The following is a 144,179-nucleotide window of genomic DNA, read 5'->3' as shown; positions in this document are numbered from 1 at the left end:
TGAGTTTTTGATCTCATCTGGTAAACTAATTTAACATTCAGCTCTGATATTTGAATTTGTTTTAATAACAGTCATTCTCTTGCTGTTGCAATTGGCTATTGTGAAATGTGCTGTTTTTCACTGATTGCCTCACTTGATGATGTTGAAGGTGCATAATCCTGAGCTGACTGTTGTAAAGAGACTGTGGAAAATAAAGGTTGTTCCCAGTCGAAGTCAGGCTTGTGGCTCCACCCTGATTGTTTTCAGTTTTTCCGTCCCTGCTCCACGTGTTAGCACAAGTTGCACACGGGTCTTCAAATGGAAAGGGGGGGGGGGGGGGTGAATCATGTGATCCAATAATTCGTCCATTAATAACCATGGTGACTTAATCATTGGTAAGCAGACGCACAGTATCCTTACAACATAAGGGCAAACAGCAGTAAAAACATTATCGCTTACCGTCGTCCTTAGGACTGTTTTAAATATGTAAATAGATTTTGTGCATCCATGTATAAGATACAGATATCTTTTAGTTACTCTACATACATTCTCCAAGTAGGTATAAGTGTTTCCCAAAAGAAAATAAGTTGCTCATTTCTGAAGTCACCCAACAGCTGAGCAAAGTGTTAGGGATAATTGGAAGTTGCATTTTCCTTTTCACCCCCAGAACTCAGGACAGGTAGAAAGGATGTAGGACACAACTGAAGTATGAAGTACACCTAGGAGAACCACAAGGATAAGTTCACATGAAATGTTGATGGGAAGATCTTTCTGTGCAGTTGCAAGCCTGCCACTGACATCTCACAGAGCTACCCTATGGACAGAGAAATCCCTGACAGCGTATATATATGCTAACTAACATTCTGAGAAGGTTCCATTTACAGGTTTCTGCCAGAGCTTGGGAAAGATTCCTTTAAGGTAAAATATTTTGTGTTTGTGAAATCACTAGATAAAGTTTTTCTATCTCCTAGTTGCAGCTGCCCAAAAGAACCACTCCGATGGTGGAAGTGAAAGCAGAATGCATCCATGCCACAAGGTTCCAAAGAGATCTAAACAATGGAGATGAGGGTACAGTCGGTTAATCAGCCAGAGAGACTTCTCTGGGAAGTCCTACTTCAGCTCTTCAGCATAAGTGGCACTACTTCCCCCATTCCCCTGAGGCAACCACGTAAGACAATCACCAGAGCATAAGAGCTAATATATTCTCAGAACAGACACATTCTAATCTTCCACACACAAACCAACCAGAGTACTAGGACAAAAGCACCACCGTGGGATGAAAGAAACATCCCAACAAGAGACATTATCCCTCATCACATGATAATCAGAAGATGGAAACACATAGGAAACATAGCTCTTATGAGACATCAAATGTAGCTATGCAAATTATGGTAGGTTATGCTAATAGCAGAAATCTGTCTAACTGTTGGATATGTCATCAAATGCCATCTTCCTCCCACTCGCCTATGCTAACTCCAACTCCATTCACTAAAGCAGATTGGGAAGAGTCTAGTTTGTGCGACTTAAGCAATCAGTTTACTGAAAACGTTTTATTATCCCAAGTTAATCAGTATCATCGAACTCCAGATGTAAATATAGCTGAACTACACAAGGTAATGAGTTTCCAAACGCAATACCTAGGTTTGTTCCGACATATGTTAGTATTGATTCTGAGACAAACTAACTGCTCATCCAAAAGGTGGTCTGATTGTGAAGTGTCTAATGTAGCTGTGACACTTAAAGTAAATGCTTGGGTAGAATCTGTTCCATGGGCTGAAATATTATCTCTATCCTTGGTGTTAGTAATGTCACTTAATTACTCTATCCCTCTAAGTACAGTAAGTAAGGACAGAGATTGCTCTGTATCCTTTCCTATGTTAGATGTTCATTAGTTACAGCAAGTTCTGTTTCTATATAGATTTGGACCCAAGACCCGTGCAAGACTTATACAGTCCACTACTGCAAACCTTAGGATATAGTAACTGTTCTAGCATCACAAACCTAAATGTAACCTCTTCACCTACCGTTCCAGAGTGCGTCTATATGATATGACACTAAAGCCTATGGGTGTATTCCAGCTGGTCCAGTGCAGGGACTGCGTTATTTAGCATTCCTGGTTCTCCTAATCAGGCCTGTGTCTGGTACTGAAATTGCGCACCTGTAAGAGCCACTATGTAAGTGTCAACATTGAGATTACAGTACATTCCAACATATTGCAGGTGTCCTAATTCCATCTTTCGGCATCTTTACTAATCAAAAGGAGACCACTGCCTTGACATAAGTACTAGAAAAGCATATGAACCCTTAGAGCTATGGCTGACGAAGCGCATGAGACCAGAAAGGTAGCTTTACAGAACCATATAGCCTTAGATCTAATATTTGCCTCACAAGGAGGAGTCTGCGCCGTGGTAGGGTCAGAGTGTTGCACCTACATCTTGATGCATTGACCCATTGTCCGAATAGTGGCCGACTTAGTGCAGGATACTGAAAAAGATTTTGCAGAGCTGCATAATTTTCATTCTTCCATCATGCGCCTAGGTGTTACGGTAGTGATTGGGATAATAGTGTTGATCATGCATATCAGTCTTGATCAAGGGTCGTGTTAGGCAATTTACAAAAATTATGGTTAAGCAAACCGTAAGCCCCGAGACCTTTGAAATGCTTGACAGGCCGATGCCCATTTGTCCTTTGGCATTCTATTACCAAGACGATTCCTTGGGTGATGACTATCATATTGGTGACCTGTTCAACACTGAAGCCGCAATTAAATAAATGAATAGCAGTTTCAAGCCAAAACATCCCTACTACACTTGTAGTGGAAACTGAGAGACATGGGGTATTCTTAGTATTATTATCAGTTGACCAGTAATCAGAGATTGTAATCATTTTAATGCACGAGTCCACACCTAATTGTTGATTGATGAAACCGATTTTGTTTTTAGATCATTTTGTTCTTCATGGATTGCTAATATTGATTATGTGCCTTAAAATGCCAGTGTTAAGTGCTTTAATCAGCAGGTAGTGTTTCTTCATGCTAATATCTGAGAGCTAACATCACTGTAACCAGGAGATCTGAGCTAAATTGATCTACAGGACTGTGTTTCAAGTGTATGAATGTGAATTATTACCTGCTTAAAATACTATGACATATTGTTGATATTGATTATAGTTACTCAGTTGTTGTTGATAAATATTATTTACTTGTTTTATTGTAATTATTATTATATTTGTATTACCCACATTAATTGATTTTATTTATTTTTATGTATTTTAGGTAGATATCGAATGTCTCAAGAGATTTTTCCTCATCCAGCTTTTGAGGTTTTTCTCTTGTTTCACTAATAGAGTTGCTAGACACTGTGGTCTTTTACCCTTCTCTTGCCAATCATGAGGGGATGTTTGGCTGTTGTGTACCTATGACCGGTGTCCTCTGCCAGGAGTCTTAACCTCTTAGTGGGGATCCTTTGACTGTTGTTGGGTCGGACAAAGCTCGTAGGGCATAGGATAGATAGTTGATGTTGATCTCATGATCAAAAAAGAACTGTGTTGGAAATTTACTGACTGTGATGGAAATTTACTGAGATGCTGAAGTTGTATACGAAGAAGCTTAGTCTCTGTTAGGCCAAGGTCATTCATGACTCAGCTGAAAGATAAGATGTGTCCTTGCAAGGAATCTTCTTGTATCGGTAGGGGTTGCCAGAGTTGTCTCCAAGTGCAAGGCAGCCCTGAGACAGCAAGATTAGGGGGTTGGAAGTATGTATAAAGTGGGAAGATTCACTGTGAACTCTAAACATTCTGTATGTTCAATGCGAGTGTACACTCCTAGGTCCAGAATAAAGCCCCTCTTGTAAGACAATGGAGACCTCACCAGAGTGTTTCATTTTTCATACATTTCTAACTGACACATTATATCTCATTAGTTTAATGCTAACAAAAGAGTAAAAAGGATATGTTGCGGTTTTATGGGGTGTTATGTGCCGGACTATTTCTTGGCCGAATACAGTAACTTCCTAGAGTTCCCTGCTCACTGTAACGACAAGACTCTAGGAATCCAGCAGAGACTCCAAGAAGTTACTGTGCCCAGACAGGAGTCCAGCACATAACCCTTCCTAGAACCACAACATGTCATTTTGACACTTTTGCAAAGATTAAACAAACAAGATATAATGTATAAATTAGTGAGCTTTAGCATTTGTTAGTTTTGGACAGAGCCAGGGTAGCTCTTTCCCCTTAAGCTGAGCTAACCGGCTGCTGGCAGTAGCTTCGTTATTACCTTACATACAAGAGAGAGGTATCAATCCTCTCATCTAACTCTCGACAAGAAAGCCAATAAGTGCATTTCCAAAAATGTTGAACTATTCTTTTATCAGTGTATAGATTTTTTCCATCAACATGATTATAATATGCTATGATGTCTCGTTACTGTAACCACACTAATGCAGATTGATTTTAAAATGCTCTTTACGTGTCAAACGGCTGAATACTTACCTCCCTCCCCTGGGCAGGGGATGTGTTTGTGAGTCTTGCTCCGGATGGTAGCACAGGATGGTGTAAGGAAGGTGGTGCTCTCGTCCTTGGAGCGTCTCTTGGACTTCAGCATGTGAACTGTGACTTTGTACTTGCAGGAGAACAGCAGGCCCGGGAGGTTGATGTAGTTCTCCTGAGCCAAGAAACACATTATTCAGCCCTGATGACTTTGACATGTCACCCAGGTCAGGTCCCATGGAGCTTCAGAGATAATTAAATACACAGCGCCAGGGCAGATCACATTCCCACTCAGGCCTCAGGAATATGCCACACATCACAGGACCACTTTGAACACTCACATGGTAGGGTTTAGACCACTATTTTCCTATTCTAACTGCAATATCATTGGTTTTTATAGCTTCCAAATGTTTCATAAACACAAGAAGAACTGAAATTAAGATTAAGCAACCAAAGCAGATTCATGTGTAATTTGAAATGAGAATGGCCTGTAAATCATGCTAATGAATTCTGTGCAGCAGTCTTACACTTAAAACTCATGGCAAACTTTAATCATCTATTGATCTCAACAAAAAAAAAAAAATCACCTTTCTCATCAGGAAACAAAGACCAAAAAGAAGAAAAAGGAAAAATCCCGCTGACTGGTGAATTTAGATCTTACATTTGTAATAAAGAGGTTCTACATTAATAGGCAGTCCCTTGAGAACGGGTGTGTGTATATTCCCTCTGATATGAAACAGCTTTGATTAAAAGTGAATGAGGCGCTGTGCTCACATAAAAGCAAAAGCCTGGAATCCTTCCCAGTGATCTATAGAAAATGGATGTATATTTCCTAGCAACCAGAGTTCTGGTCCCCAAAGAATGTGTTGATTGCCAGGCCTCTGCCATCCTGTATCAGCCTGAGCCCGAACAGTTAACACCACCCCCTCCCCAGACTCTCCCAAACCCTACACAAACCCTGCTGCACCCTAAAAGAAGCCCCATGCAGAAGCATGGCTGGGGCCGTTGGAGGTGAATGATTCCCCATTCCGGGAAACATTGTTTAAGTAAATGCGTTTTATTGGCCAACACACCACATGCCTGACCACACGACTGACTCATAATATTCGAAACAACAGCCAGCGATTTGCCCAGTGCAAAATCCAACACAACAGGGCCTTGGGTTCACTCACTGGAGTTGTTTTCTTTAGAGGAGCTGTCCTCTCTAAGCATCAGACAAAAGGCTAGGCACGTGCTTTGCATAGCACAGAGCTGCTGATCAAACCACAGCTCTGTGCTATGCCCTCTTTGACCGGACCCTCAGTTGGAGGTTGTGAAACGGTTGCTGGACACTAACCTGTGTGACAGATTTCTCTGGTCCTCGTGTCTCATTGTGGCTGCAGTACTCCGGCATCCACTGGACATGGTAGCGACTCACTGCAGGATCTGAAACATGGGACAGATAAGAAGTCAGTGGCTAAAGTATTCAGATTTTTTACTTAGAAAAAGTAGCAAGTACAAGTCCTATATTCAGAATTTTAGTAAAAGTATGAGAGTATTATCTTCAAAATGTACGTTAAAGAAAGACCTTGTCAGTGTTACAATATGGGTTTATTAATTTTAATGCCAAAGTGATTAGTTGATGAATCAATCAGTGGATAACAGAAGAGAACAGAAAAGTTAGCAAAAACAATATTTGATTAATCTTTCAAGTCATTCATGAAACAAAAATTAAAGACATGTACTGGTCAAATGTGAGGATTTTCTGCTTTTCTCATTATATCATAGAAAATTGTGTATTTGGTCTATTGGACCGACAAAACAAGCTATTTGGCTCTAGGAAACTCTCGTAAGCATTTATCACTATTTTTTTTTTCCTTTTTTTACAGACTAAACACTTAAAAAAATCAACAGATCAATAAATAATAATAATTGTTCTTAGAACCAATCCTAATAATTATTACTGATGCATTGTGAAGAACCAATTTAAACGTAGTAGCAGATCTACATGCTGTTAGATGAACGTAGAACAACACAGTTTATTCACTGAGGTATCATCATAGGTTTTGGATGTGAAATATTAATCTGCAAAGTTAATATAATAAAAAATATCATACTTCTGCCCTTCTATCTCTGAAATGTAGTGGCGTAGGAGTATAAAGTAGCCGCAACTCCCCCGTTCCACCCAAAAAAGGAACATACTGTACTAAAGTACAGTGCTTGAATAAATCTACTTTGTTACATGCCACCACTGTGCCCACTGAACATGAATCATATATCAAAAGACAATCTGACAGGCTGAAATGATTAAACAATTGATATCTCACAAATTACAACACTTCCCATCTGAGATCTCATATCACTATTTCCATCATTGATGACCACGATAACTTATCTGTCTCTGAAAATTAAAAACAACTTGAAAGCACTTCCTTCCTTATCTTTGCATGATGCCTATTAAATATAATTTTCCTGTTTCCTAAACCTTTCCTTTTGTAAGCTGAGGGCTAGATTCCCAACCAAAACTTGGAAAACTTTTCTACTTCAACTTAAAAGATTTGCATTCTCATGAGTAGCCATGCTCATGCTGGGGCACACTAGCTCTCTCAGCTGCAGCACCCATCACTTCATTTCTGTATAGTAGCTTCTCATGAGCTCATCAGCAGTGTTTATCTGCCCATCACCCTCATCTTATGTTACTAAATTCATTATTCATTCGACTATGTCGCTTGAATATGTGAAATACTTCTCCGATTAATAATTAAGTTATGCCATGTTCGCCCCTCGGCAGCGGCCTGGGTTATAGAGGGGAGATAAAAGGGGTCCTTTGAAGGCTTAGACACAGATCTGGCACTTGGAGCCCTTGAGCTCTTTGGAAGCAGAAGAGAGGAATTACAGTGAACCAGGAAATCAGGGAAAAAATAAACAAGATATGCTTAGCCAGGGTCTAACGGAGAGGGGAAGTGGTATGTAAAACAAGAAATGGGACATGGAAATCAGGTAGAGAACAGAGCCTCAGTGGTGTTCGATAAATCATGACTGGAAGCGAACCTCAGAAGTGCCGCCACCGCCGGACTGCTGACTATTGTCTGGGTGCTGGGCAGACAGCGATATATTATCTGAGCTGGTGTACAGTAAGGTTCTCTTTCGTCTGCTGGAGACAACCCAGAGGCTGGGCTGGTTTGGATCACAGAGACAATGAGTGAGAGTTTAATCATGGTTCAGTTAACCTGTCCCCTTCTCTCTGTCACACAAACCAGATGTCCAGAGACTCCAACTCTCCAGGCCATCTGTATGTCTGTATGTTTACAATAGTGGAACACAGGTTGTCAGAGTCAAAGACAGGGTCATCCCTCAGACTAATGAGTGGCAGTGGCACATATACTGCAGACCAGGACCGCAAACAAGAGACAGAAAAAGAAGCTGGACCGGGATTAACTCTGCTCTGCAACACTGTGATTCCCCAGCCATGCTTGATCCCCGTCAGCATCACTCAGCTCTCTGAGTCCAGGCCAACCTTGCTAACAGCTCTGGGCCAACTCCATCCCCCCCCCCCCCCCCTCTCTCTCTCTGATTCAGCAGTTGGTGTCTCACCAGGCCTCTCCTTCAGCCAGGGTTTGCATTCTTGACTCTAAGATGTGGAGTTTGGCTTGGGCGATGACATATATTAGTAACATAACATAGACCAGTGAATGGGACTTGACAGGTTACCCTGAGAGCATTGCTTTCAAGGTTTCCATATTTCCACTCTGGTATTAACAGAAGGGTTGGGGAATGGATGCCGCTGGGACAGGCATTCCTATAGGCTTTAACCCCTTGCAGTGCTGCAACCCACGACCATTTCTCTTCCCTATGACATCAGGTCTTGTAAAACAAAATGGACCGCATCAACACTAATGCGAGGGCGAGGATCTATTAAATACAGCTGTCAATAAACCCCATCGCACGGCTCCGGCTCTGTGTGTTTATTGTTCTTTACTAAACAGTGGCTCCGGTCTACCAGTCCATGCGCAAGTTTACACCAATTTCCCCAGCACTCACATTACCAAGCACTCACAAAGACACATTGTTTCATTTATTTCATTTGCACCATCTCATACCACATTTCTTAGAAGAATCTTCCATTGTTTGGGTAACTGAGAACCGGGCATACCACATACACATATCATAGTTTACATGAGTCATAGTGATTGATGGACATAATGGGGTGCTAATTGGATTCTAACAAAGCTATAAATCAATACAGTATTGTGCATACCTCCTCGGTTCTTCCAGTAGACACGGACCTGCAGCTGGCCATCCTGGTAGAAGGGCGTGCCTACCTCTAGAGGGCCAGAAGGGCGTTTGGCCAAGGTTGAACCAAGAGGGGATATCTCCTCCTTCTTTGACTTGAGCACTAATTTCACAGGGAAGAGAAAGGAGAAATGTTTGCTGCTGTAGCTAAGACACAACGCTGGCTGTGTTGTGGCAAACTCTCCAGCATGGTAACAGAAACACACAATTATTTCTTTGTAAGATCACAGCAGTTACAACATGTCCTTTATGCATAAATGTGGTGTAACTCGATGGGTACACACTAACACTGCCAAGGTTAGAGGTTCAATTCCCTCTAGAGCCACACATGCTTAAAATATACACAATCATAGCACTGAGGCTTCGTCTGTGCTTCCTAAACATACTGGGGATCCGAATGAATGCAGATGTGCTGTCAGCGTACCTTGGCCATTCCTGCTTTTTGCATTTCTCATGATGATTGTTTGCCTGAAGACTCTCAGCAATTTAGGAAAACAAAGACAAAGAAAATTGGATTTCGCTGTTTCAGCTAATCCCATATGGATCCGCAATCACAAAACTGCAGCTCCGTCCAGTTTTTTTTTTTTTCATTTTTATTTCAGGTAGCGCATGATTTACTTTTAATAGCAGCTACCAAGCTTGTTGATTTTTGGATGCCTTGTGACCACATGACTTTCACATCAATTTTTGAGGGGAGCCTTTACCAACACTAAAGGATTTAGCTAAAAGTATTAACCAAATAGCACATATGTTGTGTAACAAGACAAAGTGCCATGCTTGCGGTCCTGTGATGCTGTACTTAGGCACAGCAGTACTTTGAAGTAAATGCTAATGCCAGCATGCTACCATGCTCACATTGTGCTGATGTTCAGCAGATATAGTGTTTACCATGTTCATCACCTTTAGCTTGTTTTGATAACATTTGCTAATTTGTACTAAACATAAAGTGCAACAGAGGCTACATGAATGACATTAGTTTTGCAAGCATTTGGTCTGAAGCAACATACTGGATAACTTAAAATTTGACCTGATGATGGCACTAGATGGAAACTTAGGGAATCACAAAGTGATTACAATTCACCCTCAGGGAGGCATGTTTGTCTATACCAAATTTCACAACAATCCATCCCATAGCTGTTGAGAAATTTCCCTTAAAATGTCATAGTGACGCTAGAAGAAAAGTCAGTGGATTACCAAAGTTATTAGGAATCATCATCTGGGTACCATTAATGTCAGTACAAAATGCCAACCCTGACAATATTTGTTATATTATTTCAGTCTGTACCAAAGTGGTAGACCAATTGACAGACAGACTGACATTGCCATTCCTAGTGCCATACCGCTAGCATGGCTTAAAAAACATAACATGTTTGACAGCTGAATGAACAAGTGAATATTAGCAAAAGCGCTCATGTTTACCAGATTCGTTATTCTGGGTGGTGCTGAAGTGGAGTGAGGCCTTGGAACTCTTCAGTCGCACCTGTCCCCAGTACGTGACAGCCTGCAGCTCCACAGTGTAACTGCTGTTTGCCTGCAGTCCTTCCAGATCCACCCAGCTCTGAGCCTGCGACAACAGAAAAATCTTGGATGTTGGCATTTGCTTATTAACCACACTGTCACTTGAGCCTTAATTCGTAGCCCTGTCACTATGCCAGTCACAGTTCCAACTCAGCTCAGCCCCAGCCAAACCAGGCCTATGGGAAAGCCCTGCTTATTAAGAACACATGTGGAGCTGAGGAAGGTATCGTGGCGAGGAGATAGCCTTCAGGGCCTTATGAGGGAGCCATGTTATCAGAGCCTCCCAGGGCTTCCTCACTGTGTTTGACTTCCAGCATTCCACCGTCAGCGTGAGCTTGATGAGTTCTTGTTATTGACTGTGTGTGTTTTGACATTCTTCTACCAGCAGGGTGCTTTCAAAGCCCTGAGGTGCCAAAGTGGAAACCAGTAGTACATGTGTCAATAGGTGTCTGATGTCTCCCACCTCTATCTTCTCTGTGCCACATCTGCTATGCGTTTCAAAAACTAATTCAGGAGAAGACTCTATAGAGGTGTGTGCGGACTGTCTAGACAAGCTGTCTTTCTGCCCGGGTCTCTAATGAAATATGCCTCATGGATACTGATCCACAGGGATGTAGCTATGAAGTCATGTGTTACTGGATATATAATGCAAATGGATCTGATTGGACTAAATACCAAGTCATGCATATAAGAAGATCTGTGATTTATGAGGAAAGATGATTTATCTATAAGGTCAATTACATAAAAATATGTTTATGGACCCACGGCCGCAATCACATTTTACTCTTAAGGTCTGTGACATTCCAATCAATATTTGCAAACATGAATATGTATTGTTACTGTAGAGGAGAGAAAATCATTCTTAACATTATCGACTACATACTATTGTAAAAAATATATATTTGTTCTTTCTATATGATCATACGTGGTCATTAATAATACATGGTTCTCAGATGTATTTAAGCTGTTTTGTCCAGTTTTACTGACACGAGTCTCACCTTAGTTTGAATATGTATGTATGTATGAATGTAAAAGACAGGATAGGAATTTGTGAGTATAGTTATGTAACCGCTTGACTTTGAAGCTACTGAGACCTATGTTAAAAATAAAACAAATAAATATATAAATACACTTAACCAATTCAGAAATAGCTGCATTACACAATCAAAAACTGCGAGTGTGAGTAGGATATAAAACAAAAGCTCCAAAATATCAACTGCCAAAAAATTGAACAATACAAATTGAGACATTTAAGAAACATATGCCCTTGAAATCATGATTTATCGCTAAAACAAGGCTATTTATCATAATCAATGTGTTTTCTTTCAAAGCTTCACTGTACGTTCTTAGCGGTTCTTCCATCAGTATAAGGAATTAAAACAATGAAGAACACATTGCATCAATAGCCTTGCAAGTATGTATAAATAAATGCAACCCCCATTCCATGTTTATCCTTTCTTCTACTGCAGGCTTGCATGCACATTTACGCCAATGTGTTGAAGCCAGAGAAGAAGATGCTGAGATAATCTTGGATGAGACCCCGTACAGAGAAAGAGAAAGAGAGAGGGAGATGAAAACACAGAAAAGGAACACATCTCTAAGACAGGGTGAGAAGATTACCCCGTTGGTGGTCTTTCTCCTTTTCTTCTTAGATGGCACCATCGACTTGGTGGGCACAGTCCAGCTCCAGAACACTTTGTAGTGATGTACGGGAATATCTGGCTCCTCTGGCAGGGTCCAGTTGAGACGTGCTGTCAGCAGGCCTTCGTCTCCCAGCGTCACGTTGGTGACACGCAGATTGGTTGGGCTGGGGGGAGCGGATGGATCTGAAGACAAAGCAACAACAAGAAACAATACTGTCAGTGGTAACAGATCTTGTGCATCTGTAGACGTTTAGGGAGGGAGACGAAGAGGGCCTCTGGTTCTTGTATGTGACAAATTTCGGGCCAAGGCAGCTTTTTTTTTTTGCAAGTATAATTCCAGGTTGAATGTCTTACAGGCCAGGACGCCTTTCACCACTTGAAGGTTTGCATTGCAGTTGAGGAGGGGGACTAGTATGACACTGTGTAAAGTAATTAGTCCTCCATTGACAATCTGGCGTGAGATGTTATGACAGGTGTCATGTCACGTCTATGACAGCGTTCGACAGGACCGAAAGAGCAGGTCAGGGGTTAACAAACACATGCTGCTCACTTTGGCTCAACATTCCGGTACTCTAACTAATGTGCGTGTGGTTCTGAACCTATCTGTGTGCGCTGTGACCCAGCCTACTGCAGGCCTCTGATGTCAGCCCGGTGCAGGAGGAGGGGCAGGGCCACATGCCAAACGCTAGACCGGAGGGAATAGCCCTGTAATGAGAAAATGATTCATGCCACAGCCCAGTTGGCTCCTCTCCCCTGCCCTCTCCCACCTGAAACACATTTAAAACCAGTCCAAAAACACAATTGGACACATCGGTTCTCCATACCAGCTGATGTTGGCTGTGCAAGATAAATAAGCAGTCAGTTCTTACAAATTGCCCTAACAAAGTATAGTAGAGCAAAATTGCAATCAGATGATATAGCCGTACTACATAAATAACAATGGCATGACAGAATGTCCAGGAACTCATCAAATCTGTGACAGCTCTCATCAATCTATCAGCGTACTGGCACTGATTGGCCTGATTGGGGATCGTTTTCCATCCCTGCAGCAGAATCCTTTTCCCACCTGGTGTCTGGATCTGTCAGACAGCCATCCAAAATTCTCTAGGGAGCAAATGTATGATGAAGGATTGACAGGACAGGTCAACATATACACACCACCAAACACACTAATACTTTTCGTCTTTGGCACTGACTTTCAGGATTTGGCAGAACATGGTGTGTGCGTACGATCCCTGCCAGTGCTCAACCGGTAAACACTTTTTTCTATCTATGTGAATAACAAATTTAATGTGCACTGTGTATTAAATGGAGGTGGTCCACACAATGCAGACGCTATTCTACATGACACACATTTACACACACTGAAATCAAGGCCACTTCCTGAGCCTCATCAGAACATATCTGAACCAGTGGACACATGGCTCTGCCTCTACATGTCAAACAAACACACTGTATCTGATCTGGATCAGATGCAATCAAGACACAATATTATATTCACAACCTGTACTCCCTGGGAACCACACAGCAAGTGGCCTAAACTTTAACAAATGCCATCTGTAGAACAATGAGGCTATATTTAGTGTCACTCAGCACTGAAAGCGCAAGGAAGGGGAGTCGAGCTGTAACGCAGGATGCCATCAGAGCTTGTTCACTTATCTGTGGCAAAGATCTGAAGCGTGCCTACGTTACGTCACTCCCTCTGGAGGCAAGACAACACTTGCATTCATTTGAAACCTGCATATCCTGACTAATTCAGACATATTACATTTTATGTGGCTGTAAAGAGGGGGAAACCCCTGCTTTGAAGACATAAATGAATATCTGGTTGCAACACAGAAAAGAAATGTTCTGTGCACCCAGTCCTTTCTCATTACTCGCATTCAACTCGGCATCTCGATGAATTATACTTTAATCTTAGCTTGCTGTTTATATGTGCGGAAACTGTGGGGGGAAATATTTATTTACAATTCAGGTTATCAAAAATGATAAATGTCTGTTTGGGTTTATTGAATGTGATTATATTCAGTATTTAAACCGAAAAAAGAGGCAGTTTACTGATGGTGTGTGGAGCCAAGGGGTTGAAGAGTTCACAAAAGAGAGTCAAACAAAAATATTATTAAGACGTCAGTTCTTACTAAAAATACGTCTTGTAGTCCACTGAGTGAAAGGTGCAGTGCAGTGAATAAAGACACTATTATATCAAAATGTAAAATCTCTTTGAGTCAGTGATAAAGTAAACTTGTCTCACATGCAAATAAGATATGCACCACACACTGATTGTTTGCATGGCCAGATGAAAAGTCAAATCAGGTTTCAAAACTCTTTCCCAAAGACTCCACCTGTTCCAAGGTCTTAACCATAACAAATGGAGGGCAGTGGGTGTCAAACAGGAACTTCCACACAAAGCAAGGCCACACACACACACGCATATGTACATACACACACAGACCTCTGGAGGAGCGGAAGTGTTTGCTGGGTGCAGTGAAGCCGCGGGTCCCGTGGACGTTGACTGCAGCAACTCTGAACTGGTACCATCTGCTGGCTCTGATGTCAGCCAGTTGGACGTGCTCCTCTGCAGTCTGAGGGACAGATGGGGAGAGAGCAAACCGCAGGGGTCAGGGTTCACGCAGGGTCACAGCCCCATGTGAGTCTGCTTGCCACATCAGTCATCCGTGTGTTTCTCTTTACCAAACTTTAAAAGACACTGTGACTGTGAGGAATGTGCAACCGTGTGCAACAGTCTGTCAGCGCAATGCAGCACTTTCACAGCTGCAGCATGTGGCACGCTGAGACATGTGAGGCTGAAGTTACATTTTGATACATATCCCAAATATCTGATCAAAAGAATCACTCACACAATAAAAACTGGCAGGATCTGAAAGTGAAAGCATTTTATCTTCCTCATACGCCTCAGTATTTTGCACGTATGGTATGTCGATTCCTACCTGTGCCACAGTCTGCCACTCTGTGGCATCGTCCTCGCTGGGATGGATGCCATAGTTCCAGCGGCGCTGCACCACATAGAGGACGGGTTCCACGGAGATGTTGAACTTGGAGGACCAGCGGATCTCAAGCTGACCTGACGGCTGCTCCAAAAACACAAGCTCTTTCCTTGGCTTCAGAGGGACTCCTAAAAGTGCAAGATGATATTGTGACAAGAGCTAATATCACCGATCTGTGGAACATTGTTGGTGAACTTCAACATGAAAATTGTTGTTTTCCTCTCTTGGGTGAAAGTCACTTGGAAAGATAAATGACACCATCAGAGTTGGACAGATACAGATTTAAGAATTAGACATGACCTCACCGCGATAGATTTAACGCACGCTGTGGGTCAACAGCATCATCTCTCTACTGTGACAGATTGTGATATTTCCTGGACAGGGAGATGTGTTTTAGTAGCTGCGCTTCTTAGTAATGATTCACATAGTTAGCACCTAGGTATGTGAGATGGCACACATACAGTAACATCTCTCTCCCTCTCTTGTCCGGACACAAAATACACCATTACTAACATACACACATATACGTTGAGTTCATTTGCATCATTGCACTTCACATTCAGCCTTCCTGACAAAGTCAGTGTGGCCATGTGCAATAAATTAGAGATTTATTAAGTGCAGGACTGGGCCAAATGCTCAGCCAAGTCAGACTGATTCTCTCAACTGAATTTATTGCAGTTGAGACGTAGTGAGTTGTTGATTGAGCATCGGGCACAGTGATAATGAGATGGAGATTGGAAAAGCAAGTTTGGAAGTACAGGAGAAGGCCGAATACATCCTCCACTTCTCAATAAATCACAGAGCACTTTCGGACCATTATGTTAGGTCTCTGTCGCTGCTGAGCTGTCCAACACTACTGCATTTATAAACAGCATCAATACACGCTCAAGGCTACCACAAGGCTTGTCGGTAAACAACATAATCAAGACTGTGTTTTGAGTGCAAAGCATTTGATCTACTTATATGTCTATTCAGTCTTCATACAGGGCATATAAAAGTGATTGATTGACGCATTATAAAATCCTGAGAGATGGAGGAGGGTCCTTGAGCCACATGCATATGGAGTCAGTACTTTGTTTTGTCGCACTGATAACAGCTTTCTTCATACTAACAGCTGGGGGTCATTGTGCTGTGGTTTCACAGCTCCACAGAGTGTGTGTCTGCGTGCGCGCGAACAAACGTGTCACATTTCCTGCGCAATAATGAATGCCAAAGTAACCACAGCATTCCTCTGCTCCCTCTGCCTTAGCTCATCTTCCCACAAAGTCACACAAGTACTCCTGCGAAGCACAAACCACACGTGCACAAAAACACAAACACACACACACACACACACACACACACAACCTCTCTCTCTCTCTTCCGCAATATGTGGGAGGGCAGCGAATACACTTTCTCAGTTTGCTCTTTCCAAAGATAACTTTCGAGTCAGGTTTGGTCCAAGAATCATACAGTGTTCATTTTTCAACGGCCGCACGCTTACTCCATGCACTCCAAATCATGATGTAACTGCTGCTGAGGCACGATCAGGAGTATAACGTCCGTTCATGTCTTAATCATGCCAACAATTACACTCCAAGAATATAATTTTCAATACTCACGCACATACTGTCATAATGACTGCTCATAATCACAGGGGTTGCTGCTTGTTGCACAAGGACTTCCCGTAAACGGAGAATGGCTGACGGGCTGACTCTGCTCTGACACCGTGAATATAACTCGCTGAATTTAATTTCACTCTGCCACCTACATATTTTCACATACATAACTTTTTTTTCAAACCCCCCCCACCACCACCACCACCACCACCACAGCTGCTTTCCTGTCTCTCACAGTATAGTGAAGAACTGTGTGCTTCTTTTGATCAGAAAACAAGCGTAACAAGTTGGGTTGCATCATATGTGTTGCTATTTATTCCAAGGAACTGAGGACTAGAGAGAAGAATATAAAAATGAAAGAAATAGAAAAACCTAATAAAGCACCTATTTCCATACATGCATGCCATATTTTATCTGAGACACATCTCCGCTAACACATTTTGAGACTACATTAGAGAGAAGTGGATGATGTGCAACGACATTGGGGTCTTTTGATGTAAAAAAAGAAAAAAAAGAGGCTTTGTTATTCATCAAAAGCCCAGTGGGGGTCCAGTGTCTCTGTTCTTTAGACAGAGATCTTGAACACTGAAGTTTTTTTTGTCAGGCGCATACACATCGGCTGGGGACCTGGACACACACACAAACACACATCTGAGAGTGATCTCAGTGGGGGAAACGCTCCATTTCGCTCCGCTTGTGTTTGCTAATGGCTTCCAGCATCATGGATCATCATGGCAAAGGCTACACACACACTTGCACACACATAGAAACAATTACACTCTTCAAACCATGAGCAACTAATTAGACCTTTAACGCTGAGGACCAGGACAGGAATTCCATCCGAACTTTCACCAAAACGCTCAGTGTAATTCTGTGTAAATGCAGTGCTGACGGCGACCCGTCATGAGCTCCATGTCAAGACCAAATCAGCAGGGTAGGCGGCTTGATTTGAAGGTCTCACAGCGCGGTGAATGGTTTTCATTGACTGGGTCGCTGTATTGAAATTTTCAAGGTTACGCCTCTTTTCATCTTTCCAGATTAACGTGCTGTTCACCTTTTGAGCATGGCATCCACCGTGAAGTCCCTCAGGATTTTTCCAAATCAAATATAAACACTAGCATGTTCTTCTGTGTACACAAGCTCAAACTCAAAATCACATGCACTTGCCTTTCAGTAAAAGTACACAAACATGCACTTAACTACAGTGTGATTCAAAGCATACACACAGTTTATCCACAGCTGCGGTTCAAAGCTTGATTTAGACTCATCCTCCACTGCTCTCACTTCAACAATCTGCTCAACTTTGTTATGGCCTCGGGCCGCCGACAATTGTGTGCTGATGGTGTATATAATGTAGTTCCAGCGCCATCTCCAAGTTCAGAGGCTCTTGGTTCTCTCACATAACGAGTCAGCAACCTCTGAACGTCAGGCCGCCTTGGGCAGCGCTGTTAAACGGTTTTACTGGAGCAAAGATTCTTGGGTACAGACCCTCCAGCTTATCCAGCATAATTCAAAACCGGCGATATATTGCAATTTACAAGAGAAACAGCATGAGGGATGAATGGGTGAAGAACAACAAAGTGAGATGAAATAAAGATTTATGATCCAAAAGCAAGTTGTAAAAGATGATCTGCAGTTGGCGTCACTGAGATTTAAAATTAATGCTTGACAGAGAAGGATTAATTGGTTCAACACTATATATGAAAATTATGCAAACTGCATCGCTTAATCACATTAAAAATATGACGTTTACATTGGACCTTTTTCAGATATGAAACGTCATTTCTTAAATAGGATGAATAGAGAGGCCGTATCCATGATTCAGCCGACGAACCGTGCTAATCTGGCCCCTCCTGGAAACAGCGCCGAGCAATAACTAAATAAAGAGATGAGTTGTGGAGTACACGGACAATTAAGCAGCTCTATCAGTGCAGGCGGTCTAATGTTTGGACGCTGTGCATTTATCTGTCAATGCGATTTGCGCTAGAACTCCTTTCTTCATCTAATCAAGAAGTTATGAGGTTTCTGATGTGTTTCATCTCATAATTTATCAATGTGTTTTCATTTAAGGTAGTCTCTCTCTCTCTCGTTGCTTGATCAGTGCCAGAAATTCACACTGACCTGCCAGTGGATCAGTCATTACATACTTTATTTGAAATTATCGTTAAGATCCCAAGGTTTTCAAAGATACCAAATATGCTCAGCAGAATTGTGGGAATTTGTGTAAAAACGATGCACAAGACATCTAGAATATTATGATTTGATCAAATGGCACAACAGAAACATTTATTTAGGTATTAGGTTTACACAACATTTTGTTGCATTAATGTATTAAGAAATCACAAGCTTCTCTATTACTGTGTTTATGCAATACAGTAATATGGGAAAATAACAATTTGTTGTGGCAGAATCTTTTTTTTTTGCAATATAATGTAATGCAAGACTATCAGCTTGTTGTATTACCTTTGTAGAGGTTCTTAGGCAGCTGACAGGTGTGGCCGCAGCCATTGGAGCAGCATTTTTTGACAGCTGAACACTCCCCATCCTCCTCGCAGCTCTCCACGCAGGCTGCTGCAAATCCACTGGCCTTCTCCGGGGCAGGACAGTCTCCCTGCTTCACCCCCTCTACCGACTTCAGGAACTCACAGCTCGTAAGACATTCATAGTGCTTCTTGGGAAAGAGGGGCTGTGGAGTAAGGGGGAGAATGAGAAGAAGGAGAAGGAGGAGGAGGAGGAGGACAAGGAGAGGAAAAATATATGTCACATTTCTTTTCAAGTCCAACCTGCCTGGCTGCAAACATGCAGCCCTGTGAGCTAACAGGGATTGTCCTGTTTACATTTCAGCTTATGACTCACAGCAGTGGTGAGTACATTAAACAGCTTTGATTCAACCTCACAGAGAGTGGCGGTACTGTCCAGAAAGAGTTACTTCACACTCCTCTCAAACTTTCCTTTTATTGAATTTTCCCACTAAGTATGTGAAGCTCAAACACTCGAGTCTGAGGCAACCACGGTATTTGTGGCGGTGACATACCTCGCATAAATCCTGGCACTGGTTTTCCTTCAGGTCCCAGGATTCCTTACAGGGCTCCAGGCACTGTGAAAAGGAGAAGGGTGTCAGTTCTTCAAAGAGTAAGCCACATCAAAGGGCTGCTGCTGTGGGGAAGGTGCTTTTCTGTGCTTGTGCGCTGGCTTCCTGACAGGTACCTCACTCAGCCACTTCCCCTACACGTTCACAGTAAGCAGTCACACCTCTTTTTGTTATGAGATGCCCAACATACCTTCAAAGGACATATATAATCTTCTACAAAAAGCAAACAAGGGCAAAAAGGGTTCATCCGTTACGAGCAGACAGGCACGCCCTGTCTCTAGAAATCTACTGATGTTTGGATTTTGCCTAATGTAGCCCCTGACAGATTCCCTCTTCACGCCTTAACACTACTAGCCTCCCATGCTGTCTATCTCTCCTTCTCTTCTTGCCATTTTTCCCGCTCCTTGTGTTCATGTCTGGGCCTGATGCTGTCTGGCACTGGCACCAAACTCCCTTCTCTTTACCACACTGAACAGAGAGTGCTTAATAAATGATACACTTGGTTTAATGTTCTTGGGATTCCCTTTTTTAACACGTGGAACAAATTTACTGAATGTTTGGCATAGGCGCGGGATGAAAGCAAAACCTCAGCTTGAGCGCAGCTCAAAGTCATTTTGCCAAACATAATGGGATGATAAAATTTTAAATGAAAGTTTACCAATCTAGTCAAACGGCTTTAAATACAACAGCTCACCCTGAACGAATCAAATTCAATAATAGCAAATGTAATAGAACACAAAAGCCCATGCACGTCTAACAGAATCAGGCAGATGCTGCCGCAGGATAGGGCGTGCGTTCAGACGGGACTCAGAGAAGCAGTGGCGGGTGGGGTGGGGTGGGTGGGTGGAGGGGGGGTCTCATGTGCTCCTGCTGCTGGCCACAGAGAGCTGGTGTGAAAGAGAAGAGCAAGCTCAGTCAAACACACAAACCTCTGCCAGGCTGCTTCTGTGTAGCACTGGGAGCAGCCCAAACCACACCAACCGGAGACCTGCCAAAGTCACTCATTCAACTCCATTTAATTTAGACTCCTGCACCAACTACAGCACTAAGACAAGGCATAGCAGTAAATTTTCAACACATTCTCCTACATTCTTCATCTGGGGCAGTTCAATATGTTGGGAGATATGATAGGGAGAGCGGCAGTAATGACTCTGAGGTGAACCTTTTAGCCACAAAAAGACAATCAATCTCCTTCAAACAAACTATCAGAGGAATGAGTGGTGTTACGTAAGGTACAGTGCAGAAGACTGGTTAAATGAGGGCACCTACTGTAGCGAGTACATTAAACACAACGTTGATGTAACAAATTTCACGTCTCAGTCAGGGGGCCAGGGCTGTATTTATGAGTCTTTAATTTGCTCATTAGCTAGCTCTGTCGTTATTATGCCATTGCCAGTGAAAAGTTTATTTGCTTTTTATTGAGTGCGGTGGACGGGCACATGATGAAACATAAACCTTGCTTCTGGAGGAACACGCTGCAATCAGGGCCACGCACACGCCTGCCAGCACTCAATTACACTCAGCTTCTCTGTCAGCTCTCCGCCTTGCACAGCCTCGTCTCGGGCGCCCGGCAAAAACTGTGTGGACAGTGTGTTGAATGTTTAACAGCCTGTTCTTCGACACAGAGAGGGTGGAGGAGGTATTTTCTTAATTACTTCAGAGGAATATAGATGTCAATCCAGTGATGATATAAAATAAGTGTCAGAGGCAGAATTGGACACCCTGGAGGGAGAGCGCATAGTTATGACCGCTGAGAGCTCCAAAAGAAACTGCTGTGGTTTCTGCAGAGCTGATCAGGTGAAACCGCTGGAACACCGCAGAGTTTTAAGATGACATATAAGCGCAGTTGCCGCATCCAAAATTTTTCCTCACGGTCCAAAGAGTCTTTACAGTTTTCTCATCATCTGCTATTAATAATAAGGTGACCTTCTATCATTAATTCTGTTCTCAGTTCTGTCCTATAAGAGCGGTGCCTGCGGCACAGACAGGCAGTAGCAGCAACCTCAGCATCCCAGCTTCACACAAGCGCCGCGCCGGAACAATGAGGTGTTGAAGCAATAACTTGCGCTGCACCAGCGTCTGAAGGAAATTCTGCCAGTAGACGCACATGTTAAAGCTCCCAAATCCCTTCTACAAATCACTGAACATACACTCATAAGCCAGGGGATCAAGCTCATTTTACTCATTGAAAGATCCTGTGTGCACGGACTGAATGCATTCCATTGGCTTTTCTTGAGGACGAATCTTTTTTTCTGGTTCACCACAATCACAATTGTACAAGAAAATAGACTCTTCGTTACCTCGAGATGCTTGGGCTTGCGTGCCAAGCAGCGTGAATTAACACACCACATTGCGTACTAAGGATATTGCAACACAGATCAGAATGCTGGCTGTGTTTTCAGTGATGTCTCACCCTCCCAATACTAGCAGTACTAGTTTTTTGTTTTTTTAAAACTTCGAGCCAAAAGTCATCAAACCATCAAACAAAAATTTCTGGATTCTAAAAGGAAGTTGTATTTAAAAAGAAATTATCAGGAGAGTTGTCTTTGCTGAATAAGCGAATATATCGTAAGCAGCGCTCTCAAAAAAAAAAGATAAACATTTCTGTCGAGGCAGTGAGAGCTCCTTGCAGGTGTGCTGAAAACTGACAGTCTGTCAGCGTTTCTCCGCAGCCACACCCACAACCTGACATTTAAGTAGGGAAGAAGAGGACCGACGACAGATGTCTTGCCAAAGCAAATAGGATGGCTGTATATAATTACAAAGGTGCTCTCATCAATCAAGTGCCTGATTCCTATTTACACAGTTTGGTGCTCAATCTGAACCATACCGACCCCACCAAAAACATGTTCGGGAAAGTGCCACGACATATTTTCTATGAGCGCTGGTCCCCATCGCATGCAGATATACACCCTCATCCTCAGGAAGCATGTGCTCCTGCTTTTTTTTTTTGAGTTTTTAAAATTCAGTTGCATTTGGCCTCTAGCAAGTGATAATTACAGCAAACCAAAAAGTGCTAAACCACTTCCAAACCGTAAGTAAAACATGTAGGCTATAAACAGTTTTACTAATGGGACTACGTTAGGATTTCACATTTTGCACTCCCGATGGCGATGATAGTGTTTGACTTCTGAGATCTAATCTGGGCAAACACACCACAGAAATGGAGTGGAGAGCATAATTGAGCTGGACATAGTGTATCTGTTGGGTGTGGGTGCCAACGTCTGGGTCTCCCTCAAGCAAATCTCTCAGGCTGGCAACACAGCTACCATCTGTTTGGACTGCCTTAGGAATGCATGTAATGATCCTGCACGATGTTAACATATTTCTGGACAAATTTCACCTAAAAAGACACAAATGGGTTTGGTCTTGGAGTTGTAAACAAGAGCATGGGGTTGTTTCTATGGACTTGAGCTGTAACAAAAGCGTTTCCCCCTTTGTCCTCTTATCTTCCTACCCACTAGTGACACATTCTGCATGGTTAAGTAGGAACATCCATAGCGCTCTTTCACTCCTCATTTCACGCTGTAATAAAACGCAGCAGTTGTTACTCTGGGGGACCCTGAAAGGCATTCTGTGGGGCCGATGAGAGAGTCAGGCTGAATGGCAGCCAATGGCACAGCCCATCTCCACTTTGTCATGGCTGGGACGAGGCAGGCGGGGTGGGGGGAGGGTGGGTGTGCAGAGGAAAGGGAGAGAGATGGGGGGGGGGGGGAGTTGGTTTCCGCGCTTAGAACTCTCTGATGTAGGAGCATGGTTATCTCCACCCATCGTAAAAATGCTTACTGCCCCGAGTGCGTGACTGGAACACAAACTATATTAAAAAAAAAGTGCATATATAAAATGTCATGCAAGTGGTTTGTTTTAGCTAATGAAGCATGAACTTCTACCAGTCAAGATTGCTCCAGGCTTAACAATACACACTGTGCACAAAATAGAAAGATGGGCCATACTTCATACTGATGCAGATGACATTTTCCCATATTGGCTGAGCATATTTGTACAGTCATGGGGAGATGTGTCAGACAGCTATGACTGATCCTGTTATCAGTCATAGTTGCCACCTCCCCCACATGTACCGATACATGTGGATACCTGTATTCCCCCAACCAACCCCCCACCTCCACCTACAGAATCTGCGAAAACATGCACATCCCCAGTATGTTTTCTCTCTGTTATCCCAAAAGCTAAGAGATGACATGAAGCTGAGCATATCGATTCTAGAGCTGACGGTCAAGCTCAAGTGGTGCTGACAGATATTTACAAGGTGCCTTTGCCGGCCCCTCGGGATGGAACCTCTGTCCTCAGCTCCTCTGGGAGACTCAGATATGGAGGAATCTCTCTGTTGTTGATCTCACACACACACGCACACACACACTGTAAATCTCACCTCCAATCTCATTGAGTTACGGCTATTTTCTGCTGCCCTGGCGCTTTTCACACTCCCGACCACCGGACACAATCATTCCAGCAGCTCTCAGCTCCTTGCTCATATCTATCGACCCGTCCAGGAGCAAGTGGCCGGGCTCTGCTCCCTCCTCTATTGAAACAGGCACTTACTCCACGTACTCACTCACCCCTCACTCTATTTCACTTTTATTTGGCTGTCATCTCCCCTCGACTTCTTCTCAGTTCTTATCTCTTCTCTGCTCTCATTTTTCCCCATCCATGCCTCTCGTTTCTCGCTCACTCTCAGACCATGTCCGCTCTAATCCAGATCAATTTTAAAACTTATCTTTCTTTCACTCTCAGCCCTTCCATCTGCTCTAAGCCAGTGTGCTCATATTCAAGAAAATTGATGTTTTCCAAAACTCTCTCCAAAGTGGATAAATTTGACAACGCAAGGCTCACGTTGCAGTGCAGACACAAAATGAGCTTTTTATCATGTGATATATCTTTCCCAAACATAGCCAAGGGACTTTCACTTGCCAGCGATGTTATGAGGCCATGTTTCTGTAGCCCACTAACTTTTTTTTGTGTATGTTTCCAAACACTATAGCTACGCACACAATACAGGCGAAGGCACTAAGACATTTTTCTACTGTTGTAAGACAACGGCACAAGTGCAAAACAGTCATTTAATTAAATATATCAATCACAGACTGTAGGGGACTGAAGACACAAGATACCTGAGATATTTTTTCAAAGAAAAGTTTTTTCAATGCAGTCCTTGTACTGATGATTCAACTAGGAGAGTTTAATGCCCATGCAAGCATGGAAGTGTTCCCATAGGTGCTCACCTAACATTGTCTCTGCAGGAATTTAATAGGGCTTTTAATTCTTTAACCTTGCATGCACAAGATAATTTTTTCCCACTGTGCTACTGTTACCATTAGCCTTAGATAGTACAACACATTCAACTTGAATCCATTTTCGACTGGCTGCATTCATTTGACAACAGAATGCAAAACATGTCAATAACAACACCATTAAACATATAAGAGATAAAGATTTAGAGAGATTTGGTTGTGTTTTAAGTCTTTGGGCATTTCTGCGTGGATGGCTAACATTTAGAGATTGAATAGAAAACACTAGGGTGGATGTAAACTTCTATGTAAACAGCCTTTTCAAAATTATCAGAGCGGACATGGCATGTCATTCGTTCCCTTTCTCACTCTCAGTTCTGAGAGAAAAGCCATGTTTCCCTTGATGTTTTTGTTTGCTCCCTCATTTTCATTCATGGCACACGCTCCACTTCAAGGTTCCTTACAGAATTCAAAGTCATCCTGATTCCCATCCAAAAAGTCTTTTTTTTTTTTTTTTTGTAGACAAAAAACCAGTAGCATGCTGAAAATCTTTATAGCTGCCTCTCAGTAGATGCCCTCAGAGACTCTCATTAAAGGTTAACCAGGCTGAAACATATTTCATCAAGTGCTGGAGCAATGATGTGAATGAGTGTAAAATCATATGCTAGCAAGGTTTTCCAATATGCCTCTGACGTGCCATTAGGTTTCAAAGGACTGTAAAAATACAGCGAGTAAATCAGGAAGAAGATATCCCTGTCCTGAGCTGTTATGAAGTCTAGACACACTATTTCCTCAACCTTATGTGACCTTGTGGTATGTTAAGTCTATGAGATATCAGGTGTTTAATTTCTGCACTGTTGTAAATCAGCACAGGTGTGTTTGGGGCAGACATTGAGGTGGATTGGGTAGATCAAAAAGATTACCAGAGTGCTGACTTGAGATGTGAGGCTGCAACTCTATACCCAGCGAGCTCACATGGCTCCTCATAAATATGAAATGAGGTTTTCCAATAATCAGCAGCTCGCTTTTATATAAATGCCACACTTATCAGAAAGGAAAGATAAGTGAAAATTTAATTCAGTTATTTCTTAAGAGCTGTAGAATTTATCGCCAGCCAAGGTTGATGTTTCTATGTGGATGAATGGGAGTGTAGCTTTAATATTCATAAAAAAAGTTTTGATCTGATATTTGAGGGGGGTACACATTGCTTGCTGTGGGGTTTTCTATTCCATAAATACATAAGTCTCTGCAAACTCCACATTGCTCATAGTGTCAGTGGAGGATTGCTGTATTCAGAGCTTGAAAAGACTTGCAAAGAATTGCAGCATGTTGATGCTTCTGCATTTCAATTAGAGTTGAATGAGGCCTGTGTGGCAGCCAGGTAACCTATGTATGTGGCAAACTGGTGGTTGTGTGCTCTCCTCTGTCTCCCTGAAGGCGCAGGTATCCAAACTGTATGGACATATGGCACTAGGTGCAATAGATCCCTGTCTGCTACTGTAGCGATATCTTGCATCACCTGAGAAATAAAAAGGAATCTCTTACAAAAATTATTGCCGAAGATGACATGATATACAGGGCTGCAAGCAACTTGCTTTATTGGTGTTATCACTGGAACATATCGACAGCATTTCTTAATTGTAAGTAATACGAGATGTAGTTATGATAACTTTGAGTACAACTAATTAATTCAGACACGAAGTGCTTGAATTTCCCTTACACAAGTAATGACATATTTTCCAAATCTCCATGTGTTTTATGGCCCAGTGAGGAACGGCATGCTGTAAATGTTGCCAGTGTCATAATTCCTCGATATTTACAACTAACTCAAACACTGTACTATTCCAGCTCTGGTGGGGTGAACTGAAATGTATACGGTTCAAGACTTTCTGTTGTTTCTCAACCCGGGCTAGGAGACGGTGAGTAACCTAGCAGGTGGTGTCACAGACATTCTTTGAAAATCACTTTAATTATTAATTTAAATGCAGTTGAGGGCGCAGACAACAAAGAGCTGAAAAGGAATCGCTTGGCAGAAAGTGAGAAGAAAAAGGAGGAGGAGCAGGAGGGGGGCAGTGCATGAATTATACATTTACCCCACAATCAGAGGTGCCTGCCTTATTTATGAGCAAAAAGCCCACACAGCTTAGCCAGAATTGTGCTTTGTCTGCTGTGGAATGCAATAGCAGTTCACTTAATACTTAATGACTCTGAAGTTTCACCCAGACACCAACACACACACACACACACACTGATGTTGCCCCTCCTCCTCCTCCTCCTCCTCCTCCTCCTTGGTGAGGACTCCTTCTCCTACAGGTCCTCTGCCATCTCAAGCTGTTATCTTCTGCAGTGACAAGAGTCAAAATTACAGTGGCTGTAACTAGAGCCTCAGTTATCACCTACCTCTGGGCTCAGTTTACATTTCATGACAATTAGACTCAACAGGATGTATCCATCATGTGGGGTCAGATCGGTGATAAAGAGGCCGATGGGGCTTTCGCTGTGACGTGGCATGGGAAAGCCAAACCCTCTCTGCTGTTTTCTGAAAAACTGTGTCAGATCTGCTCCAGCACATGATTTACTGTATTTACTCTCACACCATCCACCCAGAATAATGTTACGATGACAGATGCGTAGGAACAGACTTGAAATCACACTCAACTCAACGCCAAAGCCATTTATTCAAACTGTCTGTATAACTGAGCAATGACGACGATAATGAACCCACATTTTGAGAGGAAAAATACATCTCTGTCATGGCAACGTCAGTCACTGCAGATTGAACAGATAGTAAACAAGATATAGGATTTCCACCCTGCTTGTTTGATCCTACAGTGATCACTCAAGCTGTCTCAACCCCCCCCCATCCTCATCTCATATGAAATAAGACCTGGAGAGGAGATTCAGTCTCAATGTAGGCCAACAACATGTAAAACATGGCAAGCCGTCGAGGGGAGGAGAGCCGCCCTAATCCCACGCTTGCAGTCACATTCCAACACTATCTACATTTGTTTATTTGAGTCTCTGAAACACTTCAAATTCAGTAATCCTCCTTGTCCACTCCAGTTTACTCCAACAGTTACTTACAGCAGTGATCACTTCAGCGTCTTCGAATTGTAAAACCTCCAGCTTGAGAATTAATGTCCAACCCAATAGCAGTAATATAATGCATTTTATATGTATTTCAAAAACTGAGAATAAAGACAAAGCAAGTTAGCAAGTTTAGTGGTTAAGAGTTTTGATAAACAAACAAAACCAAAGGAAACAACAGTTTTCTTCATCACTGACACACATTCAGTCAGAAGTATCATCTACTCTGCTGAAACAGTCCGATCTAACCCAAAGGTTAAGAGAGCTGTCGATCACCGAGTCTTTGACACACATTCTGGTTTTCCATCATCCTGAAACTGTCACACACAATCTGTGAGATTTAACCGCAGGACGCAGCAGCTTTGACTGGAGCTGGAATAAATTGATAAGCCCACATCAACTAAGCACATCAGCTTAAAAGATTCTTACATCCTAATCTTCCCTTCGTCAATGTGGCTGTTGGCAGGATCGGTTCAATAACAAAATATTAACACGGATGACTAATAAAGTGGCAGAATCATATCTTGTTTTAGCTCCTGGAGAGAAATTAGTCTCTCAACCCATGAGGTTGGAAAGGAAAAGGCAGCAGAGTCAACGTGAGAGGTGCGCCGCAGTCTATGATATTTAGCTAATCCATCCTCAGAATGAGAATAAACACTTGGATGACAGCAGATTGTCTCAGTGTGACTGGTCATTATTGCTAAAAGAGGATTTTGCAGCAGCTTTGATTACATTAATCCTTCAAGAGAATGAAATCCCAGGGGAAACATGTGGAATCAGGCTTTCTGTGAGAGGTTGATTATCTCAGAAAAGAAATGGCAACTATTTAAAAGGCCCTTTGCTCCATAGGATCAATAAAAACACAGGTTGTTGGAAGGTAGCGAATGAATATCTTCGTGGAGGATTTCTCGGAGCGCTCATTACTCCGATATTGAACTGACAGCGTCATGGAGAGCAACTTTAGATGTGGGATTTAAGTGCTGAAGAAGTCTTAACTGCAGTTCCACAGCCTTTTCGCCTCCTCTGCTGTGGCCACGTCTTTGGGTTTTTTTTGCTGTGGGGGTTTTCATTCTCTGCCACCCACCATGTGAATAATGAGCTCTACAGATAGCAGCCAATGAAGCGACCCCCCCTTTAGCCAATGAAACTTAACAACCATGTCCAGATCAGGTCCTTCCTGCTGGGACTGACCAGCCCTGCTTCACACTCCTCTGCCACCCACCCACACACACACACACACACACACACACACACATTAACATACTCTCATACTGCCTCAAACTAAAACAAAAAAAAATAAGAGAAACTATAGCGAATACCATCTTAATCACATTTAATAAAGTCATCAAGTGAAAATGACTCAGACTGTTTCCTACACTCTGCTTAGCAGTTGACTGCCCACTGCTTTCTAGTCCAGCTTGCTTTTGAGGTGTCGGTGCTGGTAATGTGGCCGACACAGGGAGGTGAGACCAACGTCTGGCCTCAATATGACCAAAAGGTGCTTTGAAGTCTGTTTAAGCACCTAACAGTCTCAGCCATGCCCAGCTGTAACCTACCAACCAGCACCCACTTTATCACATCTTTTCAGTGCACCGCAAGATATACTACCTACCGCCAAAGAAAGGATGACCACACAAAAGACTTGTAAACCGCACTGACAAGCTCTTCAAGCTTGAAGAGAAAGTGACACATTCCCCCACAACATAGTTTGTTTTCTAATTAAGATTAATGTTAATTGAAAAGCGAGTTGATTTTGTAGGTTTCAACTGACACTGAAGAAAAAGTTTGACCATTTTATTTTGCCGTGAGAAAATGTGGGGGTTGGTGGGGGGGGGGGGGGGGGGGGGGTTGACAGTGGGCTTTGAAAGACACTTTTGAATGAGACATAGTAGCATTCCAGGGATTGTTATTCCCGCAAACCGCTCCAAAGCCTCCAACATGTGAAGACGAAGGCGCATGTAATCCAAAGGGTAAACACTTCTTATTCTTAAGCTGGTATGTGAAGCTCAGGGTGTGATTGGGAGGAAAAGAGCGTTCAAAAGAGCCACCTGGGATATGTGAGAGATCTATGAAAGACGTGTACGACTCATTGCTGCCAAATGGACACCAGAGAGCTTTTTTAAGGTGCAAACTCTTTGGGTTTCGGCTGATATACAGACAAAAAGTAAGGTCAAGTGAAAATCCCACTGCTGGATGTTATATTACAGACCGGTGCTTTAATATTTCTTCAGCCTAGTGATCACCACTCAACCTAATTCATTGAGAGATCAGTCTCAATGGAGAAACAGTCCCGGATATTGAGTCTTTTTACAAGAAAAATATTATACTTTCCTCCTCAGGAACTATAAATGATGGGCACTTTCCAAAGACTCACCACAGGCCAACTGATCCAGGCATAATGCACATGTCCTTTCCTCTCTTCCTTCCCTGACAGCAGTTTGAGTAATGAAACGCACCGCTTTGTTGCAGACCGGAGCTGCCTTAAGTCAGTCCTAGCATTTGATTTGGTGGCTGGATCACACCCATGGGGGGAAAGCAGCCCTACTAACATCAGCCATGGTCTGAATGTGGAAAGCTTCTTGGCTTCTTCTGCAGATGCACAAAATCTATTTTCTGTGCACCAGCAGAAAAAAAAGAAGAACACCCTGGAGTGTTTAAAACTTTCAGGGAACACATCCAAACTTCTCAAGTGGGGAGCTCTAACAGTAGGGAGACAAAATGACAATAGCTCATAGAAAACGCCTGCTGTCTTTTCTCCTGGTGTCTCCCTGCTGAATGGAGTTTGTCTGCTGGTCCAGTGTTATGGCATGATAATGACTCCCCGGCTCTCCAAATGCCACCTCGCTCTGCTCTGGAGAGAGAGAGAGAGAGGGCAAGCAGGTTAATTACCATGACAATGGGGACGCTGAGAGCGGGGCCGACGCCGGACACTGCATACAAAATGACCGGGATGACTTTCTCATCACAAATGGGAGGCTTTGATTTCCTAAAACGCAGCCAGATGGACGAGGTCACAGTATCTTTGTCTAAATTATTAGGCAGCCCTTCCTCACATTTTCCTCACAGGCGGGGAGCTCTCCGTGGCTGTTAAACAGAGCTCTGGGTGGACAGGCCTTCTGCCCTAACGCACTCCTCGGGAGCCACTGCCTTTGTCTCTCTGTTTGACTGTGTGCTGTTCATGAAGTGAAGAGGCTAATCAGCGGTTGTAGAGCCATTCACAGGGAACCACTGTACAGCATGGGCCCGTACAATTGTTAAGAGTGGCTACAATAGCTCTGTGTTTTGACACACTACACACAGGCCCTGAGTGTGCACTCAAGTCATTAATGTGGATGTGAAGTGTGGTGATGTTTGCTACCAAAATATTGACTTTCGGCCCCAAATTAAACTTCAGCACCGTGCCCTGGCTCGCATCCTGAATGGCTGAACGAAAAGCTAGGATACAATTAAATTAATTAAATTCAAAGAGCCCTTGAAACTGTTTAGAATGGCAGAGCAGTGGAGCTTTACATTTGTACAGCACTTATGCAGGCATACCATTATTTTTAAGGGTTTACATCGAACTGGGTCGCAGTTATTTACTGCCTACATGCGGGATAAAGAAGTGCTAACTGACATTCTCGTTATAGAGAGGGAAAACAAAAAATCCATTAAAAGACTTTGGACCTTTGCAAAGTTTCAGCAATGTTAGCTGGTTGATTATGAAAACAGTATGCTGTGTTTGGACTCGCAGCCAGCAAAAGCCCTTTCAAACATAAAACTCTGCAATGACTGGGGAACGATGAGTGCCAAGAGCCGATGTTGGCCATCACAGTGGAAAGGAGAGAAACAAGTTTCACAGCATTATAGTGAAAACAAAGGAGGTCTGCCTCCTTTAGAGCCTATTCATTAACTTTAAAGATACAAACTGGATACAGATGGTTTAAAATAATAAAAGGACATTTTTTATCTCACATTTTGCTCGAGACAATCTTGAACTGTTAAACTTTACAATCTACACACATATTCTATGAATTCAAAATTCAGCGATGTGACAGAACACCGTGTTGTAAATATTTGCTGAGCAGAGTAAGAGAAATAACCCATACATTCACAGATGTTAGTAGAAGGCACAAAGCACAATAGCTCTGCTGTATCACAGGCAATGCAAACTGCCAAGGAAACAATTTGAAATTCAAAAAAAGGAATTTAGAAATCAAACAGAAAGGGTCATTTTGTGAGGCTGCTGATACTAGACACTGATTGTGATTAATATGTACACCAACTGTGAGGCCATGTTAAGTAAGCATTAAAAAAAAAATGCAGCCACTTCGCTTTTTCCTGAATTTCCAATTAATCACCATCACTGTAATACTGAGATTTACCATCAGTTTCTCAGCCAGCATTCCTCGTTAAGTACCCCAGAGTTTTTTGAGAAAAGCTAATAAATACACACAAGGATTACAGATAACCTGTCATCACCCGGACGATAACATACTTCCTGTATATTATTTAGACACGTTTTTATAGTGTGAAGGGAAAACCCAGAAGAAGAAAAACAAACAGACGCCCAGCTTCATCAAAGGGAAACTGTCCTACCATGAATATGTGTTGTATATGTCCTATTTTGAGTTCTCATGGGTTACCAGCATTGAATTCTGCTTTCACAGCCTGTGTGTGTAGAGACAAGAGCCTCTGGCAGCTATAGAGAGCATTGTTCAGATTTCAAACTTGGACTAGGCTGTGCTAGCGTATCATCCTTCTTATTTCAGCCCCACAGTCTATACGGCACATCTCTGAGGGCCTTGTCAACAGATCCAGGAGAGTCTGATAGAACATGTCAGCGCCATCTTTTCAGAGGAGCTGTCAACACCAGCTTTGTATCAACCTTCTTTGGGACGGGGCACGAAACACAAACAAGCCCTGCGGGATGTGTACCATAATGCGTCCTACTGAAATTCCAAATGACAAGAATACAAAAAAAAAGCAATCATGCTTTGCTTTCATGAATCAACAGGCATATAACTTGATAATCGAATCCCATTTACAAGAACAAATGAGTGTCAATGAAAGCAGGAGCGATCTAGTAAAGACTAGCTGAAAAGAAAAAGAGGTTTTCTAATGATAATCTGTGTCAACAGGTCTCAGAGTAATTCCTGCAGGCATGACAAAAGTAGTCTTGTTGTGACTTGTGTACTTTATGTTGTATTATCCACTGATAATGAGGCATGTATGTGGCATGCGTCTCATTCATGAAAGAAATGAAACCACACTACCTTGGAGCACTGCTTGTGATTCTGGCACCAAACCAAGGATCCATTATTCTGTGAAAAAGGGAGAAGGAAAAAATATCATCAGTCATCACACTTTAAAAATATACAATAATCCATTTATCACATTAACGTGTTGTAGCTTTGACCCCCTCCTTTTACTATTACAATGCATGTTATTTCCTTTAAGTCATGGTCTTTTTGATTAATGATAATGCCAACAGTACACAAATTTCAAAAACAGACTTTGAGTCTGCTTTGCGTGCTGAGGGCATGTAACCTAAGCAGGAAAGTGGGGTCACTCCACCAGGGACAGGGAGAACCTCTGGTCATTTTCACCAGAGCATGGTGACCTCGGCTTTTCTGAGGACCTGTTTGATCTCTCAACAGACGTCCCTGAGGTCACTGAGGTGGGAACTGATGTCAGCACTCCTGTGTGGACTGCAGATACCGCTAATTTCCTCTAATTGCTGTAGAAGTGCCACCTTCTGCGCTGCAATGAGACAAACATTTGGTCCTAATAACGCTGTGTATTTATAAATCCTCTATGTGTAAATATGGAGAGTTGTCAAGCGAAGGACCAGTGGGGGTAAGTGGCTTGTGCAAGTGGCCGTTTCCTGAATTCTGTTAGAGCAAAGAATTATGTTGCCAGTCTCTGCAAACATAATTGTGCTTGGATGACAACTACAAGGCTAGTGCTTCAGAATAAATGGACAGCAGATAAACAGGAAAGAGACAAAATGTTTAAATGTGCTGTGTTTCAGAAAACGGGACATTTAGGTTGATGTTTTAAGCCTGCAATAACTGTCTTGTCAGCGGACCCAAGCCGTAAACACACCTTATAAGTTGATATGGCGATACATGTTATATCTATTTTACACTTCCAGCAGATATGGAGCAACATTAGCGTTAATTTGGAGTTTACATCTGATGAATGTAAGTCCAAAATTCACTCTTCTTTTCTCTCTGTTTTGGTCCCTACTAACTCCTGGGGGAATTATCCCATTGTTTAGCTGCTCAAAGCTCAACTATGTGCACCACTTAATTGCTAACTTTGCAGGCCGTAAAACCGAAACAAAGAGCTGAAATAAGCTAAAACACTCCAGAGTTAGAAGACAACTCTCTGTGGGACACCTGTGACATTACATATAGTCATTTGATCCATTGTTAATATGGAAATATTGATTATAATTGCATTAAATCCTACTGTCTCTTCTTGCTCAGAGTAAGTAATAAAAAAATCAAATGGAAAATTCTCAATGGAGGCTCTAAGTTTTAACATTAATGGAATTCATTCTAGTCAATGACCTGGATCTGAGCTTCACTTTTGGATGTTCTCTGTGCGTCTCAAAGCAGTGGGATACAGCCAAACTTTAGGGGTCTGCAGGCAAAAAGTCTGCTTAAGTTCAATGTCAAGTTCAAAGCCTTTTCCCACAATGTAATCCAGAAGAAATTTCCCATGAGACCTTAGGAGAGAACTTATCATTAAAGGGTTTAATTTGACATCCAGTACCAGTAAGTGCTGTGCTTTTAGTGTCAATGATAATGGTCAAATGGCTTCAAAGGAATTCATGATTGTATGGTCATGTCTTCTGAGAATCTCCTTCCACAAAAACTAGATAAGAATGAAAAATATATGAGTCTGAGCACCAAGGAGACTAGGAATAGTTGTTTCATTTTGTCATTGAATGATGTGAAAATGCACGCTAACTTGGCTGAAGTGTTCAGTGTGCATCCGCAGCGTTTGTGTGGAATAGAGCACATTCACTCTGCTTGGCCTCATGTTGATTAAAATATGAATTATTCCTCACTAGTACATCATTTTGTGCTGTATCACATGATTAAACTCCCTCTGGAGTTCACTATCTTATGAGAAATGATCAATCCAACCGGGCCTTATCCCCTGTTGATGACAACTAGTAAATAAAACCTTGACATTTAAATTGGCAGCCAATGGCGCAGGATAATTTATACAGCTTGTCACAACTCAAGACCATGTCCTAAATCATCAATCGTGGTTTTTGACACCTTTCTTTGCCCATCAATCAACAGCGACAGGACCAGATCCACAGAGGAGCTAATTCTGTTGTGTGACAGCATCCCTGTAGCAGGGAAGCTCAGCAGGATGTTGCCCCAGCTGTCCAGTCCTGACCCCACCATGTCAGGGACCAACGGGGGAATAATTATAGGTCAGGACTTCATCCTTCTGACTCACCATGACATTCCTCTGCAGTCTGAACATTATGCAGTGCTGAGGACTGTCAAGGACTCCGGTGAATGAATGCTTTCCAGATATCCTCCTGTGTGATTGGGGTCGAGGAGGGAAGGCCAGACAGTGGTCCACGAGTGTGTGGCTAAGGTGAACTCATCGTTTTGTTACTGACGCTGGTGGAGTCGTGTAAACAGGGCATTCATCACAGAGATACATTCTGGCTGTTGTCAGCTGAGAAGTTGGAGCAGGTGGCCAGGGGCATGTTGTATTGTCTAGACAACTGAGTGAACATGGACAAAAAAACCCTTTTATCTTTGAGGACAGCATTCCACCTTTTGAAAATGGAAATCTTTTGTTTCCTACGGGCCTCTGGTTCGGATTAAATGGATCTCAGTTGACATTGGAGAGGAGTTTTTGAATTGCATTTTACCTTGTCTATATGTTCACCAGCATTAAACCAGTCAGAGTATCTCTGTGTAGAAAATACTGTAGGTCTATGAGACCTTGTACATTTCTGGCAAAGTTGACAGGAGACAGGACTTCAAAGGACAGACTGGTGTCTCTGTATGTCCTTTGACAGCCGTGGGGTCCTCAGGCAACACCAAAATAACTGATCTTTAAGGGCACATATGCAGCACTAAAATAACGGGCCTCAAGATTTAGACTTTGACTTGAGTGGGTGTGAGGGCTGTGGTCATTCTGCTTATCAATTATTCACTTTATATGAATTATTTGACCAGGGCTCTGAAAGTGAGCTAATGTGTTTAACGCACATCCAATCTTAACATAAAAGGGCGTTTCAGAAACAACACTGGAGTAAAGTTGTCTCCAGTTAGGAATGAAGGCTCTTTGTCAAATGAAGTAGCTGAGGGTGTAGCAGCGCTGGCAGCTGAGATTTATAGACGAGACTGTCATGGTTTAAAAGCATTTACAGAGAGGTGAGGCCAAGCTACATAGACCCCTATTCATCTGCTGTCTTTACTAATGAAAAACTCCACACATGAGACGAGCACTGGCTGAGGTTTGATTCCACCGCGGGTTATTTCATATCAAAGGCGAAAAACAAGGGGAAACGGAAAAACTACTTTCCAATGTTTTTTCTTCCCTTCACTTGAAACACAAATCTCTCAAGCAAGATGTTTAGGCTTTACTGCGCCGCACATTACAAAATGAATGACTGAATTTTAAAATGTTAGATTTTTATTGCTCCGAACGTAATAACAAGACCTCACGGACACACCTTGTTTTTGGCTTCACAGGTCCACACATAAATAATCCACTACAAGGCTGATGCTTTCAGAATACATTATTGCACAGGGCTCCCAGCTCGCTCTTAATATTTTAAAGTGTCCGAGACTAATATTTATGGTTGGGTGTTCCCCGCAAGTCTACTGTACCAGGGGTGACAAGTTCCCCAAATGTGGAGTAAAATGTCAATAAATCTGTATTTGGAAATACTATTACATCAATAAATCTACAGTTGCTATAAATCTGACAACCAATGGACTACCCATGGGCTTTTGAACTCCATGCTTGTTGCCATTTCACACTAAGTCATAATTGCAACAATTAAAACAAAGATTGTCCTCTGTCTTTCAGCCACATAAAAAGGAAAGACGTGTGGGTGTTCATGACATCTGCAAGTGCTAAACTCTCCCAGTTTCATTTCAAGAGTGATCAAATTAGAGCTGATATGAAAAACAGATTTCTAAATTACAGCTGCAAAACCTGTTAAGAGCACAAACTGTACAGATTACTAGATATTGAGATATTGAAATATTGAGAAACGGTAGGCAAAAGTCACCACTTTGACATACAGCCCAGGCCTTTCATTTCCATAAAAATGGAAAGTGTTGCATGTCTTGGTTTTCCTATTGAGTATTAAATGACCCCTGAAGGATGTCCAAGTTGAATTAAGAGGTCTGTCGTCTCAATTATTGGAGTGGAGCTCTGAGCTGCCTGTCGGCCCGTTACAGTAATAAGATCTGGCAGAGGAAGCAGATCCACCTGTAGGTTGTGCTGACTGAGCATGCTCCAGTGTTGTGGCAACAGTACATTAGAGCTTATCACATTTAGCACAATTGGGCGCCAGCATTTAGCAGGAAGGTGACCTCAGCGGAGAAGCATTGGTAGCTCAGTGTATATCTCCTACATGCCTATGAGGTGTGATGCTGGCATTTATTGGCAGGACCAGAGGGTAGAGGGCAGTGGGGGGGGGGGGGGGGGGGGGGGATGTTTTTGCAGCTGACCAGACCCCCCATTTTCACATGAAAGGACTGTTGAGTACACAGTGCATAAGACAGTCCTTGTAGATTATCAACAATTGCCTTCTATTCTTAGACCCACACGCTTGCTCAAGCAACCTTGCTTATCACTAACCACAAAAATGCTCCTCTCTTTAGACAAATACCTTTGTCTCATTTTCTCCTTACTGAAAAAGTCTGGCTGCACTGACTCTGAGGCTCTGCAGTCAATTATATAGACTGTTAGATGTTCATTAGAGGTGAGACTTAATCAGTTATTTGACTTCTCATTCAGCTGGTGGCTGATTTAATGCAGCAACTTTGCAACTCATGGCAGCAAATACTCTTGGAATTTTCTTAAAACAAATCCCTGACATTCCTTGCCAAGCTGCGCTTTAATAAGAAACACTGTTTTCAATCTGTGTCCTTTGGATGCACAGCAGTGCTGGTTTCTGTACGACTAGGATTTTAATTGCAGTTAACTGCATTCATCCTTCACTCCAGGTGTGTATTATTCTTCAATAAAACTGCTCAAATTAACTGCAGTAGGTCGTTGTGTCCCGCAGACCTGCATTGAGAACCAATGCACATGATCAATTAGGGTTTTTAAAGTAAACTGATGAGAAAGAAACAAGTAATGCGCACTGTTGATTAATTACTCCTAATTACAAATTTACCTCGCTCCACTATGTTTCCTGACAATTGGGGATTAATTAATGCACCTTGAGAAAGACAAGCCTTGCAAATGCAAATGGGGTGAGCATAACGGCAGTCACCAGATAGATAGCTGATGAAAAGGAGCAAAGGGGAGAAGGATCAGTGACCGGTCCTTTTCTCTAGAGTCCTGAGAGAGAACAGTGTGTCCAGTGAAGGGTGAAAAACAACTTCTGACACCACATACCAAATCAAACCCAGAATACAGCTAATTTATAGTGGCTTCAGGCAAGGACTACATCACAACATGCTCTGCTGGGATACTAGTGAAAAATTCTAATTATCAATATAAAAATAAGTGGTTCCTCTCATTTGGGAGGAGTGCATATACATTCAAAATACATGGGCAACTTACAGTTCACAAAAAATGTGGAGTTATAACTGGAATCCATTACATTTGTAATAATTTTACAGTAATTAGCAACTTATGAATGGAAACTGGCTCCACTGAGAGGCATCCATCATCTGTCAGGCTCAAAAATACTGCAATGTATTAATTAGATATTTTGAAGGCGGCCCAGTCTACCAGTGAAATACTGCATGTGGCAACTTTGCAAGTAACTCAAACCATTTTTATAGATGCTTATATCTGCAACTGGTGTCTGCTGACACTTTCTTCTATGAAATTCACTGTCAATGATAATACTGAATGAAAAGAAACACAAGTGAGAAAGTATTTCAGCACCATTAGTGATCTGCTCCTGTCTGCTTACAATGGGCTCCAGAGAAACAGGTTTGACTTATGTGGGGAACGATCGACTATAGCAAATATTCATTCATAAATGAACACAACACCGCATTTGTCTCGTATTTTCTACACATAGCCAGGAGTTGGAGGGATTGTGGCCACATGTTCGTACCTGAGAGTGCTTGAAAAAAGCAGAGATGCGAGTGATGTGCAGACTGAGGCATCTCGAAGCGCATCTTGCTCGGTAAATACTGGCAGTGAAGAAAGAGTCGTCCTGCTTCCTCGCGGACACACTTCCCGGGCTCGTTAACGCCGTAATCCATAAACACAGGGTCACACACACGTTCAGGCTCCTAGAAAACATGGTCCGGCGGCTGTGTATTTTAATCCCTCCACGGATCGGACAATACTGCGTGCAGGCTCCGCCGGAGAAACTAAAGAAACTTCAATTATACACTGGGGAGGAGTCACGGGCTCACGTGCCCTGCGATTGGAGGATCCCGCGGTGACTGACAGACACGAGGAGGGTTAAGCAGGTAGACTGCTGCATAGTCTGAACACAATTCAAAGCATGGGCAGGTTGTCCCGTGTGCAGGCCAAGCAGGAGGAAAAGCGTGATCTCCATTCAAATGTGTAGGAATCGTATGAATGAAGATGATGGTCTAGTTAACTTGTAATGATATGAGCAAATGGAAACAGATGAGCACATGTTATGTTGTTGCTACTTTGATTCACACAAGCTCAATTAGTGTTTTATTACTGAACACATTATCTATCTATCTATCTATCTATCTATCTATCTATCTATCTATCTATCTATCTATCTTTTTGTCTAGAATGATCAAAATTAAAGCAGCAGAGGCAGAGATATCCTGACTTTTAGTCACAATAGTTTGCCACAAACACTGGATCCTGCATTTCCCATAATGCACCTAGATATCTTCTTTAATTAGACCGTCCCTGCCCTCTAAATGCACCAATTTAAACTCCACACTAACTTCCAGTTTATAACGCAGGGTTAAAAGTTTTAAAAATGTTTTTTTTTTTAATTTAAAGTCTCAAGTCCAAGATGGGATAACCCTGATGACACCATCAGTTATTTTTTCAAAATTTTGAAAGCTTTCTCCAGAGCCACATAAGACATTAAACAAGTGTTTTGACAAGTTTTGTGTATAGAATTTGTGGAGTGCCCCTTTAATGTTGACTTTTCCCCAAAAAAACATGGAAAAAAATCATTGCAGATCTTGTACTTTTTTGTTTGTTTACTTACTTTAATTTATTCATTCACTTTTTGTCAATGTGTCAGCGTTTGCCTTCGTCATAAAATAGCACAACATACCCAAACATCAAGTACACCAGGTACACACCTGTTTACTCCAATGTAAGCAGAAGGGTTAGACCTACTGCCATCTACTGATGACACCACTCATCAGAAATGTGGAGTCGACAGGTTTTCTGTACCAAGCCTTCACATATGGCCTTGGTAAAGCTTGCCAACATCCCAGGGAAGCCCTTTCCTTTAGCTCTCGCCTCCCAGTTTAACAGTAGCTTGGAAAAACAATTCAACATGGAAAACCATTAAAACCATCCTGACTGAATTCCTTAAGATGGACTCCCAACTTCTGGCATTATTTCATTGCCTAAGGTACGGAGAAAATATGACATGTAGGAAAAGCTTGAAATCCTTGCTATTTATTGGTGTAAAGGAGTGAGTATTTAATTAGAAAGTTCCCTTGAGGGTTTACAAGACACTCCTGCTTTTGTCAGCTCATGAAGAACTTCCCTGAACCCCATTACAGCAGCAGCATAATGAACTTTTATAGGTGTTGCTCTTAAACTGAATGCAAGAGTGGGAGTGAAACACACTTACACACCATCATTAGATTTGGCTTAAGTCGTCGTCTTGCCTCGGGACATTCATGCGTTACGCTAAATAGCTCAACCCCTGACTCTCCAGTGAAATGATAATATGCCCTTATGAGCACATCCTGAACAGCAGACACTGTCTCCAGCAATGATGTGAATCACACAAACAAAAACAAATTCCCATGTCATTCAGAAAAACTCAACAGTCTGCTTGGTGAAAGTATGCAGAGCCCTGTAATGAGAACACTGGCCTGCTATAATTTTGTACAACTTTGGTGATGTATCATACAAATCATCTCTTAGCTCTCTAATGATATGATGACTGTGTGTTCATTTCCCTGGTGGTCTCAGACATACAATGTAACTTGCAGTGAGAGATCCCTTGCCACTCTTAAAACATTTAAACACGGATGTCTGTGTACCTTAAAAACAGTATAATGGCTTAATTTGTTGGCTTATTACAGCCATGTGTGGTTGGGAGGGGGGGGGGTTTTATAGTGTGGAGTGAAGGAAACACACTGTCTGTGTGCGGTCCTGATGTCTCCTGCAGTCTGTGGGTCACGTATCCCTCCGACGCCATGCTTTCATTGACTGGGAAAAGCCTCTGCCCATGTGAACTCAGACTGTGAGCAATCTAAAGCGGACATGTTTGTCTGACCTGAGGTGGGAGAACGAACGTCACTGCGTTAATTCACACCTACATTTACAACAAGTATCCATTAGCAACACGTGTTTACTTATACAAATAGACCTGGATGTAGATAAACTTGCTCACGATACTGATATATTTCCTCTGGTGCACCAAGAGTTCATTACTTCATGCCTTTAGCTCCAGTGGCCCTAAACAGCTTTTTAAAGTCCCAGTCTCCAATCTTTTCTGTTTACTCCTGTCTATGTGCACCCATTGCACTATTTCTCTATAAATAATCTTATTATCTCTATTGAAACCTTTCTCTGATCTTCATACTCCATCCTGAGAGCTCATTCTGATCCTACACACAAATAAATATCAATATTATCTGCCAATCAATATCCCTGTGTTCAGTGGTAACCAGGAACTGATATAATATACAGAATTTTAATTCACATACAATCATCATATGCTCTTTGGGATTCTGTTCATACTACAGCCTCTTTGCTCTCGCTTTAGATGGTACTCCGAAAGATGACTCGATATGCTGGTGTGGCAAGGGACCAGCTGCAGTCCCATAGCTACAAAAAATGTGGGCTCTTTCTGCCACATGATCTGACAAAAGGCATCTTAGAAGACAACACTCCAGTATCAGTGTCATTCAGCCTGCATACTCCTGAGAAAGAAGGAGCATAGCGATCAAACACATGAGTATCTTTGATCCTTAAAGGTGCAGGTGGATTCATAGTTCACACCTTTGATGAGGAGCCGCCCGGATCAGAGCAGACAACCGGCTTTTGTTGTGAGCACTAGCAAACAAAAGAGAAGGGGATTAGTTCAGATGGAGGCAGTGTCCCAACATAGATAGCTTCAGTAGTAAGTGCAATAATAATATAGATGCATTTGTGGAAAATGTGACTAGAAAATACCAAACCATGTATTCCTGAATTAAATAGTAAATCTCCATCATTTATAGGTATTGTTCCAGTGTTTTAATTATGGAAACAAGCATTGTGTTGACAGTAATATCTAGTTCTGTTTCTCACCACCTGCTACAGAACAGATTGACACCCACTAATACAGGAGACAGAAAGTTTAAAGACATCCCATGTGATGACAACACAAACTCTGAGACCATAATTCCACCACACCTGAGATTATCACTGCTAAATCTGCACAGGGTGTGGATTTAATATAAATCAAAGTGATACTAAGTAAAAAAAAAAACTGCTTGAGGCAAATGAGCAGCCAACACTAAACAGAAAATATGAGATCTATCACTGAAAGAAAGGTACAACAATGACATCATTGCAACAGATAACATCTACATTGTCAGTCATCAAGTAGAGGCAGAAAACATTAATATTCACATGGCTGTTGATTAAACACCTTTCATCACATACCAAGCTAAGAAATAACTGTTCTTGAAGTAGTAAATAAATTAAATAAATTAAATCATTTCACTAAGTGTCTGTCAAAATCTTGTCATTTCACTTGAGATAACTGGAGCAAGTTGATCTGCATTGCAAGCGAATTCATTTTTGCTTCAGTGGATTTTATTTTTAACTCCGTATTAATATGTGTGGCACAGGGAGAATCATATAATTTCACTAATGTTGTGTGCATCTCTTGCAGATAAGAGAGTTGCTAATATCGATCTGTAGGCTATTCGTCATAATGTAGATGTACAAACAATACATCATGTCTGATTTGGTCTATTACTTACCATTCATGCCTTTATTTCTATGATACTTTACACTGTTATTCTTTTCAGGTGAACCATGAGTGAAAGGTTATGTCTTGAAAGTAATAAAACATAGTAGGTGGAAAATGTTTTTCTCTCTAAATAGGCTGTCTCACTGATAAAAAAAAAAAAAAAAAAAACCCTTTCGCTGTACAGTCACTCTTTTGTCTATTCATAATTTCAAGGTTATTCATTCCTTTCACTGTAAAAATATTTGTCTTCTACATGAGGTTGGAAAAAACCGACTTGGCATGGAGTAGTTCTAAATAGATGCCTGCGTGGAATATTTTCCTTTTTTTACTGTGTCCCAAAACAATGCAGCGTTGTGAAATGGTGGGGGATGATATCCAGCACAAACTGCTTTCACATATAAAACACCCACTCAGTGCTAAAGTTACATTTAGTTTTCAGTTTAGACAGTGATGGTTGACTGACAGCTGAGTATCCCTCAGTGGTTGTTATTAAGACAGATGATTATAACCGCACCTTTTTCACAAAGTGAGCTGGTGTTTTGTTTTCTGCTTGGATACGATAGATAGACAAAGAGGAGAAGGGGAGGATAGAGTCATAAAACAGTACTGATTTAAAGTGATGCAGAAAATATATTATCTATATAAGGAAGATGTCAATGCTCATTAACAGGTAGTGTACCACTTTGTACCACTAGATGGCACTGTGTCCACAGGCAAATTTTAGGTCTAGACAAGTGCCTTGACACCTCTCTCTCTCTCCCTTTCTCTCTCTCTCTCTCTCTCTCTCTCTCTCTCTCTCTCTTTCTCTCTCACACACACACACACACAATATTTTCCAGGAGATGATCCAGCATTAATACCCAACAATGGAGAATCTAACAGGGGGGATTTTGTTCTCTCGTCTGAGGCAAACAATTATCAGATATGATGGAAAATAGAACACATTTTGAAATTCAATGTAATCTCTTTTTCTGTGTCAGACACACACACACACATTCAAATGTTTTTTACACACACATACAAAAACACACAACTCTAACATAATGTCAATGGATTTATCCATGTTTTATAACCTAATTTAGTAGGGAAATGTTAACAGATGGTACTCGACTGTGAATCTTTTTATTTTACAGACCTGTATCAGATCAGGAGGTGCTTGATATGTCTGCATGAATGACTTTCATCAGAAGGTGAGAAAACACAGTTACTATTGTTCTCTCATGTCTGTTATACAACCCCACCATTCTCAGCCACATGTAAATCTCTGCGCTTCTCTTTGTTGTCATCGCTTATTGCCAGAAGGAACAACAAAAACCACAACAGCCATGTTCACATATCATCTCCTGAACCTGGAGGTCAGGAAAGTGATTATGTAGAGTGACATGTCACAATTCTGTGTTGGGTGTCTAGCTGAGTGGAAGCCCATTACACAGCATTATGTTGCTATGACAAAGCAGGAGGTTGAAACCAGTGATCCACTGCACAGCAGACATGCCCATCCCCCAACCTCTACACTAGCAATACAGTATCACTGGGAGATCATAGCTCCAGTGAGATTCTCCCAGCTATAAATCATACAGTAGAAATGCTTTTATATGCCCTGCGGTTGTAAGATGAAAGCTAACCTAACCTAGCCCTATATTTTCAGCACCAGCCTGGTTACGATAGATATATTTTGAGCTCACTCAAGACAACATTAAAAGATATAAATAAGTTAAACTGTAATGTGAGATAAACACAGATAATTTGCATTTTTTAATAGGCCCTTGCATGGTTCCTTTGGCCTCACTTTCCAAAGCTACACATATTAATATGACATACCAGTGAACAGTGTCTTTATCATCGAAATAAGGAGATGAGAAATGTTATATTAAAGATTTGGGTTTGAAGGATTTATCACCATCATGCCATCTAATTAAATTACTCAATGAATACATTGTGCTACCTAAGAGGAATATTTTCTATAATGTATAACATCTCACGCTTGTGACACATACAATGGTCTCCATGGAGACTTATCTGTAACATCTCTGCTGTACAGAACCATTTAACTTCAACATTAACATTGACTGTTTTTAACTCACTGTTTGGAAATGTTAAAAATTGGTTTGCGCATACATATGCTATCTTTATAGGTTAAAGGAACAGTTAGATATTTTGGGAAATACATTCATTTACTTTCTTGCACACAGTTAGATGAGAGGAGATACCACTGTTGTATCTGTACACTAAATATGTAGCTGGAGCCAGCAGCTGGTTAGCTTAGCTTAGCTTAACAAGCAGAAACAAGGAGAAACAGCCAGTCTGGTTCTGTCCAAAGGTAACAAAATCAGCCACCAGCACCTCTAAAGCTAACTAATTAAACACATTACATTTCATATGTTTTTATCTGTACAAAAACCAAACTGTAAAAATGACAATTCACAGTTTTACAGCGGATGATGTACTGGTCTATTTTTTGGCTAGGAGCAGTTACCAGCCAACTAACAGAGACTCCAGTAAGTTACTGGTCCCGACCAGGAAATAGTCCGGAAATTGTTGTTTTTACTCTTTTTGTATGTATTAAACAAACACAATATAGGGTGTTAGTTAGTTAGTGAACTTAAGAGGAGATGGTAGGTGGATTTTGTCACATGTGGACAAAACCAGGCTAGCTGTTTCCCCCTATTTCCAGTCTTTGTGCTAAGCTAAGCTAAATAGCTGCTGGCTCCATATATACCGTTCATGCATAAAAGTGGCATCAGTCTTCTCATCTAACTCTCAGCAAGAAAGAAAATAAGCGGATTTCCCAGATGTCGTACTATTCCTTTGATGTTCTATAGAAATGTTTGTGAAATGTTTTCATTTGAAACGTTTAGTTTAATTTTAACATCTAATAAGGGGGGAGGAAAGGGAAGGGGAGTCTTTTGGATGGCCAGGTCACCAACCCTTGACCTCTGTCCTCGACCTTTGAATCTCTGACATCTGTCTGCTTTTCCCGCCTTCTTTCCCTCCCCTTGCTCTGTCTAAGGAATCTGATTATGGCAGGGGGAGGAATGTGGCTTCCTAAAGTAACACACTTTTCTAAACACTCAGATATTCTTAAAAAATAGCAGGACCATTGAAAAAAATGTGATTTCTAAACAGCATGTTTGCAGCAGATCACACACTGTATAATTTATTTGGAGCTCAACTTCAGGCTTCAGGCAACTGCTTCATCTAGTTTTCCTTGCTAATATGAAGCCAGAGCACATGCACGTGAAAATAGAGATGTTTTCTTTCTTGTTTTCTGCTTTGCTTTGTCTGGAAAATGGGTCTGTAGGCTATGACATAACAGTGTATCACAGAAACCTTCTGCATCTCTAGCCAGTGTGGATGGCTGCAGAGGGGGATGGGAGGTGTTGTACAGTGAGTACACAAAGCTCGCTCTTCCTCTCTAATGCCATGAGCTCAAATGTGCGTGCATACACACACACACACACACACACACACACACACAATTACTGAAGCCTTGTCTTCCAGACTGGCTCTGACGCTTTGGTCCCCATGCTCTTATTCTCTTTACAGTGTAAATAAAGCAGCAGGGCTTAAGCAACTAAATCCAATATGTCAATGGACACCAGAGCACAATGAGGGATAGATACCCAACTGTATATTCCCCTGCCACAGACTGAGCTTTCCCTGCGCTTTACTGGCCTAATATCGACACAACAGTCGTGTGACTTGAAGCACCCTTCCCCCACCCTTACATATTACCATTGCTCCTCAGTGCTGTCTAGAGAGGTCATGTGACCCTCATCAGCTTCCCGGGTTGGGGGAGGGGAGGCAGATTGAACCTGTTCTTTGTTAGGAGGTCAGCCCCAGCTCTATGGCAGGAAGCGCTCATACCATACACCATGTAATAGAAGTGCAAAAGGGGCAGAAGGCAGTTGGTTGGATCAGAGGCAACTGAATGAGCTTTTGAGCATTCATGCAGTAGACTGGGAGCAAGCATGCAAATAAGGCTGTTATAGCAAAGCACTGAGGCTCGCTTGACAAATGCGGCACAAGAAGCTTTGAAACTACACAAGGCTGATGTAACAGAAGGAAATACAAATGTATAAACATGACATTAGTACTACTGTTTGTGTGGATAGAAGCAGTGACAGTTCCAGTGAGTTTACAGCTGAGGGCCATTTAAATGAATAAAAATAAATATGGAGGGGAACCATTTTTTCAAGGGTCCTAGTCTGTCAGTAATTTAGGGCATCTCCACTATTGGCAAGTGATGTTATCCTTCTGTCTATATCAGACTGTACCCAGAGCCAGTTTGCTGGGATATCAGCATATCAGCACCTGTAAATCCTGAGGGATGTTTTCTTCCTAGAAAGAGAAGGATTGCTCCTTTCAGTCAAGGGAGAGTAGCCGTATTGAATGAAGGAATTTGGGTATCTTTCTTATTCATGAGTAATGGCAAAATCAGTTAGTGGAATCAGCTGCAGTAATACAGGCTGTGTATCACATCATGGTTATGAAGATGGAGCTGAGCTATAAAACAAAGCTCTCACTTTACTGCTTAATCTTCATCTCTCTAACTCCCTATAGACACAAGCTTTGAACAGTGACTGAAACAATGCAAGACTAAGAGCACTGAATTTTTTTTTTTTTAATGAATGTACAGAATATTGTTTGATTTCTAATCAAAGTGCAATTAAACAACAAATCCCATTTACAGGAAATTAACTGAAACAAATTAACAAAAACAACATACTGTAAAATAAAATAGCCTTGCAATAAATGCCATTTTACCAAAGCTTAAAATGTTTTTCTTTTTTTCAAAAGGTATTAATTCATCTAAATATTCATTTTTCAACAAGAACCGATTAAGGAATGCACAGTGTATTTTAAAATGCTGATGGTTTCATTTAAATACAGGGCCATAATGTGCATGAAGCCCATTTATAATTTGTCATTTCACAGAAATGAGAAATCTCCTTTCATCACTACGTTCTACCAAACAATTTACTGTCAAGAAAGAAGGACTCTGTGGCTGAAAATAGTCCCCAACAAATACACAAAATACTCCTATTTGAGTAATGTTTGCTAAAAACGACAGTGCCAAGCTGTGTTAGGAAAAGAATTTGCCATAAAAAAAAACATGTTAAAGATTTAGATCTTAGAATAGAATAGAAAATACTTAATTGTCTACTTTTTGTGTTCGAGAGGCAGAAATTTGTCTTCTGTTTGCATGTGTAGCAATCTGCTATTAAAAAGCATACATTAAAACACATCATATCACATTCAGACAGGACGCATTAAAATACATTTACATAAAAACACAATAGAAGCTGAATTAAAAGGCACACCAGGTACTCAATGGTGAGGACTGAATCAGCATTAACTAAATAGATATAAAGTGCTGTGTGCTGAGGTAGCAGGCTGGCTTTAAAAAGTGTCTGTCCTTACTGATTGAGATATTTTATGGCAACAGGAACAAACAATCTTCTATAGATGTTTTTTTTTTTTGCACCTTTTCCCTGAGGGCAGTGGCTGAAAGTGGTGATTTAAAGGATGGCTGCAGTAGCGTTGGACTGCTTTGCCATGGTGATAGGACAGTTGGGTTTGTTTGCAGCCTGTAATTGTACTGCCCAGTTTAACTACTTTGGAAAGCTTCAGTAGGAATGAAAGGGCTTGGGGCTGGGTGCCACAGACAGGGTAGGGAAGTTGGGAAGTACTGAGAGACAGACAAATACATTGTTGGTTTTGGTCTTTTTTTATTGAATAAATAAATAAATAACAGTGGCCTTATCCTTATCCTATTTGTGGAACACAAATAACTCTACTGTGAATACTAAGCAGTACCAATCTTGGGCTTGATCACAAGCATAGCTGAGTTGTCTCCATGGGTGCCATCTCATATTTTGTGGATTGATGTTGTTGCCAGAACTGCCTCAGGCTCAATACAAACAATACAGAAAAGTAAAATGTCCCTTTCCAAATCAAGTCAACATCAGTTTTCCAAAATGACAACATACTGTGGATTCGCTGTACAAGAATGGCAACAGTAATCTCATCCCACTGAGAAGATTAAGGCACCAAAGACATAGGACTATGGCATCAGCCATCTCCTATGCAGTGGTCTGTATCATCAGTGGCATTTCGTGTGTTGCCAGAAAACAACTTGACAAACAGATCGGGAAGACTGGCTCTCTTTCTGAGGGCTCCTGGCTGAGTGGACTCCCTATAGATGGATAAATATATGATGACAGCCATTACTGACAACACTTTTTGGCCAATACACAGAACTCAGAGTGTTTTCCTATTCTCTGTCTACGTCTCCCAGAGTGTTTTGACAATTCCTTCAGCCCCTGCCCCACCATATTGCATGAAGGACTATCAATGCAGGTATGTCCTACTTAATATCACCAGTGATGCATAGATAGTCATTTACCTGTGACCTGTAGAGACAAAATAGCCAAAGAGAAGTAAGACAATGACTAGCTGATATCGATGGTACATGTGAGAGGCAGATCCTTTGTCCCCAGTGAGAATTTGTCAAATATTAACTCTACACTCTCTCAAATTAAAGAAAAAAATTACTTACAGGGACTTGCCTTGCTGTCATACTCGTTATGGACCTCAAAGATCTCATCACATCTTCAAATATTTATTATCTCTGTTGGTCTTACCGTGATAGGTAGTGCTTTTTATAGATTTGTTGCAATATAACAAGAATCATACGTTTTATTTTTTTACAATCTGACATCAAACGGTACAGTTTTTCATTTTCAAATTACACATGGTAACTAAACATAACAATTATGGCTGTTGCCAGGATTTTAGAATACTGTGGTCATGGTCATTGGTTAACTCTTAAATTATATATTCTATAAATCTGATTTTCCAACTTGAGGGTGCAAATGCTGATTGAGAGCCACTGTATTGCCTGGAATTATAATGGATAGGCTCCTGAATGATTTATATCTTTGTTTCTGTTGTCCTAAAAGTAGTTTGATTTAGAGCCTAAACATACTGGAATCAGCCTATAAAATACCCACTAGATCTGTACATTTAATTTTTAAGGCAGGGAAAGTTTCTTTGTATAGCACCTTTCTAGAGCTGCATCTAATGATTATTTTCATTATACATTAATATGCTTATTATTTTCTTGATTAATCGATTAACCGCTTGGTGTTTAAAATGTCAGAAAACAGTAAAAAAAAAAATGCTGTTACAGTTTCTTCGAGCCGAAGGTGATGTCTTCAAATGTCTTGTTTTGTCTGATTGAGTGCAAAACCCAAAGACATTTAGTTTACTATCATGTATGACATCAAAAAGCTTCATATGCTCACATTTGAGAAGCTGTAACCATAAAATATTTGGCATTTTGCTTAAAAGATGATTGAAACGATTATTTGATGATCAAAATAGATCTATTGATTGACTAATTGTTGCAGCTCTACACCTTTCAAAGGTAGTTCAGTGGTGCTTTACGAAATGCATTAGAACACATAAAAACACAATTAAAAAAGTATAAAATTCTACCTTTTAAAACAGAATAAAATTGCACCAAATTCAATAAACCGTTTATTTTAAACTCCTGCATGGTTAAAAAACAAGAAGAAAAAATAACTAAATTTTTCTAAGAAATTCCAAGAAGAATTACAGAGTGTATGACCCCAATGTCCTTAGAGGCAATGGCCCTATTTAAGTAATTATTGATTACAACATAATGTGCTTACACTCTTATACTTATAGGCTATATATGCAACTAAAAATATACAGTACAATACATTTCAGGCTGCCTGGAGCAGTTGTAGCAGGCTATGTCATGCGCACATACTGCCGTGTGTACGGTAACCAAAGGAATGTGTCACACCAGTGTAGAGCCGTAATGATGTCAACTTGTTATTTACTTTCCAAATCTGAATGACTGAGCAAGGCGAAAGGAGAATTAATCAACCGCTGTGTGACCGGGCAGGCGAAAAATAGTGGAGTGTGGGGGAGGGGAAGTGGCTCAGAGGCCGGATAGGCAACATGCTCGACTGTATCTCAGCTCAGTGCTTACACTAAAACAAAAACATCAAAGTCATATTACACTTTAGCACGGTTTTACGAGAGCGTGCTAATTGTACAAACCAAATGCGTATTTCTGCTAAAGTTTAAGCCACGTTAGCTTCGTTTTAAGTACCCGTTTAAGTTAGCTGTATCAAACATACAGTAGCTGGTGTGTGGAAACGACTCACAGCCGTTGTAACCAGACGTAGGACGACAACACACTTTAATCTCTTTATGTAAGCGCTCGTAGTGGAGATAGCTAGTAGTACGTCACCCGGCCAATTAGGTCGATGAGATATACCGGATATGAAACGACTGGTAGTAACGGTTAGCCGTGTTTTCAATATTCAGGTTTAAGGTCAGTTAGTCCCCCCCCCCCTTACTCTCGCTCTCTCTCTCTCCTCTATTCTCTGTCTACATCTCTCTCCCGCTGCCGATCAGCGCCTGCTGCTGTCTCTTTACGTTGCTGTTCTCAGTGAACGGTGAAACTCCAGAGTAGCCTGCAGCCCCAGCCACAGAAACTCGGGTTTATTCCAACTTTACCGCCACTTGTGTGTGTGTTTATATATATGTGTGTGTGTGTTTGTGTGTCTGGGCGACTACGCTTTGTTAGCGCCCCAAATTAGCCGACAGTGAGTCATACACCAGCGGTCGGAAGTTGAAGTATGACGATAAGCGAAATGGGAGGAAAGTCGTTGCTAGCTTGAACTGAAGTTGGAGGGTTCTCCTTGTGGAAGAGGAAGAGGTGGCGGCGGACACCACGAGTTCACTCTCACAATAAAAGGTAAGCCGGTAAAAGAAAGTCGAGTGGCGTGGTTTTAAGCTGCACTGCATTCAATGCTGCGTCTTGTTTATGTGTGGGTTTTATGCGAAGAGGATAATGACTTTCTGAAATTGGTGATTATGGCGTTGATTAGGAGATTTGCCGGCACACATACTAGTCACCCATTGACTCCACACGTGTGTGTTGAAATTCCTACTTCTGTCTTTTAATTTCCCCCCTTTTTTCTGTGTTAGTTATGCAAACATCTCACTTTTCTGGCACTGGTTAGTTGTGGTGAGTTGTTTCCACTCATGTTAAAATCTTGGTAGCTCTGTTTTAATACTTCGCAAAATCAAATAAGTTTCAGAGGTTGAAGGTTGTCCCATTTTGGTGAATTACTAGGATATCTACTTTGTCCTAAATAGCGCAATGCTGAACCTTCACCACGTTAAGTTGCACCAGTGCAGTTTCAGTCATTTTATTCAAGCTGAAATATGAGTGATACATATTTATCTTGCACATGAGTGGGGGAGGGGAAGGACAGTCAACTGTACTATACACTGCAACCAGTTTTCAAGGCACAGTTTATGTTACTGTATAACTACAATGTTAAGTTGTTTCCTGACTCTGTGTCAGATGTTACTGTATTAAAAGCACAGCAGATTTACCAAATTATCAAAAGAAACCCTGTTAAATATGAAGCCATGGTGATTCCACATGTTCACAGGACACTTTATAAAGCAGTCTACTTCTTTAAATAGACTGAGGAATATTGTGTGACCCATAAAATTCTCCTTATTTTCTAGTGAGTAGCCCTGGCTGTTATGTGTAGTTCAGGGAGTAATGGGATACAGCATGTACAGACACGGTTAAGATATCTCACATGGCTTCTGAACATCAAAGTGTTCATTATCTCTGTTCACGAGAGGGATTCCAGTGTATAACAGCAGAAACATACCGCTGTTTGAATGCTGTGTTAACCTGATTCTAATTCAATGGCCTGAATATTTAATGCCAAAGAGATGCCCCCATTTTCTTCTTGACCTAGTGGGATTGTTCACAATATCAGTCAGTGTTTTTAAGCTACTGAAATCAGATGGAGGCAGGGGTGAAGTTACACTGGGAGGAACCTTCTTTGTGGGAAGGTGTTGACTGGATTTAATGTGACATTTTGGATGCTGCTATTGCCTTTTTTTGTTTGTTTTTTTAATTGTAAGATATTAGTTATAAGGTAGATAACTCCGAATAGTCCTAACCATTCACAACCAATGGTTGTGTTCATTATATATGAAGAAAGAATATGGGATGGGCAATATTTCAATATTATTATTCAGTCAGTGTCTTTCCTCGATTTATAGTATATCGTAGCCAGATATGATTACGTAATAAGGCTATCACTTTTTTTTGTTTTTTTACCAATAATTCAATAATGATGTAATGGGTGATTAAAAACATTTTTTTACACAACCTAATCCCTTAAATTTGTGTTTTTAACAATTACAACTCAGAAACACATGGAGGTAGGACGTTTTATACTAAATAAACTACAAATAAAACTAAAGTTCTTGCTTTATTGGCTGATATGTACGCCAATACGATACACATGCAATGAGCTAATATTGGCCAATATGTAAGCCTGGTCGAGTTATCTTATTATCGCTAACATTTAAATTGTTTATTGTACAAATTACATTGCTCCGTTCAATAATATGCCTCAGTTGAGTGATAAACTAATGGGTGACTGACAGATTTGTTGTCTTGATAATGTTACTGTAAGACAGTTGCGTTTTACAAAGTCTGCAAACAGCTTCACCACACTGCATTTTGCACTAAGCAACAGAACAGTAATAGGGTAGAGTTCATTTTACGCACTTCCACTGCTAGGGTGCAAAGAATGGCTTGTTGGGCTTATACACTGTAAATTTTGGGTGTGAAAGTTCATTCATGATCATGAAATATGTGGGCGGACTGGGAATTAGTAATTTTTTTCCATGTTCGAATGGAACTTCTAATTTTGAATAAAAAGTGACAGCACTATTACATAATGTTAGGGTTTTAAAAAATTTCCTTTGTATGAATGAATGACTCCAAGCAAACTGTAGTCAACAAAGGTCAACTTGTTTTGCATGTTTGAATGTAAATGTACTGTGAAACAGTGCGTTTCACTGTGTGTGTGTTGATAAGTGAACACCACTTTGACCGTGTGGTTTTTGCATGTTTTCCATATTACAATATATAGACTATTTGAATCACAAAAAATATTCTTGTTAATATTGTGATGCTGATTTCAACCATATCGCCCTGCTCTACCAGTTTGTTGACCAGTTTTGTCACCAGAGTTGAGGATTTGCCTTGAACCCTAAAGGCAGTCATTGCAAGAACAGGTTTAGTGCCACCTATTAAAAGAACAATAGGGGTTTTATTATGTCCTAATTGCATGCTTCGGATTACTTTACCTTTTCCAGTAATTGATCTCTAAATATGTTAGCGTCATTGTCAAAAGTTATCAATACCTCTCTTTGGTGGTCTCATTTTTACAAAGTGAGTAGCTTTAAGTTTCCTCAATGCTTCATGAAATTTGAGTAAGTTAACATTTTGTACTTGGTGGCTTTTATTGTCTTTTTTTTAATTTGGTGTTTCATTAGATGGACACAGAACCTTTGTACTGAGTCATTGGCGGGCATTAATGAATAATGTTGTTGGCCCACAGGTTATTGTCTGTCTACATCTTGTTCAGTGACATTTGAGATTAAACCTATTGTCTTTGGTTTCAATGCTGTTTGCGGTTTTAGGTCTGGAATAAGCTGATTTCCTACAATACGTGAAGGATCGTAATTCATTCATCTGATGGCCTGTAGTCAGTTCTCATTTGGCTCTAAATTGATTTTAGATAAGTCACTATTAACAAAACTACTGTTCATTCAGAGAGGCACAGAAGAGACAACAGCAAATCCATGGTACACAGTGTTTGACTGTGTGTTCAAAACAGAAATGTATCCCATGCTCATAAGTAGGGCAAGGGAGTCCCTGAGAAAGCCCATGGCAGCCTTCTGCTGCTGTAAAGCTCTGTATCGGGCTGTCCAAATATTTCTGTAGCAGTATTTATTTATGATAGGCCATGGGGGGAGGTGAGCCATTCTATCCCTCCAAAAGGGACATGCAGTGTGCATGGGCTACCAGCCAACTGGCAGACCGGAGGTTACACTGAAATAACATCCATACAAGTACTGGCTAGTTCAAGGCTATAGTTATTTATTTGCTCTTACTTTGGATTTAGGGCGGCTCTGTTTATCGTTGTGTGAACTTGTGTCTGTTGTGCCAGGACTCTGTCCTTTTGTAAATGAAAACTAGGGGGAGGAAGCCATTTGCCTTTAAGGGTGTGTTCAACCTCCAACTGTATCAGTGTCTACCATCCAATCACTTTCTATTTCTATTGTGTCTGAACCCAACATAACCAATGATTCAGTTTCCTTGTTTTAAGACTACATTTATTTTTAATAGAGCATGTTCACTTTTTAGTGCACACCTGTCTGTGTGAGGTTATGCTCGGTCAATAGTCACAAGCATTTTTTCCAGGGTCTGTCATTTTTAACTAGTTTTTCAGAAGGAAAGTGTTTGGAGCTACTGTTACTGGTGGATGGCTGTTCAGGAAGTTGTGCAAGCACATGCATGCCAGAGTCTGAAACCTGTCTACTAAAGGGAATATGGCTTTTCTATTAGTTCATCTTTCACCCCCTCCTGATTCAGCCACGTAAACTTATCTTGTCACTTAGCTTCATGAGTTGTGTAGCAGTGAAGATAGTAGCGAAAATGTAAATGTGAAAAAAGTATGTACTCACAAAGAGAACGCCATTTAAAAATATTAATATTGCAAGAAAAACGCGTTTCAGATTCAGTACAACTAAACTCATGAGTTCAGGGATCAACATCTTTTGTCTACTATGGCTTGTACATTGTTGTTTTTACGAACATGTCTTTGCCTAATCACGTTGGGACAAAATTCTCATGCCAATATAAGATCAATTCTTAACAAAATTGTAAGATATTAAATATCTCAGAGCATACATCTGTTGAAAACACAAAAACAAAAGTCTGACTGAATATGACAAACATTAATGGCTATATTGTAATATATTTACTGAGATAATAATTATTGCAACATTTCTTATATACACTTAATGTTTGGGTCGTTTGATATGATGATCTTTTCAGACATTAAATCTGTAATATTGTGGCTGATACAGTGCCCTTAGACCTTTGAACTGTCAGGTGTTATTGCTCGTTTTTAATTTCCTTCATTTATAGGCTTATGGCACAGTCACTATTATAGTCACCCAGACACACACATAGTTATGGTATTCAGAAATACCACAATTTTTGCATGTGAGTTGTACTAGCCATTTTCCAGGGGACTTTTTATGGAGAAAAAATCTGCTCTGTGAAAGTACATGCTGTGTTTGCTTCTCAACACTTCCGGTTTACACACAGGCATGGATGTAGCAGTAAAAAGATCAACTTGGTTAGTTTTACTGGGGAAAAGGTCATAAATTTGATGATAATGACCCAAGATCTCCAGTTCTGTTATTTCAAAGTTGATGAGAAACGGCCATCTATGTAAAGGGTAGGTTCTGCTGATTTTTAGTGTGTGTATGACATCTGTGCGTTCTGGTTTGACAGTTACATTTTTAAGATTAAGAGGTATGAATTCTACATCTGACAATTTCTGCAACTTTCTGAAGCTGACATTCACACCTAGTCCCTCAGCAATTGGTTAGCTGGGTGGAGGTGATAAAGTTGGCAGGGTTTGAACGTCTCCCCTCAGCTCTTTATTTCATTGTTTACTAGTGATGTTGCTAGGTATGCTTCCTGTGTCTCTGACGCATTAAAGTCTGAAAAACTCACAATCGACATGTCCAGGGGACACTATTTTTTCCCCTGATAATGCTACATCGTGAACAATAAATCCATGTTGAAATCATAGAAATAAATAAAAGAAACCCAGCTGAGAAAAAGAAAAAAAATCTACCTGTCACCATTTTCTTACTGCCTATGCATCTATCTTGTTGATGATCTTGAAGATGATTGAGACTATTTACACTACTCACTACACTGAAAACCTTTCAACATCACTGCTTTACCCAATTAAACGCGATGAATGCCTTGTAGGAGAGACTGTCTGAAAATGTGCTCCATTATCCCCATATTTTAAAGTATATAAAAATACTCTTCTTTGAATAATAATTTGTCTTATATTGTTCAATCAACTGGTTAGAAAGTTTTAAAATGACATCTACACCTTCTCCCTCATTGAAAAATCCAGAATCTCTGAATATATAAATATTGTTCATTTCTTACTCAAGATATTTCTTACTTCACTGAAGAGTCCGTTCTCAGTGTACGTTCCTTATGGCTTCATTCAGACATGACAGGACATTTATGGAAAGAACCACTAATGCTTGTGTGATATTTGGCACCTTATGTGTGAGAGGGAGCAGAGAGAACAACAGTGGTGAGTTAAAAATGTTATGATCATGAGGAGGAAGACTGTTTTATTCTCTCACAGGCTACATCACTGATGGATTTTAAAACCTATTATGCTAGTGCGCTCCGGTAGCCTTGTGGTTAAGATGCATGCTATATAACTGCAACGTACATGGTTTGATTCCAGCAGTGGACCTTTGTTGCGTGTCGTTTCCCATCTCTCTCTCTCGTTTCGTTTCCTGTCATCTCTCTACTGTTACTATATTGAAAGGCATGAAATTCCCCCAAAATATCTTAAAAACACTCAACTTATTTAGCTTTTGAAGCCTTAATCAATTCAATCAAGTAAAACTTGACCTTTTATTAGAGAGTGAATTCTGCTGCCTGTTTTATAAAGTTTGTCATGCGCAAACATTGAGTCACAGGATGTCAAGTTGGGACTCTCCTTTAATTCCTGTTAGCTCACATGCTCTATATAAAGTTTTGTTGTTTTTTTGTATTTTTTGTTGGATATTCATTTATTCAGTCATGTGGTTAGAGTATAAGGAATGAGTGATCATCATCTGATTATAGTGTGTGTGGTCTTTACATTAATCTGATCGCATTCAATTCACTTGAGGCAATTTATCAAATTTCGTGCAGCTCCATCTGGAGCCACAAAAGCCTTTTATACAACTTTTTTGCCCATATGCAGTAGTGCTCCCCAAGATCCCCAAGATCTGTGAACAGGCTCTTCACCGGTGTTCACCTTTACCGCATTGAGCGTCATGGTGGAAGTCTTCATTGGTTAAATCCAATCCAACCTGTTTCTATGTGACCCCAAGCACAGTCTAGACCTGGTCCAAAATGTGATCGACTCTATCAGTCAACAAGCTTCTGCTATAACAGTGCATAATAATGCTCTAAAAACAAATGTGAAGTCATAGACAGTTGTTTCAAAAATAATTTGTTTATATGCGTCAAAGAATCATTTATAGAAACATTTGAAAGTCCTATTTTCATCTCCTGCACCAATAATAACTCATTGTGTAGCCAAGCTGGGTGATTGAGAGATAAAAGATATAAGCTGTTTCAAACCAATTAAATATATGTGAAATTAATTACAAAAGATAATTGTCATATAATACCATTTATCTTTTACACAGGCTACTGATTTCTGAAAATAATTTCTCCCAAGGCAGATATGACGTACCACGTGGTCAGAGCTGATAGAGAAAATGCACTGATCCATTTGTGTGTCAGACGTATTGACACACAGAACCAAGACCCGTGGCAGTAAAACGAGACCCTACCTGACCTGATTAGACTCAATGTAATTTGGACTCCGTATGACTCAGGTCCCGGGTCATGTCTCGGGTTCCTCGGAACTGAGTGGAGTCATGAGGACCTCTACATCATTGCATGTTACTGAACTGACCTCTCTCCAGCACTCGTACACGCAAGTTAGTAAAGTTCTTTTGATGGATTTGCAGTTATTAGTTTTACGACTGACATACAGAGTTCAGTCTAACTTCTGAACCGTGAATTGTGGCTTTGAGCACACTGCTCCGAAAACAGAACGGCCATCTGTGAAATGCCAATGAAAGTTTCATGTTTGCGTCTGCATAGTTTGTAATTTCCTACTCTTTGTAGTTTTGAAACTTGTCAACTTCATACCACAGTCTCACGCCAGCAGTGGTGAACATGGACGTGTACCAAGTGTACATGCATCTTATCCAATATCAAGGTACTATAACAGCAGGTCTATCAGTCTGCACCTGCACTGTTTAGTTATGTATAATTACACCAAGAGTTAGGTAGTCATTTCTTAAAATAATGTACTGCATGTGTAGTTCTTACCAGTGCGGTGTGACATATAACAAGGTCAGCTTTTTAATTACAAAGAATCAATTCTGAAATTGCAGATTAATATAAAATACGTTCACTCTCCTGTCTCCTTATTTACAAGAAGACTTCCCAAACTTTTATTCCATGTGTACAGTCACAGACACTATGAAGGGAAATCTTTTTGTCTGCAGTATGGTATTGTAAATGCTATGTAAAGAAAGTCGAGAGACGGCTCAGAATGAAGATCAGTATTTCACTTTTCTGCCTCGTTTGTTTGACCCTGAAGTCAGATGGAAGGAAAGCTCAAGGAGCAAGGGGGTTGTTTAGGGTGGCATGAGCAGCTGTTGACAGAGAGGCAAGATCCTCCGGTCACCATAGCAACACTTGTATTGCCCACACTGGTGTGTCGCTGTGTTTAGAGCTTATTTGTGCAATCCTCATCTTGCTGAAAAAAGAACTGCCTGGCTGAGGCTTTTATGTTGACAATTACAATCTCAAGGGCACTTACATCTTTCTTGCTATTGAATGAATGTAGACGTACACTACGCACATTTCCTCTACCAAATAAAAATGACTAAAATCATTAAATGCTTAGTTGTCTTTTCTCTCACAGTGAAACTGCACTTACGATAAACTAAGACATACACTATATTCCCATAAAGATGTAATAGTTTCACTTCCTTTCAGTGGTGGAGAAATTGGTAACATCTAAAATATGTCAACACAGCCAGTACACTCCGTCTTCTTCATTACTCAGTCTGTTATTTTTGATGAAATGTACAGATTAGTCACTTTCTATTTCCAATGCAATACACAGGAACTTGTGGCTCTCTATCATATCATGCAGCATAAAGGTACAAAGTATGTAAGGCCTGTCACATTGTCCCGCACTGGCCTAGATTTGAAGCACCAGTTTCTGTTTTACTATTCATGAAGGAATGTGTTCAGTTCTTCATTTGGTGTCCTTGATGGGTTAATATGGAGCAATAAACTATCATGCACAATTTGTTTTTATCTATACATGCAGTGATATGGTGAGATTGCTGAATGAAAGGTTGTAATTTATTGTCCTTGACCAAAGTAACAAAGGACATGCAGCATGTCTCAGGCTGGTTTTCCCGCTTTGCTCTCTAAAGAGACGACGGGAGATCTTATGCTGTATGTGTACTGTGCTGAGCTTTAGAAGAGCTTTCTGTGTCCCACAATCTCTTCCACACAAAGTATATTCTTGCCACCCACCCCCACACAGTCATATACACATGCAGGCCCTGCGGCGACTGGTTCCTTGTGTGCTTACATTTGCACAGAAACCAGGTTATTCGAAGAAACCAGATTAAGGCAGGAAATCAGGCAAAGTGTTGACATGCCCCGCAATAACCTGTTGACTGTCAAATCTGTCTTTATACGTAGCTGGTCAGTAATCGCATTTATTCCTTACCCCATGATGTATTTTTAACCATGGCTGGCATATTAAAGAATTAATGGTACATACAAGAAGACCTCATGCTAAAATGACATATGTAACCATTCCAAAATCAACTCATAAATTTACCACATAGATAATTAATGTGTGTTTAAGTTTAGGCAACTAAAATGACCTGGCTACCTGATGTCTGGACCAAAAAGACTTTTTAAAAAAGAAATTCAAAAAAATCTGCGTTTGTTTGGGCATGTTGCTCATTTTAGCTTTAAAGCTTATAAGTCGTCACAACACTGCGTAGTTATTAATAATGCTGTAGTGAGGTAGGGGTTATGTAAAATGTCTCATATGAACATATTTAGTTTCAGTTGTAGTCTTGACTTTTGATGGAGGGATACACGTTACATAAGTTGTTTTGTCCCTGTAATGACAATATCTATATCATTTTACTCCTCATTTTCCTTACTTGTTATTCATACACTCTACTCAGAAATTGCTGTAGGTGTCCTTTTATGTATGTAACTTGTCCACGTCAATAGGAAAAACAGCAGAGTTCTCTCCTTTGAACCATGTTAGGCTGCTGATATCCTTGGGTTTCTACAGAGAATATCAAATAACACCAATAGGCAAGTGGGAGTTTTCATTTTTATTTGACACTAATGGGTTCAGCGTGTGGGTGAATCTTAGGTCCTGATGCTCCTGATTAGAAGCCATCATGATGAATCCTTTCAGTGATCCTCACTGTTTGTCACTGTCCATACAGTTATTTATTGAAAGAGAATAATACACTCCAAACACTGCTGCATGCTTGCAGCATCGGTGCCTGTAGTAGCACTAAATACCTTCACTAATGTGTTACCTTAATGACCTTTCTCATTGTTGCTGCTGAAAGAACCAGTGGGTTTGGGCCACTGGTTCCAATGGTGGCCATCAGTCTGTAGGTTTCCAGCTGATCAGCTCAGCAGGTAATTCCAGTCTTCCCCACTATTGAAAGGAGTGTTAATCAGTGGGTAAAGCTAAAACCTGCAGACTCTCATGGCACACGGTTGGCCACCCCTAATAAACATTATCCCCTTTTACACAAGACGTGAATGTTGCGCTGTTCTGTATAAAAGGTACAAACATGGAATGGGTGTGCAGAGTTGTTCCACCAAGAAGTCGGCAGCAACTTTGAAAATCTTTTAGGTAACACTAAGCTACACTTTCTGTACTCCCAACACAACAAACTCCTCCTGGCATTCCTCTCTCCAACTCTGTCATGGCTGAATATTAAGCTGATTTCAAAAACAACTCAACTCTTACAAGACTTCAGAATGAGACTTGAGCGAGATTGGTTGGACACAATTTAAAAAAAAAAAAAAAGAAAAAAAAAAAAGACCGGATCAAGCGAAAGGTAAAGAAAAAAAATGTTATTGCTTTGTAGGGATCCTTTCCATAATGTTGTCAGACACTTGCAATAACAATTGGAGCCTGTCAGTGGCAAAAACAAGCACTTTTAAGTGGACGCACATTTTACGTTGCGCAATCGCCCCGTCAGATTACATTGCAGACGGCTTTGCGGCTGCCAGCTGCAGCGCTCTCACTCAATACTGGACCAATTTCAAAAATTGTTGTCACTTAGACACAAAAGATGGGAAAATGGTGTCCAGGTTGAAAAATACTGATGTTTCTGGTAAGTGTTGCCACTTGCTACCATAACAAGCGTGGGACAAGTGTTTCCCCCTAGAGAGACTGAAGGCTACCATCCCCCCTCCCCCAGTTTGCCGACCTACATTGGCTGTCGCTAAGTGATTCAGAGGCAAAGAATAGACCTTTTTCTTAGCCGGAAGTTTGACACGTCAGTGTAAGAAAAACACAGGTGCATTCAATAACATTAATGACGGCTGAATCCCATTTCCTTTTTCCAAATTCATGACCCTGATGGTTCATCAGTATGGCTTCCTTGAACACTTGGAACTGAGACATTGTTAATGTTATCAGTTCCACCTGTGCTTTTCATGCTATGATAAGTCAACATGTCTGCTGTGAAGAAAAAAAAAGGTCTATACTGTATAATGGTTGTGATTACCTGTGTGGGGATCATTATTTATCACCCTGCTCCCATTCCACCATCCCTCTCTCTCTCTCTCTCTCTCTCTCTCTCTCTCTCTCTCTCTCTCTCTCTCTCTCTCTCTCTGTCTCTCTCGCTCGCTCGCTCCCCCTCCCCCTCAAGACTGCAGCCCTACCAGAAGCTTCAAAGGCGGGTTTTACTCAGCAGAGCAGTTCAAGAGAAAATGGCTGCTGTTTCCAGGTCTTGTTTGCACATCTGTCAGGAGGTGACTGTTCAGGAGAAAATGGGGTCCCTGGTATGCTGGTTTTCAACATCATTCTTTTCAAAAACCTGCATGTGCAGGAGATGGCTAGTTATGTAGTTCTCACTGCTCCATTATTTTTGCATTCAAATGTTTTTTTGTCGGAAAAGCGTTGTATTTGATTTCATTGATGGATGGATGATTTAACATGACAAGCCCTATTTAGAGTGCTGTTCAAACAGTTAGTTGTAGTGGCAAATTTGTTTTAATCAGGGCATCTGAAAGCTGACAAATACAGTTTTAAAAGTCAAGCTCACTTTAAAATGATTGCATTTTGCTGATCCAATCAATTAATGTTATTTCTAATCTATTTAAAGATCTGACGAGCATACTCTCTGTTCCCTCTTAAAATCATGTTTACATATTGCTATGGACATATTATCTTATTTTCTTGCCTCATACATCATTCCCTTTCATTTAAACTCCAAACAATATCAAAACTGAATTTGCATACTGACAAAGTGTTGTATGAACGAATCATTTCAGTCCTTATCACTTAATACATTTGAATAGTTTTAATTAATGTGCATGTTCAAAATGCCCTCATTAGCACTGAAGTTCGTCTGTGATGACAGTTAACATGCAAACTCCGGAAGATGAGAGTAGCCTGTCAGGTTCTACCGAGAACTCACACCGTGACCTTTGTTTTACACACTGAACTCTTAGTAACTGATAGCTGTTCTCCATGGTTATAACCCTGCTCAAACTACTTGTAGTGAGCCAGTTCTGTTCTTTACCGTATAAGTTCAAATATGTATCTTTCATACTTATAATTTTCAGTGTCTCACTGGCAACAATTATAATAGTTTTCTAATTAGAATGGAGTTCGCTTAGTAACTTTTAACGCGTGTCACAACCTGTAGGACGGCATCTTGTATTCTTCACATCTCCAACAGCAAGTCCTGAGCTGCAAGCAGCAGCATGCCCAGCCTAAAGCAGCACAGATGATCCACGCATCCATCAACCCACGGGTTCTGGTTCGGAAATGACCAAACTGTCACCCTGGGCTGATAACGTTGGCTGGTGCTGCTATGAAGCTCGTCAGTACTTCTGCCGACTCATTGATGTTGTCGGAGCTGCATTGGAACATATCCAAGTCGATGTCACTCAGCACGCCCTGCAGCGTAGCCTCTGATAGGGGACTATACAAGGTCAGCATTTGAGCACAGGAGGCGTTTCAGTTTTTCAGTTATCTGACTCACTTGCATCTGATGGAACAATTGCGGTTCAACTTTGATACAGCTATCTAGACAGGCAGAGCAACGGCTTTTGTTTCACTCATGTTTTACGTGAGTAACCGCGACCAAGGTGTCTTTTTATACACACGTAACCACAGTGTTTGCTTTGGGCTTAGGACATACATTTGTAAAAGTGAGTGAGGAGCAGTAACATGACCAACGTAGACAGAATTTAACCTATTAAATACATGAGGCACATGAGACGGAAGACTAAAAACTGCAACAGAAACGTGTCTGATGTAGACAGAGTGTAACCGTATGAAGGTTTTTATTAGTCTTCAGCTTTGACCACTGCTTTAGTCCACAATGCACTTAGTTGCAAGTATGGGAACTGGTGGGGTACTTTTACACTGTCAAGTAATTGCAGCAAGAGTGCAGTAAACATCTTAAAGTTAACCCTAATTAGCCTGATGAGCAAAGCAGGGGGTTCTCATCATTGCCCCATTAGGGTTTCCATTTGTCTGTTCCATCTATTGTCTTTGTCATCTGTTTGCATTTGAAAATGTGAACGCCATTATAGCTGTATATTGGTTGTACTCTTAAAAAGGTTTTTATGTGAAGAGACAGCGCGTGTATTGATAAATTGCGTGTGACATGCCTTTTAAATAATTGTTACTCAGTTGTAATACAATGTAATTCAGGCAGGAAATTAGAACATCAAGCTACAGGAAACTAAGTCAAGAATTAATTGTGAAATACATGCTAGTTGTGTCAGAGGTCTTGCCATCAGCTCTTAGAAATGCTCCAAGAACTGTTAATTGCTCTTATGTAGTTTTTGTACTTGCGTTTTTTAATTTTCATTTTTTTGGTCTCTGTGTTTCGTCACCACAAGGATAAAAAGGTCCATATATGAAGGACTACTTGTTCCTGGGCTTTCTTGGCCATTAACAGGTCATTAGTCTAATCCGCTATCTGAGAGAACGACAACTTAAAGTGCAAGGACTATTAAAGAAGAAACCTGTTCATTTGGAAAGATTTTCAACCTTAAAATGCAGTGTGAATTTCACTCAGAACTGGATAGAAAACACACTGGACTGGTAAATGTTACTGTTACAGTTGTAACATCATTCTCTGCCTCATATACATGCACAATGACCATAAAGACCATGTTTTACCACTGATGGGTTTGAATCGATTTGGTGCATGTAACCCATAGACTGGTTTCATTCCTCAGATGTATTGATGCTCCTTCCGCATAAAACACTTTTAATTCGGTTTCTTGCTGCTCTCTGGTATCTCCAGGTTGTGTTGTTGACGGCTCATCTGGCTGAAACATACAGTTAATGGCTGTGGGATTTCTCTCCTTTTTTACAATGTGTGAAATGATTCATATTGCCATAGCAACCAAATCCACAGAGGAAACTGCATCCAAATTATATGTATACCTACACCTAGTTGCCAGTTAATTGGGAAAACCAAGTTACACCAGGCTAAAACTAATAGTCTGTTTGTATAAATTGTATTGCATTATACTGATCAATGAGGGTAGATTTAATATTGGCAACATCTTTCAGCATAACATGATTCTAAGTTAAGTTTCCTGTACCTTTTTTTTTTTCCCAGCTACATCACAACATTACCACAACAACACTCAGGGGAATGTGTTTTTATGTCATAGGATGAATATTATCTACAGTATACATCTCTTACCTCTTCATGGTACATCTGTGTTGTATAAACAGTTTTTGTAGCAGCTGCCTTTACAAGCAAGTGTTGTTTTTTTTCCCCCTCTTTGTGTGTTTCTTTTTTCAGAGGGATCATATCTTCAGCCTTTGACTCCACTTATCACTTCAGAATGGATAAACCTTAGAGCTATTGCAGAGGTTAGCGTTTTGTCTTGTTTTCCTGGAAGGCACGTTGTTTTGTCAAAGGAGGTCTGGATGCCCAGGGAGTAGTGTAATGGATGGTGGCATCATGGGCCCATCTGATAGAAGGATTATTGCTGCTGCCCTTTCCCAGTGGGACCTGAGCCCCTCCAGGCTGCCTGTTAATTATGTTTCCAGTTGTTTGGTATGTAGTTGTAGCGGCCTTGGGAACAGTGCCCCCCCTTGCTTTGATGTGGCTAGCCCCTCTAAGTCCCATATATAAGCTAATTAGCTAAAGTGAACTGTGGCAGTGGTTAAATCAGGGCACAATAGCTAAGGTAGACAAGCTCAGTGTTTTGTTGTCTGTTTTATTGATGTAAACAATAATGAAAACATACAGATGAATCCAGTATGTGTAGTAATATTGCTGTGAGATTTTGCTCTGCTTTTTGCAGTTGTTGCAGGTTTTTTTTTCACCCCAGTGGTAACTTAATAGCACCTAATAGCACCTATTCTAAAAATGACAATAATCTTCACATTGTGGCAGCACCAGTTGCAGAAGTTGTTCTAATTTCAGTCCTTAGCATGTGTGCTGTGGTACAATAAAGGTCGACTCCATCTGAAAGAATATACCAAGGTGAAAGAGTGAATAATTCATGTTGAGTAACATGTTCAACCCCTCTGGCTGTATGCCCACTGGTAATTGGGACAACACTATTCTCTGTCTATTTTGCTCAATCTCTTGTTGCTATGCTACCAAGGGCAACTTGAGTGGGCCTGGGCAGTGTTTGGAGTGAAAGTTGGACAACCATACAGTCTTCATACCTGACACCATCCCCAGTTTTTTATTTCTCCTTGTGCTCTCAGCAAAATGTTTGTCCCTTTATTTCCCCATTGGAAAGTAGGAAGTAGTTACATATGTCATGATGACTCATTCTCAGGCTGCAGTTTGTTTCTCTTATTAAGCATTTTTCCTTTCCATTTTTCTCACTTGAACCTTTTTATAGACCATTCTATTTCTTATTGTATGTGTCGTACATTTGTGTATGTTTACATTGTGTTTGTGTTTTGGGGGGTTTATAAGCAATGTTCTTCCACCTCTATTTACCCAACTGTGCTAAAGCATATGATTGAGTCATTGGGAAATTATGAGCTCTACAGTATTCTTGCAGTGTTCATCAGCCTGAGGACAAAAACTAAACTACCTTTTTTTTTTTTTCTTCTTCAGCTCCCTTCAGTTTTGAGACTATCTTAATTGAAATGTTAACATAAAGTCTTTTAAACACCTCTATTTGTTGAAAATAACTCAGAAGGGAAGGTGAGGTTTGCTGCTATGAATAATCGGCCTCTTGCTTTCTTCTGTAAATTACCAGATGGGGAGTGGATAGGCATTTAATATCCTTACTGCTTTATCAGGGCTTCTTCCATCTATATGGTCAGCTGGGTCACTAATGGGAAGCACCATTCAGTTCTCTGTTAAAGCCAAATGGATGTAGACATTCCCATTAGAGAGGAAGAAAGTCTGGAAATACCTGCCTTCAGTACTAGACATGGACTCACATGTAAAGTGACCCTGCCACTCACATAGTTAAAGGAAAGATTAATGCAGCAGTGGGTAAGACAAGAGGGAGCATGTACTGACAGGCTACAAGTCAGGGCTGTCCTGTGTTTGTGTTTGATTAAAGTATGTCAGCACGTGACTGCATCACTAGGCAAAGATAGAGACAGATTTGTGCTGTCTGCAGACGTTGTGCCTATTTATTAATCTTACTTCCCATTTTTTGGATATATCTTTAGGAGTGAGCCCAGCCTTCCAACAGACCTCCTCTGTTTCTTTGGGCTAAAATGAGTATTACCAGTGACGAAGTGAACTTCTTGGTCTACAGATACCTCCAAGAATCAGGTTTGTCTCACAAAGATCTGCTTTACACACTGATGCTGTTTTATACTTAAAATAAATGATTTTTACTTGGGATTGATAAATGAATTGCAGATATTTTGAGTTTGTTTTAGTATTACAGGGTTTGGTTTTGCTAACCATCCACATCTAATTTGACCATGTCTAGAAAATGCAGTTATCATGCATAGACCATTTCAAAAGACACAGCACATAATATGCTTACATTTTTGTGTTATGTATGGTCAAACATTGCATGCTCATGCTGTGTTTTTTTGTTTATTACTCTTTATTGAGCCTGCCTGTGAAGCAATCTGGCAGAATACAATCTATTAGTAACCCTAAAAGGTCAACATTGACATTGGCATGCTGTATTGTACTCTTTAAGATGTAATAACCGTGTTTTTGTATACAGTTACCGTTAGCGTTGTTTGGATCAGACAAGACATGTCTTTGAATATGTTTGCTGTGTTTGTGCACATCTTTTGCTTGGCAATGTCCCATTAATGAATATGAATGGTGTTTTGTTTTCAGGTTTCTCTCACTCAGCATTCACCTTTGGCATCGAGAGCCACATCAGCCAGTCTAACATCAATGGAACATTAGTGCCCCCTGCAGCCCTCATCTCCATCCTGCAGAAAGGGCTTCAGTATGTGGAGGCAGAAATCAGCATCAATGAGGTGAGGGCAGGGACCTGCTGTTACTGACTCCCACAGATGTTTTCTACTGCTTAATGAGACAAAGACAGACTTTGATCTCTATGACAACACACTAAGTTCTTTGGAAATGCTTTTTAATATTTACAGTCATCTTTATAGTAGAAGAAACATTGAAGAATGTTTGTAGAAGGATGCTATTTAGGAAACACTCTTCGTCTCTATGATTGATGAATGGGAAACATGACTCTAGACAAGTTGTTAATTAAAAATAACATCTCCTCATTATGTGTTGGTAATTGCGGTTGCCCTGACAGGACGGTACAGTCTTCGACGGTCGGCCAATTGAGTCGCTGTCACTCATCGACGCAGTGATGCCAGATGTGGTGCAGACGCGGCAGCAGGCCTTCCGCGACAGATTAGCCCAGCAGCAGGCCACTTGTGCCACGGTAGCTTCGACCTCTGGAAATCAGTCCAATGCACCAAAGAATGGAGAAGCCACTGTCAACGGGGAGGAGAATGGCACTCACAACATGAGTAAGTTGAATCTCCAAAATGTGGATATCCCCATTATCTCACAGTAGGACCTGACATATTTTTTTGTAAAATAATTATGTGATCAGATAGTAATCAAGACGGGTAACAAGATAATACGAACTCCTGTTGTTAAGATTATATTCCAGCTGAGTACAAAAAAAAAGTCTCTTCCAAGTTTCAGCATACTCATCAAAATAGTGTAATATCTGTGCTGTAAAACAGGGGAATAAATTGAAAGACATGGAAGACAGGAGTTGCTCTCCTTGTGCTGTGTTTTGTCTTTGTCTTAAGGAAGCAGGCTGTATTACATCTACCAAACCATCACAGTTTTTCTACTTCAGATGAGATGTTAAAATTATAAACGCGGTGAAACAAAAACATCCAAATGATCGTCACAGAATGTGCAATCATGAGCAGCTTTTTAGCTTCCTCTCTGTTGTCGATCAGGTGGATCACTAGAAAAGGGGAATTGGAGTGGCTGATTGTGTGCCAGCACATCACTTAGGAATTGAATTTAAAGGTGTGGATGGCAGCCGGAAGGGTTAGGTGTGAGTAAGGTTTCACAGTCTGAGGATACTGGAAGGCTTTGAAATTGTAGAAACACATTAAGCTTTTCCATATTTTCAAGGCTAAATCCTTTATTGTGACTGGTTTCTCATTATAATGTGATAAGTATATGCGCTCCAAGTGGGTCAATATTTTCAGATAGAGATGGATAAAAATAGCACTGGCATTTACCAACAAACACACATTATTGATTTTCTTTGATGATATCTTCCTGTTTTTAAAGCTTCACTTCATTTGTGAAACAATACACACTCATTAGTGGTACATTTATCATCAGTATGTTTGTACTACTCCAAAGCTCGCTTGGCAAGTGTAGGTATAGGTGTGTTGCATGTGTGTTTAGTGCATATATATATGTATGTGTGTCTGCGTGTATCTGACCATCTGTGTGTGAACACCCACTCTCAGATAACCACTGTGAGCCCATGGAGATGGATGTGGATGTGGAGATACCAGCCAGTAAAGCCACAGTGCTCCGAGGCCACGAGTCTGAAGTGTTCATCTGTGCCTGGAACTCTGTCAGCGATCTGCTGGCCTCAGGGTGAGTCTCTGTCGGTGCTGAAACAGATCTTAATTCATGCTGGGTGAGTCATGCTGTAATGTATGCACGCTTTGGCTTTAACTTTGTAAGACAGATTTCATAAGAACCATCGCTGACAGCTTATATTCCAACAATCTTTTGACCCCCCTCCCCCGCCCCCCCCCCCCCCCCCCAATCTCCTCTCTTGCTACATTGGTATTCTGATCAGCTCGGGGGACTCCACCGCCAGGATCTGGAACCTCAACGAGAAAAATAACTCCAACTCCACCCAGCTGGTGCTGCGCCATTGTATCCGAGAAGGTGGCCAGGATGTCCCCAGCAACAAAGATGTCACCTCATTAGACTGGAATGTAAGTGCCAAATCAACCATCCACATCTATGCTCTTCTACTTTTAACCATGTGATAAACAGACTGTGCAGCTGAGGACAGTTAAGTAACAATTTTATCTTTTCATCCAACAGAGCGAGGGGACGCTCCTGGCAACAGGCTCATATGATGGATATGCCAGGATATGGACAAAAGATGGTACGTCCTCCATTGTTGTAGCACAGCGTTGTGTCCTCTGTCATTAGTTTTATGCCTTTGTTATTGTGAATGATGCAACCTTTTGATAATTTTTTGAAGGATCTTTTCTAAAAGAAATGGATATGGCTCTTATCCATTAGGAAATCTGGCAAGCACCTTGGGGCAGCACAAAGGACCCATATTTGCACTCAAGTGGAACAAGAAGGGGAACTCTATTCTCAGTGCTGGCGTAGATAAGGTACTTCATGAGAGCTCAAGCATGGATTTGTGACTTTCAATAATAACATCTTTACCTTTTTTCCTTTGACAGTAATAGGGCTCGAAATTAACTTTGATCACCAGCCAACATATCAATCTGTAACACATCATTTTTCTGGTTTCCATCCATAAACTACAATGCAAACTGCACCGCTATTAGTAAGTTTATTTACAGTATAAACTCAAGGGGGAGACACACACACACAGAACTCTGATTATTCATCTTTTACCTTACATTTTATATTTTCATATGTCATTTTCACCTAAGACATCATAGCATTATTGTAACATGTTACCAAACTTCATGAATTATCTAAGTGAAACAAAATGGAATCAGCATAATGCATTTCTTAACTTTTTGTGCAATAGAGACAGTAGTTGCAGTAGTTATTTTGTGTATTTTTGTTGTCTTTTGATAATACAACAATGTATTCTCAATATGTCCACAAAAATCCAAATCGAACCCACACACACCAGATTGGCAAGAGACTCCAATCTATAATATGAGATGTTCCGTATAATGATTTGCGCAGAAATGTTGCACACTCGTTTTGAGATGCTCCATTTTATTTTCCAGACTACAATCATTTGGGATGCACACACAGGAGAGGCCAAGCAGCAGTTCCCTTTTCACTCAGGTAAATTGAGTTCACTATGTATACAGAACAATGACAGCATGTCATTGTGGATAACAAATCCAAATGCAAAATGTTTCCTGCTCAGTTGTGGCTGTATTGTGCACTGTGCACCCAACCCGTAATGAAATTTGGACCTGTGCATTCAAAAACCCCACAGCTCCAGCACTGGATGTCGACTGGCAGAACAACACCACCTTTGCCTCCTGCAGCACAGACATGTGCATCCATGTATGTCGCCTCGGCAGCGACCGGCCCCTCAAGACCTTTCAGGGCCACACGGTGAGCAGCTTTTTCCATTTTTGCTCTTCTGACCACATCTCATACCATACTGTCTTACTCCTTGGATACCAACAGGTGTTATGTTTTGCAGAATGAAGTTAATGCCATTAAGTGGGATCCATCAGGTATGCTGCTTGCCTCCTGCTCAGATGACATGACCTTAAAGGTAAGACTTGTCTCCAGCCTCAGATGTTATAAAGACAGCCAACCTGAGTGGTGATTTGTATTTAGTTCTGTCGCTGCCACTTTCTTACACAGATTTGGAGTATGAAGCAGGAGTCCTGTGTCCACGACCTCCAGGCTCATAGTAAAGAGATCTACACTATCAAATGGAGTCCCACAGGCCCCGGCACGAACAACCCCAACTCCAACATCATGCTGGCCAGGTGAGAAATCACTCACGCATAGCTTGAAGCATTCACTATCATAGAGACCAACCACCAACGTTGCTCAGTTTTGAGAGTAAAGTTGAGGTTTGTGTTCTTAGCATAAACCCTGTATGTACATGTGTTACTGTGGTGAATGAGTCTATATATGTGTGTATGGGAAGAGGTCACTTGTCGTAGTCTGACAATCAGTAGATACAAAGTTCCCATTGCTAGTAATTGTCAGTGGCCCACAGCCTTACACCCTGACCCAGATGTGCAAGCATGTGTAAATGTTCTAGTTCAAATACCACAGGAATTTACAGCCCACACTGTCAACCCAGCATACGTGCCCATTATTCACATTGGAAATAAAACTGCGATTATCAGCACAGCTGGGAGGGAACATCATAATCTTAAGTAAATGCCACCGTTGAGCAGTAAGTGAGCAATACATATTGGATTTAGTTCACTTTTGCTCTTTCCATAATATCCCCTTGAGTTCGCTTTCATTTATTGCCAAGGACACCCGTAGGAGCTTAGCCCTGCCAATTTATACTTTGGCGATGAAGATGTATGAAGTGAAATCAGCCTCTCTTTTTTACCATCATCTGTTTTCAGCAGTGTCTCAGTTTTACGGTCATAGATGCCCACAGTTTGTCACTTTTTTTGAAAAAGATCACAGATTTTTTTTTTTTTTTTTGCACATCAATTGTGACCTTTTTGTGTTTTGTTTTTTTCCCCTTAAAGAAGCACTGATTAAAGATGATGTTTTTCATTAGAGTTTGACACCTTGACATTATGAAATTGCCATTCTGATACAAACAAAAAACACAAACGATGATAACAACCTGTAGCTTCCAAATAGGTGTTGTTGTTTCCTTTGTTTCTGATTGTGAGCTTTTGGGCTTCAGTCACCACATCTAAAAAAGCTGCCAGCATTCCCCACCATAACTGGAAATTATGAAATCACTATTTTATGCTATTTTGAAAGCATCTTGCTAGTGCTTTTGGTCATTTTTATGACTCTGACAAAGACTTTCCTAAAATTATTGTTTTTTTTATGTTACAAAATCTATTGGAACCGAAGATTAGAAATCTGTAGTGCTGCTCTCATGTCTGCTTTGTATATTCTTTGTCTTCTCCTCACCCACAGCGCATCTTTTGACTCGACTGTGCGACTGTGGGATGTTGAACGGGGGGTTTGTATTCACACGCTGACAAAGCACCAGGAACCTGTCTACAGTGTGGCCTTCAGCCCCGACGGCAAGCACCTGGCTAGTGGCTCGTTCGATAAGTGTGTCCACATTTGGAACACCACGGTGAGTATCTCTGCAAAACAGCAGACGGGGAAAAAGCTTTTGTGGTTCCTTAAACCTAATGGAAATCTTGACATTCATTTGTTTGTGCTGTTTCAGACTGGAGCCTTGGTGCACAGCTACAGGGGTACCGGTGGTATTTTCGAGGTGTGCTGGAACAGCACCGGGGATAAAGTCGGTGCCAGTGCGTCAGACGGCTCGGTAAGCCTTTTACCATTGTGATGACTGACTGGTTATTCCTGATTAAGTATTTACACGTGCAGCAAGTAAAACTGGCTGAGAGATCTCATGACTGGTACTTTGAGAACAGCAAGGAAAATACAGACATGTTGCTTGAAATGTATTATTAATACTACTTAATCCTTTACCTTCTAGGTATGTGTTCTTGATCTCCGAAAATAGCCACCATGACTTTGATGAATCCTGGAATGTGCAGTAGATTGCCTTCTTCTGACATCAGCTAACACACTCTTTGCTCAAGAGGGGCTGTAAGGTGGAGCGAAACAAAACCCTCAAAGGATTAAAACCAGATGACTAGAAGAAGAAGAAGAAGAAGTACTTTATTGATCCCCGTGGGGAAATTGATCCTCTGCATTTGACCCATCCTATACACACACACTAGGAGCAGTGGGCAGCCGCAGTGCAGCGCCCGGGGACCAACTCCAGTCTTTTGCCAGTGCCTTTGTCAGGGGCACTGACAGGAGTAGCTTCTGAGGAGCCAACACCAACTGAAATCAGTGCACCTTACAGTTTGTTGATGTGTGTTTTTTATGATGCGCCTGTTTGAGACATAATGGAAGCCGGTAAGAGATCCCCAAGACTGGACTAAATCCAACTCCCTCGGTGCATCCGTGTTTTACAAGGTTTCTAATGAGGAAGTGCTGCGATCCCTCCGGGCCACTGGTCCAGCTGTTATCGGGTTGTAAGGATGGAAACACAAAGATGAGTTTTATAAAGAGAAAAGTGTTACTGAGACACGCATGTTTGGCTGTGAAAGGCAACAAATTCTGAAAGAAAGGGTTGTGGTTTTACAATCCCTCTGAGCAAATGTTACTTAATGTCCAAATGAACTAACTGGACACATGATTGAAAGTAACATCAATACTGAAGCACTGGTATTGTCTGTTGACAGAGTGCTGAACCTCTCCTCAGCGGAGAATAGTTTGTTTCAAGAGTACTTCTTACTTTTTTGTGTCTATTTTCCACAGATGGACTCTTGAAAGTCAAAATTGAATGTGCCGCTACAAGGCAGTCCTTAGCTCACATTTAACATCAGGTCAACAAAAGGAAATCCTGCCAAGAAATAGTCCTAACCTCCTAAAATGACCTGCTCAATTCACTCAAGATTAGAAAATGTCATTTTGTGGACAAGATGTGAAAAGTGTGGTTTACAAAGAGAATTTTCTCCCTTTTTGGATGTAAATTTAAAGAATGTAAAGATATGTAAATTAGATTAATACACAGACTTATATACTGTGTATATATGTTTATATACAGTACACTTTATTGCCGTCATGTAGGGGCTCATTAATGGCTAGAGCTGTCACATCTTTGCTGATAATCCATGACGAGACCTCTTTTTAAATGAAGTGCATGTCTCATCAGCGTCTTTTTTAATACAGTCTTTCTCAACTCGGCCAATCATATCTAATACATCAAGTTGTTTGTTTTTTTTCCAGCAAGTCACAAATGACATTGAGACGGATGTGTTAAGCAGGTTTACTGTCCTCCATTGATCACTGAAAGCCATGGAAGAAATGTGCGCCTCATTACCTGCATTCAGGGAATTATCTGGTCAACAACCCGGGAGGGAGCAGTCGTCAGTCTCCTGCTCGGTTTGCTGCTTTAAGTTCATGTTGTATGTGGAACGGGACATCACAGACTCAACAAAACCATGCCTGTGAGAGAGTATCATGCAGACCCGAGTGGGGGGGGAAACAACTAGTTTATTTAGCATTACCATGGTTTCTCTGTGGCACTTTCCCTCTGATCAATCTACTGAAAATTCAGAGCCCATCTAATGCTACCAGCTGATCGGATTTGAAAAGCCTGTGTTGTGGGCCGAGCTTCAACAGTGTGCAGTATGTCTGTCTGTTTCTGCTTACTGGGATCTAATGTAAAAGAAAGTTATCTTCAGACTAACATGTCACCACTTTGATTTGCCTTTTTTGGTTGGACCACAGCGGGCCAGCCCTATAAACGTGAAAGTCTGTGACTGACTGATTGACTGAGTGATGAAGTTACACCATTGGTCGACTGAGTGATGAAGTTAACTTCATCAGTCGCCTCGGCCGAGTGTCGCCACTTCCTGTATCCGTCGTCTCAAATGAAAAGCCCTCTAGTGTTTCTGACATGGTCCAGCCATACACTAGGCTTTGACCTAGTCTTGTTTTTCTGGACTTTCCCTTTCAGTCAATTTCTTCTAGAGCAATGCAAAGTGCACTTTTTTGTCATGATGGGTTTGGCAAATGTTAAGATTTTGCTGAAAGTGAAGGGCCAATGTTTTATTTTTGTCTTTTTTTTTTTTTTTTTTTTTTTAATGTCACAATTGGATGTTAATGGGTGGTTCATCATTTTCTGACTTTTTCAGAGCCATTATTGTCTGTGTCAGACTGAGAATTGGGCTGTGGGTTGGTGGCCATTCTTGGCGTGCTAAGGAGCTCAGTAGGGAATAAGTGCTGTGACAGCTACTATCTCTCGCACCCTGGTCCAGGGTGTGGTCACCTGTTTCCAATACAAAATGTTCAAGTCATTCAGTGTCTCAAATAAATCACTCTATTTTGATATCAGAAAACATGGAGCCCGTGTTTTGAATTGTTTTTGCACTACTTTGAAGTGACTAAAAAGGTAACAGTGATTAATTTGTCTGTGGTAATATTAAAAGAAGTGTTGCTATGCTGTACTATGCAACCACTCATATAAAGAAAGTATCACCAACAAAACCTTAAGAAATATTTTTGATATTTAATATAGTATAAAAGAAGTGTGCAAAAATACAAGATGAACAGCTGGATATACAGTAACTACCTCAAAAAATACACAATTTAGCTTATTATATATTCTGTTGTGCCTTAAGAGCTTAACAACAAGAGTGCATATCACAAAACCAGAGTGCATCTAACTCACCAGGAGAAATGTTTCCTCAAGCTCTTAGGGCACTTCTAAAGTTCAACCTGTCAGTTATTTAATAAGAAAATGTTATGATTGTTCTGTCGATGATTGCCAGAAGAGACATTGCAGTTACTTTGGGTTACTGTAATGTAACACTACACTATACTGCAGACAGATTAAAGGGTTTAGGGAGACATAAAAGGCTTTGAATCAGACATATTTTGTCACACCAACTAATGAAATCTTATAACCAGTTAAAATCTGGGAAAATCTCAACAGGACAATAGAGGAGACAAACTAAAACAAAATGAACTACAAGAACAATGTCACACAGCAAAGTAGAACGAGGCGGGTTGTCGATGACCCCAGCTAGTGCCTCACAGAGTTCTCCAAGGATTCTCCATCAGCGTCTACATCCTCAAAGTCTCGTAGCTCGCTGGAAATGCGGATTTCAACTGTACTAGAATCTGAACCTAGCAAGACAAAATAGGGGTATATTACTGGGTGAAGTCACTTTCTGTTGCTGCACATGAGTGTCTATTCATGTGCATTCATTCACAAATGTATTTTGGGAAACTTGAATTTAGGCATTGCAATTTACAATCGGGCTGTATGGTATTGATCTGTGCTTGCGTTTGACTGTGGAAGCAGACTGAGGGCTATATAAATGAAAGAAAACATAAAATCCTTTAATATATTAACTTTATTTCTAAGGATTTATCATTTCAAAGACACTGAATGTTGACAGAACATTAAATAAAGTGTGTACATGAGCTAGGTGATGCACAAACACAACTACAAAATGGTAGAAAAAGGATATAAAATGCTTTACAAAATCATCCCAAAATACATTTGATAGTGTCTTAATGGGCCTTTTTTCACAGCAGGTGTTTTGATTTGTCAAAGAAGGAAAAGCACAGGTTTTACTAAAAAGATTGACGATGGATCTGTTCTACTTCAGAGTCCCAGTAAATAATGACAGCGTGACAGTGGAATTCAGCCATCGTTCATTTTATTAGTTACACCTGTGCTTTTCCTACTGTGATGCATCAAAATGTCTTCTGTGGAGAACGCCCTATGTCATTACTCAGTGTTACTAGAATGAGAGTGTAAACATTGACATTTCTATCCAGTGAATACATATCTGTGTTCAATACACACTCGGTTGCCAGTTTATGAGGAACTGATGCAGTCTAAAACAGGTATGCAAAAAATCTGATCTTCATGAAGGTTATACTGACAGGTGTGTATGACTGCTTCAATAGGTTTAGCTTGATCTGATAAACTAGCAACTTGGTGTATTTTACCTGCTTCATGTGTATATTTAACAGCTTTGCCATTATTCGCCGCATGTCACCTTAAGCATATAATGACACTTAAAGCTCTGTGTGATAACTTGCCACAATAGGTGCACCCTGAGCAACTTTTGCATCTGTCATGTTTTTACATAGTAATCATGCATGTCCTTCACATGCACATGCAGAATGATAGAAACACTGCTTTTATCATTTCTGTTCAATATCAAGAAAAGAACTTTTTGTGCAGCCAAATTTCACGCTACTGTACTATTTGGTACACCATAGATCAAAACAGACAATTCTGCATGGTGTTACATAATGTGAAGTGCTTTATTATTACATCCAGCAGGAGTCAGCTTCAACACTGGTAAAAAAAATATTTTATTATTAAATATTCATCACAGAGAGCTTTAACTTTGTCCTGGTTAATTGCTCCAAATCTTGACTTTAACTTAAAAAGAAAACAAAAAACTTCTCTACTAGAGAATAACTTGTCTTCAGACAGTTGGATCAGATTTCTCAGTGAATAGTATCTCGCCATAAATGATCTCATCCAAAAGAAAATATACAGTATAATTTAAGAGAAGAGGCGATCCAGCCCTAGTATCAGGAGACACCATGAACCAGGGAAGTGTGTCAGCCTCACCAGCCCTGATAAACCGGCGAGCTGTTACCGCCACTGAGAGCCCAATTACCTTCTGAGAGAACACTGATGGCATCAGAGTGCTGCTGGCCATTACCCATCACGCTCTTTTTGGCTTCCTGGACGTGACTTTGGTAGAGCAGAGTGGCTCCCACTATGGGATTATGGCCTCCTGTGTTCGGCGCTGATGTAGAGACCGAGTCCCAGGCCAGCTCCCTCCTCCGCTGCAGGCTGAGATCAATATCAAATCCTGTCCAGCCATGAAAGGCCAGAGTGTTGAGGAAAGCCTGCATGGGGTTCAGGATACCCTGAAATAGCCAAGAAAATACAGAACAATCAAGGTGTTAGACATTTAAAAGTGTTTTGAATACAGTGTGTCGATGTTATGCAACCCACCATAATAAACCATGTGATGAGGGCTGCATTCCTGATATTCCTGAAACTGTTGTCATTGATGTCCATCTGCATCTCCAGGTAGAAGAGGAGGCTCTCATTGATGATGTTGGGCACCCAGCTAAAACATCAGAGGTAAGTGACTTTAACCATGTCTCACTAAACGAGGCTGCAAATTTAAAAATGTACTTTTTTTAAACTACAAAATGCAAACATCTTTTCCACACGAGTATGCAGCTGATATCCATCTCTACTTATCCCCAAACAGCCGTGGAAAAAAAACAATTTTTGGTTGACCTCTGAGTTTTCATGAGTTTGCCTTTTGAGAGTCACGTTACTGCAAGACCACAGCAAGATGACCCACTACCATTACCCGTGTATTGTACAGTTGAGAAAGTAAAATGCACAATAACTACAAACAGTATATGCACATTTAACACAAAATGGAAAATACTACTTTTAAATGAACATAACAGTAGATTTGCACATTTAGAAGTCAAATATACTTTACATCACTTCTAACCTTTTTGCAAACCATGTGGCTGTGTTTTACAATTTTTAATGTACTTTTTCTTGCAAGCTTCAATAGGTTTTCATTCATTTCTGTACAATATTAATGTGTATCAGCAGGCCTGTGATCATCATGAGGTAATGTAGTACAGACTAAGTTGAAAGCAACAAATTTGCAAAAATGACATAAATCTATGCAGACTTCATGTTTATGCCATGGATTGGACAACTGCAAGTGTCTGCTATCTGATTTTTACACCATATGGAAATGAATGGAAGCAAATGGCTGCATACAAACATAAAAAAAAAATCCAATCTATGTAGCCTGTATCCAGCTGGTTGACATAAATGTAAAGAAAACATGATGATTTGTAGATAAGAGGAACACACAGGCATGCTTAAAGTTGATCCGTTTGTTAAAGAGCGGTAACATACCAAATAAAGAACACCAGCATTATTTTAAAGAAACGTATTTTTATCTCGTTGGCCAGCCGTCTCTCATTTTCTGTGTAGATTCCTTGTCGCCCTTTCAGTAGAGATGTCACTAGATGAGAGAGACGAGACAGGTCATTCGTATTTGCGCCCCTCTGCATCTGTGAGAAAATATTTGAGGGGGAGGAACTGACCTGCAGATATTGTCCGATTAAAGAAGACAGGGTTGGCCACGAGGACCAACAGCATCGGAGCGTACGTGGTGACATAGTGAGGTATAGCATGCTGGAGGCCTTGCTCACAACTGCACAAAAAATACAATAACATCAGGATTGGAAATCACAAATGCACAGCACTAAAACAGAGATAATGTAATTTACTCTTCTCTATCTGAAAAATGCGAATCAGTGTCAAACAAAAGAAGAACAAAAATCAACAGCCTAATAGTTTAGGCATGGTTAACGTAGCATATATTTGGACAATTGATCTATGGTCTTTTGTGATAACCTCAGGCTCTCTCAGGAGAAAAGACAGCGACACAAAAAGGTAATGTTCTCTGTTTATCTCCTGACAAGACTGGGCGTGGGTGTATCTAAAGGACAACAAAGAGTCTTACTCTGAGATGGATGGGTAGTAGAGCATGGCCACTCCTTCAACACACAGCAGCACAGCCAGACCCCATGTAATCATGTGGTAGAGGATAATGGTGCTGTTGGGGAGAGAAACAAGTCATGAGACTGAGCTCACAATGCTGCTGAAGCTCTGCATCTCAGGGATTTTTTGTTCTTTTTTTTCTGCTGTGCAGCCAAACAAATGTACAGGACAGACTGGGGAGAGAAACATATTGTTATACCTTTGAAATGCAAGGAACTTATACAAAAAAAAAAAAAAAAACACCTCCAGGTATTGCCAACTACATGGTAAACGTTTTGTGTAGGAGAAGATTCAAACCACTTTCAGTAAATGGAGGTGGAGAATCTATATTAGACAGTGAAGCAAAGTGAGAGAACGATGTTTCACACGTCCTGCTTCCCGTTGCCTCAGTGCGTATAGGAGGTGATAATGACTTGTGGTAGCTGGAAGGTGAGGATGACAGCACCTGATTCCTGCAGATGTTTTCACCACAAGGAAGACGTCAACAGCATAACAAAAGGTCCACCAAAAAGAGGCGCTGAAAAACAACTGGATCCACATCTGTAATACACATATGATGGATAAATGCACCTCTACAATATAGTATGCAGTTATAATTAAGCATTATGAATTGTTTATGAAGTTAATCTGTGCCTTTACAGCTTTAAAAAGATATAACCGATGCTGTGCACATGCTCACTGAACGTGAATTAACACAAATAGGCATGCGTTTGCCATGGAATTAGCATTTCATGGGATCACGCATGAGTTATAATAAACAAAATTATGTGTTTGTTCTTCCTCTATAGTCCCTTTTCTGTCATCTGTCAGGCATGAAGCTGCAAGTAAACAAGATAAATGGTGTGTTTGCTCAGCAGGCTTAAATAAGGTGAAGCTTTGCCAAAGAGCATCATACATACTGCACTTCCAACACAGAAGATCTCTGGCCACACATCAGTACTGTTGGCCACAGAGATGCGGTCAATGGTGTTGGGCAGGCCCAGCCAGACAGATGACCTTACAATGATACCTGGAGGAAGGAAAAGAACCACATGGTCTCTAATTGTATCTGCAAATTCCTGCTTTGCCAGGAAGAGGAGAGGAACACAAACACAAAAAGAGGACTGGTCTTAATTAACATTTAAAACACATCAAGTTCTTTTGGTATGATTAACTATAATTAAAATGAGTCCTTTTAATTGCAGTTTTACATCATGGAAATATGAACTGCCTCCAGGTGTGTTTTATAAGGGTGTTTCCATTTCCAACATGAGACTCCCATGGAATGGAAAAACCGGGAGCTCTCCCAGAATCTTTATGTGATGCAGACTACATGCTGTTATGTTATTCCATTTTAAATTGTGTCACGGTGTACTTCAAGCTGTTAGTTTGCAGTGCTGGATAAATCTCACAGGGTACTTTTAAGTACACTGAAATACATGACTTCATTTGCCTTCCCTCTCACCAAGTGCAGAAGCAAAGTGATGAATGAACAGTTCGGATGTAGTGCAGCAGTCTTAAAATGATTTACAGCCTTTTGTGTCATTAACTGAGTAAATGTTAGTTTGTTTAGGGAGACGCTGCCGCGTTCAAATCAACATATAAGCCAACAGAAAAGCTGTTGTTTGAGTCACTACATTACTCACATGAGGGGTCCATGAGTCATTCTTTTGTTGTGCAAAAAGCCACAAGCTGCATCAGAACTAGTAGATATAAAATACATCTAGTTTCTTGCTCAGATTTGCAAGTGTACACTTTCTCACCAAGTTTCCAGCTGAAACAGAGTGACATGTGCATTTTACACAACCTGTAGAATTTTTAAAAGCTCATGTAGGATCAATTTGTATAAAAATATACTTCTTTCTTTCTTTTTTTGACATATAAATCTTATTTTTCATAGCTGTCTACGAACATGTGTCAAATGTTATCTCTCTGTTTGAATGAGGCAAGTCACAGACAAATGTGGAGCAACAAAAGGGTTAAAAACAAAATATTTGCGTGCGTAATTAGATCCAGCAATTCAATGATGTGAAAAGCAACTCTTCCTTTTCTTCTTTTTCTCTGTAATGATTACACAAAAAAACAGGCCCACACCAGCAGTTTGGTCATTACCTGTGCATCCCAGTATGTCACAGATGCTGATGATGAACAATATTCGTGAGGAGGACGCGGGCCTTGGCACCGGATATTGTCCAAGTCTTCTGTATCCCTTGCGTTTTGGCAGCAATTGCAAAATAGAGAGCAAGAGGCTCAGGGACGCGCTGCCGACAGTTAAAGCCCCGAACAAGAGCGGCTGGAAAGTGACCACAAACTCTGTAGCTGCGTCTCGGTTCGGGCAGCAGAAAGTCTCCAGCCGAGGGGAAGCCATCACGCACCGGGGAGAGAGAGAGGGAGAGAGAGAGAGAAGTGGGCTACGGTGTCAGGAGAAAGAAGAAAAAGAAAAGAAAAAGGAAATGACTGAATCCATGACCCAACTCTGAGAAATCACGGGGTTGAATCATCATGTGCTTCCATTTAATCCCCGCAGTTGTAGCTTTGCCACAATACAAGAAACCGACAATGGGCTGTTGTGTGATGGAGTGTGATGTAGATCTTAAGTTTTGGGAGTTTAGAAAGCTATTGAATATTTTAATTGGCGGATTAATGAACAGTAATTTACTGAACTTGGTCTGTGCAGTTTCTATGATGAAGATGCGCTCAAACAAAAGTATAATAGGATGATTTGACACACTTTATTCTACCCCTGAGGGAAAAGTCAATAGAACAACCTCAGATGAAAGAGAGTAACCTGCACATTCACAAATCATGCTATTATTAAGATATATAATCAATATATAATATACTGAGAGTCTATAACTCTGTAGGTGTAGTAAACACTGTATTTTGTATTTTATCATGGCGATACCGTATTAGATCAGGTATTCCAGACACCCAAAGCTGGATTACCAGCTGGGCATTAGTGAGCAATTGCCCCAGTGACCCAGACTTTCAGGCCTCAAAGGCACCAAAGATTCACTCTCTGGCAAATCTGATTTATTGATTCATATAAACTGCAATGGAAAGGCCTTTAAAGCAACTCCTGAATTTGTACCTAAACTTTAGGCCATGTCTTGTAGCAGGGTCCTTTGTCAAAATCTACTTTCTATACCTTTTTATGTTTTGCTATATTATGCTTACAGGTTACATATTAGCAAATAAATTTGCATTTAATGAACTAACCAACTAAACTAATGATCAAACTAAGTTGGGGAATGCAGGGGGCTTAATTGGAGTCCACAGCTCACTTTTTACAAGGGGTCCACTAATGAGTTAATCGGGCCCGGGACACACCATGATGCATATTTGATCTTTATAACCTGATAGTTCCGGGACAGAAGAGTCAGTGCATCATTATTAATACCACTAAGTTTCTGAACTCATGATCCCATTGGCCTCAGTGTGTCTGGTGGTGATCTGGGTTGAGCCTTCTACAGGTGAAAGTGGGTCAAACTCTGTGGTCACTTGATAATGTAATGATGTATTTGAAACACATTCAACATGTGCAACATTTAGATTAGGTGGCTGGTGAATGGTGCTGCCTGATGACCTATTGTGACCTATTGTGTGCTGTTTGTGGAAGTGTTTCTAATGTGTTACAGCATAAAAGAATGTTTCTTCACATCCTGTAAAATTCACTTGTATTACTTGTACAAACAGATATAAAAGTCTGACTGTTGAACTGACATAAAAGCACTTAACAGTCTTGGTAAAGAATTAATTTGCACATGAACACAAGGACGGCTGTGGATTTTGTCCCTCATCAATTACATTGAAAATGCATTATGAAGAGATCTGTTAATAGTCATTTGAACAAGAGGAATGATTACAGCAAGAAAAATGTGTGTCAGTGTTCATTTGGGCACCAAGCTATCCTTTAAGGCAGTCATGAAAATGTCAAATTTGTGCTACAGAGTAAAAAGTAAAATGTCGGGAAATTGGATGGGAAGCCTGGGAATAAATTAGGCCCAGCCCCATCCTTAGATTCCTGATGAACAGATGACATTTAGTGCACTTTGCTTGCACTGGTTTGCACCACGATTAACAGCCTATTCTTGAAATAAATTCCCCTCCAATACATCCAGATACAGCAGAGGTCATGACAGCTGCTGGATCTGCCTGCTTGGACTAAGATCTGAGGAAATCAGTGGACATTGAAGCAGTTTTATTTGGGAAAACAAAGCATCAAGGACTTTCATTATTCAGTACTACAGAGAGGGCATTCATTGAGTTTCTACAATGGCATTCTAATCCATATGCACCTTCCCTGACAAGGCACAAAGTCAATTGTATGGCAAACTTGTAGCCTGCTGCCAGGGATTAACAACTCCCCTGGGGAACACAGTTGTTAAAGTATTGACTTGCTGTTCTCTGCTGTCGGTGTACGTCTGCTCTCTGTTGCTGCCCTCTGCTGGTCCTGACAAAAATGTAACGGCTTCTCTCAAGATCCGGTAGATACCGCCTGTGTTGACATTAATGAAGGGCTGCATGCTACTACACAAGATTGTATTGTAATTATAGTACACATTAAGCTCTACCACTAACCTGATTCTGTAATAACATGATACACAGCTGTTGTCTCCAACTCAAACTAAATGTATTTCATCAGAATGATACAGATGTTATGTATGTACACTTAAGTGACCCCTGTAGGCAAATTTTATTTTAGGTTGTTTCCTTCAAAGAGGTTGGAGGTCAGGTTAGCATGTTGCTGGAGCTGGTAGGGATTCAGTGTTTTACTCAAAGACACCAAAGCAGAGCAATTATAAACATTTATTAACTTATTAACATGGGTGCATGAACCCAAGCTTTTAGAGTTTAAGGAAGGTCTTTCTGATCATTAGACCACCCATCTACTTTCTGGTTATTCTGAAGAATAGGTGGATGTCAAACATAGCAAACCATAAAAGAGAGTTTAATTAATGGCACTTAAGGCTTCATGGACTTCAGAAAAAATAAATACCAGGGGAATGTTAATATTTTAATGCTTCTTCAGTGTTAAATGTCGATATGATCACTACATGAAAAATCAGTGTTAATTTGAAATTAAATGACAAATAAGGAAACAAAGTAACAAGGCAGATTTGGTCATTAAGGGACTTAAGGCTCTAATTACTGGATGGAGATGACTGTGTGTTCTCGTAATGAAAAGATGTTTTACCGATTAGTTTTCTTTGAATGTGTTTGTCAATTCAAAAACTAGTCATTTCAAGTCAATTTTTTATTTATATACTGTACCTCAATATCACAAACCACTAATATGCCTCAGGGGGCTTTATAATCTTTTACAATCTGTACAGCAATACAACCTCCTGTATCCTTAGACCCTCAATGCTAATAAGGAACAGAAAAGGCTGAGAATGCAAAATTATAATATGGAAATACAGGGGGAAAAAATTATACTGATAATAACTTATTGTGCATTTTCAGACATTAATAGCCATGTCATTATCATTATTGGGAGCAATAAAATAGTTTTTATTGCGATTGTTCAACACTGGATCTGCAGAATTTCTGTTTTAAAATGAAGGCAGGCAACATAAAAATGAAGAATCACCCAAATAGGGTTTCACAAGGTACAAAGTATTGCTGTCTTGAATCAGGAACAATGTAAAAAAAACATGAACAGAAGTAATTAAATGTACTGCTAAGTTTTTACACCAATATGTCTTGACTATAGGCATAGGTTGATTGAGTTCTCCCTCTACACCACACATCCTCTCTAGCAGCAGAGGATGGGTGTGGATGTGCAGTGTCAGATTACACATACATCATAGACCTGCTCAACAGGCCCTTCTCCCTCCCTCTCTCACTCATTCTCTGCACCTTCATTGGTTGAGACCCAACAACTACATTCAACCAGCCTGCTTCCTGCATGGCAAACACTTTGCCTGAGAGGAAGTGACATCACAGCACTGAGACTTGGGTTGCCACAAAATACACTGAAAACAGATGAGGACTTCAAGTTGCGCACAATACAGCCTCCAATGCAAAACGTGAAGAGGCATAAAAAAGCTTTTGGAACATCACTGTGAAGTATGTCTGCTGGACAGAAAGAGACGCTGCGGGACAGGACATGTCAAACTGGAGCTGTTGTTTTTTTCTCAAACCCTTTGATGAGTGGTGAGTAGCAGCTGGCAGCGTGAGCTCAAACTGCAGCTGGAGTGTATTTACTGCTTCACACAGAAAGTTTCACCACGTCTTTTTGATGCAAATTTATGTTGTTTAAATGTATGATACTGAATAAGTCATGAATGACTACTGTCTATAATGTCTACACATAGATATTGAATCAGACTGGTCTCCGATTCATGATGCTGCATTTAATGGACACGTCCTTGCTCTGCAGAGACTCATTGCTCAGGTAAAGCTTTGTGGGGTTTTGAAGGTTAGGTTAAAGGATTATTTTATACTGCATGCATGGTTTGATTATAGTTTTTATGCATTTTGGAAACATTTTTCCATCTGAAAATCACCAAATGACTGAGAAATGCATATCTGCTGCACCCAAACATGAAATACTTTATAAGCAAACATCTCTCGTATTTCATTTTCTTGTGGATTTTTCATTTTGTAACAAAACTCCTAATGTGCATCTATAATATTTCAATGAATCTATATGTGCTATGTATTATTCACAGGGTACATGTGTCAATCTGAGCACTCTGGACCAGGTTTCTCCCCTCCATGGAGCATGTATACAGGGCCATGTAGCTTGCGCCAAGCTTCTGGTAGAAAATGGGGCAAATGTCAGTAAGCCATCATTGTCTGGTTTGGCTTTTCACAAACATGACAGAAATCCAAAATCAAGGCAGTGCGTTTTGCGTCTTTTCTTGACAGAAACTCCCAAATAATGCTCTAATCTAGTTAGACAGAAACCATATCAATAATTGCTAGATTTAACTTTGTGCTGGTGCATATTAGTAAGAGATTAACCAGACATTGATACAAACAGGCATGCAGACTCATCCATGAATGCACAATAACACATTAACAAACATATATCTGCATGTGACTTTGAATTGAATAGTTTATATGGAGAATTTCTGGTGGATTGTTTCAAAAATATTCTTATCCATGTCAGGTAAACAATTCAACGGTGGATGGACAATCACCCCTGTCAGAAGCTTGTGCCCGGGGCCATGTGACCTGTATATCGTTGCTCCTTCAACATGGAGCGACTGCCCTGGGGACCAACCAGTCAAATTCCCCAATCCACTTGGCTGCAGCTAAAGGTTAGAGTTCACATTCCTTTGCATATACACAGATAATCTATGCTGAACCAGTTTAGTCAGTCACTACAAAATGCTCAAAGAGTGCCAAAATGTCAGAAAAGCTCTGTGAAATGAATAATGTATAAAAAAAAATAGTGTGTGTTTCTTACAGCTACAAAGTAAAACGATTGCATATTCTTCCCTGAGATGCCAAGCACAAGCATATTTCAAAACACATCCTTTCAAGTACCCCACCTCTCATTGTGATGATTCTTGTAACTCTGTCTAGGTCACCCAGAGTGCATTGAGCCTCTTGTTCAGTATGGTGCAGATGTGGATCAATACGTTGACCAATCAGGCTCCCCTCTCCACGCTGCCTGCTCCAATCAGCAACTGAGTAGTGTAAGGAAATTGCTTCAACTTGGTAAGAATGCTTCTCACTTTACCTCTAACCTGTCAAATAGATTGATTGTTATTTCAGGTTGAAGATGGGATAGGTTCACGATTCTTCAAGTCTGTCTTAAAACAATAGCCAGATATGAACACTGAAACTGTTTTTGCATGCGGTAATCATTACTCCTGTTCATACTGGCCATTTAGAGATCTGTTCTGAGAATGCCTCCAATGGAAGAAATGTGCAACAACATCCACAGGTATTGTTGTTTGCAAAAATATATTCCAAAATTAATCTGAAGCTTTGGACATGGGTATTTTCCAAAGGTGCAGTCTTTTAGTATGACAGTCCCTCTTTGTGTTTTGCAGGGATAGTAATGTAAAGAGGGAAGAGGCAGAGTCTCTTTGTAAGATACTCTTTGATTAACTCTGACTGACTGCTGAAGGCTCATGTTAGTCTCAGATACACTTTTGCACTGAACAAAGACTGTGGATTTTGTCCCACCCATCCATCAATTTTCCACCACAATTTTCCGGGATAGGGTCGCGGTGGTATCAGACTGAGTAAGGAAACCCAGACATCCTTCACCCCAGCAAAGCCCTCCAGCTCCTCCTGGGGGATCTCAAGTTCTTCCCAGGCTAGAAGAGATATGTAGTCCCTCCAGTGTGTTCTGGGTCTGCCCTAGGGTCTCCTACCAGTTGGACATGCCTGGACGACCTCCAGAGGGAGGAGTCCTAACCAGGTACCCAAACAACCTCAGTTGGCTCCTTTCAATGCAAAGGAGCTGCGGCTCTACTCTGAGCTCCCCTTGCATGTCTGAGCTCGTCACCCTATCTTTGAGGCTGAATCCAGACACTCTCCAGAGGAAACTCATTTTGGCCGCTTGTATCCTCGTTCTCATTCTTTTAGTCACTACCCAAAGCTTGTGACCATAGGCTAGGGTGGGGACATAGACCAACTGGTAAATTGAGAGCTTTTCCTTCTGGCTCAGCTCTTTCTTTACCACAATGGTCTGATACAACGCCCAGCTGATGCTGGACTGATCCACCTGTCAACCTCACGCTCCAGCTTACCCGCACTTGTGAACAAGACGCCAAGATACTTGAATTCCTTCACTTGGGGCAGCAACTCACTCCCAACCCAGAGGGAGCAGTCCACCTTTTTCTGGCAGTGCACCATGGCCTCGGATTTGGAGGTGCTGACTCTTATCCCAGCTGCTTCACATTCGGCTGCAAACTGTCCCCATGTCCGCTGGAGGTCATGGTGTGTTGTAGCCAACAGACCCAAGTCATCAGCAAAAAGCAAAAAAGCAATCCTGAAGTCCCCAGACTTGGGAGATCCTACCAGGAGCTATTGCTCCCAACAACACAACTCTTAAGGTCACAGGGACACTCAACCCCTGCCAATTAAAAGCATACTAAGAAGAAATCTTGGTTATGCTTTATTTTACAGGTCTCTTAATTTATACAAATTTCTTGAAAATTTTCTGAGAAATTCGCAGTTATTTAATGGTTAATTTTTAGGACATTTTACAGACAGGGTTGTGCAATTTGGTACAAATTATTTTAAAACATCGAAAGTTTTGAGTTGGTAAATACCCACTCAATATATTTAGATTCATATGTAGCTCTCAATTTTCAAACATGCTTAATAAAGTAGATTCTTAACAATTCTTTCACAGACAAAAAAAAAACGATAGTCTGCGTAGTTCTGTGTGTCAAATGATGTAATAGCATGTCAGAAAATTTCCAGGAAATTTGTATAAAATTAAAGGACCTGTAAAATAAAGTGTTACCGAAATCTTCAGTGGCCAGTATGAACAGGAGGAATGATTACAGCAAGCAAAACCAGTTTCGGTGTCAGAGGAGCAGCTTCCTAAGACCTTTCCTTTAAAGTAGAAGTAAAAGTACTCATTATGCACAGTGATTACTATTGTTGATGCAGTATGTATCTTGAAAGCTAAACATATGTCTTGTATGTGAATGTATCTGCCAGGTAAATGTAAAAAATGTGAGTTAAAAAGTGAAATGTAGTGGAGTAGAAGTATAAAGAAGCATCAAATGGAATTACTCAAGTAAAGTACCTTAAAATTTTACTCAAGTAAATGTACTTTCAACCCTTGTTTCCCATGGGGTTCTGCCAGTATACAATTCATGGTGTGTTTTATTTAAACTAAAATAAATCCTTTTTCAGGATTTGAATATTCATAACTCCAGTAAATGTAGTCTAACCAGGAAATACACCAAAATATTTTATGTAAATAGTAAATAGAATAAATGGTGCTCAGTGCTGTAGTAGCAAAGCTCCAACTGAACTCTGAGAGATGTTATTTACTTGTTATGTAATGTGAGGACATCATACCTCATTAGTCTCTCCTCTCCTTTAGGTGCTAGTGTCAACAGCAGTATGTCTGGTGACTCGCCCCTGCACATCGCTGCCCGTCTGTCCAGCCCAGAGATGGTGTCTGTCCTGCTTGACCACGGGGCGGATCACTTCCTCAGGAACCTGGAAGGCAAACGGCCGCTGGACCTCGCACCTCCCAACAGCCTGGCAGAGAGGCTGCTGAGACAAGCTGGAGGTATTGCCCTCAAAATAACCAAATAGGCTGCCTGTGAAGATTTTCAAGGCCTTTACATTAAGCTGGTGCAGTAAGCAGTAATAATCAAAACATCTCTCTGTCATGGCTCACGCTTCTCCCCCCTGCCTGCCCAGGAATGTTTCCTCTGATGCACTTGTGCCGGCTGTACGTCAGGAAAACTGTCGGCAAGCAGAGACTAGGTGGGATTCATGACCTTCACCTCCCCACAGAATTGAAACAGTATCTCCTCTACCAATCAAACCCGAGGGGAGATCTAATGCGTTGAAATTACTCTCAACCTCAGACTTAGTGCATTTCACCCCCAGGCCAATAGGGGGTGGACTTGGATAATCTTGCAGAGAGAAGACTACTTCATGGCTCAGGGGTGTGATGGTAATATAATGAATAATTCTTCTTTGTGACAGACCTCTGTGCATACACTGATTCTCAAGATTAATGGACTGTTATATGGAGACTTAAAAGTCTTAAAGCAAGGTTTTTATGGCAAGATTTTTATATTTTTATTTTTGACATTAAACACATGAAAAACAGCACAAAATGAGACTTTAATAGGCTCATGAGATCCAATAAATATTCAATATATACACTGGAACTATATTTTTTATATTTAAACAAGTATCCACATTTCGTGAATATTGTAGTTTTTGATATTTATGACAAAAGTCTGACTATTTAGCTCCGGAGCTGAATTTTTGATTTTTTTTTTTTTTTTGGTGCTGCTGTATTTAAAAGATTTCTCTTTGGACCCACAGTAGATATTCCTCTCTTATGAAATCTTTTTACGTGCCAGGTCCATGTTATCCCTACCTGGAAATGGCTATTGATCCTTAGAGAAAACCTGTTTCTTTTTATATCTTTTAAAAGCCCTCCTCCACTCAGAAATGTGTTTTGCTTGTTGTTACTTCATGTGGATGTTTGACCTTCGCTGTGCAGAATGATGTTTGACACTTGAGTTCATCTGCTGAAGGGGGAAGTTTCTCTGTGCTCCCTTTAAATCTGAGTTTAAGACGTGTGCCTATGAGCGTGATTTTGTGACAACAAAACTAGTTTGGATGTCACCCAATCGTAGACCAATATGCAACTTACACAAATGTGTTGTAGAAGCTTGAAGCCTTGTAGAAACTTAGAATGTAATAACTGTGCATAATGTAATAAAAAATCAATAAAAACCGATAAAGTAATAATCTGCCGATAATGGTGAGCGCAAAATGTAATAATTTTTCATATAAAGCACCTTTTCCATCCCAACATCACATCATGGCCTGCATGATCCGCATTTCAATTGTGCCCCATGTTGTTTTCAAGTATAAGGATGCCACTCAAATGCAAACCACACATGATAGTTCCTTTATGTGCATTTTAGGTGTTTTATGTACTGAAATAATACACACTGTATCTGAATCCACCTCAGAAAAGCCAAAAACATAAAACATAAACAAGATATTAGCAAACCTAGTTCAGCTTATAGTTATAGTTTGTCAGAAATTTTTTGCATTACTAGCACAAATACTTTGATAAATACTTTGTATAATTTCCAAACATATGGACACATACACAAATAGATGCTCTCAACAACAGATAGATGGTTGATTCTGAAAATATTAGATGTTTGAACAATAATAAACTGCACTAACTCAGTTCTATATTACATAAAGAAGTCTGGTATTTTTCACTAAAAATCCTAACAAGATATAGTCAGAAAACATTTTTGATAGTTTCATAAACAGAATCAGAAATTTTTTTTGTATAATTTTTTGTTGAAGTATCAGCTATTTCTGGATATGTGAATCTATTCAAATGATTATCTTATATTTAAGACATGCACTATTTATTTTGTCAGTGTGTTTTGCATCCAGAGTGTGTTTGAAAAGAGACATTGTGTATTTATAGATTCATATGTCTGCATCTGGTTGTATACAGGATGTGTTGAGATAAAGAACTGTTTCCCCTGAGTCTAAAACGTGTATTGCTATACACGCACAGCACATGGAGAAAGCATAAAACAAACATTATGTGAACCTTGAACATACACAGATAAGAGATGAAACACATTATATAAAAAAGTTACAGTATTAATTCTATGAATGAATATGTTTTAACCTAGGTACTCGCTGCCTATTTTTCCTTAAACCCAAATTCACTTGAGAAAAGCCGCGAGGATACAGTCTTATATCAAGGTAATAAATGCGCTTCCTTGTGCCTGTCTGAGAAATGGAGGTTTGTAGCCCAAGGAGGAGAGAGGGCAATCCTGCCGAGACACAGCACTGATCTACGCAATTTTTGATTCCCATTAATTCAGATGATAGAAACCTGTGAGTCAAACCACAGAATACGATGTCTGATTTAGGTTACCACCACTTCTCTCCATCGTCCCAATCTAGATCTAGTATTTACAATGTGCTGGCTGATTTCATGCTAATCATTTGTTTATCCGCTGCCTCCAGCAACAACATGCAATGCAAAACATATTCATCTCTTCTTCTTGATTCTCTCAATATTTTTGTCCACACAAGCCTGATAAATATTCAGTGTGAGCGAGGCATCATTCGTAATGTTCCCAAAGCTTCTACAGCAGCCTGTCAGCTGTCACCATCCTTCCCCATGTTCGGAAAAAAAACTCTTCAAGGGCTTACTGGCCTCTGACCTCTCTGGGTTTGTCTGTGCATACAGCCAATCAGTGTGGCTAACAGATCCCATAGGGAGAGGAAGCAGAAAACAGGTTTAGGATAGATGGAAGGGGAAGGAGGATGGAGAGGCTTGAGTGAGGAGAATAAACCATTTTTGTATGAACTTGCTGGCTATGGACATACCATGTTTCTGTTACTGCACAATTATAAGCATTGAAAAAGTTTTACCACCACTGTATTACCAGTGGTGAAAAGTAGTAATCATTTTGAAGTACTTGTGCTTTGTTCAATTATTTATGTTTTATATTGCTTTAACAGTCAGGTGCCCAAATGAACATTGACACATGTTTTTCTTGCTGTAATCATTCCTCCTGTTCATAATGGCCATTAGAAGATCCCTTCATAATGCACTTTCAATGTAAGTGAAGGGGGACAAAATCCACAGTCCTCCTTCTGTGCAAACATGTATTTGGTCGATATCTTTCAATGTTACAGTCTTTTTGGTGCCAAATTCCCTTTTTTTGTTACAATCCTTTCACTGCAGCTGAACAGGAAAACACTGTCTGCCGAGACACATAAAGGGAATTGTATACTAAAAAAAATGTAACTGTGGAAGATTTCCACTTTATTTGACTGACTCAGGCAGCTGAAACCTCATATTATATTCAGATAAACTTATATATTTTTCTCAAAACAAGGACTGCAGATTTTGTCTCCCATCACTTACATTGTGAGTGCTTTTGAAGAGGATCTTCTAAAGGTCAGTATAAACAGGAGGAATGATTACAATTCAGTGTTCATCTGCACACCTGACTGTTGTTTTAAGACAGACTTGAAAAACCATGACCCTGTCCTTTAATATTTTACATAAAAAAAACAAATGATAAGCTTATGATGCTTTATATAAAAAAAAGCAGTGCGTAGTTTGGGCCTTTTGTCCTCTTTTCAAATGTCTCTAAATTATTTGCAGTTCTGCCAAAGAACATTTCTTCTGAACACTTCAAATGGTTTCCTTTGAATAACTGAAGGTCAGATTATCCAACATTTCATAAAACAGCAAATATTAAAGAAAAATGAATGTATTCCACTTTTTTAATGATTTTCTACTACAATGACGCTTACATAATGTTGCATCTGTAGGCTGTTAACTAATGACTAATACTGTCATTCATGTGGTAAAACATCAGCACAGGGACCAGGAGTACTTTTACTTTTAATACTGTCAGTATATTCAGCTGATAATACTTTTAGGATTTTGTCAGATTTTGAATGCAGTACTACTTGTAATGAAGTATTTTCACATTGCCGTATACTTTCACTTCCCACAACTGTGTATTACTGTACAAACCTTGATTCCAACAGATCATTTAAAGAGATGATGAAAAGGGGCAGCGTGTGGCAGTGTGAGAACATCATCATCCTCCCCACCACGGTGATAAAAGCAACAGTTGCCCAACTCACTTGCACCTGTCTAGTTAAAAGCAGCACTCATTAACTTTCCATCGATTCCCATTGTGTCCCAATTTGCCACTTAAACTAAATCATCGTCCCCTCAAATCTCGCATGAACGCCCGGGGTCAGCCACACGTTGAACCGGGTTTCGATTTAACTGGCGTTTAATGTTAAATCAATACTGTGGAGGAGCTTGTGACTTCTAAAGCTGCCAGGAAAGACATACAGTATCCACTGCCTGTAATTACTGACATCTAGACAATCAGGTGAGATGAGTCTGTCTGGGAATCGCTGTCACATGACCATTCAAACTTGAGTCATTGTGGCATTACTGGTAGTGGTGGTCTATTTTGCTGTTGTGCAGTACAGTGTATCTCCTGAACGACTTTCCTTATTCAGTCAGGTACTGTGTGGCACTCAGATGCACTTAAAAACCAACCCACCTATATGTGATACCAAAGCTTTTACTTTTATTCTCTAGTGGCAAACACTCCATTAACCTCCATCCTTTTTTCAGCGCATAGGCACTTACTATACTTCCCAAATAGCTAATGCATATCTCACTGAGGGTTAAAGTGAAAAACATAATGCAAGTTTTACATCCGGCGCACACGCTCACTTAAAACTATTCAATTCCTTTTACAAACAGCTACTAACAGAAGTTTTTCGATTGCGTGGCAAGAAGAGGAGAAGGAGCCGTATGAAGTGGAGAGTCGCCACTAAAAACAGAACATGCGATATGATGCGATCTTCAGAGAATAAACATGTTGTGGTGCCCAAAACAACCTATTGTTTATAATCAAGGCGGGATTAATTTACTCGTTATTGCTTGAATCATTCCAATCATCCCTTGAATGCGAGCAGCCACCAACGACTGCAAACAAACTGGAAGTGTTGATGCCAGACAACCCTTATATACGCACACATCGAATAACCAAATTGTAATCATTCCTTGTGCGGCGACTCACGTCTTGATTGCTCTGAGCTGGATCTTGTTATAGATATCAGTGCTTCACACTAAGCTGCAAGTGCCATGTCCTTGTTCTCAGCAGTAATTGCTTTGGTATTTTTAGTTTGCAGTGTTCGGGGTAATTAAAACAAATAGAAGAGATAGTGGAGACAGAGATCTCTTGTGGCTCCTTGGTTTTAGAGTGGAAAGGTTTAGTGAGGTCATACACTGCAATGTTTTCAATTAGACACCTGTGTACTAATGAGGGCTTATTAAAGAGTGTGAATAGTGAGTGGCTGTAACATTTACATGTAGGGTATGGATGCTGATGTTTAGTCTCTTCTCAAAGTTTGAGTAAAAACCCGAACATACAGTAAGAAAAGTATAATATGCAACAAAATGCAATCTGTTGACAAAGTGTTTATTTTTTATATGCTGTAGAATTATACAATATAAAAAATTGCACATTATAATCACAAAAATAGCTAATCTTTCCTACATATTGTGACTTCTGCAATAAATACATGTTTACTTTTTCATGATCAGTTTAAAAAAATACATTAATGATTGACTGCCATATTGTTAAAAGTGTCTTTGTTATGTTAACTCTCAAGGGCCTGAAAAGAGACAAGTACAATCTCTGTATATTAACTCCACAACATCTCATAAGTCAGCGCTCTTCCTCTCCATGACGACAGTCTGTGGGGAGGGTGGGGGAGGGGAGGGGAGGGGAGAGGAGAGGAGAGGCGAAGGTCTGCTCTGGTTTCATCTGCGAGCTGAGGACGACCGTCCGTCAGGCGGTCAACTGTGGCCCCGCTGGAACCGTCTGTGTGTCTGTGGTGGACAGATGCAGGCGGAGGGTGCGGCGGTCAAGATGGCCGCTGGGCCGTACCCAGCAGGTACAGACAAAGCAGGTTCAGCACCACCAGCACCAGCACCAACACAATGAGAACCTTCTGCACCCACAGACACGTATTCAGCTTCTGCTCCAGGCGCGAGTTGCAGGCCATCACCCGCATGAGCTGGTGGGATAAAAACTGGTTCACTGACTGATTCTTTTCTTATCAATCCAAAGCCCTAAACAAGTCAGGCTATTACAGGCTATTACAGGCTATTACAGGCTATTACAGGCTATTACAGGTCACAAGAGTGAATTTGGAACAGTTTTGCATTTTGGGACACACACTCATCTGGCCACCTGCATAAAGAGGTTCAGAAAGTTTGCAGCCTCCTTTTTTCCAATGTCGGACAGGTGTGGGTGGAGGGGGTTTCAGAAGCTGTTTGACCATCCGTCAAGCACTTCAGTTGGAGCACACTGATGCCTTCAAATGAGAAAATTAATACCACTCTAATGTCTGAGCTTTAAGCATGAAGCTGGATCAGAGAGACCATTGGCTTAGCTTAGCATAAAGACTAAAAGCTCCAAATTTACTCCAAAATGTGCTCACCAACAGCTCATATTGTAAATTTCCTTGTAAATAACAGTTGAGTGCAGTGACTTCCCAGAGTCTTATTCTCACTGTGAGGTTACCAGGCAACCAGTAGAGATGCTAAACAAAAGTGTTGAGCGGGCGGATAAACCATTGTTAGTCAAGAAATTGTTACAGCACCTCTAAAAGCATAAATTGTTCCTACATTTCTTTATGTGTAAGTATAAAGCAAATGAGTTATGGGATAGATGGATGTAGATTTGAACTCTGGACAGAGAACGGAGAGCTGTTTCACTTTGCTTTCAGTCTTTATGAAAGCTAGGCTAAACGCCTACTGGCTCCAGCTGCACACCTAACACACAGGCATGAGTGGTATCAATCTTCTCTTTTAACTCTGCAAGAAGGCAAGTAAGTATTTCCCAAAATGTCAAACTATTCCTTTAAAAATGTAACGGCCTAGGTGGTTGATTGACTAAGTGCTATACAAGACTTAGAAGTTAGAAATACTATCTAGTAAACCTACATTCAACATACACTTTATACTTACTAATTTGAAAATTAAGTTATCATCTGCTGCCTGGGTGCATATCTTTGGAATATGCAAAGAAGAATACAAAACAGGGCCAATTGTTTTGGTGCATTTCAAATTTTACAGATCACACAAGCAACTAACAACACCTGTCACATTCATATAGTAAATGTTGAGCGTAATGCGTTTTAATACAACTGATGAACTGATGAAGAACTATAATGTAGTCAAAAGTATCTCAGGCTTCTCTCCCACCAGACCTTACCGCTGTGTTTAATTCTTGCTGCCCGCTGCTTCCTGTCTCCACAGGGCTGTCCCTGAGAGAATTCACTGTTGACTTAACGCTCTCCAACACATGACAGCGCAATCTGTGGGGAAGACACAATCTAATGAGCGGAGGCCAGCAGGATAATATGCAGCCTACAAAGTCACTGTCTCAACTGTAATGAGAACTGTGTGGCAACAGGCGATCAACAGGATCAAGAGACTGTTGTATTAAGTCTGTCGTGTGTTTTACTGACATGGATAAATGAGGAGCACAGATGCGTACCTGTGTTCCATGATCTTGGTTTTCGGTACTTCTTTCCAGAACTGTGCAAGTTCTTGTGATCCAACATTGTCCATCTCAGCAGCCATGACCAAAAATCTGTCCTGTGGAGAGGCCTGAGAACCTGCACAAAACCATCAAGAGCAACACTAAACCAAAAATCTCACCTCAAGTAATGCTACGAGGACAAAAATGCTGTTTATACATCTTAAATCCTCAAAAGATATCCACACTTTTGTAAGAAAGTATCGCTTTGAATTTCTTTGAACCCCATTACATTAAAAAAACATGAAAAAGAGGGGTTTGACTTTTTCAGAAAATACGAAAAAATTGCTATTTCAAAAACAAAACCAAAGCAGCCTTGAAGGTAGACTTTGGTCAGAAACAGAACCAGTGGGGCTATGTTTAAAAGAAACTCGCTAGGCAAACACAGTATTAGAAAAAAACACAACATAAAAGCTAGAAAAAAGCAACCCTGAAATAGGTAGCGCTGATTCTTCTGAGCTATGCGCACATCATAACCTACAGCTGACATTTCAGTGCTTGAAGGCCACAAAATGTTTTCACTCAAGCAGCACTGCCAGATGTCTTGACGGTCTGTTTTGGGAAGATGATTCTTTTATCACTCTTGAAATATGCATGTCCAGCAAAGAAAAGTGGCTGTCGGGCACTTTGGGAAGGTAATAGACTGGACCGTTTGATTATTCTGAAGTTCAGCATTTGAAAACATCTGCTGTGAGCGGAGTGCAGAGCTTAAGTGCCGTACCTCCATGTAAGGACACCACTATATCCACAGAGGCTCCCGCTTCACAGCAGCTGCTACTGGGCTTCACTCTGTACTTCTCAGGTGCTGTGGTTCGTACCTGTGGAGAAACAAGAACACCTTTTTTGCCTCAAACCAAAACATACGCACTTCGAAACGATTTAAAGAGAAAAGCAGCAAATCCTCACATTTTTGGAACTCGACTTCATCGACTAATTGTCAAAATTGTTAGTTTTCTGTTGATCAACCAGCAGATGAATCAATTGGATCTAAACATTTTAGCATTAATTCACTGTAGCAACGTAAAAACAGCACATACACACACGCACACGCACGCACACGAGAGCCTTCACACTCACCTTAAAGGCCACTTGATTTTTGGTCACATTGCTGAGGATAATGAGACTTTTCTTCTCCATCTCTCCAGAACCAAAACTGAGCTCCTCTGCAGGGCTAGTGGGAGAAAGGAGAAAAAAAAACAAAAAAAAAACCCATCACAAATTGGTCACTCCACTACAGATACCACTGACTAGATACAGACAGGACTTCCCATTTGCTTCACAGCATGCCTTTTTTTGTTTCTCTCTTATGTCTCTTATCGATACAGATTGGGCTGCTACGCTTCATGTGCCTTCATGTTTATCTTTTATGATTATTCAAGAACTACTGCTTACCTCAAGAATAATATTGATATTAGCAATATTTTGCAGACAAAACCCCCCCCCCCCACAGAATTACTTTCAAGCACTAGATTTCTGTCAAGTGTGTTTATATTAATATAAAATCAAAATCATCAATAAAAGTGCTAGCCATTGCTGGATTAACCCTCTAGGGGGCCCCAACCTCTACAGACCACCTGTTTGTGGTCATTTGTTTTAAGACAAATTTATTTAGGAGAATGAAAAGTGGCAGTTTAGACATAGGGACCCTCTAAAAGACAGATAGTAAAGACAGATAATAGTGCAGGGACCATCCATCCCTTATCATTCCAGCTGTTTCAGTATATTACCACACATACAGTATTTGAAATTAATCATAGTATCACAAGCCAGATGACCCACAATGAAAATGGGCCTCTGAAGGTTTAGGGGCGGGTGATAATCCGACCTTGGCACAAGCAGGATTAACGTCCCGTTTGCATAATCTTTAAAGAGATTCCTTCAAGATTTCAAAATTCTTCCACAGCTTTTGACAACATTTCTTTTCTCATAGCCTTTGATATGTTGCTTATTCTTGACTCACATGGCTCACTCTCAAGCCTTCTGTTGGCATGGGCAGCTACATCTCTGAGCAGCCTTTTACAGGAAACATGAGGAGCAACATTGTATTGTTATCGGGGGTTTATACAGGAAAGAGCTCTGATCGCACATCAAAGCTGTGGAATCTGTGTCCTAAGATTCGGAATGAGTCATTTTGCTTCATTCGTTGATGCCTCTTGTTGGTGTGCTCCCAGTTTTCAGTGTAACTTAGACACATAAAACAGCTTGTGATTTGATGAATTCAGCCTCAGTGAAAAGTAAGCACTTATTGCACCGGGGACTTTAACTTTGCCGAGACGAATGTAGCAAATGGATTATAATATCTGCCTAGTATGTATAAAGCTTCTCACTGATGCAGCTTGGCTGTGTTTCATGGACTAGAACTGCTAAGAACAAATAAAGTATATATTTTTTTCTTTTTCATGTCCTTGTGTGTTCTCTTCCCCAGTAAAAACAGCTGTGGAGTCTGGCGCTCACTTGAGTTCAGAGCGAGTCTCCGGGCTCTAGAAACCTTTGGCAAACACAAGATCAAAGCCCCCTACTCTCTTCTAAAGCCCCCAGTCTCGAATTAAGGCTACCACAGCTCAGAAACATAATTGCATTTAAGGCTCATTTAAATCTGTTTATCACTACAATTCATAGCCCTGAGCTGTCAAAATCCTCACATCAAAGCTGGAAAAAACAGACCTCAACGGACATTATTCATGAAAATGAGGAGTAATATCATACAGTATGGGCATGCACTGCTAGAAATTTATTCCAAACCTAACCAAATAATTGTGAGGTTGCAGTAGTCCTTTGCGCTGCACCTGTTTTGAAGTCGACACCTTTTGAAATTCAGCAAATGCTTCTTTGAAACATTTGATGCGCTTGACAACATGTGCAATGAGTGCTTCTTTCTTAAAGATGAATCGATCTATGGCCACGGTGTCTCTCGTGATTACTGTAAAACTGTTAATAATTAACAACACCAACTCATTTCTATTCCATGAACAATTGATTGGCAGCATCCTTAATCCCTGCTCACGTGTGACCAGAGTTATAAAAGGTACAAACACATCAATAATGTCTTTGAGCCCATATGTAGAGAGAACATTTTTGTCAATATGTACAAGGCAATTAAAACGCGTGTTATTGCCAATAGCTCGTCAATACGCATACATTTATTCAGAAGAGGAAGAGTGTAAAGTCAGCCACAGTGCAGCACCAGAAACACACTCTGAGGTGCCTTGCTCGAAGGGACAAGGCAGAAATTTTGGGAGCAGAAGACAGATGAGGGCATTAAACCAGCCATCCTTTGATTAGCAGGTGACGTCCCAGGCTTTAAGCCCTCCTGTCTCCCAAACAGCAATATGTTCTAACTGCAGTGCAAAAAAGGTGTGTAGTGTGTGCACATCCAACCCCACCTGGGCGCAGGTGCAGCAATGTTAGCGGCTCAGTGAGGCTGTACTGAGGCACAGTGCTTTGAGCTAAATGCTAACGTCAACATGCTAATATGCTGATGTTAAACAGGTATAATGTTTAGCATTTTCACCATGTTAGTTTAGTGTGTTAGCATGTTTAAATATGTTAATTAGCACTAAATACAAAGTAAGGCTGATAAATGCGTTTTGCTCATTGTTGCTTCACTGTGATGTTTGACCTTCACTGAGCAGAATGTATGTGCAGAGGTTAACACTTGAAGACTGTTTCCACATTCATCTGCTGAAGGGGAAAGTTTCTCTGAATTAGGAAACATCTTGTGTCTAGCAGTAAAACTTTTGAAATGAACAATATTGCACATTGATAGATTCTGGATTTCTCAATGAGAGAGGAGGAGTGTGTCATTAGTAGAACTACTAACCAGCAAATTGAACTTTTTTATGGAAAAAATATATCTTAAAAATCTGTTTGTAGGGGGTCTTTAAGCAATCACTAAAGTGATTACAATTCATCCTGAGGGGGACATAAATGTCTTTAAATGGACAATTAAATGACAAAAAAAAAGTTTGAAAAAGAAAAGTTTGTGCCAATCCATTTTGTAGATGTTGAGACACTGGATAAGTGACAATTTTGACCTGCTCATGGTGCTAAAATATATCAGAGAATCACAATAGTCTGTGGGATTTATCTTCCAGCCACCATGAACATATGTACCATATTTCATGGCAATCCTGCCAACAGTTATTGAGATATTTCACTAAAAGCCAAAAATGTCAACCTGCTGGCAGTGCTAGAGGTAAAGTCTGAGGATCACAAAAGCTATTACAATTCATCCTCTGGGTATCATAAATGTGTGTACAAAATTTCATTGCAAACCATCTAATAGTGATGGATTGATCAATATTGGAATCCTTTGAGCTGCGCCGCCTGCATGGCTACAAACGGCTTATAAAGGAAAAGGAAAGGTTGTGTGTACACTGAAATATGAAAGCTCCCAGAACATTTACTGATGCAACGCTTTGAGCTACAAGGTCTTCATCAGGCAATGACAAAAAAGGACAGCTCCGCCTACAATTAGGAGATTGCATTATACAAAACAACACCCCTTATCCCCAAACAACTTACCATGTTGCTAAGCATTACTGTGTTTGTTACTTAACTGCTACTTTTCCGTACTGTGTGGATTCTGTTGTTGTACTACTTACTGCTGATGGTCACTGTTCATCACTTTATTGCCACTTTATTGCTATTTTATCTTATTTGTTGTTCTATTTTTACCTTATTTATTGTTATTTACAGCATCAATACGGAAGTTGCCAATTTAATCTCGTACTTGTGCAATGCACTTAAAAATACACATACTGTCCTAAAGAAAGGTCTGTAGTCAATATATTCTGTATGAAATGTGGCATCAATACACTTTTTGGGAACTTATGAGTTTCAGTGTCATTTTTTCCTTTCTCACTGGAGTAAAGGCATGTAGCCCGATGACAAGATGGAGAAGGGTGAGTGGATATGTACCTAACATCCAGCAGAGGGCCTTTGAAGGTGGTCAGTGGCTTCCTGGCTCCTTTGGTTCTGGTGCATGTGTCTCCTTTATCATTGTCCTCTGCCCTCAAACTGTCTTCCAGGAAATTCACCTGAAACAACAAAGCCCACTTAATTAGAAAAGAGACTCAGAATAGTGATAACGTAATCATGTGACCCTTATCTGCTTCCTTCTTTAAAAATGCAATGTTTGACCTTTGCCCTTCATACGAGGCAGGCTATCATTTAATGAAGGTCCTGACAGTCATCTGTAATGATTAATAAATGGTTCTTGTGAAATAATGGTGAAGCGTTGTTATCCAAATAGAATCTTTCTTGGAAAATGTAATTTTTCTTTTACTGAGAACACCCCCCATGATGACTCGTGACCCTTGTCCCTATTGGTCTCCAGAGGAACAACAAGCAGCGTGTCCATTTCATAATGCAGAACCAAAACAACCCACAACCTTGTGACTTTAAAAAAAACAAAGAACCTTGAACGTAAGTAGTTCATCCAGGCCAGAAGTCATTGTATCACTCACAAATGGAAACTTTCACTTCAGCAAAAACACCCACAAACTTTGACCCAAAACGTCCTCAGACAAACCACTAGATCATGCTGACAGACATTGTGAAATATTTGCATGAGTGCTGGACATTACAGATGTAGGTGAGTTGGGGAAACTGATGCACTGGGCTTTTCAACATGTTGCTGGCAAAACATTTTTATGTAAGACACATGGGAGAGTGAACACATTGTGGGAGGAGTGGAGGGAGGACAGGGGCAAAGGTAAGCAGACTCTGCATGTGATGGGAACACTTGTGAATCAGGGGGGTGGAGGGGGAGGGTTGGGGAGTGTTTCATTTGCTGTGATAAGCAATGAAATGTCATCTTTAACTTAATGGCTGACTCATGCAAGTGCCACAATGAAGACGTCAAGAGATGATCAGCTGCTGATGAAATATCTCCATTTATTCATCATTTTAAAGAGCAATCTTAACACAATTAGGTAATGATGTGAGTAGAAAAAATTAAACTTTGAAATTATGGGTTGTTTTATACAGATGTTATAATTAAAAGTACAATGTTTTAGTGAGAATATCATCAGCATCTTGCCATATCTGTAAAAGTAATACAAAATTTCAGTCGATTTACAAAGAACAAAATAAATGTTGATTTCTTTTGAGAAATGAATTCATGTAAACAGAAACAAATTAAAACAATAATTTACACAGCAATAAAACAGACCATGATAAAAGACATTTAAAATTAGAGAACATCATCCTAAACTGAAAGATTAGTGAAATGTTCATGACGTGGAGTGTCTATTGATTATAAAGCACATATTAAGAAAGGTACAAAGCAAGATTCTCTACTAGATTAAACACTCGCCAGAGTCACAGGCCTGGTGCTAGATAGTGTTAGACGGATAAGGCACAGAGGGCTTTTGTTAACAATTTGCCTCAAAGACAGGCAGAGTTAAAGATTTAGTGCTGAGGGTTAGCAACTTTGTCTACTGTAACATAACAGTAATTAACTTGTTAGTCTTTAATCTGGGGTTAGAAGATACAAATGATGTGAAATGTTCTTTCTGTTGAGCAGATTATACTTTGAAATGAGTGTCTCACTTGGTTGAGTGTTTACATGATGTTGTGCAAAAGGAAGGCTACCAATCGTTTAGCCTTCATCCCTTGATGACAAAGTCAGAAATGTTGTAGTTCTTAACAGTGCAATACAATTTAGAGGGTCAAATTGAAATGTGAGGGTCCAGGACAGGACTAAGGATGAGCATGTCGAGGGCCAGTGACGACATCGGTCGGCTGTGAGGGAGGTGTGCTCACAATAATTCGAGTCACGTGAGTACACCTGCCTTTCCAGCCTGAAGAAATCTTCCGGACTCTGAGCTCCTTGTGTGGGTGTGATCCTACACTGCCTTACCACCTCCAGCCCTTGTTTCAAAACAGAGAGAAAGGCAATTAGCTTCTGAAGCCATCAAGTCATCAGCGCAGTGCTGCCTGGGACCCAGAACAATTCAGGTGGAGACGGGTGGTGATGGTGGTGGTGGGGGAGCCCCTTATTTATTCAGACAAGATGGTTCTGAAGAGAGCTCAGCATAAGCACTGTGAATGCATTCAGACGAGCTTGAAGTGCCAGCAGGCTGGTGTTAACGCAGTGCCACAGGTTTAATCACAGCACAGGCTACGACACCCAGAGATAAGGTCTATCTCATCACTGTATGCAAGCAGGGCTGCTGGAGATTTGAAAATGTATCAAGAGACAGTAGACACAGATAATTAACCTGTTATAACAATTACAACTTCTTCTTAAACTCTCTCCTCTAATCACTGCTCTCCTCTCATCGAACTAAGAGACTGCAAGTACTCAACCTTGCCTTTCATTATATTGTGTTTGTTTCAGATACTGTACTGTATTAACAGTAATTTCCTCTTAAGACCATGGGTTGGATATGCAGGTGGTCTTATCTTTTAATTGTTTTAGATTTATACTAGATAACACTGAAGCTGCAAATGAATAACAGGCTCTTGGCCAAAGGGTGGGATTTGTAAAATTTCCAGACTTGTAAATTTTCTCATATACGTTTATAATATGATAATATAAGTGGTATCTAACCTTTAACAAATTGCAGTATTAAAAGTCAGAAGCACAATCATAATTGCACATTTTAAATAGAGTTTCCTGACTCACAAACTGGAGTTGGAATAAACTTTTAAACTACTGTTCTGAAGTCCTTGAGATCATTGTTTGGTGTCAAACATATTTCATAAACTTCTATTATGACATTCTAACTGTGTGTGCGGTGTTACTGCAAAGTGGTTGTGTAACTGTAGTTTTCTGAGGCTAACTTGAAAAAGTATCTTCTTCTTTTCCCACAGAGTTGACTGAAACGCTTTGATATCCAGTCTGACACCTCGGAGGGCTTTAGTGCTCGTTATAGTACAGCTATAGGGTTAAGCGTCTGGTGATGAAATGGGAGTCAAAGATGCATTAATGGTGATCTCCACACCTTTTCTCTAGGGTTATGCAAGGCAAGTACAACCCACTCTGACCCAAAAAAATATGCCAGAAAGAGTGCAAGCTGATTCCATGCTCATTTGTTACAGTTAAGAAAAAGCAACATACTTCACACTTGCTGCTGTAGATTATTGAGGCTAACAACTGACTGATTTGCATATCTCTGCTTTGTAAATCTAAATCTGTTGTGCATGACCAATATGGTATTCATTAACAATGGGGGTACTGTTTGTTTGTTTAGGCTTAGCAGGCTCATGGGATAAACTTTGGGTGACGCAGCACCGCTGGGCTAGACATTTAAAGGCGGTGTGCGATATAGGCAGCGGGCTACAAAAACCCTTAACAGCTACTGTAAAATTAGAGCTGCACCTTATTTTAAGTATCAGTTAATCTGGCGATTATTTTCTCAATTAATCGTTTGGTTTCTAAAATGTCAGAAAATGGTGAAAATTGTTGATCATGGTTTCCCAAAACCCAAGATGCAACCTAAAATGTCTTGATTTGTCCTGGCCAACAGTTCATAACCCAAAAATATTCAGTTTACCATCATAGAGGACTGAGGAAACCAGGAAATTTGATAATCAAAATAGTTGGTGATTCATTTTCTGTTGCTCAACTAAGTGTTGCGGCTCTATGTAAAATACAGGATAGTTATGTCCTAGTCCTCACATCAAATGTACATTAACCCCAAGTGTGCTGCCTCCTGACAGCAAAACATCAAAACATCTGTTAATAACAGCTGAAGCACTAAATAAAACCAAAGCAAACACAATAAATAGCCAAGGCTGAAAACAACAGGTATCAACATGATGTAAATATACAACTTTCTCTAAGTCTTAAACAGGCATTTCCTGGAACCAGACAACCCCTGAGATGACCCTCTTAATACCCTCCATCTCCTTCCATGCAGGCTTTCTTTGCATGCTGCTTGCTAGAAAAGAAGCTAAATAGATTATGAGGCGAAGGCTGGACAGTCCTGTGGGGAGTGGGTGGAATCTGTGACATAAGCTGCAGTCCAAACTGCAACCAGGGTGCGATTTGGTGACACCAGAGTGAGAGGGAGGTTGACAGCAGCTGTGGAAGTATTCAAACTAAAGCCTGTGGGGCATCTCACTGATGGTGCTTCACTGGGGCTGCGTGCTGCTGTTTGGCGGGAATAGGAATCCAGCTACAGCAGGGAAGAGCTTAAGTAACAGACTTGACTGCCTCTGTGGACTGTATGATGAGCTGAGAGGATGAGAGAAGCAGTGCGCTGGCTGTGATGTACGGGCTTTGTTGGCAGGATTTAATTGCAGCCAAAGACATTAGAAGTCACCTTCACAGAGACAATGAGCGAGAGCTTAACGTCTACCAAATCAGGGCATTACTTGCCACTTAATTCACAGTTGTCTCCACAGAGCGGTCTGATTACATGCTGTAATCTCAGGCTCAACTTTGAGTAAGCGACTGAAAGAAGAAACATGAGGAATCTCTGACCATAAGGCATCTATTTGGACTAGGAGCAGAGTGTCACATCTGTAAGAGATGGACACCGCTACCTGAAATGTCACATCAGAATTAATCGTGACTGGATCACTTTTGGCTCGCGTTACACACGGAATGCTAATAACATCAGAACAACACTGGTCCGACTAACTATTAGTTTCAACATCAGCAGTATTTCAATCACATTAATTTACCAATTTTATTCTTTATCATTTTCACTTATTCATCCATATTCAGAGAGACAATGAGATTAACAAACTTGTGGTCTGTACCTGTGAGGTAGAGACTTACACAGCACACATGTAGCCAAATGAAGTGGTATACAAAGGTATAGTAATTACGCATTTTTTGGCACATGTACATTCTGAAAAGCTTTACAACAATTAGATATAAACTCGAGAGAAAATGTACCTTTTTGGGCTTTACTGCTACCTCAGAGTTGAAGCTGGACTCAAGGGTATCTTTGCTCTCCAATTCACCCTCTTTGCTCTCCGTCTCATCCTCGCTAACGATAGGTCCGTTGTCACAGATGGGTGTTTGGAAGTCGTCATCGGGAAGAGGAGGGTAGCTATACTTGAACGGGTCCTGGAATTCAGCCAGATAAGTCATATCAATTCAAGTATGGTTTTAAAGTGTGTAAACGGTCAATTTAAAGGAAGGCAGTTTGTCTTTAAGAAGTACACAAAGTCTCATGACTCGCAGATGAATAAATATAGTGATATGGCTTCTATAAGGGGGATTCTGTTAAATCAACTAATGTTTTAGTTTTGTTTATTTCACTGAAGTGATGAAGTTACATTTCACTGCGATCAGACAAACCTGATCAACATTTCTTGTATGAGAATGGAGAGCATCTCTCACATTCATTATTTTCACCAAACTCAAACCTGAAAGCTGAAGTTTCCTTAATTAATACAAATAACATTTTAGTGTGGTATAAACAAATCAAGTTATTCGTTACTTTCTTTAAATAAAACTTCCTTTCTTTAAGTAATTTTAATATGATTAAAGCTCACACAAAATAATTTTGCATCACAACATCATTACAATATATGATGAAAAGATGATAAATATTAGTGGATTGCTGACCATTTCTAGTAACTACTGTGTCTTTTCTGTCTGACAGAAATAAGTTAATGTGAGGCAACGTTGCAAATTTGTAATTTTACATAATAACATACCGTTCCACCCATGTGAGGTGGCAGGTACTCGGGGCCTATGAATGTCTGGACCTCGTTTCTGGTTGTAAACCTGAGCTTGCTGATTGCCTCTGGACCCAGCCATGACTTCACAATCTTCCATGCCGCTGAAAGGAAGAGACATGTTGTATTCTTAAGATGTCAGGATCAGATCATGATCAAGATGTTACTAATGGAAATAAAAATATACAAGATTGCATGAGCTGCTAAGAGAAGACAGCATCAGTCTCACCATTCATGATCCAAGGCATATCCACGATGATCATTTTGGCTGAAATGAAACAAAAGGGAAAAGTTTGTCTGTCAACATTATGTTAGAAATTCCCAAATTTGACTTGTAAGTGGATGTAAATCACTATTAATGTCTTAAATATTTATTATGCTTATAAAAACGTGTTACTTACATAAAAACTTTGGATAATATATTTTGAAGCAATTAATAATGTACTTCACAAAGTCCATGTCCTGAAACACAAAGTGGAAACAAACAAAGACGCTTTATGGATTTTTAATAAGGAGAATGTTTGTTCACTCTTTACAGCCTCTAGATCTGAAGTGACCCACTTAACAGAGACAGAAAATTCATTACAAGCTCCTCCGAATGATCCCTCACTCAATCCTACTCAAACACCAGGACTCAGAGAGGTTTGACTTGTTATTTTTATATATGTCTTAAAACTAGACTACATAATCAATCTGCAAAATAGACAGTTATATAACTTGTTGTTCACTTTTTTACTGCACTGCCTAGATCTAATAACCTTTATCACCCCCCTGCATTAACAGTAATGCATTTTCTACACATATGTAAGGGATTTCTAAATTAAACAGATTAATTTTATCAACACTTTAGATGCCACTAGAAAACCTAATCATGGCTAACAGAAAAAAAAAATACCATGAATCTCTGTAGAAACTGCAAATGCATGTGAATGTTTCTTGTCACACTTTAAATTCATTTTCAAAAAGGTGAATAGGATAGATGTTCATCTTGCTGTATTATGTTAATTACAATCATCAGAAAAACAGCAGATACATCAATAGATAGAGCCCCTATACCCTGGCTAGGCTCCATAATTGGCTAGAAGCCTCATTGCTATGCAGGAGACTCACTCCAAAGCCTTAATGAGATCATACTGACTAGCCCTGCTCCAGCTCATACTGTGGTTCAACAAGCTTCAATAAGGCTGTTTTCCAAATTGATCTTCTAATCTACTCATTTCATATTTGTCCTATTTATCCTTTTTGTCTTTCTTGTGTTGGTTTATTTGTATTTAATTGAGTCATTTCTCTAGGTGAGAGCGTAGCCGGTGAAAAACAGTCACTGACAGAGAGCTCCATCAGGGAGCTAACGTCTGCGACACAGTGAGTCGGCGGATTATACAGTCCACTCGAATTGACCAACGGGATTTAAAGGTTACATTAATCTCCAAAGAGTAAAACCATTGAAGAGCATCAGTCCCTGCAAGACCCCAGCTCAAACAGCAAGAAATATGAGGAGACTCAACAGTATTTCAGTGCCGCAGCACAGCAAAGAAATTATCTTTTTCTAGATGTAATAAGATGCATGTTTAACAGGAAGGGAATATAAATGCAAAATAGGTTTTGTTTTAAAGACCAGGATATTAACTACAAGAAAATAAGTTAGTGATATAATTACAAAAATCTTATTTTCTGACACACCATCATAATGGACTTACTATATTGCTGAGACCGGAGTCCGCCAGGTCAAACACAACAGTAAGCGGCATCCCAGGTTCCTTCTTCGCATAGCGCTCCAGCCAGAAGGCAACATACTTCTTCTTGTCCAGGATCGTTTTTGCATCTTTCACGTGTAGCTTCACTTTGAACCAGACTAAACACAGTAAACAGAGGTTTGAAATTTAGGTCGCTGTAGTTTTGTTTTTGTGTAGATTCTTGATTACGTTTACACTCTTTTAATGGGACAGATATGTTATCTGGCTATTTTAAAAAAAAGACTAGGATGAAAGTGTATAACAGTATAGTTTAAGTAATGAAATCATGTACATACAGAGCTTGTTTCCCTCTTTGTCATAGCCGTGGAGGTAGACAGCACCAGTCTCAAACATCCATTTGGGAATGGTGCTCTCAGTGATATCTGAAAAAACAAGATAGACACACAGTAACACTATTAACTGGTGTTTGTTATTATTGGACACAAATGGCTGCTTGTAAGGATCCTACATATTTTTTTAGACTATTTGCATTCTTACGTTCAGTTTTTATCTGATAACAAACATGGTCTTGACTTAGAAAGTGTTCATTGTTTTTCATCATTTGCAAAGCCATCCTGTTCAATTGCTTAAAATAAGTAATCACAAGTACAAAATATAACCAAAACTAATCTACAGCAACTGAAATTGTATGAAACAAACAGTAAGTGAAACAGGACTGGACAACTGTAATTTTAGAGGAAGTCCAGAGGAAGTCTCTCATTTACTGTAATTTAACAGTTTATCTGATGAGCTTCCCTAAAACCCGAAACTGTTTGAGTTTACAGCAAACAAACCACTTGACCCAAATTCAATTGACAAATAAAAAAAAACCATATGGTCTAGGTGAACAACCCGTGATGCCCGTGGTTACTAATGTCTTGAGTAAATCAAATTTCCTAAAAACAACTGTTTGACAAATTGAATTTGCTGCATTAAAGAGACTTGAACAGCAATTTGGAGAAATTCCTTAAGAAAACAGAAACAGTAGGGATTGTTCTCTGGGGTAGCCTATGCATGGTGGTGTTTAACACACAATGACATTCTGTCTGGATTAATCCCAGAGCAGCACAAAGAGAACCATTGATCTGCAAACATCTAAATCAGGCAATGTCAACATTTCTACTAATAGGTAGGGCTGTATATTGAACTTCAGCACTTTTCTGGTACCAAGTGATTTGTGCACGTTGCTCCAGATATGAAAAACTTTCAAGTATTGTAAACTGGCTTTTCAGGTCTGGTTAAACTCCTAATCTTATTTACTTACTCTCGAATAGGATAGTTTGGCTTCTTTTGTTAAACTAAAAAGGGTTTGTAGAAAGACATGTTCATACTTGTCAAAGTAAGGAATTCAAAAAATAATTGTTTTTGTATAGGTCTTGAAATTCAAGTAGCACGAGAATCAAAAAGGATACACAGATCTACTTTTAGGTGATGTGAAACCCTGCATATTATATCACAAACTATACAGCATGACTTCTTACCATTCACACCAAATTCTTTTCTCCACTGGAGACTTTCATCAATCATCTTCAAGGCATCATCAACAACATTAAGCCTCCATGTCAGGTAGCTCTCCACCAGGCCATCATTCTCTTCAATTCTTTCCACATCTCTGGAGTCATACTTATCTGTTGAATCTGTAAACATAAAACAAACAAACAAATGCTTTATCACATGACGTCCATATTGAGGTCAAGCACAAAGTTTCACTTCCCACCAGGGACCCCCTTGTTAGTTATCTGACAAATAATTAAATAAATATTGGCTATAATATGTGCTTAACTGAAACAAAGCCCACCTGGAGGCCACACACCAATAGGATGCATTAGTCTGGAGCGGCTGTTGCATGTGGCAGTACAGCTAAACCTTAGCTAGTTATCTAAGCATTTAGGTCATAATGTTCAACATGACAACCAACAGTAAGTGGACACTAAACCTATAATATTTAAAAATGTATGTAGATGACAATAACCAAAACTTTATGCCCGAGTAACTGACTGGCCGAGGAGAAAGTATAACGTCAGCTTATCCCAGAATAACTGTATTACCTTGGAGGAACTCATTCTTGAATCTCTGTCTCGTCTCCTTAATTTTCTCAATGTCCTGTCACAACAGAGTTCCCTTAGGTTAGACACAGACTTTGATTTCATCAAATGGCGTACATTTGCTAAACAGCTGTGTGAAAAAAAGTGCTCTAACGATACCTGTTCTCCTTCGTGTTGATCAAGTTCAGCCATAATTCAACCGTCCCCGGATTTCCTTCCCTCCGATAGTTTCCTTGTTGAGCTAGCTAGCTTAGCTGAATCAGTGCGAAGTGAGAAACTGACGCCCCGTCGTTGCCATTTTGGCTCCGGCCGTGGCCACACCTCTCCGCTTTGTTGTTTGATTTGATTTGAACGATAGACTGTATGGAGCGAGTGCTGAATTGTATTCAAAATAACAGGAAATGCGTTTATTTAATCATCGATACAGCTGTCTCATTTTAATACTTTAGCTTAATGTCGTCAACTCACTTAACGGTTAACCAACTCTCACCCATAATGCATAGCGTTCAGTTTTAGTTGGCGCGCGAGTAATACAAACAGACGCTAAGAAACCTTGGAAAATGGCTAAATTTCACTCTCGCCAGTAGATTTAGCAAGTGTTCATCAATTTGTACACCTTGGTGACACTTTTTCCTCATGAAAGTGACCCAATTTAGCAATAACGCTAACTGCAGCTGTCAAGAAAGAAGACCCGAAGCTTTCCCACATGATGGAGAGTTTGCTGTTGGAAGATTTGCATCAAAATCCCCATAGACTATCCGTCTGTGGAAAGATAGTCTTATTTAACTGCAAACGTGCTTCCGCCTCAAATGACAACGAGTTAAGTGAGTTATTATTCAGCAGCTTTTCATTTAAACGGGAACACAACGCCTTCCTGAAGGCAGCTGACGGAGCAGCTGTCATCAGCAGGAAGAGATCAGCGCATGTTGATGTTTTGAGATGTAAATCTGCCGTAGATGTCGAGAAGAGATTCACCACACCCTGTGTTTTAGTGGTAAAGAAGAACGAGGAAGCGGATAGCTTCCAGTATAATCTTCTCTCACTTAGCAGCTCAAACCGACTGGAGCCCTGCATTGACTTTAAACTCCCTTATAAAATAAGGGAAAACGTGTCTATCCTCCAGGGCCCCACAGTGTTGTGGAGCCATGCTGGCAGTGTCTTCTATACATCCTTGCAGGTTGGAGAGGTGAGACAGATCCCCTTTCAGTTGTCCCACAGTGTTTATGGAGAACTCCCTCTCTCCAAAGGGCAAGTATTTGTTATTGGACTGCAAAACTTGTCAGAACAGTGCTCAGATAATCAGTCCACAAGTCAAACCCTGGGCTATTTTATTGAGAGTGGACACATGTTTGACGGCTCTATGATTGTACCTCATCCATACATTTCCATCATAAGGTGCATCTTGGTGCTGTCAGCAGACAAAGTGGAAGGTGTGCTAAAATCTGCTGTGGTTGCAGCCACCTGTACTGGACAACTTGTTTATTTTGAGAATGGCACGGTAAAAGACACATGTCAGGTCCCATTTGAGCAACCTGAAGATATTCAGGTGGTCAACACAGGAAGAAACGGAGTCCTCTTTGTCATATCTTTTCACCAGGGGCATGTTTGTGCCATATGGAAGGAAACATTTGAGGTATTTAAAACAGGTTTCAGTATCTATGAACAATCTGTATTTTTTTTCATAACTTTATTGTCATTCAGTTTACATGTTTTTATAATCCTGCTTTCTTAAACTCTCTTATCCAGATAGCCTCCCACTGGTCAGGTGTCAGCTCCGTCCACGTGGACGACTTCTTGGGATGTGGAACAGACCAGATGCTGCTGGTTTTTAAAGATGAAGGTGAACCAGGACAAATACTGGAACATTTCCTCATCACTGACCTCTGTGGCATTTCATATTCTGTGAGTCATGCTTTTTACTTCCCATGTGCAATGCTACTTCACATTTACATGCATTTCCCTTGTTAAAGTGAAAATGTGAAGGTGGTCAGCATCACTAAGTGAAAATACATGTTTTTAGTGTGGTCAGGACAGCGGAGCAGTGAAGTCATCTCCTCCGCCAGCAGAGAACTATCTCCTTACTCTTCAAGCTTTAGAGTCCAGACTTCAGGTGAGCATTCATAAACGTTATGGTGGAACGCTGGGAAAATTGATCAGTATTATTGTCTGTTAGTGGAATCATATTGAGACAATATGATCACATTGTCTTTTTACAAAATTTTGTCAATAATAAATTAAGGAAAAACTAACTGAATGAGTACTTCATGTTTTTGTTTTACACGTGGAGCTGTGTCTCATGTGTGTAACAATCAGTTTGACTATTTTACATATAGTTCTAAATACATCTGTGTGTGTAGAATGTAGTCTATTGGTATTGATTAAAAAAAAAGGGTACTCAGACTGTGATGATGATTGTATTTCATCCATGATGCTCAGCCATATTATGCAGCACTATCAATGATCTGATGATGCTATTTCTCTGAGATGACATCTTGAAATGAACGTATTTTCACTCAGTGTCACCCAGTGTGTTCAACATATAATTTACAGTGTCATTCGAATATGATCTGTCATTTAGAGCGGATTGACGGTGCTTCAGGAGCTTCAAGGAGAAGTTAGAGTGAAGGAAAGAGTTCTGCAGCAGTCGGTGCGAGCCCTCACTGATGTTGTATCAGAGAGAGAGATGATTCTCACCGAGCATGAACAGGTACTTTACGTGTAAGGAAATATACAGTACCAGTCAAAAGTTTAGACGCACACAAACTTTTGACTGGTACTATACAGTCATGACTTTTTGCAAAACAAACAGCTTGTTATAGTATTAAGCAATTTTTTAGAGGACTGGGTGCTATTAGTAATGGTTACTGAATGAGCAACAAGAGTGTTATTATATTAGAAATGTTTTCCTTTCCTCTAGTACTGGGACAGGACATCTTATGGCATCGTAATGACAACATTTTGATAGTATCTGTTGTTATTTTCAGTTGAATGTCCATAATAATAATATATCTATGACTCTGACATGCATTTAAGCTCAATTCATAACTTCAAAATGGGAAATTTAAAGCAATGAGGTATGTAATTATGAGTATGAGTCAGTTGGTTAGCTTTGTTCCAGCACTCATGTTGATAAGTTGTCATATTTGAAATGGCATCTCACATCAGGCTGAGACAGTCAGCGTTCGTAATGCTGCCACAGGCATTGAGGAAGCAAGGCCAAACACTGGCAATACAAACAAACGCCACAAACGTTTTCTTGTTTTTCTACTTTATAGCATTTGATGTTTGTGAAATGCCTTTTCTTGCTGTTGCTATAATTTCTTTGTGCAATGGTGACTGGCCTTACTTTGACAGCCACAATCCAACTAACTTGTGACTGTACTGTTACAAAAACACCCACAGCAAATGTTGTATATGGCCCCAAAACAGTTTTTTTTTTTTTTAAAAAAAGTAGAATTAAATGCTGAAAGATGAAGAGATAATTATGATCTCTGTTGAAACCGAAATGTTCGACATAAACTGCTATTGCTTGTCAACGCTGTCACACACTTGTCATTGCTGATTATAGTCTTTCCACTTTCTGTCCAGGAAGGTCTTATTGCTCTGTGGGACAGTGATGATGAGTCAAAGGATGAGGCCTTGGATGACAAGATGCGAGACATGCCAGCAGTGTCTTCAAAACCTCAAGTTGACAAGCTGTGGCATCGCATCGCTGAGGACCGAATGGTCGTGGGAGTGATACTATCTACTGACGGCTCTGTGTAAACATGATTTGTTTTTTAATTGAAGTGGATTGTGTATATCTGCTGTGTACAGATACGTGAGCCTGGTGGACTGAGGCATCAGCCTTCATAAATATGCCCCACTGAACACGACATTATCGTTCTCTAAAAAGCTCGCCCACTTGATGGCTTGTCAGGCATAATGAGTTGTGTTTTTGTTTTTTTTAATCTAGTTGAGTAGATCCATGTGTTTATGGTAAATATACCAGCAATATTAACATGGCACTACATGTAGTCAAGTCAGAAGTACTACTGTCCAGCTGTCAGACGCTATCATTGATGCTTGATTAGATTTTCCTGAACTGTTACATTATGGTGCCATTTGCTGAGGTGTCCTGTAGAGAAATCTCAGCTGTAAGATAATTTTCTACTGCAGCTGCGTATCTTCAAAGAACTCAGAATAGTTTTTCATGATTAAATCAATGAAGCAGTCTTGTAAAGAAATGTAACACCTACAGTAATCTATCTTCAAATAACATTAACTTAGTAAGTATGATGTCCCCTTTTTGATTGGCCCTGACTTTATATGAATTCCACCAAGGAGCATGCAGGGTGGCAAGGTGGTCACCATGGCAACAAGTTTTTAATAACTCTCCAAGCTCCTTTTGTGGGAACAAGAAGCTATCTGATTCCTTCATCCACCTGTTCCTGTTTTTTTTTTTTTATTTCAGCACATGTGGAGGAAAACTACTTCTGGCATGATTGCCTCAAGAGCCCGTATATTGCTGTTTTGATCGGTGCACTTGTAGAGCTGATGTAATTTCACCACCTGGAGTTATTGCTGTTGTTAATCAGTTCACCAGCAGTCACACATTCATTCACACACACAGTCCTATAGTTTTGGATTTGATATCCAGCCTGATTACCTGCTGTCCGTGTGATATCTGATTGTTAGTGATGTGTTATTTTTGTTCCAGACCAGCGGCCAGTGTGAGTTTATCTGTCCTGACAGAGACGGGACAGAGCTCAACGCCCGCAGTCATCCAGACCCAGAGCCAAGTGTTCTGGCTCCCCGCTCTCAGCCCTTCATCGCCATCATCCTCCTCCTCCTCTTCTGCCTCCACATTCCCAGAGCCGGCAGCAAAAAGAAGCAAGCAACACAACGCCGGCAGACCAAATGATCTCAACACATGCAGACTGGCTGTGACTGCTGTGACCAGGCTGACACCTCTGTTGAACTCTGGCTGTGTCAAGTGCCGTGTCATGCTCCATTATGTCCAGAGACAAGATACTTTTGCCCTCGTGAGCAACCCAACACCGGCTGTCCTGCATTGTGGTCAAGTCACTTTAGATTTCCAAAGTGATTTCCAAACCCAACTGTTGAAAAACCCCAAACTCAAAACAGGTAAAGTGAGTGGATTTAAAATCAAAATGCCCACAACTTTAGGTTTTAATTTTGACAGATAGATGTTTATGATTGTCTCCTTTTTTATTGCCCAGATGAGGTTACAGAGGACTTGCTGAGTCTGTTGGCGTTGCTGGATTGCTGGGTGTTCCACATAGACTCTCCTGATCACAGCCTAGGTGATATAGATGGCTGGATTCAGAAAAGAGTGGGCTGTAAGAGGATAGAAGTGGGCCCTCAGTATCTTCTGTTAAATTCGTCAGGACTGTCGGCTCTCATGCTGCTGCAGTGGCATCAGATGACCCCTTTCCAGGGGGAACTGTCTGTCCACTCCAGGTAAATCATTTTTATTCACAATTACCAGTAAGATGGCTGTGTTACTGATACTATCTTTTCTGAATTACATTTTAGTTTTTTTCCTTTTGGTTGCATCATTTAAAAAGTTAAATGTGCCAAAAATTGTAGATTTGAAAAAACTCAGAATGATTGATTTAACAGATTTTCTATTCAATTGCAACCATTGATATTACTGCTCTGTGTATTGGTTCAAAAATTACTACCAGGCAATGTCTTGAATTATTCAATTTTATTTAAAAAAAAAAAGGAAGGTAGCTTTCCCTGTAAAAATGGGCACTGCTCAATTTATATTAATGGATTCAAAGTTGACAAGGCTTTGAAGTTGACGCATGTCAAGAAGGATGCACGTCTGTGATATTCCACTGAATATCAAAGTGATTTGAATTCTCTGGCAACCAGAGCACTTAAAAATACAAATCCTGTAAAACTCTGAATCGGTAGGTGGGAGGGAAGCAACTGACAAATTACAGATGAGAAATAAACATCAAAAAATCATGTTTTCATTCATTGCAACATGTATTATGTAATAGAATTCAAACACCGGCTCTGTTGTCCCTTTGCAGCCAGTTACCGATGCTCCAGTTCCTGGACTCTCTGTTGGCTTACCTCCCCGCATCTTGCTCTGTCCAGGCTGTCAAAGGTACAAGAAGGCAGGGTGCAGCTCAAATATTCTCTTTGGCGTTGGAAAAAGAGGTGGCGTCACTCAGAGAGTTTGTATCATTGCTGCTCTGTGGAGAACAGGAAGATGAGGAGAGGAGAAGAAGCACTGGACATGAGGAGACCCCTGAGCCAGGTTCTGTAGAGGGGCTCAAAAGGTGTAGAGAGGTGTGGCAGCAGGACCTGGAGAGGAGTAGGATAAGGTTGAGCCCCCTGGTGGATGTGGGGAGGTATCGCAGGCTTACCCAAAGCCTCACCCAAGTCCAGCTTGACGGGGATTTGGCAGCTCTTGTAGAGACTCAGAGAACTTTGCTCAGCTAATATGCTGTTGATGTGGTTATTGTTGAAAATCCCATTGCTACATCTGTTACCTGGACAACCAGTGTTTGTATCAATGGTACTAAAATCAACTGAAAAGGCAGTTTATTGTGTATGCTGTGCACATTTAACCTGTAGAGAGAGCGCATCCTCCCATTGCTGACTTGGTTATGTTCTGAGCTGAACTGCCTGTGTCTGACAGACAACCTCTTGGGGTTTGCTGTGTATCTATTGGTGTCTGTCGCTCTGTAGAGCCTCAGCTCAGCCTATTTCCATTGGATCCCCTCCTGGGTTTCACAGCCTTAATCTGATAGTGATGTGATACTGCTCTCTCCTCAGCTTATTCCTTCTGTTCATGTCCCTTTAGACCCTCAGTGTTCAGAAACACTCTTTAATGCCTGTTGCTGCCGTTTGCTATTCATTAGGAGAAACTACTATTATCCCACAGTGAACAGTTTGCCTTAAGAATAAAGACAACAGATGATGGTCGAGCAAGAGCAAAATATATCTGCTCAGCGGCTGTAGTTGAGTGAAAGCTTTTAGTGGTACTTTTCCCGCACGGTTCAGTTATTTTTCTGTGAAACGATGCAAAGAAAAAAGTCCTTGGATGCTGTTTCTCCTATGATGCCGCGCAGGCTGTCAGCACTGTAAGTTAAAATGCCACTTTACCAAGTGAACATCAAACCCTACTTAAAAGGATCTAGTCATTGCTGGATACATAAGGTCTCTGGCAGCTTGACCAGCAGTGTTTACTAAAATGGTTGGTGAGGCTTTTTTTTTAATCCCAACAGGGACTGAAAAATGTGGATGTGAATTATGTTTGTCAGAGCTCCGGAGGTACTCAATCTGTTTGTAGTACTTTGAGGAGAACTTAACTCCCCCTCTTCACACCTTTAATGTCTCTGCCCTAATGCCTGCAACAGCTTCCGCTGGACTCACAGCCACAAGACTCCTCTAAATATAGCCGAAACATTTACTTCAGATTCTCCTATTTTCGTGAGCATTTCCCAATATGTTATTTTCGATGGTGATGCTGCTGTGGGTTCATAAAACGTTAAAAGAAACCTATTTTTGTCACGTTGAAAATAAAACTCCTGTTTGCAGCTCTGTCAGCTATTGCTGATATATTCAGACAACATAACTTCCGTCACCATGCAAGTTGATCACACACACACATTTTTTTTTCCCTCTTTAATCCCTCACAAACAGAAAAGAGGCAAACTACTACCCCGCCTTTCTTGGCTGCAAGACAAACACCTCTGTCACTTCTAATAATGGAGAAGAATTGTGAATCCTGCACAGTAAATAACACCAGTAAATGGCCAGGGGGACATGGATCACATGTGAAAATGAAAATTCAATTGTATTGGTGTTCCCTTAAAGCCCTGCCTGCCACCTGGAGTAAAATATATGGTTTGTCATCCCATTATTGCCTGTTAACTTATATTAAGTCTGAGTGGTGGATGAAGGCTGCGCTGAAGCCTCCTCACCTTAATGGGGTATGAAGAGGTGTGATGCTGCTGTTATGAAACGTCGCAGACATGGAGAAGACCAAATACAGTCTCCATCCAGCTTATAAATATGTCAGTTATTTGACAGATTTCTACATCTTTTGACCTTTTGAGGATGTATTTATGAATGATAATATATGTAAAGACCCAATCTTTAATTTTGTGACCAAACTCATAATGTTTTATTATTAATAGAAGGAAACTCTGCATTTGAACCTTTTCTCATCTGAACGTAATCTCAAATAAAGTACAGTTATATTGCTAGCCTCAAACTCTGCGTTTTAAATTGGGTGTGGCCCTTTTGTTTACATTTGAATCACAGATTGGTTCTCTATATCAACAATATCAAGTAAAGACATCCATAGTGATGAATAATGCTGTTAAGCCATGTTTATATTGATGCTGTATGATGAGGGCACTGGTCTCTGGTCCCTAGTTTCTGCCTGCAGTCGACTTTTATTGATCAGGGTCACAGGCTTTCCTTTCCTCTGGACTATGGCAATCAGTGGGTCAACCATAGTGGGAGGCCATTGATTATATCTACATTGTTGTAGTGCACAGCCCACACACACAGTAGTGTACATGATTGTGTATGCAGAAAGCTCTGATGTGAGGCAACACTTGAAGAGAGAAAATCCTGATGAGTTTGCCATATTTAATTTTAATATTGCCGTATTTAAAGTCCCCCTCCAATCAAAATTCAGCTTTTCTTCTTGTTCCTTCAGTTGGATGTTTGAGCTTCACTGTGCAGATTGATGTATGTGCAGAGTTTGACACTAGAAGGCTGTTTTCACGATTATCTGCTGAAAATGGAAAATTGCTCTGTGCTCACCTAAAAACAGAGTTTAAGGTGTGTACCTACAAGCAGGATTTGTGACGTCACAACTAGTCTGGAGCCAATAGGAGCCAGATAGCAATTTACACAAGTGTGATGTGGAAACTTGAAGTCTCTAGTGCACAAACACTGAGAATGGACTTTTCAGTTAAGAAGGAGGCATCTTGTTTCTAATTGATAAACTTTTGAAATGAAAAATATTTGCATATTCATAGTTTCTGGATTTTTCAATGAGGGAGAAGGAGGAGATGTCATTTTAAGGATTTTAGGTAACAACATTTTTTTGTGGAAAATACATGTCAGACACTAATATTCTGAACAGAGGATTTTTATATGTCTTAAAAGATATAGAGGGGGTCTTTATATTGTTTAATCTACTGTTTTCATCTCATCAAATATTTTATAATTGGAGGTATCAAGTAAAAGATAAATTCTATCATTAGCTGAGGTTGCACATTTTGCTTATCACGTAGCAACACATTTTTATGAAGCTATTAGGCATAATACTTCTCAGACATTAAATACGCACAAGATACTTCTTTAATATACCAGGCTAATGTTTTAATAATTTATAAGTGTGAACACTGAGTATGAAGGTTGCTGCACTATTGATGTTATGACAAGAAATCCTCAACAAACATTCGCTTTGTGATTCTTGAACTACATCCTGTGGCCTTCTTTTCGGATAGTTGCTCAGTTGTCATGGAGATGATTGAGTTGTATTAAAATCATGTTTTTCAGATGGTGATACATTTTAGAGTAAACACTCCTCAGTGTGTGTTGAGGTATTCATAGACACTTGGTTTTCAGTGACTATAGGCAAGGTTACCTTAAACTATAAGGAGTAAAGATCAATACCACCAGCCGTGAAGATGATCATACATCAGCCAACAATATCTCTGCAGAGTGCCATGTGTTCCACTGTACCACTTTAGACCAACATCTATCTGTAAGGCAGATACCACAATCAGTGTCTGTTGTGTAGTGTGAAGAGTGTCATGGAAACATAATCCTCTAAATAAACTACTGAAAAAAACACAGAATGTGCTGGTTGTTTTATTATTACATTAATACAGTAGAAATTACTTTTTTAAATTTAGTTCAGCATTCATGTTCAGGCCTAAGAGACAATACTTTTAGCAAAATAATGTACCAGTGTTCTTAACTCATCAATTTCCCACTTTTCTCACACACTAGCCTTCTCAATTGCGGTGCAGTTGCTATGGCAACTCTCATTTCTTTCCTCTCTCAGACCTCACAAAGCAGCCTCCATAAACCTTAATGAATGATGGAAAGTTGTTTCTCTCTTAAACACAATTATAAGCTGCACATAATTTTCCTTTCATAATGCCGCCGCACTAAAATTTGATTGCATAAAGGCTAGCCTATTGCATATTCAAACAACAATAACAATGGACTGTGATGTAAGGCTGTGTCGGTGAAATGGATGGGATTTCTGTGTGAGGATTAGTATTATTGATTAGTTTATAATCCCTGTGTTTCGGCATAAAAAAGCAGCTGGATGACTCATGCAGCCCCCTCAATAAACCTGCCACAGACCATGTATTCACCTATACCATATATAGATATATAAGGGTTGATGGATCCTGGCATTGTTAGTAGGATAATGTGATTACAGGATATCAATCTGCACATAAAGAGCTGTGGTCACTCCTGCTTCTTTAAGGATGATACATTTGGGTTGTTCATGTCTGAGCTGCAGTAACAACAGGTGTGAACAGTTTAAGGTACATCTTTATTAGCCAGTATATATATATATATATATATATATATCTAATACAATTGTCCTCGTGTTTGTGAATACACCAGTATTTTCCTTTCATTTGGTGGGTGAGCCCCATCTGATAGAATCTCTACACAACAGTGTGAAGTCCATTATCATGCATTAATGGAAACCCACTGTCAGATCATATCTGTGTCACCCCAGGCCACCCAGCGATCCATGGCGTGTGTCATCACCCTGACTTATGGGCTCAGTGGGGAGAGGAGACTGTGTTTGTCGTTTCCTTTGATCTGATCTGTAACCGGGCGCAAAAAGCATTTTTGTGTGTTTGTGCCTCATTTTATCAGATATTTTTTTCATGAAGGGATCTATCTCTACATTTCTTATATAAAAAGAAAGCAATATAGGTTGTAACCTCATCAATAAATGCATGGAAATATAAAAACAAAACCAGATAAAAAGGCAGCGGAATTGATCTGTATCTTATACGTGACAGGAGAAGTGGAAATGAAGTAAATATGGTGCACAGTCAATTTTATTGATGTACAGGCCGGTAAACAACCTTTTTCAAGAATAGCATTCAAGAAAGGAGTTCTTCACCACAGTATATCAAGAGTGCAAGGACCATTAGCTGCTCTATACCATGAATGTTATGCAGATCTGTCCTTCACTGCTGAACCCATCTACAAACATATGTCACCATCCAGCAACAACACGCCAAGTGAAGGGAAACAGTCCACAGCGGAGGTGGAAGAAGTATACAGAAAGCTTTTTTTTTTTTTTTTTTTAAATAAACATAACCTTTCCTCCATTACGATAAATATTTCATCAGACTAAATCTACAAAAAACATAGTCTCAAACTCTAAAACCATACCTAAGATATCTGGAGTATTTACCTGGAATATAAATGAATTCATGTGGATATGAGCATATGACAACATTGAGTAATGCAATGCATGTTCACAGTTTGCAGGCTCACCTATACACTTGCTCGATAATTGGCCATTATACTTTATCAACCTAGCCTGTGAAATATATGACATTTTATTTGATAAATTACTTTAGAATGAAAATAATTCATGACCTTCAAAACATCTTAATTAACTTACACTGACTTTAGGTGACCTCCGCTGTCCATGAATTTGATTTATAATTACATTAAGAGAAAAAGGAAACAACAACAAGAAGTACCTTTGGATGTCTGGCCACAGGTAGAAAAGCTCAAACGGTGCATTCGGCTTTGATAGACCACTAAACATGAGGAGATCCTTGAAAAAATAGAGAAGCATAGTTCTTCATCTCACCAAATCTTTGATATCTAAGGCCTCAGGTATTTCATAAAAATGCGTTATCCAATTCCCAATTCCAGATTTTCATCTGCTTCACGCTCATGCCTGAGACGTGTGCTGCTGCCTAATGCTTGAAGGATGTATCTGTGTGTGCTTTCTGCTTGTACATTTTAGATGTTTGCTGCTTTTTTGTATAAACAGAGAGGAAGTGCCATGGCAATAGTACAATATAAAACACTCCTAAACATCCTTGATAAGAAATACCTCTTGTTGCAATCACAAAAAGCCTTTGAGGGTCTTACTAAGCTACTTTACAATTACAAATCCATGGAATGTTTCTTCGTTCCTTGGTTGTACAGACGTCAAGGCTGAATTGATTCAAAAACATTTGGTCCATCTTCTCCAGAATGTTACTAAGCCTTGTGTTAAAACCATTTTTTTTTACCAAATTCTTCAGAAAATATTATGCAGCAGTACAACAAAAAAAGCATCTGTGTCTCGAGAGCTGTTCACGTTATCAGAACATGAGCATTACTGTATGATGCATGAACATTGTACATTATCCCTGAAAGAACGCCACTATTATCACCACTGTACCTCTCAATGCACAGTCTCCCACCTTATCTCATCTGTGCTTTTCAAGCATTTCTCAATCTGAGAAATGAGAAATATAATGTTATATGTCAAGGGTACAGCCTCTACTTTTTGTGGATGTCCTCATGCCTGATGATCTTGTAGGTAACCCAGTAGAAGACGTTGAAGATGAGGAAGGCCAGAGGAAAGGCGGCCCTGGAGATTGTGTCTATCCTCTTGGCTCTGTCCACAAACTTCTTCCTCATGGTGTCTGTGTCTTTTGGGACTGACGGTTGAGGGTTCAGAGCCGGAGTGGCGTTCTTAACAGCTGAGCCATCTTTCGTTGGCAGACACTGACTCATATTGTAGCCAGCAAAATTAAAGCGGCCTTCACGCATATCATCGTCCTGAAAAAAGACACATGCACATGTGGACAAAGTGAACTCACTTGGTCTTTTTTGTAAGACTGCAGCTCAAATGTTATGCTTTACTTCTTAATTGCCACTTTTAAATTGAAATAATGTCCCCAAGATAACCTGCTGCACTGTAATGATAAACCACTTAGAATGACTGCTCAGGGGATGAATCTTAATTCAGGCAAATAATAATGTTATGCTACTTCAACAACCCAATAAGAGTCAGCCACAGTAGCAGTTGAGGCTATACTTGGGCACAGCGGTGCTTAGAGCTGAATGCTAACATAAACATGCTAACAGGCACATAAGGTATTGTGTTTACAATGCTCACCATCTTAGTTTAGTGCAATAGCATGCTAATATTTAGGACTAAACACAAAGTAGACTGAGGCTGATGATAATGCCACTAGTTTTGCAGGTATCTGGCCATAAACCAAACTTTGGGCAAGTTAAAATTTAGACTTGATGAAAAGTTAGAGAATATTCAAGGTGATATCAATTCATCCTGAATGTGTCTATAGCAATCCATCTAGTACTTGGACACAATACCAAGGACAACCTCGTGGTGGCGCTAGAGAGAAAGCTGGGTAACTGCCAAAGTCATTGGGGTTCATCCTCTGGACACAATGAGTATCTGTACAAAATTTAATGTCAATCCATCCAATAGTTAATGTATGTGGATGTGTCACTTTTGACCAACTGACTGACAACTCCATCCCTAGAGCCATATGCCGCTTGTGTGGCTAAAATGTTTGATAACCATGTAAAGACTTAGAAAGCCTACCTTGTGATTCCTCCTTTGTCTTCGCTTCAGGCGAAGGAACTCTTTCTGTTGCCTGGAGACAAAATTAACCCCAGCATATTCTAGCAATGCAGCAAATACAAAGAGCAGACACACAGCCATCCAGATATCAATGGCTTTCACATAAGAGACCTGTGAGTGAGAGAGAACAGATTTTTCTTTGTTAGATCCTCCAAGATCAACTAACAGTCCAAGTGCAGTGTGAATTTGTACTATGATTTCATATACTGGTTGATTTTTTTAACCTCTCTGTATTGGTTTTGAGTCCTAGATCTACCAGGTGATCTGCAGTTACAGTTTCTTCCTGCTTTTCTCCTTTTATTTAGCTCATTATGTCAGTTAACTGACTACTGAATTACTGTAATTAGAGGTGGTGTTTGCGAACAGGTGCATCAGAGCTGCCAGTAATGTCAATGATTGCATGGTTATTAACAGTGGGAAATAATCACTGCTTTAACTACTAATAAAAAGAGAACTTATATTAGATATAGGTAATAGTTTGTACCCTTAGCACCGGTTTGATCTGTTTTGATCTGTAAAAAGAGAGGATGAAGATGAAAGCCTTCACTGCTCATCAGTGTAACCTCGTCTCTCCGTGACAGCTGATTAGCATTTGTGGAAAAACAGCTCAGCTTTTTGAGGGCACTTAAGGCATATTGAGTTATTGTTTTCTTGAACAGAGGCTCTCAAAGGCTTCTCTTTAAATATTTATCACTACGTGTGTCTTTTATGTGAGAATCTCTGACGTGGCTATAGGCTCTCTGTGCTCATGTGAAGAGTGATTGATCATCAAGATCCCACTCTTGGTGCTGTAGTACCCTTCAAAAGTTGTGCATGACAATTTACCTGATTGAAAATAAGCTACCATGGCTGTTGATAATGTACAGATACCTAGAAATCAGGTTAAAAGGGCTGCTGTGGTACGGTTTAATCATTTCCAAAACAAGGTGTTTCCTGTCCTCTGGTGACTTAAAAAATGTGAACAAGGCAAACTGTATCTCTGCCAGGTACTTCAAACGGTCAGCAGTAAAGTATAATTCTTGTCTTCTTGTTTATATTATTATTCTGTCCACATATATATATGTGTGTGTGTGTAGGGCCTTGAGGTCCCTATAGCTACATATATTACAGACCTTTTCATTAACCATGAATGCGTAGTATCATATACAACTAAAAGAGCACATTCTAATGATTCAATGACATGTTTTATTTATCAGTTCTCCTAAAATTATTTGTTCTTCTTCTGCTGTGGCTCAAATTGTCATGAGCTGGAATGAGCTAAAGCCACTAAACTTGGCCCTATAACTGTGAATGGTGTACATGTGCTTCCCATTAAATATGAGCCCAATCGTCCAGATGGTGGTGCTGTAATTAAGGCCCAAAAATGCAGTTTTGTAAAGGCCACACCCCTCACACCGTATGTCCGATTGACTTGAAGTTTGACACACAAGTCCAGCTCAATTTGCTCTACAAAAAAGCCTCTTGGACCATAAAGTCCACCATGATGGATTTTTTGCTCATTTGCATAATGTGAAAAACAGTAATGTGACATCTAGGATTTTTACTCAATCAACACCAAATTTGGTATATAGCCTTGGGGGACTGAGATACACATTTCTATGATAAATGAACAAGATCGGTCGAAAAACATGGCCGCCATCAACCAAAATATCTTCATTAAGGGCTAGGCTTATCAAATATTGGCCATAACTCATTAACCATTTGTCCAATCATCATAAATTTTGGAGTGTAACTTCAGTTTGTGATTGAGAGTAGGTCTACCAAAGCATTTTGAGTCAAACCCATAGGGGGCGCCAAAAATGCCACAAACGTAGTAGGTAGACAGTAGACAGAATTTCACCAAAATTGGTGTGCATGCTTAATGAGAAAAGGTTGCCTCATCACTCAAGATATCTTTGGGCAATCCTGATTAAACTCACTGGAAACATCCTGCACTATCTCCTGACCATTAACACCAAGTTTTGTTCAGATCTGATGAAGGAGGAACAATTGGCAGAAAACAATTATTGAAATGCTATAGGCTTTGTGATGCTGAAACAAGTGTGTGATTGGTCTCACTCCTTCCTTAAACAGAAATAAACTAATTGAAGTGACCTGCTCATCTTTGTGAACGTTGAAACCCGATCGTTTTTGCTTGCAGCTTTCATTTACAACAATTGAGCTGCTTCCTACTGTTGAGTGCAAAAAAGCTTGAATCCACAAATTTCTGCTTGCGGTTATATTTTTTTGTTTTGTTTTTCTAAACAATCTTAAGACTTAAAGGTTGGTTTGGGGTATTATTGAAAACAGAATGTATGTAATCCTGAGGTGAATTTTGATATCAGACATGTTTTTCTCTAGTAATGTGATCAAATAAAGCCATTTACAGAAGTGTGCAGAGACAAACATGTTCTTGTTGCAAAATGCCACCCTCAGACCAACCCAGAAATAATAAAATGTGTTCTTAAACTTGTCCCTCACAAAAATGTACACACAGAATATTTCACATGATGATTTTAACACTGTCATGCAAGCAGTTCATTAATGGCAGAATATCTGAGTAACCACTTTTTCTATTTCTTAAACCCTCAAAACTGTGGAAAGCATCCAGTCCTTGGTGTGTTTTGTCAAACTTTTTGCATTTTCCCCCCCAGACTTAGAGGTTCTTTTGTGCTTTGATGTTAAATTAGCACAACGCATTAGGCCTTGTATCAAGTCAAAACTGTCTCAACAGAATGAGGTTTACCTTTGGAAGAGAAGCTCTGGAGCCAGAGCTTTGGGTGGTCATGGTAAGCACAGTGGTGATACCCAGCGCCACTCTGGCAGGAGCAGCATCCATATTGATCCAAAAAGACACCCATGAAAGGATGACAATGAGGAGGGAGGGAATGTACATCTGGATCAGGTAGTAGCCCATCTGGCGCTCCAGATGGAATTTAACCTCAATGCAGGTGAATTTACCTGTCCATCAGCAAGAAACACAAAGGCAATTCAGCTACCACACCAGAGAAAATAATAGCTGTGTCTATGTGTGTATGTCCTCTGACCAGTGTTGTAGTGTTTGGTACAGTAACCCAGCTCCTTCTCTTCCCTCATGATAAACTGAGGCAGGGTGAGCCCCTCTGACACCTGCACTGCACCGTTCTCCAGCCACTCAAAGATCAAGTCATTCATGGTGTAGCCAACTAGAGACAGAAAGGAATTAATGGATCAAAATTAGATATATATATATATTCACTTCAGCAACACAATGACAAGTCATATGAGATAAATGACAATTCTTACAACTTTCCAGTTGCATTGTACAAGTTTGGACATCCATCGGAAAGTTCTTCAGATCCATTGGGCAGGACAGAATGAGAGTCAGCCTATGATACGAGACATATAGTAAGATATGGTAAACGGACTACACCAATGTATATATGTTATCAGATTCTGAACAAGTATACTTATTAAACATTGAACTGCAGGGTTGACACATGAATTGAAAATAATTTGCTTTTGAAAATTTAAATTACAGTTGGTACATTTTGTGGTAGTCTTGGTATTGTATGCTTCTTTCTCCTGTGTGATAGCCTCTGACACATCATGTAGGATTCCCTTCAGCAGGTTCCTATCACACTTTCATTACTGCAACTTATTGTCTCTGTGATGCATTGTGGTCCCGCAGTCTGCTCCCTCTGTCATTTCTCTCATGAATGGAGAGAGTGGCTAACCAGCTTTCATCTCTCCCATTGACCCACTCCGCCTCCACACCTGAGCACTGCTCAGCCTTGAGCTGCTTTCTAAATGGACTCAAAATTGATCTGCTTTATATCGCATCATTGCAGAGAAAATTGAATGCTGTGTATGATTGAAGTTGCATTGAAATTAAATTAAACATATTTTCATAGTTTTGCTCAAATTTTGGGCTGGTAGGCCTTTAAGACGCCATCCATCCTGAGTGGGTTGCATGTTTTGGAGTCTTTCGCGATGTTTTAAGTATAGTCCAGATATTCTAAATGCGCAGAGATCAACATGAAGTAGGATTTCCATTTCTATCTTTGCTTTGGGTTCTCAACAATACCCCTGAGATTAGCTTGCCCTCTTGCAATCAGAGTTCCTTTATTAAACATCTACATTGCACACAGGGATGTACTGTAGTTCAATGAATTATGCCATTTCAAAGGAGTGATTATAATGAGATAAAATTCATTTAAAACTGTATCCTTTAGATTGACAGCCTTTGATGTTTGAGAGGAAATGTAAGAAAAGCAATGAGAGAACATGTCCTGGGGTAATATATGCATCACAGCTTTTGGTTCTCTGCAGTATCATTCCTCACTTCCTACCTCAGCTACAGTCCTACAGTGTGAAATGCAAAACATAAATGTAAAACTTTATATATTTAATTATCAGCAGATTTTTAATTGCTTAACCTGATACTGTAGAGGACAGTCCCATCCTTGAAGATCCTCAGCAGCTTGTTGTCCGTGGTGACATCATGGAAATTGGCTCCCTTCTCGTTGGCAAAGAAGAGGTCAGGCTTCCATATGGAGTCCAGCATGGATGGGTCCAGGTCGAGGGAGGAATCAGGGTATTTACTATATGCAAGCCGAGGGTCATTCCACTTCTGCCGCAGGAAGATGTTCACTCTGTAATCCTGCAGAGATGACAAGCGGCTTTGCATATTTCGCAGTGCAGTGATTTAGGTTATGAGAGAGCATGCTGGTGACAGAACATCTGTCATCGGTATTGGTTTTTAATATGATAAACCCTCTTTTTAATGAAGTGTAATGGAAAATTGCATTGGTAAACATACATCTGTTTGATTACAAATGCATTTTTATGATACATATATAAATATAAATAGAGCAAGCATCTACACCAAATCTGAAATCACTTATTTTTTTCTTACATATTGTCATATTCACTCAGTTACAACTACTGTGATAACACAAAATATTTTACTGAATAGCCCTGTAATAAGAATAACAACACATGACAAATAATAAGATGGATGAAGAGCAAAAATGAATATAAATCTATATCATCCAGTAATACTATCATCCAAGACTCTATATGAGCTTCATACATCTTTTGACATGACCAGTTTGATGATTATCTATTGATGCAAGTTGCATTTGCAAAACACCGACTTTTTCTCATTAATCAAAATGATGTAACAGCCATAAGAGATGCTAAACAATGCATATGTAAGATGCAGCATTTTGACAGTGCAGTTAGTAGTAAAACTAAGTGTCACAGTTGCTCAGAGTAATTGATATGTCATGATGATGAGAAGCCCTTATGTTGTTTGACATTTCATCAGCATATTGGCGGCTCCAAATATTTGCATCCATGTCTAAAGCCATGTAATTCCCTGGCAATCTTATGAGCTCCAGCTCCTGCGTAAATTAACACCCTCCATTCATGATCTAAGTGGTTATTATCATTCATTATGAATCCTTTGATGATGAGTTTCAGCGTAGCATCACAGGTTTTATATTTTTATTCTGTTGGCAGTTGGATGCCGTCACATATTACTTATTGTAGATCAGCTTGTTTGAAAGCCATAGCCCCCCACCTGCAGTTATTGGCTGCATTTGGTGACTTATTAGTTAGGATTAATTGTATGAATTATAAGTGCACAAGGGGGCGTAATGGGAGCAGAAAGCAATACTTATTTGGGTAGCCAGAAACATCTTTCTCATTTATGGTGTCTGTGTGCCTCATGGATCCGCCAATAGACTCCTTGATGGCAAAAAACAAAGCATTTTTGTGAGCAGGAAGACATAGCAATGACAAAAGTAAAAAGGCAGAATTAAAAAAACAAAAAAAACAAAAACGAGATGATTCAGTCTTAACTCCAGAGCAGAGATCAGGGCTTTAGAACATGTCCGAGCACACACACTCCACTCACCATTGTAGTTTCTGCTATAGAACCAAAGCTGTTGATAAATATGTTGCAGGTAACATTAACTGGTGGACCTGCAGGTTGAGGAACAGATAACACATTGACACATCTTACAGGGCAGAAATCAGCCAAAATGCCAGCGGACTCACCATAGTTGTCTCTGTGACAGAGCCGAAACTGTTGATAAAAATATTGCATGTAACGTTTACAGGGGGACCTGTGAAATGGAATGACAATGACATGACAGGACAATAAGCCTTAAATCATATCATCACTTTGGTCTGTTGGTTACAAGCTGCTGGTTCACAATGTATTTCAACATACATTAATACCAACAAGCAGTGTTTTTTTTTTGTTTTGTTTTGTGGAAGCAGCGGGAGTGGATAGTGACATGCTGCATGCTTTGTTAAACCTAAAGATCCCATAAAACATGCAGTTAGACTTTAGTAGAAATGATGTTTCCTAAATTTAGCTGAAATATAGCTAATCTGTAATGACATCATATTGTGTCAGTCTGATGTTATAATAAATTATGTAATGATGTCTTGTTTACTTATGTTTATGATTTTTTGTGGTCAACATTATTTAAAACACATTTTTTCTCCATTGTCTTTTCATTACAAACAGTAGACATGCACACACACACAAATGCGTGCACATTCACAAACAATTATTTGTTAGTTCCAGGATCCAATCAGAGCATTTTCTCTCTAACACTGTGAGTAAAATGTAACCAGCATGCTGTAATGAGTAGTGTCATTTTGACTCCACAGAGTGGCCCAACCTGAAATCTCTTTGCGAAGCTTGGCAGGTTATGCCGTTTTTAAGTCACAGCGAATCTTTTTTTCTTTATCTGATAAGTGAAGCTGTAAGCCCTTCCCGGTGCCCTTCCCCTATGCTTTCCTCATCAATATTACATGGCACTTGGTATTAATATTTGCCTCTGTTTGTCGTCAGGTAGCTACATTTAACAGCAGAAGCAGAAAAATAAAGTGGTACCTCCTTACAACAAACTCAGCAAGGAAATCTAGGTCAGCCTTCAGAAATACAGTTCAACGCTCTCTTCAAAGTATGACTAGCAGGTTCGCAACTGAAATCATGTTTGTACATTGCAGTGGGTTCATGCAAAAGTGTCTGCTATAAGCTGAACGAGGCAGGGAGATGGTGCTTTATAATTTAATGGTAACTTTTTATCGGCCCCAAAATAAAAAAGAGAACACAAATTTAACTAGCAACATTCAAATCTCTGGGCTCATTCTCTCTTTAGAAACAGTTGCTTTTACTTCATCCCTCCTCTGAAAATGCCAGCCGGTGTTAAACAGGCTGTCCTCCTCTCATCTTAAGTCCATTTCAGCAATCTTATCAACAACTCTCCCAGATGGAACGGAAAGATCTGGGTCCGTGTGCTCCTGTGCTGAGGCTGAATCTTGCTGATTTGTTGTGTCTGTGTCCTGTCTGGCTGCTTCAATAACTGGAATCCCCCAAAACCCTCCGACAAATCCCTGCCCGCCTGACCCAGCGTGGAGTAGGCCTGAGCCCCAGTAGAGCGCCTCTCCTCACGCAGCTCCATTCCAGTGACAGATGCTGTGTGTGTCCCCAGCATCACAGCAACGACAACACAGGAAGTCAGTAGCCTGCAGCCTTGCCACAGGGGCACCATCCATCATTTGGCCTGTCATGGTGGCTTCCCTGTCTGCTGCAAGTACCTATCAGCAACCTCAGAGTTGACTGTGATATTTACCTTTCCCCCCCTCGTTTCTGATTTATTATTTAATGAATTATGATTGTATCTGACATAATTTTACAGAATGAAAACAAGCATGCAATGTTATAATGAGGGGTTAGTTCATGATTTAATTCCAGCAAGGACAACTAGGTTATTGTCAACTGAAGTGATTGATTGTTCTTATCAAATGACTGACAGCACAGTATCCTGGCAACAGATAACAGTGAATGGATCTACAGATAAGTAATAATGTCAAAGTCTGGTGTGTTTATAGTCGCAATGACAATGTTTAGGGGGTATGGATACTGTGTTTCGTGTTAAAAAAAAAACAAAAAAACTCTTCTGTAATAAAAACTGATGTACATCATCAAATACAAAAGGTGGTGGTTGTGTGCTTTTTAGGGGGGAGATGGTGAGAATCAGGAGTGGGTGAAGAAAGACAAATATATTGATACACAAACCTTTAAAATTCGGTCTTATTCGTGCATCATACCCGGACGTTCGACCCATGAGCGAGTCCAGAAAGTCTGATGGAGACATGTTGGGGGATGATCTGGAATCGAGCTCCTTGGCATCCACAACTCTGAAACATACACGGTGATCAGAGAGAAGTCGGACAGAAGTCACAGATCAAACACATGAGTTAAAGCCTATTTGTCACCCAGCGATGGGCGCAGGGAAACTACATGCACTGATTTTAAACTCTAGCATGTAATTTTAATGATTGCTTGAACTATCAAGGGACTGCTGTTGGAAATTAACATATACACGTGTACAGTGCATCGGACACTGCTTCTGCAACTGTTATTGTTCTCTGCTTGTCCCTTACAAATAAACTAATAAATGAAATAAAAATAATAACTGCGTTAAAGCGCATACATGTACGCATCTTGTGTGATTTCGACGTTGCAGGTTGTTGTCAAGAAAGGACTATTTTGTGTCACATCATGCAACTAAACAGATATCGCAGCATGCTATAATTGTATGTGAAAACATTACAGGAACAGTGTTGTGATGCTACAGAAGAATAAAAAAAATAACACCAATAAGTGCGTAAAGGTCACTGTGAACTCGCTGTATGACAGGCAAAAATTCCTCGTATGAATATTATATTTTAAAAATATTTAAGAGACAGAAACAGCTCAAGCTGTTGAAAATACTGAGTAACTGCAGTCAATCTTAATCAAATCATCACTCGGGTAATTACTAACTTAGTCTATGCAGAAAAGTCAATTTCATCAGTTACTCGGATGAATTATCTAATGAAACTTTGGAAGAGAGGAATCATTTGTTTTTAATCAATGAAATAAATAATCATTTCTAAATAAATTGGCCTACCTGAAGTTGTTTGTCTCCATGAAATATGTAAATAAAGCTGCCAAAACCTTAATAAAGGAGCGATTCATTCCGGGTGGTGTTCTCATGTGCTCACTTTTTTATTTCTTCCATATGTTTACATTGGTCAAACACATAATCCAAATTGGGGTACCGCTTTCTTCCTGACCAAGTCGTGGGCGTTTGGGTGTTCTTGTGTCATACAAAAATACAGGAGACATTCCTTAACGCAGCCACAGATCATAGTTTAGTTTCATGAAACTCTGACTCCCAAAAACAGATTTCTTGCAGAAGAGGTGTGAAGAAACATCAGGCGTCGAGAAGGTGAAACTCCAAAACGCATCCGCTGGAAGCTTTCCGCTTTGGCGTTCGCTCAAATCTAAAAGCTCACTCTGTGAAGACAAATCCGAAGGTCTGTGTTGTTTCTGATGAAGTGAAATCTTTCGCAGTTGGAGGACCATCCTCTGTTGAGGAATGGGAGTGGAACGCCTTTTCTCATTTCAGCACTTGGACAGCTCCCGTTTCCTTTACGCGCAAGCGCGAGGCTTAAAAGTGGTGGACGTGAGTTGGTTTTCAATTAAGTCCAATAAACGAGGAAGGCAATCAACAGAAACCCAACCAAATATTGTCGTCAGTGTCTGTTACATAACGAAATGTGTCTGTTTTAAATTATACAGCTTTTTCTTCACCAGCTTGCTTGGGAAACTCCCTTTGCGCGCAGCTGCGCATCAAGGATCAACTGGCTTTAATCTAATTTTTTTAATGTTTTACAGTGGTGTACTTATCTGTATGAATACTAAATACACAAATATACATCCTCTAGTGAAAATGTAACTTGGTACTCATACAGGTGTAATAACGTATAACCATCATTATTCAGGAATGCAATTCAGCTGAAATCAGATCGATCATCAGGCCGATAATGTGGGTGTATTTAACGGAGTTACTCTGACATCATCCTTGGCTGGCCTTTTTACGCAATTTTCTTTTTTTTTGGTCACATCCCTGTATGTTTAGAACAGCCTACATCCTCGCAGAGATATGAAAAGTGTAAACAAAGGACGCACCAGCGAGAAGCCGCTGGGAGAGTATTTGGTACCCCGGTTGCCCTGGAAACAGATTTCCGAGGCACATCATTGGAAATGCTGCAAGGTTGGCCTCCCAGAGCGAGACAGAGGGGAGCTGACTGACAGACACAGACACAGACGGAGACGCCAGGAAATAAACTAAAGACTGGCTGAAACCCAGGGGTGAAGGAAGAGAGGTTTAGTGGGACACCACAAAGATTCAGTAATTATTATGAAGGCATATATAAGCTCTCGGTATTGATACTGAGGCTGGATGTGGATCTGGCAGTAAAAGAGGCTGTGGTTGTGAGTGGGCTGTGAGGCTTCATGGAGCACAGGCATGAATGACTCATTCCACATGAATACACAGGCATGTGCTGTGGAGGAAACAGCTATTAAAACTTAGTGGGAGAAAAAAGAATTTCATTCACATCAAGCCAAACACAGGCAGCGTGTTGTGAGATTACTCTCAACGCATCACATGCCTCAATGCTGTGACATGCTCTGGGCAATATTACACTTTAGTCTGGCACTTGGTTACTGACCAGTTTCCAGATCATCTTGGCCTTTCTCAGCCTGAGGACGAGTCATCGTGCTCTCCTCCTCTTTTAATGCTGAGGTCCAAATTACAAGTGTCACATTGGATCTCATGGTTGGCAATGTGTGGCTTGCTCTGGTTGTGGGGTTTAACATTGATGTGTCATCAGAGGTCTTTGTGCATGGCGTGTTCTACAGCATGTTTGACTCCATAAATACTGAATGCGCGCTGTGAATTATTTACCGGCAGGCGCATGTACTGTATGTCCATGTTTGGCTTTTAATTAACAAGGGGAAACAAACAAACTCAGATTTGTCTTGCAATAGGTGGGTGTCATGATGAGAAGCACATCATCCAGATTTATGTGCATGACTCTAATGTCACTGTGTCTGATCCAAGGCAAAAAATAACATTTATAACACCAAATATTCTCTGAAGTTGCTTTAATGAATACATTTCTAACTGGTAAGGGCCCAAATCCACTTTGCACTCAAGTCATTTATTTCCCTTCTCCTAGACAGCTGCAGTTGGCTTGTCGATGTAACGACAACCAACCATAGCTTCAATTGGCCATTAGCTTCCATAAGGAAAGACTTTGGGCCAGGTGGGTCACATAATTAAAGGAGAAAAAGTCAAATCTGTGTGTCATTACGGGGGGAGAGAGATGTAGTGTACCCCTCTCTGTGAAAAGAGAGAATAAAACAGAACAATCCTTTGGACAAGAACTGTCTGTCTCACTTATCCAGCAGTTTCCACACAGCCATTAAAATTACAGGCTCTAGACAGGCGAAGGCGCTAATTTTAAAGCTGCCCACACACAACAAAGATTGGTCTCTACTGCCTGTTATTCTGTGGGGAATTAAGGGTTTTACATCATCTGGTTTATTGTGTTCTCTAAAAGGATTTGCAGCACAATTTATAACTTCAAGATGCAAACAAAAGGTTTTATAATCTCTCTGTTATAACATCACACCCCAAAATAATATTCATATACCCTATATTTCTATAAGCATGTTATTTGTGTACCTTTTTTGAGGTTGAAGCAGCAACCAGCTGAAAGCTCCATGTATTCTGGGTAGGCTGTTGTCATTGATCCCCTTCAGTAACTGTTGTGGACCGGCTGGAGATGCTCATGTTCACTGGACTGGAGACAATTGAGAGCTGCAGAGTATCCATTGCTCCATCGATTCCTTGTATCTTTATCCCACTTAATGACTTTTTCGCTCTATAATTCAACTCATGGAGCTGATCCCGGGCCTTGCAAGGATACAGCGAAAGGAACTTGGTGGTGGGAGCCGTTTCGATGAGGCATCGCCACGCTGCTGACACACCGGAGGAAGAATGCAAAGGATTTAATGAGTGGATTCTTGAAGAGAAGGGAGGATTTGTGAATTCTCGAGTGCCACAACACCCAACACAATTATCATAATCTCTATGTCATAGCAAAACGAAGCTATTTCGAGGCTCATATGTGGCGCACAACGGAATGATAAACATTTTTAGAATACACACATCCTGGATTAAATACAGACACATAATGTTTAAAATACTCATCCCTAGATAGTAGGAGCTATAGAGTGAACCAAGGGTGAATGAGCAGCTTAAATGCCCACAAGGATGTTGCTCCTTAGGTCATGTTATCCCTCAGGCCAAGAGAGGAGAGCAGCAGTGGTCTTCACTAAAACTCATCTGTCAATCACAGCTCTCCTTCATCAGTGGGAGCAACCTGACAGCCACAGAGCCTTTCTCCATCACTGAGCACAGAAAACCCGCTGATCCCCAGTCTAGACCCCCACACACGCTCCACAGTTGCTCTGCCTCTGCTCTTTCAAACAGCTGAATAAAATGCCACAGGATGTATACATCCTGTTGAACGCTAATGACTGTGTTCAGTTTGTTGGGCAATTACTCTTCAAGCAAGGCAGTGGCTGCAGCCGAAGAGGAAATCTATCATGTTTTCACTCAGATCTGCATGTCAGGATGACTCCCCTGAGTTCCAGCTTCTGTGCAGTCATCCAAAGCTAAATAACACATATACTCCTTTTCCCTGGCCAGTGTCTGCTCCATGTTGAGTCTGGCTCACGATTTATCTATTTCTAGCTCAGAGGCTTGTCTCACTGAGCGTTGTCACTGGAGTTGCGCAGCTGTCAAAATGATGCAAGAATAGATTGAAGATTGAATGCCGTTTCAATTGCTTAACTAGTTTACATCAATTTCTTTTTTCCTTTCAGCAAAGCTTAGAAGTATGTTATGAGACCAATTACCCATGAGAGGAACACTGGCAGAGCGGCAGAGCTTATTCCCTGGCTTTTTTAGATATTTATGGGGAAACTAATCTCTTATAAACAGAGGCTTGTGTTGAATATTAATGTGTGCTGATATTCCACCCTAATTTAACAATTTTAAAGCTGTGGTTGGAAATTCCTTTTTGGTGTAAAAGAAAGAACAGGAAGAAACAGGGAAGTTTATGATTGTTGTCACAGCAGAGTATGTGCAGGTATACTCACTGTAAGTAGAGAATCCAAGACATGATGCGCTTGCACAAACATGCCTTCATTAAAAGTGATTAGCATGCAGCCTGTCAAACGGAAGAATACATTAAAGATGACTGACTGTCACACTCAAAGTGAATCCAGTTCTATAGAAGTGAGATGCATACTATACTGTACTAGTGAGGGTTGACTGTGTTTTTTTGTTTCAGTAGTGAATTTAAATACTACCTACAAGTAAAGCACTTCATGTTAAGCTTGTGAGCCACTGTGTGTTATCCTGAATACCAGCAGTAAAGGATCATTGGCAGCCTGCAGAAACACCACTCTCTATTATCAAGCATCAGTGTCTTCTTGACTGGACACTTGCCACGTCTCTTCTCCTACTCATCATGTGTCTAACTTTACACTGTCAGAAAGCATTGTAGGTTTACTATATTTACAGTTGTACTCACAACCTGTTTTTAAATTTTCATTCAAAAATTAAATAGTGTTTTATCATGAATCTGGTAGTTTCCAGCGTGTCTTTTGTTTATCTGGAGTTAATCATGAAAAGCTCCTCAAGCTTTGAATCTAGTTCGAAATGGCACATTTGGTTCAGAACTCTTAATCTAATTAGTAATCGCACCTTAAATCCTGAATTGTAAATTAAAACTTGGATTCTTAGAAAACACTGATATATTTCCTCGAATCTAGTGTAAATATAATAGTTTTATTTTCAAACTGTAATTATATTTCCAAAGCACCACAAGCCTTTGGACTTATGCTGGCATTCGTACAGTTTTCAATGGCAGGTGGAAAATGATGATGTCAAACTAGATTTATGCATCAGATCCTTTTCTTTTGAGACACACCGGACCACACTGACTTATATATCATATTCAAATATGCCACAGTTGACTGACTTTACAAAGAATGTGCAAGAGACTGAAGACACATCACTTGTCTCAAAGCTGAAAAGTCTTTCACTACTCATCATCACTCTGTCGACATCTCCTCCTCTGTGGTTTCCATGGATTCAGTGAGGTAAATAATAAACAAGGAATAATATATTTGATCTCTATTCACATGTACTTTGTGAAAAGATGTAAGGTAAAGTATGAAGCATTTAACAAGTGCCAATATTGGTTAAATCCTGTACATGTCAAAGATGCAGCTTTTACAGAAAAGATGTTGTCAACCAGTGAAGATGTCATGGAGTCTCACACCATTGGTGACCCTAATAAATGAAATAAAAATGTTATTGATATAAAATGTTTAAAAAATTAAAAAGAAAATAGATTATGTTGTTTTTAAGTTACTAATATGGAAATATTCCAGAGACAGAGGGTACATTTTTTGCAAGTACTCACTTCATCAGAGTGTCACCTTTTTTTTTATGGTGCCGATCTCATTTTAGAATGAAAGTCTTGTTGGATGGTGGACATGCTGTGGTGCTGTCAGATCATCCAGTGACGAGACATGGTTAGAGAAGTTACCTGACAGCTCACTGGTATGTGAAGCCGCTTCGCTCTTATTATGTCAAAGGTAGGCACTCTCTGACCAGTTAGTGGTCTGGACTGATGAATAATTTAATAAGAACTATCACAGCATTTTCTTTCTGTCATTAACAACTATAGACAGAGTCATTTTCATCATTCTGTACTGTATGTCAAAGTTTCAGCAGTTTAAGAACGAACTAATTAATGTCAAGACACACCAGAAAACAAGAGAGATCCCTGACATCACGACCATATAATGCATACAAAGGAACAATCTAACTTTTGGAAGTTCAGTCAAAAGAAAAAGTTCACATTCAAATGATTAAACAAGATATCAGAGCTTAACTGAAACCCCCTGATACTAAAATCCTACTTAAAACTTGACAAATGCAAAGTTATTTCCTCCACGCTGACTGTCATGAGAACAGAGCTAACTGTCTCCTTCATCTAAGACAGCTGATAATCGTCTCCTTGACAACACATTTAACAGCATTCAAGCACAGTGTGAGGAAAAAAAATCAGTGGTGAGATAGAAGAGGGAATTAAATATAATACCATAGATAATGACTGAATAAATGTCTATTAAAGTGTTTTTTATGTGAAGTGTATTTTCTTTCATGTTTTGATAAACCAAGTTTGGTTGAATATTGAAGTCATGTCTCTCACCTTCACATGGAGACACTGAGGGAAAAAAAATCAGTGGGTTGAAATCTTCTCGCTGAATAAAAGGAAATATCTTGAAGTGTCCAGATTTGGATAACATGCCAACAAAAACCCACATTATTAGAAGACAAAAGAGAAATAATGACATTAGTTGGCCTTTCTGATACCACTGTTTGGACTTCACACTGAGCAGGAAATTGGCATGAGGTCAATTCTAATTTCTAATTTGCCTCTATCTAAATGGTACTCACTAGCTGGCATATTCAGCACTTCTACAGAGCTGCCAGCAAGACTTATGAAGAGCATTTGGAGAAATGAGAGGCAGTGAGAGAAATCCTCATTTTTAATTCACCATTTCTCTGTGTGCTCTAAATAATTAGTGGGACAAAAATAGGTAAACACAAACAATTTGCACCTGATAATGTTAAGTAATAAAAATCTGATGCACAGAATTTGTTTCAACAGTTCATAAACACGTACATATAATTGTTTATGTTTTCATTTAACCTGTTACAGTGTCAATCATTGTCATTTCATTGCTCTCACTTGTCTGGCACCTTATCACTTTGGAACCATTTTTAGAACACTGTGGGGCAGTAAACACAGTTTCCATGGAAACATCGCCGAGACACACATTGATAAGCGGATTGGCGCAGCTGTATTTCTCAGATGACGAATGAAACCTCAAAAGCTGAGAGGGTTTCAGCTGGAGAACACAATTAAACGCTGCCAATATATTGGGGAAGAGGGTTCCACATAAGCAGAGGAATCTGTTTGATTTCTCGTTATTCATTATGAGGCAGATAACAAATTACTGTTATCTGGTTTTTGCCAAAGCACCCCCTGGCTCTGCCTGCCTGCCTGCCTGCCAGCCAGCCAGCCAGCGGTTCTGCCTCTGTCTCTGACAGCAGTTGCATATGGGCAACAATTTCCAATTAGATTTTACTTTACAAATGGATATATTGATCTGCTGCAGCTGTTCTCATTAAGCTGGAGAGAAACAATCAGGCACAGTTTAATTTGCCATCAGTCAATAGTCTTAAGCAGATGAAAAAGAAGAAAGGTCAGACATGTTTAAAAAAAAACACGAATGTATTAAATTGCTAGCACAATATGTTCGCTTTGTTCACTTTGTTTCAAAATACTCTAAAGAACACAGCTTATAACATATCCATTGAATGTTTGTTTAATTAATGGTGTACAATGAACACACATTAAATATAATAGATGTCTATATATCAGTGTCCCAAGTGTTACAGCAGGGTTATGGGCTGAGACTCAGCTGTTGGGAGGAAACACACAGAGAACGACTTGATCACAGTGCGACTGATGGTGTCGTGAGAGATGCTCTGCCTGACAGCAACACATCTCCCCTCTGTGGCTTTTGTAGGTCCTAAAAGGGCTGCACAGAAAGTATGAGAGCACTGACCTAAAAAACAGACTTTTCCTCCCCATGAAGCGCTGAGGATACAGCTTCATCAACAGCATGTTGATTTGTAGAGTGCAAAGAGTACCGGTGAACCAGATGGTGAAATACCACGCTGACAAACACAAACTGTCCACTGTCGGGTAATGTTGAAAAATGTAAGCAAATATCATGTTGTTATTGGTGCTCAGGTGAAGTACATCCCCACTAGTTTTGCCTGAGAAGTCCTAACAAAACACGCAAACAAACACACTACAGAAGTGTACATTACTCATTCTGAGTGTGGATCAGTGTGGGTGAACTTCAGTGATGAACTCGTTCCCCGCTGGCAGTCTGATGTTTTCTAATGAAGCAGGGCCTCCAGAGGATAGAAAATGACACACTACTGGACTGGACTTTGCCAGTGAGTACAGGCAAGTCCTGCTCCTCTGTTTTTCTTTGTACTTTGGGTGCTATGAATGGAAAACACACCACTATTTAATGATACACAGATACGAGCATCCTGAAAAGCCATTTTCTGTCGCAAGAGAAAGAGAAAGCTCCTCTTTTGAAAATCCCTATCCTAAATAGCCATATCTAAAGCAAAGAGAATTGGGTCAAAATGGCCCAATGTGCCAGACACTAAAATCTGCATTTAAAAGCTTCAGTGAGCCATCGGTAAAATAATTGAAAATGGTAATGAAGGTCTGCTATTACCAGGTCAGCAAAAGAAAATCTGCCATTATGTTCACAATATTAAAAGGGACTGCAGGCTAGAATGCTCTTGTTTATGATGATGATTATAGCAAAATTACAGATCATGTAGATCATGTTAAAGCATGTGCTGGCAAATTGATCTGATGTGTGCATAAAGATGAAGAAGTGAAGCGCTTCCTGAACTGAACTGCGACAGCACCGGGGAGATCATGTAGATAAAAGTGACTACTTATTCGTA

At 40.3% G+C, this 144,179-nt stretch overlaps 7 protein-coding genes across 12 annotated transcripts in view; 3 read left to right on the top strand and 4 right to left on the bottom strand.

Annotated features, from left to right (window-relative positions):
• Positions 1-39,472, bottom strand: part of LOC121907498 (anosmin-1) — a 46,588-nt gene extending 7,116 nt beyond the window's left edge. Inside the window, exons 1-11 of the mRNA XM_042427100.1 lie at positions 39,203-39,472; positions 33,180-33,227; positions 19,535-19,597; positions 18,964-19,186; positions 14,846-15,030; positions 14,350-14,479; positions 11,875-12,080; positions 10,156-10,300; positions 8,702-8,839; positions 5,801-5,889; positions 4,468-4,639 (exon numbers count right to left, since the gene is read on the bottom strand). Of these exons, the coding sequence (XP_042283034.1) occupies positions 4,468-4,639; positions 5,801-5,889; positions 8,702-8,839; positions 10,156-10,300; positions 11,875-12,080; positions 14,350-14,479; positions 14,846-15,030; positions 18,964-19,186; positions 19,535-19,597; positions 33,180-33,227; positions 39,203-39,394 (1,591 nt within the window). The 5' untranslated portion in view covers positions 39,395-39,472. The remainder of the gene's footprint in view (positions 1-4,467; positions 4,640-5,800; positions 5,890-8,701; positions 8,840-10,155; positions 10,301-11,874; positions 12,081-14,349; positions 14,480-14,845; positions 15,031-18,963; positions 19,187-19,534; positions 19,598-33,179; positions 33,228-39,202) is intronic.
• An 11,503-nt stretch (positions 39,473-50,975) lies between these two features.
• tbl1x (transducin beta like 1 X-linked) lies at positions 50,976-76,536 on the top strand. The gene is made up of 15 exons (XM_042426779.1): positions 50,976-52,043; positions 67,942-68,047; positions 68,576-68,721; positions 69,015-69,234; positions 70,210-70,342; positions 70,551-70,692; positions 70,805-70,868; positions 71,009-71,106; positions 71,704-71,764; positions 71,922-72,043; positions 72,135-72,209; positions 72,302-72,429; positions 73,565-73,730; positions 73,827-73,928; positions 74,103-76,536. Exons 2-15 carry the CDS (start codon positions 67,990-67,992, stop codon positions 74,127-74,129), a joined length of 1,542 nt encoding a protein of 513 aa, XP_042282713.1. The 5' UTR covers positions 50,976-52,043; positions 67,942-67,989; the 3' UTR covers positions 74,130-76,536.
• Positions 76,537-76,718: 182 nt separating this feature from the next.
• gpr143 (G protein-coupled receptor 143) lies at positions 76,719-84,337 on the bottom strand. 2 transcript variants are annotated; one of them, XM_042426689.1, is made up of 9 exons: positions 82,860-84,337; positions 81,668-81,777; positions 81,214-81,308; positions 80,731-80,823; positions 80,309-80,418; positions 80,118-80,226; positions 79,176-79,293; positions 78,832-79,087; positions 76,719-77,311 (listed from the first exon to the last, which is right to left on the bottom strand). In XM_042426689.1, exons 1-9 carry the CDS (start codon positions 83,113-83,115, stop codon positions 77,208-77,210), a joined length of 1,251 nt encoding a protein of 416 aa, XP_042282623.1. In that variant the 5' UTR covers positions 83,116-84,337; the 3' UTR covers positions 76,719-77,207. The 2 variants fall into 2 exon arrangements, with proteins under 2 accessions (XP_042282623.1, XP_042282624.1); XM_042426690.1 differs by lacking the exon at positions 82,860-84,337 and adding an exon at positions 82,394-82,493.
• Positions 84,338-86,630: 2,293 nt separating this feature from the next.
• On the top strand, positions 86,631-92,649 carry LOC121907240 (ankyrin repeat and SOCS box protein 9-like). The gene is made up of 7 exons (XM_042426691.1): positions 86,631-86,906; positions 87,068-87,147; positions 87,425-87,532; positions 87,868-88,018; positions 88,287-88,421; positions 90,778-90,969; positions 91,104-92,649. Exons 1-7 carry the CDS (start codon positions 86,822-86,824, stop codon positions 91,253-91,255), a joined length of 903 nt encoding a protein of 300 aa, XP_042282625.1. The 5' UTR covers positions 86,631-86,821; the 3' UTR covers positions 91,256-92,649.
• A 3,773-nt stretch (positions 92,650-96,422) lies between these two features.
• Positions 96,423-113,286, bottom strand: mospd2 (motile sperm domain containing 2). Its single transcript, XM_042425863.1, has 15 exons — positions 113,154-113,286; positions 112,998-113,052; positions 112,431-112,586; positions 111,246-111,332; positions 110,914-111,068; positions 109,618-109,678; positions 109,446-109,484; positions 109,196-109,320; positions 108,426-108,599; positions 103,490-103,608; positions 99,647-99,740; positions 99,291-99,387; positions 98,528-98,648; positions 98,243-98,345; positions 96,423-97,040 (listed from the first exon to the last, which is right to left on the bottom strand). The coding sequence occupies exons 1-15, from the start codon at positions 113,184-113,186 to the stop codon at positions 96,888-96,890; spliced, it is 1,572 nt and encodes a 523-aa protein (XP_042281797.1). The 5' UTR covers positions 113,187-113,286; the 3' UTR covers positions 96,423-96,887.
• Positions 113,287-113,696: 410 nt separating this feature from the next.
• Positions 113,697-121,688, top strand: fancb (FA complementation group B). Of its 4 annotated transcripts, none has more exons than XM_042425860.1 (9): positions 113,697-114,180; positions 114,592-114,627; positions 114,741-114,896; positions 115,015-115,104; positions 115,573-115,701; positions 116,583-116,755; positions 117,694-118,121; positions 118,217-118,457; positions 119,042-121,688. In XM_042425860.1, exons 1-9 carry the CDS (start codon positions 113,701-113,703, stop codon positions 119,454-119,456), a joined length of 2,148 nt encoding a protein of 715 aa, XP_042281794.1. In that variant the 5' UTR covers positions 113,697-113,700; the 3' UTR covers positions 119,457-121,688. The 4 variants fall into 4 exon arrangements, with proteins under 4 accessions (XP_042281794.1, XP_042281793.1, XP_042281792.1 ...); XM_042425859.1 differs by having other exon boundaries at positions 113,697-114,242; positions 114,390-114,627; XM_042425861.1 differs by having other exon boundaries at positions 114,041-114,180; positions 114,390-114,627.
• A 3,791-nt stretch (positions 121,689-125,479) lies between these two features.
• glra2 (glycine receptor, alpha 2) lies at positions 125,480-135,670 on the bottom strand. 2 transcript variants are annotated; one of them, XM_042426687.1, is made up of 9 exons: positions 135,585-135,670; positions 134,708-134,829; positions 132,527-132,594; positions 131,043-131,266; positions 129,910-129,992; positions 129,672-129,809; positions 129,371-129,585; positions 126,607-126,756; positions 125,480-125,813 (listed from the first exon to the last, which is right to left on the bottom strand). In XM_042426687.1, exons 1-9 carry the CDS (start codon positions 135,668-135,670, stop codon positions 125,532-125,534), a joined length of 1,368 nt encoding a protein of 455 aa, XP_042282621.1. In that variant the 3' UTR covers positions 125,480-125,531. The 2 variants fall into 2 exon arrangements, with proteins under 2 accessions (XP_042282621.1, XP_042282622.1); XM_042426688.1 differs by lacking the exon at positions 132,527-132,594 and adding an exon at positions 132,670-132,737 and having other exon boundaries at positions 135,585-135,652.
• Between the last annotated feature and the right edge of the window lie 8,509 nt (positions 135,671-144,179).

The sequence above is a fragment of the Thunnus maccoyii genome, chromosome 11, assembly GCF_910596095.1.
Source record: "Thunnus maccoyii chromosome 11, fThuMac1.1, whole genome shotgun sequence".
NCBI lineage: Eukaryota > Metazoa > Chordata > Actinopteri > Scombriformes > Scombridae > Thunnus > Thunnus maccoyii.
This window is presented reverse-complemented; position numbering and strand designations above follow the sequence as displayed.

Excerpts from the sequence above, each read along its gene's own strand:
- tbl1x (XM_042426779.1), top strand. The coding sequence starts at position 67,990 with ATGAGTATTACCAGTGACGAAGTGAACTTCTTGGTCTACAGATACCTC. Across the intron at positions 68,722-69,014 it reads CAGAAATCAGCATCAATGAG|GACGGTACAGTCTTCGACGG; the intron begins GTGAGGGCAGGG and ends TTGCCCTGACAG. Across the intron at positions 72,044-72,134 it reads AGACCTTTCAGGGCCACACG|AATGAAGTTAATGCCATTAA; the intron begins GTGAGCAGCTTT and ends TATGTTTTGCAG.
- gpr143 (XM_042426689.1), bottom strand. The coding sequence starts at position 83,115 with ATGGCTTCCCCTCGGCTGGAGACTTTCTGCTGCCCGAACCGAGACGCA. Across the intron at positions 79,088-79,175 it reads TCATCACATGGTTTATTATG|GGTATCCTGAACCCCATGCA; the intron begins GTGGGTTGCATA and ends TGGCTATTTCAG. Across the intron at positions 77,312-78,831 it reads CATCAGTGTTCTCTCAGAAG|GTTCAGATTCTAGTACAGTT; the intron begins GTAATTGGGCTC and ends TTGTCTTGCTAG.
- LOC121907240 (XM_042426691.1), top strand. The coding sequence starts at position 86,822 with ATGTCTGCTGGACAGAAAGAGACGCTGCGGGACAGGACATGTCAAACT. Across the intron at positions 87,533-87,867 it reads TGGTAGAAAATGGGGCAAAT|GTAAACAATTCAACGGTGGA; the intron begins GTCAGTAAGCCA and ends TATCCATGTCAG. Across the intron at positions 88,019-88,286 it reads CCACTTGGCTGCAGCTAAAG|GTCACCCAGAGTGCATTGAG; the intron begins GTTAGAGTTCAC and ends AACTCTGTCTAG.
- mospd2 (XM_042425863.1), bottom strand. The coding sequence starts at position 113,186 with ATGGCTGAACTTGATCAACACGAAGGAGAACAG. Across the intron at positions 113,053-113,153 it reads ATCAACACGAAGGAGAACAG|GACATTGAGAAAATTAAGGA; the intron begins GTATCGTTAGAG and ends CTGTTGTGACAG. Across the intron at positions 97,041-98,242 it reads AGCAAGAATTAAACACAGCG|CTCATGCGGGTGATGGCCTG; the intron begins GTAAGGTCTGGT and ends TTATCCCACCAG.
- fancb (XM_042425858.1), top strand. The coding sequence starts at position 113,701 with ATGATGGAGAGTTTGCTGTTGGAAGATTTGCATCAAAATCCCCATAGA. Across the intron at positions 114,897-115,014 it reads TCTGTGGCATTTCATATTCT|TGTGGTCAGGACAGCGGAGC; the intron begins GTGAGTCATGCT and ends ACATGTTTTTAG. Across the intron at positions 115,105-115,572 it reads CTTTAGAGTCCAGACTTCAG|AGCGGATTGACGGTGCTTCA; the intron begins GTGAGCATTCAT and ends TCTGTCATTTAG.
- glra2 (XM_042426687.1), bottom strand. The coding sequence starts at position 135,670 with ATGAGAACACCACCCGGAATGAATCGCTCCTTTATTAAGGTTTTGGCA. Across the intron at positions 129,993-131,042 it reads ACTGTCCTCTACAGTATCAG|GCTGACTCTCATTCTGTCCT; the intron begins GTTAAGCAATTA and ends CTCGTATCATAG. Across the intron at positions 125,814-126,606 it reads GACAAAGGAGGAATCACAAG|GACGATGATATGCGTGAAGG; the intron begins GTAGGCTTTCTA and ends GTCTTTTTTCAG.